General features: G+C 39.7%; 2 protein-coding genes, 1 non-coding gene and 1 pseudogene across 7 annotated transcripts; 2 read left to right on the forward strand and 2 right to left on the reverse strand.

The window, feature by feature from the left end:
- The first annotated feature begins 6,857 nt into the window (after nt 1-6,857).
- On the forward strand, nt 6,858-72,425 carry JHY (junctional cadherin complex regulator). Of its 5 annotated transcripts, XM_063094204.1 has the most exons (10): nt 6,858-6,945; nt 9,414-9,842; nt 22,886-23,402; nt 39,276-39,389; nt 47,390-48,051; nt 61,319-61,604; nt 69,323-69,403; nt 70,188-70,316; nt 71,074-71,111; nt 71,986-72,117. In XM_063094204.1, the coding sequence occupies exons 2-10, from the start codon at nt 9,502-9,504 to the stop codon at nt 72,032-72,034; spliced, it is 2,217 nt and encodes a 738-aa protein (XP_062950274.1). In that variant the 5' UTR covers nt 6,858-6,945; nt 9,414-9,501; the 3' UTR covers nt 72,035-72,117. The 5 variants fall into 5 exon arrangements, with proteins under 5 accessions (XP_062950274.1, XP_062950271.1, XP_062950273.1 ...); XM_063094201.1 differs by lacking the exon at nt 71,074-71,111 and having other exon boundaries at nt 71,986-72,425; XM_063094203.1 differs by lacking the exons at nt 69,323-69,403; nt 71,074-71,111 and having other exon boundaries at nt 71,986-72,425.
- LOC134377407 (U6 spliceosomal RNA) lies at nt 20,867-20,973 on the forward strand. Its single transcript, XR_010023455.1, has one exon. It is a non-coding gene; the product is annotated as a U6 spliceosomal RNA (small nuclear RNA).
- A 15,246-nt stretch (nt 72,426-87,671) lies between the features above and the next one.
- On the reverse strand, nt 87,672-91,349 carry BSX (brain specific homeobox). The gene is made up of 3 exons (XM_063092677.1): nt 91,088-91,349; nt 88,888-89,084; nt 87,672-87,911 (listed from the first exon to the last, which is right to left on the reverse strand). The coding sequence occupies exons 1-3, from the start codon at nt 91,347-91,349 to the stop codon at nt 87,672-87,674; spliced, it is 699 nt and encodes a 232-aa protein (XP_062948747.1).
- Nucleotides 91,350-109,000: 17,651 nt separating this feature from the next.
- On the reverse strand, nt 109,001-109,903 carry LOC134375749 (small ribosomal subunit protein uS2B-like; annotated as a pseudogene).
- Between the last annotated feature and the right edge of the window lie 34,276 nt (nt 109,904-144,179).

Genomic DNA, 144,179 nt, shown 5'->3' on the forward strand with positions numbered 1-144,179 from the left:
TGAATATTATTGGAACCAAGATATTCAGCATAAGAGAAAAGAGACACAAATATAAAATCAAAGAAGTTAAGTAAAAACTCTGTAATCTTAAATTTGAGTTGGAAGCAAAAGCATACACTCATAATGTATTTTTCTCTTAAAAAAAAAAAAAAAGAAAGTATTTTCTAACTTTTTCCACAGAAAAAGCCTGGAGATGATAACCTTTCCAGTAGCAATAAGCATCCGTAAGTGCCCAGATTGTGGTCTCCAGGTATTATTTCCACTAAAACAATCCAAGTCTCCTTGGGGAAATGGCTAATTCCAGGATAGGCCAAGAAATGTATAAGATGAGCCTAGAACATTTTATAGCAGAAAGTGAGAAAGCTATCAAAGACTCTTCTGGGGCTGTGCTAAAGGGCCCAGAAGCCAATCTGTGTACTCCCTTTGGGTACTTCCAGTGGCCAAAGATGGACAATTGGAGCATCAAAAAGAGTAAAGATTACGACATATTAAATAAATTAAACTCAAGAGTTCATCATAGCACAAATTCATCAATCACTTGCCACACGTTAAATACATTAAAACTCAAGAGTTCATATGATACTTTGAACATGGGTTGATCACCTTTAGAGATTGTTCAGACACTAACTCCTTTAAAAATGACCATGAGCATATAAAAAGATGCTCAATATTGATATAGCAGGTGCTCAGTTTCCCTGGGCTCAGGTTTGGGAACATGCCTCTAGGTTTCCAGCCACTCCCTGAGGTCTCAGGCCCCCTCCTCTGAGTTTTCCCCTGGAGGAAAGTTACTGTTGCCAATTAGACCTATTTTCAGCACCAACACGGGAAAAACGAGACAAGGGGCTGGCTATGCAAATCAAGTGGCTGGGCGTGCTCAATAGAGAGCACAGAATATTCTTGAACATGCTTGGTGTATGTGACAGGATCTGACCTATGAATGTGCTCCAGGAAGAGACCAACTGAGCATGTGCAAGACTAAATATTGCATAACTGATGCCACACCCTTAGTTGAATATTCATTAGATAAACTATAAAAGCCGAATCCCAGAGAGAGGAACAGGTCATCACTCACTTTCCCATAGGCAATCTGGACCTCCTTAGCTGAGGTGTGTATATTTTACTTTGTGTCAAACTTACTTTTAGCAAGCAGCTGCTCATTCTTTTGAGCCAGGCTGCACTTTGTACCAAACTTAAAGTACGATTTTCTGGCTTTTGTGTTAGACTTGATGGTCTATACTGAACTTACTTCTGTGTTAAACTTGGTGTGGGCCCTGCTCAGTCTCTGGAGTGGTGTCGCATGCACTCTCTCTGTGAAATCTGTATCTACTATTTGTTACATTAAACCTGTTCTCACTTTCTGTGACTCTGCTCTTGAATTCTTTCCTGTGGCAAAGTCAAGAACCTGGTAAGGGGACAGGTACCGTGAGGCCGACTAACCAGAATGAGATGCCACTGCACACAAGTAAGGATGGTTATAATAAAAAAGACAGACAATAACAAATTTTGGAAAGGATATAGAGAAATAGGAACCCTCATATATTACTGGTGGGAATGTAAAATGGTTCAACAACTTTGTAAAACAACCTGGCAGTTACCCCAAAAGTTAAAGAGTTACCATATATTTCAGCAATTCCACTCCTAGGTATATACCAAGAGAAATGAAAACATACATCTACACAAAAACGTCCACAGCACTATTCATAATAGTCAAAAGGTGAAAACAACCCCAATCTAAACGTTCATTAACTGATGAATGGGTAAATAAAAAGTGGTATATTCAGAGAGTGAAATATTATTTGGCAATAAAAAGAAGTGGCGTACTCACGGTGTTATAACACCAAGGTCAAAGAGTTCACATCCTCGGACTGGCCAGCCACCAAAAAAAGAAAAAAGAAAGATGGAGTACTGATACATGCTACTAGCTACTACATGGATAAATTTTGAAAACATGTTAAGTGAGGGAACCAGACAGACAGACAGACACACACGCACATACACACACACAGAGTATGGTTTGATTTATGTTAAATGTCCAGAACAGGAAAATCCATACAGACAGAAAGTAGATTAGTGGCTGCAAAGGGCTGGAGGAAGGGGGAAATGAGGAATGACTGCTAATGGATGCAGGGTTTCCTTCTGGGAGATAGTCTAGAAGTAGATAGTAGTGATGCTGCGTAGCTCTGTGAGTATACTAAAAACTACTGAATTGTGCACTTTAAAAGAGAAAATTGTATAGTGTGTGAATCATACCTCAATAAAGCTGTTATTTAAAAAAAAAATCACTTTGTTGAATTTGTTTGGGTCTTGATTCAAACCAGCCAGCCAGTCAAACGACATGTAAGAGACCAATCAGGGGAGTCTAAACACTGAGTATTAAATGATATTAAGGAGTTATTGTTAATTTTGTTTCAGATTAAACTGTGTGACAGCTGGGATTTGCTTTTAAATAACTTGGTGGGGATGCAGCCCAGTATGTGCAGAAGCAAGACTGGTCACATGTTGGTCTTTGTTGAAGGTGGGCGAAGGCAACATGCTCATTCGTTATACTCTTCTTTCTAGTGTGAATATGTTTTTAAATTTCCATTTAAAATGTTTTAAAATTATTTTTAAGAGAGAAAACCAAGGAGACAAAAAAGAAAAAAGGCTGTCATCAATCATTTGTTAATTTGTGTTTATGAGAACCCCCCTTCCAGCCCATCTTTCTCAAAGCTTCTGATCTCGGCCAGGCCAAATTCCCCTCTCTCCTCTGGGGCTCCCTAGCACTTGGCTCATTTTTTGAGAAGGGTGTCAGAGTCTATTGAGTTGTATTGTCCATATAAACAAACGTATATTTATTACAATTTCAGTTCTCTGTAATTCTCAAGGCTGAGGCATTCTAAATAAATACATACTTTTGGATGATTAAGGGTTTATCACCTGAGATTTTAAAGATTTTATTATTTTGGATAAAAATCTTTATAAAACATGTTACATGATTTTTACCTTTCTAGTCAGTATTCATTAAACTGTTTTACCCTATATAAGTTTTTAAAAATTAATCATTATGATATCTTTGTGCTTGCTGTAATACTACGATACTTCGAAAAGTTAGTGGAAAGATTTGTCTTATCGTTTACTTCTATTTTTCCATAAACTTTTTAAAGTATCCTCGTACTGTGATTCTCACATGGGATATTCAAGTATAAGTTTCTTTGTTCCCTACGTCAAACGATCCCAGGTTACTTTGTTTGTTTGAACATGTCTTCTTTTTGTGATATTTCTGTCCCTTCACGTGCTGGTACTGTTCCTTATCTCTGCTCTCAGAGTGTCCTCCCTGACCCATTTCTAATTTGTTGCTTCTAATTAAATGTATGTGTGAAGGAACCAGACAAGTAAACTTGTTAGTTCTATACAGAATGACCACACTTCCTTGCTATCCAGGACAATTTCAACGTATACCCATTATTCTGGTGTAATTAATTAATAGCATCCTTTTAAAAATTCTTGAGTGTATCCTGGATTTTAATAATAAATGATCTGATCATCCTAGTTATATACCAAATAAGAGCATATCCTTTTTAAAGGGCTTGACGGGCTACTTATCAATTCTGTTAAAGGGCCTGATGGGCTACACTTGTCTCTCCACTCAAGTGCTAAAGTGTAAGGTCTTCTGTGTGACTTTTCTTCAACATTTAATGAGCATCTATTAGGTGCCATACACAATGCTAATCCTTGTTCTCTGGGAGCTTATAGTATAGTAAGGATATGACAGGAACATAAACAGGTAATTTCAACGCAACGTTGTACAAGCATATGTATAAAACTAGAAGCATGCAGTTAGGTGCCTTGGGACCAAAGGCCAAGGACCATTAGGCTAGAACAGTATTTGTCAACCTCAGCATTATTCACATTTTGGACTTGATAACTTTTTGTTGTTGCGGCGAATGTCCTGTGCGTTGAAGGATGTTTAGCAGCACCCGAGGCCTCTACTCACTAGATGCCAGTGATGCTCCTCCAAGTTTGACAATAAAATGTCTCCAGACATTATCAAATGTCTCCTGAAGAACAAAACTGCCCTGGGTTGAGAACTACCCTAGTCCAAGAACCAAGAGGACAGAGTGAAGGGACTGTGTGAAAATTCTTCCTGGAGGAGATAATACTGAACTAGGTCTGGTGGACTGAGTAGGAGTTAGCCCAAGAAGGAAAAAGGGGTAGAGGAAAAGCCTTGGCTATCAGAGCTTGAGTAACAGTATTAGAAAGTGGAACAGGGAGTTGAATGGATGGATTGAGTGGGGTGGGAGAGGAGTAAAATCAGTTCAGTATTACTAACTTATATTTTGATCATTTTTGACTTGTTTTTCTCATTCTTTTTTGTGTTTTGGTTAGTTCAGAGTCAGGTTGATAGCTGAATCCTGAACAGATAATACATGCAAAGGCACTTTGCAAGTCCTGTGAAGTGCTATTTGTATGTAAATCATCAACATTATTACCATAAGGGCCCACGAAAACAACACACTTTATGGCTTTATTTTGTGTGTATGCACTCCATGATCCTTAAGAATACTGAAGATAGAGTATTCCTGTGCAGCTTATTAAACCATTGTGTCTCAGTTTCAAACACACTCATACACTCTGGTTATGACACTGGGACAACCGCTACAACCCCATCTGTCCTTTGACAGCAGACTCCCTGTTGAGCTCTGCCAGTAGGGGGCAGTAGAAGGACACCACAGGCGGGACCAGACTGTAGGCAGCTTCCTGTTCCTCTCAGCCTCACCTTGACAGTGTCATTTCACCCCAGCAGCTCATTTTATTTCAACAGCAGCAGTTGATTCCAGTTTTCCCAGCACTCCCAGAATCAGCTTCATGATACCTGTTCAAAGACAACAGCACCCACCAGCTTGAAATCTCCTCCTCCTCAGAGGCCTGGATCCCAGCTCTGTGGACCCCTCCTCCAAGCTTCTAAGTGTGAATTCCAGGTTCGTCCCTGTGTTCCCCCAGCCAGAGGAGTGGAAGCTGCTTCCTGTAGTTACAATTCCCCTGATACCCGTGTTTCCTTTTCAACTTTTCAGTTAACAAATCTTCATATTAAATTATTTCTCTTAAAATAACTGGCATGATTTCTGTTTCCTAACTGGACCCTGACTGCCACTCACGTTTATTATTCCAGCCTTTAGTCACTCCAAGTAAGAATAATCAGGACAGCCATTACAGAGGAGGAAGGAGGAAAAGCAAGCTCAGTATATTCCACGTTCTGCGTATGACTAGTCTCTGCAAGTAGCTGCTGTGCTGATAGACTCCTGAATCATATTTTCAGAAAAGCAGAATAAAATCTTTTCTGGATAATGCAGAAAGCACTTGAAGAGTCTGAAGAACCACAGTATCAAATTCCATTGACCAGTAAATGAGAAGGTGGACTTAACACAGACTCCATAACATATTCTGGAAGGTGCTATGAGGAGTAAATCTTTCTGCTGGGGGATTGTTTGCATGTTTGCAGTTGCTCTGGAGATAATTACCATAATATAGTGGGCAGAATAAACCAATGCTTTCAGTTAACCTCTTTTATTTCTTCAACAAACTTTGAGGTTCTACTGTGCACGCATAAGACAAGGTCCCTGCTGTCAAAAAAAGTACAAAAAGAAAAAAACCTAACTAAAAAAATGGTAAAACTGAGTAGTAAGGACATTTTCCAATTCTCTATGTTTCCTATTATTAATGAGGAAACTGTTATTAAAGGATTCTTGCCTCTTTGAAGACAGTTATTCAAATCTATTTGTGATTTTAATGTGGATACAATTCCCAGTATTTCCTTTCTTTACTCTTTTTTGAAACCTTTTTTGATAGTGAAATATTCTACACACACATAAATATACAGCTTAATGAATTACTCTAAAATGAACATCTATGTAACCACCACTAAGGTTAGGAAATATAATCTCAAAACCACTCTTCCCCATAACACTCATGCTACCTGCCAGAATTCACAATCCTAACTTCATGGGAATCATTGCTTTGCTTTTCCCCCCCATACTTTTCTCTGCTAAGTATGCAATTCATAAGCATAGTAGAGTTGAATTTAGCTTGTCTTTAATTTTTATATACAAAATCATACAGTATGTATTTTTTTCTGAGTTTTCCTTGGTGTTCCATAGTACACTTACCACCATGATGTTGCAGGTGTGTGTATTTCATTCATTTCTACTGTGGTGTAGTACACCAGTATATGAAATACCACATTTGAATTAACCATTCTATTGTTGATGGACACTTCAGCTATTTCCAGTTTGGAGGCACATAAGCACATACTTCTTTAGGGTAAATACATAAAAGTGAAATTGCTGGGTCCTAAGGTGTACATGTCCTGGAGAACGCCCAGCCACTTTCCAAAGTGGTTGCACTAGTTCGCACTCCGACCTGCAGACTGTGAGGGTTCTGTGCCCCACATTCTCCCCAACTCTGGGCCCTGTCTGGTGAGTGTGGTATCCTACCCACTGTGGTTTTAATTTGCCCTCTTATGATTGTTAATGAATTAAGTACCTTTTCAATGAACAGTCAATATTATTCTCCATTTGGATTGTTTTCTTCTTTTTTTGTGAAATACCTGTTTCAGTCATGTACCCATTCTTTCATCGGATTCCATGGCGTCTTGATTTGTAGGGCTTCTTCGCGTGTGCTCGAGGGTTTATCTGTGGCAGTATCTCCCCGCACTCGGCGGCCTCTGCCTGCCACAGTGGAAAAGTCGGGCGGCCCGACAGCAGCCTCTGCGAGAGCGGCCGGGCGCCATTGTCGCGGCCCGGGCCAGGGCAGGACCGCCCCTCTCGCGCGGGCCGCGGTGTGGCGCGGTCGCCAGGGCAGCGCCGGGCGGGGCCGGGGAGAGCGTCCAGAGGGAGCCGGGCGACAGGGGCGGCGGCGACGGCGCGGGAGGATGCGGGGCCGCCGGGGTCGCCGAGGAGCGCAGGGCAGGTGACGGGCGGTTGCGTCCCGGAAGGCGGGTGGGCGGCGCGCCCGGGGAAGGGCTGGGGGTGGGGACTGCACGACCCCCTCGGAGCCACTGGATCGCGACGGGGAGAACTCACAGGAGCGGGCGCGAGAGCCCTCGGGACGGGGGCGGGAAGGACGCGGGGCGGCCGAGGCGGGGCCGGGGACGCGGACGGGGACCCGCGATCCGGGGAGGCTGTGGCGCAGAGCCGCAGGACCCCGTCACTTCCTGGACCTTCAAACGCCCCTGGCGGCCGGTCTTGTCCCTCAGAACCAGGCGAAGGGAGACACAAACTGAAGGTCCCTCCAGCCGGTTCCAAAGCAGGCAACCTTTTCTTTCCCATTCGTCTCGGTGAGCGCAGGCAGGGCGCCTTTTCACCCCCAGAGGGAAATTCGTTTGTCCCAGAAATAGTGGACTAGACCCCAGGTCTTGAAGGAAGCCTGGGGAACTGGCCGTTTCTTATTCCCTAGATACCGTCGGATACATCCCTGTCTCTCGTGTTTGTTTAGGAGATTGGTTAGTTAGCCTGTCTGAGAAATTTCAGTGGCACAAGCATGTTTTACTGCATGGTACTAGGGAGCTGCATTCATTCAACTTAAAACGCCCACTTTCTAACTTATTCAAGCTGTCAGCTTTTCCTTCTTTAATCCCAATGCTTTTATAAGATGAGGCCTCCACGGAAAACTCAGCTTTTGAGGTATTTGGCTTTTCTCTTGCCATACTGTCCCAAATTTCATTAATCTGTTAACAATAACAACAGAATTATTATCTTCTATGATCATTGTTTTATTACTTACTAATTCCAAGAAACCCTAGTCAATCTCATTTAAGAAAAGAGAAGAAATCGAAGGGACTCAATTATTTTATGGAAGAGCAATTCTAAATTGAACTACGATGCTCATTTTGAGCTTGTTCTTCAAGATCTCAAATACCTTAACTCTTACAGTAAAACCTGTGTTTATACAAACTGTTTTAGTTAAAATGTGTTAGTTACTATTTGATGGATTTGCTACTTTCTAAAAACACCCTAAAAAGCAACCATCTGCTTATCGGTATAAAAATAATACAGCACAACGCAATATGTATTTTTAAAATAAGAGACAATAAAGCAAACCAGTCTGTAAAATTAGATGTTAACTATGTTAGTCTATCAACAGGGAGATCTTTAAGTTAAATAGAAAAATTATGTGTATTTAAATATGAACATTACCTTTTGTCTGTTATGTTTGTTAAGATGCTTTCCTCCAAGGAGCTCATGATGTTCCTTGGAAACGTTAGCAACAAGGTCAACGTTATAAGTAATCCCAGGAATAGGAATAAGGTTGTGTTATTTAATTAAATTTAAGATTTGCCAAAAGAAACATAACAAGACATTAAAACAAATTTTATAGTAATCTCTAATGGTAAAGGTTTCTGTTATCTTACTTAGAGAAAAAAGAACAGCATTAAAGGCAGTAAGAAGACAAACCAAAATAGAAATGCTAGGTCGAGATGAAAGTGAGCACAGTCGAAGAATATCATCTCCTTTCAACCTTACATGAACTCAAAGCAGCCTTTCCATAAACCGTCTCATAGGTCATATAAATAGCCCTTTAAGACAGGGAGGGTTCACTGGGAATCACACTCTTAAGTGAGTTGGAAGGGACTCTAACTCCTAGCTGTTATTCAGGCCAATCTCCCACCCATCCAACTTTCCCCAAGACAGCGTTTCTTTCAGGTATGTGGACATCTGGTCTCTGCTTTGAATCGCTCAGTGGCAGAATTCACAAGGCCACCAAATCTTTTGTCAGACGGTTTTAATCATTATTGTGTTGTTATTGTTTTTAATACTGAGCTAAGGTTGATCTCCATGTCATGTCCACCTAAATTATACCTTCCTATGTAATAGCAACCTGGGTATCAAAACGTCTTTTTTCAAATGATGTAGCCAGCTGAAATAGGTCCCCCAAACAGCTTCCCTGTTTACAGTTTCAACTGTGGAAACCACATTCTTCTCTCTCTTTCCTTTATTTTCCAGAAAAGGTAGACCCTGAACCTGTTCTACTCTATTCATGAACACTACTGAACAGGGCATATTTATATTGTTGCCCTGCGCATTTGAAATAAGGCTATTAAAGTACTATCTATAATTAACTATTTGGCTTTGTTCAGGCTTGTCTATAACAAGCCCTCAGAAGATAGAAATAGAACTCTGCTTCCAAGCAGCTATTTGATTTCCTCAGTAAAACTGCATTCGATTACTCAGGCTGTTTATGAGCTCTACATCAGATGTGTTTCTGTAGAGAGAAAGACAATAGTTTTTCCAATAGACCTTTCTCATACACACAAAAGGGTGCATACAAAAGCCTGCAGATAGTATAACAAGGTTCTCTTACCCATTTAAATTTATGATTAACACTGGCATTAAAGGGATTTCAGAACTCACAGAATAACATAAATATAATTTTTTTAGGTAATGCCTTTGCGAACCACAACTTTAAATATCAGCCAACTGCTCCTATCAACAAGAATATCACCTGTTAATTTTTGCATTTTTCAAGATGAGTAATAGTAAACTAATTCCCAAGCTGTCTATTCACTCTCCTATCCATCATACCAACTTAAATATCCGGCCCACAGACCCACCTTTTAAGAAAGAAGACTTACATCTGATTTCAAAAGACTCCTTGGAATCTGATTCTGAAAGCCTCACTCAAGAGATGAAGTCCCAGTGTGAATTTGAGGACCAAATCCAGGACAATGATTTGGAGCCTGACAGCTTAGAGGAGGAAAGCCCTCTGCGGGAAAGCCTGAGTGAGACAGAAGAGGAAGCAAGCAGAAAAGCAGCTCAGATAGCCAGCGAGGAAAACCTCCACACCTGGGACAATGACGCCAATAACAGGTAAGGAATGGGCTTGTGGAAGATAATAATGGGTTAAATAATTACTGGTACCATTCCAAGTGAGAGCAAGGACAGGCTTTCCTAATGTGCACCTTGTGATGTGTGTGAGACAGGTCTCCAAGCAGCTAAGGATAGCTTGGCTGCCATGCTTTTTGCCATGTTCATTTTTTTTAATTAAAAAGATGCAATAGGCATTAATAACAGCATTTGCATTTCTTTTATTCCTTATTTCCTATCTATATTCCAAGTGTCTCCACTGCTATGACTTCACCTTGAAGAAATCCCAGAAAGCCATGTCTATACATGTGACTTGGAGTCCCGTGGTCTTGATTTGGTCCAAGTGCTACTGTTTAGTATATAATTTGGAATAAGTCACTTAATTCTTTCATGGCTCTCTTTTTCTTATCTGTTGAATAATCTGGCCTGCCTGTCTCACAGGATTGCTATGAATGTCAATAGAGTACAAATAATTGGAGGTAGAATCCTACCTGCTCCATTCCTTCAGAGCTAGCAGAGGTCTGCCTCCTAGGGATTATATGATCATATAAAGATTTAATCTAATAATCAGTATTTATGAGATTTATCTTTATGCAATAAAAAAATATAAGGGAATATGAAATAATGGAGTGGTATCATTCTGTTTTAACGAGTTACTAAATGATATGATAGAGACAAATAAGTTAAATGCTATTGACTTTGGAGTTTTAGTGTGATGTGAAGTGTGTACAGTTCGTAGCAGACAACCTAGGTCCAAATCCTGGTTCTGCCACTTACTAGCTGTTACCTTGGCCAAATCCACTTAATCTCTCTGTGTCTCACTTTCCTCATCTGTAAAAGTGAGATAATAGTAATGGTTACCTCACATTTATCGTTGAGGCTAAAATAAATTTATAGAGAGTTCTTAGAACAGTGACTGGCTCCTTATAAGTTATATATATGTATTAGAATTTTTTTAAAATCGGAGATCAAATATATTAAGAAAATGTTGCTGGAAGACCTAGAACAAGGGCAGGTTTTTGAAGACACGGTAAGATTTGCATAATAGAATTAGAGTGCCATGTTTGTGTCCCCTTAGGGAGCCCAGCTGGACTGCAGAGGACTTGTTATGAGGTTAGGGAAAATAGACTGAGTAGGTTTGGTTATAGGGGCCTTGAAAACATTCCATTAGTACTGGAAGAAGGATTTGTAGGTTGTTGAGCATAACTACCCCAAGCCACAGATGAGGACATTGAGTCCCACAGAACTCAAATGACTTGTCCTAGGGATACAGTCACTGCGAGGCCTCATGTGGGAGCCAGAAGTAGAGCCCAGTCCTGAGCCTTTCTTTCTTTCTTCCGCTCCTTCTTTCTTTCATTGAAGATATCAAATTGAATCAACCTTGTATGTGTCTTTGGGGATCTCAAAATACAATAAAAGTGGTAAGTGTTGTCACTGAGGTGCTAGGGGTGGAAGAGAGGTGTGGGGCGGCTGCGGAGAGACAGACACCCTTGATTGGACTGGGTTGGGTAAGGCAGGAGGAGAAAGTACAGGTTCTTGAGGAGAACAGTGAGATGAAGCAGTGTTTAAGGAGGATTATTCTGCAAGCTGGTGCATTTTGAATTAGAGAGCAAACACACAATGAGCAAAGAGACCACTGGATCGTAATGATTACAAAAATGACAATAATAATAATATCACTCTTTAAAGGCCTATCCGTAGTTTCACTTAATTCCTCATCATAACTATTCCCATTTTACAGATAAGGAGAATGACAGGACAACAGAAATGAATAACTGCCTAAGGTCATAGGGCTCTAAAGGAATGTTTGTTTTGTTATTGATATTGGTTTTTTTAATTATTAAAAAATTCTAACTTACAGAAAAGTACAAGGAAAAATACATTATAACCCTTATTGCCATATTTGTTTCAGATATATTTTTTAAAGTCATAACATATTACCGATAAATTTTCTTTGTAACTCTTCTCAAATCCATTCCCCTGTCTTCCTCCTCAGAGGTAACCAATACCTACTCTTACATGGGTGTGCATCTGTCTTACCAATCTTTTATTCATAGCTTTTATAGGTAATCTATAATAAGTTATAAATATATAAGTAAATAAATATACACTGCCTTGTTTTGTTCAATCAACATTATGTTTTTGACATTTTACAAAACATGATGTGTTTGAATTAAGACATGGGGTCTTAGTTCATTCATTTTTAACTACTATGTAAGTTCCATTATATGAACATACAATTTATTCATTTCCCTATTTTTATTTTTATTTATTTATTTTTTTGGATGCTGACCAGTACAAGGATCTGAACCCCTGACCTTGGTGTTATAAGGCTGCACACTGAACAACGGAGCTAACAGGCCAGCCCATTCATTTCCCTGTTGATAATTTTCGGTTTTCATTATTTCAGACAATGCTTTGTGCACAACCTTGTAGGCCTCCTTGGGTACAAGTGCAAGAGTATCTTTAGGGTCTATGTATCAAGAAGTGGAATTGCTGGTTCCTAGGAGAATAAACATCTTCAACTTTACCTGCGAGTTCCCAGTCCTCAAAATTACTGATCTTGGTTTAACTTTTGCCACTCTGGTGGGTTATAAGATCCTATCTTTTTATAGATTTAAATTATTTTTCCCTGATGACTTTTGAGCTTGAGTATCTTTTTACATGTCTTTAGCCAATGGAGATCAATTTAGACATACTCTTTGGCAACTGGTTATCCTCATTAACAAAATATCACACACGTCTTGGGTATCTTTCTACATTTGTATTTATAGATTTACCTCATGCTACAGAGTATTCCAGTACATGGAAGTGCCATGATATATTTATCCAGTCACCCGTGGGTGAACATTGGGATGTTCCCAGTCTGTTTTTTTTTTTTTTAACAATGCCTTAATTGAAATTTTATATACATAGATGTATATAAATGAAAGAATTGGGCCGACCCCGTGGCGCACTCGGGAGAGTGCAGCGCTGAGAGCGCAGCGGCGCTCCCACCGCAGGTTCGGATCCTATATAGGGATGGCCGGTGCGCTCACTGGCTGAGCGCTGAGCCCGGTGCGGGCGACACCACGCCATGGGTTGCGATCCCCTTACCGGTCACAAAAAAGACAAAAAAAGAAAAAAAGAATTGACAGAACTTGGTGACAAATTAGATAATGGAGACTGAAGGAACAAGAGAAGCCAAAGTTTATTTCAAGTGTTCTAATAACAATAGCTGGCATTTATTTCATGCTTATCATGAGCCCATCACTGTGCTAAACACTTTATGTGTATTGTCTCATTTACGGACGCTATAATGATCCCATTTTGACGGTTGCAAATGAGGCCTGAAGAGGTTGTATTATACCCATTTATTGCAACTAGTGAGTGGTGGGACAGAAAACTCAGGCAGTCTGACTGCATGCTCTAAACCATGTTTCTGTCCTGACTCTAAGCTATTCATAGTCTCCTAGGTAATAAATGATAGTAGTTTTATTTACTGGAATAGGAGCATCAAAAAGAAAAAATGTTTTGCGATGGATAGGTCTTCTTGTCTGTGCTTTTAGGATAAAGAACACCAGTGACTCATTTCCCCAGCTATTGAGTTCTTCCACCTTCTGTCGGGTGCTCAGGGACCTGATTTTAACCCTTGTTCTTTACCAAAGGACAATTTAATATCGCCAAGTATATTTCAAAATAAAGAATAATGCTTGTAACAATCAAAATTATGGTTAGATTCCTGGTCTTCTGAGTCAGAGATTCTTAAATAATGCTGTTTTCCTCAGGTTGATTTGGAAATTTTTAATGATAGACTATATACCCCAGGGTTAGGATGGGGTATAGTCCTAGTAATTGTTCAGCTGTGTAGCACATCGTACATCCAGCATGAGGGAGACCAACTCTCCACCACAGAGGAAAACAGAACTAAAGCACTTAGCTAAATAATGCCTCAAAAATATTATTCAGGTGAGTGTTTAGTTATTGGCGCCTTTCTCTGCCTCACTTTAGTCTTGGAAACTTTTCCTAGGTATATTGTTGCTTGGATCTGAGTAGTTTATGAGTCATGAAATAGACAAATAAATTGATCTCAGACTCTCAATATGAAATTTAAGTGGGCTTTCATTTCTGTAAGGTAGATGGCATTCTGGGAATTGTAGTTCAAAAAAAATTAGTGAAAGCCTAGCCTTAAAACCAAGGAAAATCTCTTTCTTCTTGCTTTTATAGGCAATAATTTTAAAAGCTGCCTGACAAATCACTTAGCCCTACTCTTGTGTTTTGATGTTGCTAGAACCTTCTCAAAGCAATTACTCTCTTGTACCTCACCAAAGTCAAGCTATAGTTCAATGTGTATGGATTAGAGAAAACCTTTTACTTAATAGAAATTGGAGCAGCATTGACCGTAGTGGATGAATCAAGAGTGGAGAGAGGATCTTCATGTGATAATCCTTAAACCCCACTCCAGACTAGCCTTATGACACTCAGCGCTCACAAAGAAAGAGATCAGTGTAATTCCTAGAGCATTAGAAATAACCTCTATAGTCCTGGGGCCTTCTGAAACCTTATATATTTAAAAAAAAAAAAAAACATCAGAGAGCAACAATACAGTACCTAGGATATGTGTTTAATAACGTCTTGTTTACAGGAATACCCATCTAATTAGCTACGATTTGTACAACTTTATATATACTATCTCATTTATCCTTACAAGAGCCTCTTAGCTAGGCATTATTATCCCTATTTTGCAGATAAGGAACCCAAGTTCTAAGAGTTGTGTACGTATATATAGTTACTAAGTGGGAGAGCCAGAAGTTGAACTGAATTCTCTCTTAACTCCAAAGCCTGAGCCTCTAATTATAAGCATTTAGATTGCTAATCAGGGATTGATCTAATAAAGAATTCCATTTTACTATCTAGTAAAAATGAAAGATATGACCATTTTAGTATAGACTAAACTGAAGCCAGAGTAAATTTGCCTATAAAATTATAAATTTTAGTAGAGTAACAAAAAATTTTGAAGGATACTGTTTCCTCAGAATAAATAGACATTAAGTTTATTTTCCTCTAGGCAGCAGGGTCATAGTAGCCTTTATTCTTCAGCACCTCTCCTGGGAAACAGAAATGTTTGCATGCAGTGAGGTCTACAGATGCCTTCCTCTCTCATTGGCTGGAACCACAGCCTCCACAAAAGGCCCGTATTCCGTCTAATAAAGCACCTGGTGCTAGAAAGCAATAGAAGGCAGATAGGCACAATGAGGAATTACTAGTTAAACTGAGTATTCAGTATGGTCTGAAAGTAAAAAATGGACTTAGAAATAACAGTCCTCATTTTTATTGTGTTGTGGCATATCATTTTTTCTCTCAAATGCTTTCATGTGTGTTGTTTCTGAACAACACAGATGTTGTTTCTGATTAATAACAGGAGATTCAGGTGAAGTACTGAATGATGATTTCTAGGGCTTGAAGAGCAGTATTGGATAACCAAAACAGATAGTGCATAATAAGAGACTTAATGAAGACCAAAACAGGATTTTCATTTCTTCCCGAATTTCCCAGGTTGTTTTGTAGAACACATTGGAAATATTTAGGCTGAGGCTAGACTACTGTCTCTCATAGGTATTGTAGAGATTTTTTTTGCACTGGTTGGGAGACTAAAAACGACATTTGAAGTAGTCCTAATATTCTAGGATTATTGAGAACATTTTAGGAACTTCCAGGAGTCAGCTTTCATCCCTGTTGGCTTTTAGCAACATTCATCCCTGTTGATTTCTGTTATCTTTTATTAGATACATTTTCAATTTAAGGCCATTGGTTGGCCAACCTCTTCAAATACATTACACTACATGCCATGTTCCCGGTGTTTCCACACAGTATTTTGGAAATAGCATTTTAGTTATTTATTTCTCAGCCTGTGGAAGTAATATCAGAGAAGTGAATTATTGTCGTAGGTATTAGACATTTCTGTTTTATGTTCATTCATTTATTCATGCACTGTGCTTTGGTTAAATCCTGACACACTCCTCAGAGCAGGCATGGTGCCATCGTAACAGATGAGCAGTCATAGAAGGAAGTAAAGGGTGTGCATGGGCATGAATTGTGTCTATTAAAGGCAGAGTCCCCGCCAGAAATGCTGAAGCCACAGTGACTCCTGGGGTTGGCTGCCCCCTGCGACAACCACTACTTCCTTTCCAGTTTATTTCAAAACCGAGATGCATTATTGTGTTAAAATAAGTAAATAAATAATGAGTTCAAAACCTCACAAAGTGTCATTTAAGTTTGTATCACCTACAATCCGGTAAATTTATCAAGAGGATCGTGAAGAATGTAACCACGTTTCCAAAGGGATAATTTAATTCATGACCTTTACGTTTCAATTATTTCTACTCCCTGACAAGTTTGAAAATATACAAAACTTTGATTAGTAAAACTTTTTAATGTTGAATTTAAACTAAATGATTTTCCCAACACTTATATACATTGCTAAGTTTTGTACGATGGGTCCAATCCACCTAATAAAATAATGGACTCTCAGAGCTGTTAGGGCTAGTAAAGTTCAGCCTATTCCCTTTATTTTATAAGCAAGAACCCAAGACCTAGAGTGGTGAAGAGACTCACCCAAGTTCACACCACGGTCAGTGGCTAACCCTGGACTAGAACCCAGGTGTCACGACCTGTCTGTTGTTTTTCCCGTGATATCACAGCTACCTTGCAGTTCCATTGCTGTTAGTATCTGGCATTTAAAACATAAGAAACTCTATCTAAAGAAAATGTAAGCACCTAGAAATTTTCTAAATCTAGGTTTGCCTCTTAGCCATTGTCTGGGAGAAAGAAAGGAACACCCAAGCCGTCCATGGGAAATGTCTGGATTAGCATTGTAAATGCTCACTGAACAAGAATTATGTTTCTAAATACTGTGTCCTACAGCATTTCCCTTGTGAAGATGCAGCCTTGGTTTCACATAACACATTTTAATAGAAGTGAGGTACTAGAATTTTACATCGCAATTACTAACATGTCCTCTTTAGTTAATTTATTTTTAGTGAACTCACAGATTGTCTTTGAATCAAGACTGGTACTGATCAGAACTTGGGACAATTACCTGGTTATTTTGCAGCCACAAATCTGTTGTTGAGGAAAAAAAGAAGGACTTTGGTTGGAAATATCCAAATTATATAAATGCTGTAAATAATATTCACTAGATAACAATCCAGCCCCTTCACTTTACTGTGTTTCTATAGACAGTCTTTGGCCTTCAGCTCATTAAATCGCTTTTTTCTACTAAAATGTTAAAATTTTTTTTCATAAAATAAATGCCTGCATTAAATGAAATTAATTAACATCTGTGCAATTAACCTCCACAAAGCATTTCAGTATGTTTGTGAAACCGTTTTATTTTGAACTTGCAAAAGTGAATTTTTAATCTTTTTGGATTTGTTTCATTTTATTTACTTAAAAGCCATTGATAAGAAGATTAGGTGAGCATAGAATTCAGAAATCCTTGAAAACAATTGTCAGTTTTATACTTACTTAAAGATGCATTAAAAACTTTACACTTAAACAAAAATTGAATTTGCTGTTCATAGGCATAAAAGATTTAATGGCATATAAATTGGGAATAATTGTTCTGTTTAAAAGGATTAAATTAAACCTCAATCAATAATAACATGTGCAGTTTCAATTTAACTGCCTACTTAAAATAAAGTGGCAAATAAATAACAGCTAAATGATTAATAGCAACGCTTTTATTCACCTTCTCAACAGGCAAAATGGCCAGTTATTGAATATTTTATTGTGAGTGCAAAGGATGTTAATTGTACTAGAAACATGCACTAATTTTAGTAATTTTTTGATTGAGTACAATACTGAATATAAGGCTCTTCATTAAATGGAGATTTGATTTTATTTTGTTTGAAGTTGTCACAGTAAGTACTCAGATATGGTCCATTAAAGCCAGCAAATATCAAGGCATATACATGTGAGACGGCCCCCCACCCCCTTCCTCTCTGCACCCGTCTCTAACCTAGGCATCTGAAGAGGAGACCCGGCATCTGCTGTCTGAACGGTAACAAAGGAGTTGTGTACTCATTGTCTGTGTAACCTTTCTATCAAGTGGGGAGGAAAAGAGGCACGTGTTTTGTGTGCAGATGATTACTGATGAAAGAGCACCTCACGTTCATTTTGTTCCAGTGCGTTGACCCGGACCACAAAACACAATTGAGCTTCTTAGCACACAAGCTCAGTACAATGGACTTCTTTAGTATCATGTTCTGTTTCAACAATTAGATTTGTTTCTGTGAAGTATTACAGTTTTTCACGCTCATGATTTTGCAAAACATAACCTTTCATTTGTTCCAACATAGGGTTTCCATCCAGAAAGGGGAGAAAGGGGACATTTAAAGACAATCATTGCAAGTGTAAATGGTGCAGCGTAAATAATGCTCTTAGACGAGCCACATTTTCAGACTCTATCCTTGTATACACATTCTTAGAGTTTCTCTTCAAACAGTCGGTTTGAAAACATGTTTCTCAGCCAAAGCAACTCATTTTCTCTGGTTCGTTTCAAATCCCTCTGTATTTTCTAGGTTCCACTTAAAACGGTCTTTTCTGTAGTGTGTAATGTTTCTACAGCCATTTAAGAATGGAAATTTGTTGACACTTGAAGTTACAGTTTTTGGGGGAGGACTAAAATAATTTAATTCTCCCAGTTTTACCTATCCCATCATCTTACAACAGTTGTTAAAATATTTCATTATGTGGGAACACTGACATTTCTTAATCTCATTTCTCCACAATGACTAAATCATGATTAAAAACTGGATTTTTAAAGATAGGTGTTAAATTCTTTCAGGCCATCAGGGTACCAACTAGTAAATCACAAAACAACTTTGTGCCTGGAAATAACTTAAGCCTTGGGGAAAGAAGAATCCCCTGAGATCCGTCAGCAGGAAACACATGCACCACAACAGAGCTATGTCATGGTGACAGCAAGCAAAGACCAGTGACACACGCTTTTTTATTGAACTCTTACTCTGTGCCAGTTACATAGTTCTATACATTTACATATATTAATTCACTTAATCCTCTCAACAACACTGTGAGGTAGGAATTATTATTATCCCCATTTATTGATGAGAAAACTAAATAACTTGCTCACATTCACATTGGTGGCACCAGGAATTGAGTGCAGGCAATCTAATTCTTTGCTGTACCATATTATTATCAAGAGAAAAAGAGCACCACGAACATTACACATGACTGAGGAAGGTCTGTAGCCATGACTGTAGTCAGTAGGCCATTATCAGCTCTGCTGGTTAAATACTATGACCAGTCTGAGTGCCCCAGTTTTCTTAGTATAACTGCAGAGATGGAAATCAGGGAATTCATTCCCTTAAATCATTAAGGACTACCTATTAAAAAAACTAGTGGGCTTCTTTTGTGAGTCCATCATAGGATCATAGAACAATGGAGTTGAAATGGCCTTTGAGTTATCATCTAGTCATTGAATCTGGAGATAAGAGGTTAACATATTTTCAGTGATAAACAAGGTTATGTTCTCCCATTTTAAATACCCATAACATCTTGTATTCTTTATGCATCAAACTCATTAGTTAATTAGTGCAGTTGGTGCATAAAGCCCATCGTCCTCAGTAGAGGGTAAGATCCATCAGCCTGCCTCTGTTTTGCTCACTGCTCTATCTTCTGTGCATCATTTCCTGCCTGTACATAGGGAGGTGCTCAATACCTATCTGTTGACTGGCCGGCTGACTGCTCAGTTCATTTACTCACGTAAGGCACATGCTGCAGCACGCTTGCTTCACCACCACCTCGGGAATAGCAGCATGACGCAATGCAACCTAATGGACAGCAGCCAGTTCCACAGCAGACTGCCAGGGGCTGTGTCCTGGCTCCACCACTGGTTAGCTTTGTGACCACAGGAGACTCGCACAATCTCTCTAAACCCAGTTTCCACATCTATTAAATGGCGATAATAACAGTACTTCTCTCAGAGTTGTTTTAAGGAAAAAACTGAAGATTCACTACAAACATTCCCTAGATCGGCACACAATGGTGTGTACTGTTTTTCCAGGTGTTTCCCCTCAACGGAGTGGCAGAACAGTGATCCCCAGTGTTGTCACCTTTGACAGGGGGCAAGCCTTGCTCTAAACAGTGAGAAGCAGAAGACTACCTCTTCTGAACTTCTCAAAAAATACTTTATACCCTCTGTAGATAATCCCTTCTAGAAACTCATCACTTTGGCTGTCCAGAAGTATTTAAGTCATGCTAAACTCTTTGCTCTCTGATTAAACTCTCAGGTTAGTTTAGTTAAGCCCAACCTCCTTCACAGAGTTTACAAAGTCCTTTAAGATCTGACCTCTGCTTAACCTTGAGCTCTACTCCTCAGCCTTCCCTCCTCTCACCCTCCATTTTATCCAGACAGAATTTGTTCTTTGCAAGCACTGCATTTTCTCTCCCCTCCATTCCTTTCTACTAGCTGCTCCCTGGGCCTGGTGTGCACTTCCTGCCCATCTTAGCCTTAGGTCTCAGCCATCTCTTCCTCCAGGAAGCTTTCCTGACCTCCCACAATAGGCTCAGGTGTCCCTCCTGAGTCCCAGTGGCCTTGTGGTCCTCATAAGAAAATGCATCAATCCAAATTGTAAATTGCTTGTTTCCTCATCTGTATCCCCCACGAGGCTGTGAGTCCAATGCCGTGCCACTTAACACTGTGTCCCTCTAGCTTAGTAAGTGCTCAATAAATAAATATCTGTCAAATCAATGAGTGAACGAATGCACAAGGAAAGTTAAATTTGATTTTTCCTTTCAGTATAGCATGGATATGGGAAAAGGGCACCTTTCTTTATTAAAAAAATATATTTACTTGCAGATAATAATTGAGCCTTCTTCCCCACCTCAACAACCATAGTTGAACCTTATGTTTAACTTAGTACAAGATAAGCACCAAAAACATTCACTAATTTGGTCCAGTGCAAGAAGCTTCTGCATGTTTTGATTCTAATTTATTACTATTGATTTTTAAAAATAAATATCTAGTGCTCACTTTGACAGCACATATACTAAAATTGGAACGATACAGAGAAGATTAGCATGGCCCTTGCTCAAGGATGACATACAAATTCTTGAAATGTTCCATATTAAAAATAAAAATAAGTAAAAATAAATATATAATGCTGTATTTGTGTTGACTAGAATATTTTTAGAGACACAGTTATTTACTCAAGAAGCACTTATTAACAATTACGTCCATAGCATAGTGCAGTGTGCTAGGGCAGAGTTAGGGAAGGATGGTTAACTCACCACCCCTGCTGCCCAGCAGTTTATCTAGGTGAGCAGACATGATCACTGTGGTGAAAAGTTAGACCATCACAAGTACAGAGCACTTCAGGATACGCCGTCTCATGTTGATCCTTATGCAGTCCTGAGAAATAAACAAAACAAATATAATTTATCCCTATTTACAGATGAGAGAAACTATCTCAGAGGTGACATGATTTGCCAACTGATGCATAATAGGTAGTGACAGACCCAGAGCTTGAGCCTAGGGTCTGTCCAGTCCTATGTCCAGATTGTGCCCAGATCGTCCCATGTGCATGCCCCATGACTCTTAAGAGCCAAGTGAAAGGCAAGGCCAAGAAATACTGTGAGTTTATATAACAGGACATCACCCAGGAGAAACCTGCTTATCAAAGCCCCAGAGGCAAGTAACCCTGAGGTGCTCAGGGAGTGGTGAGATGTACAGTCTGACATCCCACGTCCTGACAAATATGGACCCGCCCCATTCAGGCATTTTGCTGGAGGAGATCATTTCTCTTGTTGGAAAAGGAAGAGCAGCCGTCAAGAAGTTTCCCATCTTCATATGTGAACTAAAAAATTTGAAATGACAATTTAGCAAGGCATGGGAGTTTTGGCTTTTTGCTGCAGTTTTTGCTTTACATCAAATCAAAGAAATCCAGGTTCACATTAAGAGTAAATTAGCATCAGGGGGACCATTAGTTTGTTTACCCAGCATAAAATTATGTCCTCTTTAAACGGGAATATCAAATAGCATAAAAAGCCTAGGTGATTTACATTTTCTTTTTGATTAGAGGATTGCATCTACTATACTCAAGGAAGGAAAATCTCTCCCATTTAGCTTTTGAAGATCAAAGAGGCCATTAAATATGCCATATTACTAGCATTTTTTTCTTTTGTGGTTAAGACCAGGGGGTGCTTTACAATTGAGATCGTCATGGGGGGGGGGAAAGGGAGGATTTTATTTATCTGGGGTCATATGCACTAGTTCACTTCCCTCAGGCAGGACCATATGCTTAACCTTTTACTCAAGTAGGGCCGTCCTACAGCTTCAAGTGCATGCTGACCCGTGTGCAGAGTTTTGTAAGCATAGACCTGATGAACAGACTATGAACCTTTCTGTGAGTCACGGTATGATTCTAAGCCTTGGTATCTTTCTGTAATAAATTTGATAAAATCTGCAAAGACAAAATGAAGTGAAAAGCGAAGTCACTGAAAAGAAGGATGAACCTATGTAGGTATTCAGTTGGGATAAAACCTTACTTTCCCCCCAAAAGGAGAAGACTGAGGCCAATGTCTAGGCAACAGTTCCTGTTTCCCTTCCCAGACATATAGCCAAATATGCATATTACCAGCTAAAGTGTGAAATACGATTTTACCTTCACCAGCTGAAATACTGAATCATTGTGGGTGTGCATAACTGCATTCTTTGAACCACAGTGATTCATTGGTTTAACGTTATTTTTTAACCACAACTTTTAACGACATTTGTTTTTCAATTGTTTTCTGGAATTTAGAATTTCACTGTCTCCCAGTTTTATCCCATATTTCAATGAACTTGGATATAACAAAGACCTTTTTGCCCTTATGTGTCATATGTGGATCTGATTTTAGCCTGAAATACATCTTTAACAAATAGATAGTAAAAGGAGAATTATAGGAGAAAGTTTGAGATTGATTTCAGATGAAATTATCGACTGAATATAATGAGTGAATTCATTTTGATTGAGGACTTGCCATTTCTTTTTTGCTTTGGGCAGCCAACAACCAATAGAAGACAAATATTCAGACCTCCGATATGACCCAAACTGGAAAAATAAGAGAGAGGAAGGGCAGTTGTTGACGGTGGACGCGTTGCCGGAGTCTGCAGACAGCTCTCCAGAACGTCTGCCTTTGGATCCACTCTACCCTTCCAAGGAAGGTTCAGTGGAACTCTCAGAGGGAAAAGGCAAACAGAAAAAGAGCTCACAGAGTGGCGCCTCCTTACTTGGTAGTGAATTTGTAAGCCCAGACTATGAGCGTGCGGCCCATCGCAGTGAGCCATTTTCAGAGCTGAGTGACAATGACCTGGAGGGGAAATCGAGCAACTTCTCTCAGTGCGTGAAGAGTTCAAGTTCACATAACGAGGTTTTCCTGCCAGGATCACGTGGCCCTCGGCGAAGGAAGTCCAAACAATATTTTGTGGAAAAAAACAAACTGACTTTGGGATTACCCACCCCTAAAACAAACTCTTATCTTCAACTTCACCAACAAAAGGGGGAAACTCTCCTAGAACAGGTACGTAGTGGCTACTTAAACGTCTCTTCTGAAACACTCAACTGGAATTTGGGTTTGTTTGAAATGGCCTCATATCCCTTCCTTTGGGATGATGATGTCATTGTGACCACCTGTCTGGGTAAAACAAACACTTCCATGCTATACCCTATACGTTGCCCCTTCATGTAGGACGAGGGGAATTTTTGCACAAATTCTTAGGAATAAAATAAAAGCCATCAATGGTTTACAGGGTTGTAATTACTGTAATTATTATATCCAAAATGTCCCCATTCCAGGAACCATAGAATGTTTAAAAACTGTATTCCAATAGGTAAAATACAGAATTGAGCATTTCTTTCCTGTGTGGATTGCTTATGTTTCCACAATAGCATTGGTTTCTGACCCTATTAAATTCCCCAACACAGTGGAGGTGACATGACATACTTATATCAATAACTGCAGCTCACATACATAGCAATTCTCAACTCAGATTCTGTGTGCATATTGGGTGGTCATGGGAGGGGAGTAGGGTATAACATACTTTTGGTTTTTGTTTTTAATTCTTCAGACAATTCTATTGCCTTTTCAACCACCATTGATAATCACTACTCCATCCTTTATTGTTCTGTGCAAATGACATGTGATTAAGTCTTGGTCTCTCCATCTATAAAATTAGAAAAATAATGTGTCCTCTCTTCCTCATCTGATCATTCTAAGGACAAATTCTATCCCAAATGATGGACTCAAACTGGTTGGAGCCAGTAAACTTAGCTCTATTTCATGGGCACACAGAAAGATTTTATCAGCCCACCCCCTAGTGAATAAGACCATGGACACAAGAAAAATGTGTGGCTAGATCAGTATAGTCCACCACCCTGTGGAAAAACAGCTTGAAATTTATCACCTGCTAATGTGGGATCATTTCAAATATGAAGGAGAGGTTATTATGTTAAGTGTGGATGCCCTTAGACCTCTTCCAAATCCCAATTGGTATTATTTAAAGTGCTCTAACCTGTTCTAACTTCTATATATTTTCTGATGGAAGAAGATCAATGAGGTGGATGAACATTTGTGATTTTTCTTGATTTAGAAATTCCCTTGATAGTCTTAAAGGATTATGTCACATCTTTGCCTTTGTAATTAATAAGAAAATGAAGGAATAGGTGTGGTATATTTAGCTGAATTAACAAAACAAAAACAGGTGAATTCAAGCTGTTTTTAACACTTTAACCCAATTTTAAATGTTAATGTACCTTTTTGTTTCATAAAACTTATATGTAATTTTGAATTTTGTTTGGTTGCTCATTTAAAAAATAAGTAAATTCAACATTGCAATATCTGTAAAAAATATTCATAGGTAGTAATTCTTCCCAGTCCAGGACAATGTTTTTCATTACTTTTAAAAGTGTTCTCAAAAGGAGCTGATTTAAAGGAGAGGCAAATAATAAGCCAAAAGAAATAGTTATATTTCTAATAATAAAAGAGAAAAAGATTTGTTATAAACTCTTTAATTGCTGATTTCTTAATTGCTAATTTTTTTAGTAGTTACAAGTTAATTTACTAAACAATACTGGGGTGAGTTGATTGTCAGTTATTCTGTAGCCTAATTTTCTTTTCATTATGCGACAGAGGAAAGTTGAAATTATTTTAGGTTTGCTTCATCTTTAAGCTCTTGAATTACTCTTGGAAGGGCCATTAAACTTTTCCACCACTTTCTCCAGGTTCAAATCTCTAAGGGCTGCTGGCTAATTGTATTCAAAATTGTCTCTTCATTTTTCCAACATATATTTTCTTCCTCTTACTCATATTCTTTTTTTACCCATGAACTTTTCTATTCTTTTAAAAAGGATAGAAATGAATTTAACCTAACAGTGACTTAATGATATGTGTAACATGTTTTATTGAATTATAGTCAGCATAAAATGATTTGTTCTTTCGAATCATTATTTATATACAAATGTATGCAGGTCTCTTTTGCGAATACAGATTATATGTTCCCTGTGGGCAGGAACTGTGATTTGTACTTATTTTGAATCTTCATAGTAACTAGCCTAACACACTCTAAGAGCTCAGAAAACATATGGGAAATGAAAAATGTATCTCTTCCATCACTTCCAAACTGTATTCTCTTTAGCATGATTTGAAGTTTATGTGGGAGAAATGGTATTTCTATGTTTGCAATCCTGGCTGGATATTAGAATCACTCGAGAAGCTAATGAAAAAAAAAAGGGATTCATGGCTCCATCCAGACTGGTTTAAATCTCTAAGTGGGATTCTGAGCATCAATATATATATTTTTAAAGCTCCTCAGGCAATTCTAATGTGAAGCCAGGTTTGAGAACCATTGTTCCAGACAAGACCACTGGTTCTCAGCCTTGGCTTCACGTTGGAGTCATCTGGAGAATTTTTAAAATGCTTATTCCTTGGCTGAACCACTGAAATTTTGATTCCGTTCATCTGGGCTGAATGCTAAGATGGGGAGTTTTCCACACTCCCCAGCTGATTCTAATGTTTAGCCAAGGCTGAGAACCAGACTCCAAACATTAGTGTGCAATCAGAATCCTCTGGAGAGCTTATTAAAACAGATTGCTGGACCTAGCCCCCCAAATTTCTGATTCAGTAGGTGTAGGGTGGGACCCAAGAGTATGAATTTTCTACGTTGTTCCAGGTAATGCTACTGCTGCTGTAAGGCCCACACTTTGAGAACAATGGGCCTTTTTCTTCTCAAACTTTAAAGTACTTATGCACTACCTCATGATCCTGTGAGACTCAGTGTGCATTTCTAACAAGCTCCCTGGCGATGCAAGGCTGCAGTCCATGGACACACTTTGATTAGCAAGGGGCTAGAATAAAGAATATAAACGTTTTATCAGAAATCTAAAAGCATAAGTCATGTAAGTCAGTATCCACAAAGCATTGATATTTTCAGTGGCTGATAGGATTACTCAACCGATTTGTGGGTAGGAGATGAGAAAGTGGTGGTGGCAGGTTTGGAGGCTATTGTATTAAATTGAGCAGCATTTATCTGGAGGTTTTTAATATTTGAATGTTTTCCACTTGTTATTTCTTTGAAAGAGATGACAAATGTCTTCTAACTAGGAACACTGAAAGGTTCAATGATATCTATTGTTGAGTGAATAAATAAGTGTTAATTACCATTAGGCAGCTGGGAATACATCATTTTGTTGCAAACATCCGTGGCTAGCTGAATCAGACAGGGTCTTAAGATAGAGTATTTTATTTGGGAAGATTTGAAAGTCTAAGTTTACAATATCCCAATGAATATGTCAGTGTTTTTTTTTAAAATAAAAGTTGAAAAGCTGATAAAGTTCAATCGAAAAATAGACAAGGATAATAAAGAAAACTACAGAAATTAAAAGTAATGAGAAGGATCTAGCCCTACTTGACAATATAGTATATTATAAAGCTTCAGTAATTAAATAATATGGTAATATTTAATGCATATACAGACAGAAAAAATGGAATGGAACAGAATAGAAAGTCTAGAAATAGAACCAAATTACATAGGAGAATATATTACCTCTAATTTGATAAATGCCACATCTCAAATCATTGAGAAAATTGTAGGCTATTCAATAAAACCATTGGGTAGCTACCAGGGAAAAAAATTAAGTTGGATCCATACCTCATATCATACAACAAGATAAATTCCAAATGTTCAAATATTTAATTTTCAAAATTAAACCATAAAAGTACTAGAAAAAACATGGGAAAATTTTCCTATGACCTTGAAATGTTTCAAAATCCAGAATCTATAAAAGATCGATAAATTTGACTTCATAAATATCAAAAAACTCCTACAGGAAAAAGAAATAAGCAAAGTCAAAATATAAAACAACCTAGGAAAAATTTTACTAGTTCATATCACAGACACAACACTAATATCTCTCATATATAAAGAGCTCCTAGAAGTCAATAAGAAAAAGACCAAAATCCTAATAGAAAAATACACAAAGGATATGAATAGACAATTCACAGAAAATTTAATACATATGGCTATTAAACATATAAGAAGATACCCATCCTCAGTTATTGTAAGAGAAATGCATATTAATACTGTATTGAGAGTCCATTTTTCACCTATAATTAAACTATCAAAATTTTTGATGAACATGTGGGCAAAAAGAGTACAGTCAAGCTGGCAAGAGAATAAATCCGTATAACTGGTATGGGAGGCAATTTGTTAATATCTACTTAAAGTACAAATACACTTCTTGAGAAAGTAGAACAGAATGGTCAAGATATAGACTTTGAGCCAGGTTGATTGGCACTGCCACCTGCTAGCTGTCTGACCTCGCACAGGTTACTGAACCTCTCTGTGCCTCAGTTTCCTTACCTTTACCTTCTTTTGTTTGTTTGTGTGTGTGTGTGTGTGTGTGTTTGTTTTTTTGGCAGCTGGATCCAAACCCTTTACCTTAGTGGGATTATTAAGAACATTAAATAAATGAGTTAATATATGTAGAGTACTTAGATCAATGCCAGGCTCATAGCATGCACTTTATAAGCATTCACAATTATTATTTTTATTTGTTCCAACACATTATACTCCTAGGAATTTATTCTATTTATAAATGTGTGCAGTTTTGAAGTCACACCTGTGAAAGATTATTCTTTATTTGCAATAACCAAAGATTGGAAACCACCTGTCATTTGGGGAGTAATAAATAAGTTATGGTACATCCATACAATAGAGTACACTGCAGTTCTTAAAAAAAAAAAAGGACGCTCTCCATTAACTATTATGGACAACTTACAAGGATTTATTATTAATAGAAAAATTCAAGGTGTAGAACAGTGTATATAGTACTTAAAAAGTGGGGAGGAATAAATATATAGATTATATTTGTGTGGTATGCATAAAAAATTGTGGAATGCTGCAGAGATGGTTAATTTTACGGGGCAGAAGAGGAATGGGTGGGAGCATGACTTTTTGCTTTATACCTTTTCATATCTCTTATTTTTGAACCATGTCTATGTGTTACCTTGTTAAAAATTAAGTTGAAAATAGAAACAAAAATATGGGAGAGACAGTTACAATATACATTTTGTAGTAACTGGTATAACTTCACACTTCCTTATTGCTCAGGGTCATCTGTGTAGCATTTTTTGCTTGTAAATAATGGCTCAGAGTAGAACCATTGAGTTTTAAATTTAATTGTTCCACAATCTTTTTGCCGTTTTTCATAGATCTGTTGATTTTACCTTAAAATGCACTGGAAAAATCACCTTTGAATACATACATTCTTAATCACATGATGTGTGAAGCAAGGAACTGATGTAAAACCCAACACACACTAGAGGGCACCTAAGTATCACCATCAGGCAATAACTTTGCTGGACAGTGCTCACTTTTATTCATGATTTGTTCAGTAGCCAAAAGTATTTGTCTGAAACTCGTTAAAGTTTGAGTCAATTTATGATCCACCATTAAAGGAAATTGTGTTTTGAAAAATGAACTACCTTTCTATCTTCATTCTAATGTGACTTTGAAGACTGTGAAGGTAAAATTTACTGTGGGTTCAGAAAAGAGCTATAAGTGCTTTACACATATTATTCAGCTCTTGCCATGTAATTTCTTGTAAAGGAATTACAGATAGTTTGCAAATGTGAAAATAGCAAGGTTACACCTACAGTCTTCAAGACAATATAAAGTCACAAATAAAAGTCACTGTCTACTCTAGATTAACACACCTTTGTGGCTATTGTTAAGACAGCAGGTCGGTGAGCCAACAAATATTTATTGAGCACCAAATACGTACTAGGTACTCTTCTTCATGCGAAGGATGTAATAGGAAAAAAGACATGCAGAGCTCCATCTTCAAGGAGTTTACATGCCAGTCATGTGACACAGACAAGAAACATGTAACCAAATAATTTCAGGTACTGATAATCACCAAGAGACTGAATGAAATTTATTTGATAAAGTAATGAGGGGGGATGGATTCCTTTATTTAATAAAGGAATGAGTTTAATAAGTAAACTGGGCTGCTTAGCTAGGTACTTAAGGGGAGGTCTCTCTGAGGAGATACCATTCGATTGAAATGCAAATGGACGAGGAAGAGAAAAGCCTGCAAGATCTGGGGAAAGTCTTGATTTACCCCAGCTTCGGTAGCAGCATTATTGCACAGGGAGCAACACAACATTGTGGGAGAAAGAAAGAAAACCAAAACAAAATACTGGTTTGGGAGTCAGACAATCATGGATTAAATCCTGGTTTTTCAGAATAGCACTTACTACGTGTTTGAGCAAGTGACTCCTTAAACCTTATCTTCCTCATCTATTGTATGGGGTCGATTTCTGCCTTGAAGAACTATTTGAAGAATTTATACAAAGCTCCTGACTTGTGGCAGACACTCAGTAAAGGAAAGCTGCTATTGGGAAAGGCAAGGAATCCATCCAGAGAATAGGCCCTCCTAAACAGCTTTTTTTCTGTTTTCAGGCTATAATGGCTCAAAATGAAAGAGATACAACTTCAGGTAGAAAAAAGATAAAGTGTAGCTAAAAGGATAACATTTTATGCTCCTTTAGCCCATTCTATGTGTATGTGTGACTCCCGAAAGACTGTCTGCAAAGGGACCTGTCTAGGCATACCTCACACTTGCCACGCTATCCCTTGAGGGTCCCCCAGTCAATCGAACACTGTCTCATGAGTTACGGACCCTACAATCTTGTATCCAACTAGTTGGTGGTATTTCCTTAACAACTGCATTTGGTCTCAGATACTGTTTCAGATATTTATACTTCATGATATAAAAGTTATGAATAACTTTGGATCATATATTTGGCACTTTGGTTTTGAAGTGCAATTTTGTATCCTAACCCTTTCAACACTTCCCTCCACCCTCAATTCTATTATCTTCCCTGCCTTCAAAGTGGTCTTCCTGGATACAAACCTGGTGATATCAACATGCTACTTAATGCGATTCCCTGCTAAAATTCAAACTGTCAGAGTGGTGCAAAAGGCCCTTCGAGATCTGGCCCCTTCCTGCCCCTATAGCCACGTTCTTTGTCACTCCCCCTTTGCATCCTGTGCTTCAGCCGTGCTCTGAGAACTCACAGCTCCCAGACCCAGCATTTCCTCTGGGCCTTTCTTTGTTCATCCTGAGGGACTACTCTCCCTGGTTTGTTGGCTTGGGAAAACCTCACTCTCCTTTTAAAATTCAGCTCAAACATCTCTGCCTTTATGAAGACTTTCTGAATATCCTCCCTCCCACGACCTCCCTCACCCCTGAACATCCACCATAGAACCCATCACACCGCAGTGTGCTGGTCTGTGTATCTGCATGTCTCTACATGACTGGGCGCTCCTCAAGGTCATGGGCCAGTTCATCTCTGAACTCCCAGAGCCTGGCCTACAGATAGTTTGCAAATGTGAAACTATCTGTATTAAATAAAAGAATCCACCCCCCCCATTACTCTATCAAATTCCTACAGTAAGCACTATCTAAATATTCGATTTAGAAATGTAATTTTTAAATCATTTTTATCTGGCCCAAAATTTCACTGTTTTTAAATGAGAGGGGGAAAAAAAGGACTAATGTGAGTGTGTGTTGTTGACTTAAACACTGGAATTTGAAGTCAAAAGACCTGACTTGAGCCCTATTTTTAGTGGACTTATTTGTTACCTTTGGCAAATCACAAAATCTTGCCGAGCCTTAGTTTTCCTCGTTAAAGTGAGATTACAAAGTTTGCCTAATACCACAGATTCAGGATTATTGGGATGATCAGATGAGATACTGTGTGTGAAAGCTTTTTATAATCATATAGCCCTATATAAATAGAAGTTATATTTACTATTGAACATTTGAATTTACCATCTCCTACTGGATGAGATTAATATCTAAGTGATATATTGCTCTTCTTTTCCTAGTTTTGAATTTAGTGAAACTTTTGGTTGTCTATAAAATTAAACTTTACTTTTATTTAAATTAAGGTCATCATTTTGTAATTATATATGGGTAGAAACAAAGAATTGTTTTTTATAGAATTCTTCCAGTTTGGTGGCGCTTTTGAGTCTCACTTGTCCTATTATACTTGTAAAAATTATCCTTCTACAGAGTAGGAACTCTGTAGATGTTCATTGATTGATAGATTTTCTTATTTTGCCCTGTGCAGCACCACAAGAGCACTTACTTATGACAGCATAATTTCATTTGAACTTTATGATTTTTCCAATACGAGACATTTCTTAAGACATCTTTCTTGTGTGTGCTATTCAGCACTCAGTTGCTTAAACTACCAATTTGTATGATATATAAAGTGACACTTCATTAATTTGACGTTATTGAGGAGGGCTCCACAAAAAGAAAACTTTCCACATAACTAAAGCATGCCTTTTTGAAAGCCAGAAATTTAACATAGTTAATCATTTCTAAGGATAGCTTTCAAAAATGTACCTAGTGTACCTGATAATTCTGTGCTATCTTACACAGAGCCTATTGCAGTCTTCTTTAATAAAGTCAGAAGCTGTGGCAATGTAAAAGATTCTTTGCCTCTTTATTAAATGACCAGACCCAGACTGCTATGAGTCTGTGGTCAGGTTATGCTGCTGTCAGCACCTAGCGGGAAGCAGATATGTTTGTAAACAGTCAATACCAAGTGAAAACTGCTATACTAGAAACATATAAGGTCCCAGGAGAACCCAGAAAAAAAGTGCCTAAGTCTGTTCTGGTAAATCCAAGGGGGCTTCACAGAAGAGGCAGTCGCATAACCGGTTCTTTAAAAAGAAGTTCAAGTTAGCAGAGGGAGGTGGCAGTAAAGGTACTGCAGGCAAAGGAAGCACATGCATTCAGGAAACACATGCGATGGCATAAAGTCATGAAAGAACGCTAAGCAGAAAGCTGCCGGCACCATAGGAACCTCTGCACTGCTAGTTGGGAACTGGCAGCTGGCCAATAAGATCAAATAAATTGGTTAAAACAGATATGAAAAATGACTAACTACATACCTTAACTATTTGATGTTCACTTGATGTTCACACTGATTCACCAATTTTTTACTGAGGGGCCAAGACCTTTGCTGTCAGATTTTGTGGATTCTATTGATGGAAGTTTTGCTACATCTGTCCTGCATCAGTTTGAGAGAATCTCTGATTTCTTGAAAGCAGAGTGCAAACTTAAAAAGCCTTTAGAGACAATCTAAAAACATAATCTCTCTAGATTTTTATGATTGTTTCCCCTAATCTTTTACAGTTTTTTTTTTTAGAACCTACATGTTATTTTACCATTTCCTTTTCTTGGGTCATTCTAAATCATTAGTTTTCATGATTTCTCCAGACTGTCTAATTTTTAAATAAGTTTCATAATTTTAGTATAAGCAAGCACGATAGGAATAAACAGGTTTGGGAACAAATGTAAACCACTCTTAGTAAACATACAACTCAACTAGTGGAAGCAGAAGTGCCAAGGTGTCCTAGAGAGAGCCTACCAGCCACAAGCCTACCAGCTGTGGGCATTGGGATATCTTCAAGAAAAACTGGACAGTGTCACTTAATCCAATGAGTTAGTTAAGGAGAAGGTGGATACTGCCATGAGGATGCGAGTGTGGGTATTTAGGCTAGAGAAATTGTCAGGTGTCTTTCACGCAGGCCCTTGTATATCATCCTAAAGCAGAAACTCTCCAGATGAGTTTCCCACACCAGCAGCACCAACACCACCTGGGAATTCATTAGAAGTGCAAATTCTTGGGCCCCATCCCAGACCTCCTAAATCAGAAACTCTGGAGTGAGGTCCAGCAATCTGTGTTTAAGTGATTCTGCTACATGCTCGAGTTTTAGAACTACTGTATTAAAAAGTTGGGCCTTTCCTCTGATTGATATGGAATCACTGAAGGATTTTAGTAATGGAGCAATTTCAGTACAATGTGTGAGCTCTGTGGCAAATAACATTTAAAAAATCACTACTGTTATCATCCGGACGTCATACTTATATATTCTTAGTTTGCTATGGAGAGTTCAAATTGGTGGATAATCAACCTTCCTATGAGTTACACAAGATGTTACTAAAAATCTCTTTCACATTCTTGAAAATGGCCAGTTACTGCATTTATTTAACATGTATTTATTGACAGCTTATGATGTGTCAGGCATCATCATAGGTGCTTGGGATACATCACTGAATGAAACAGACAAAAATCCCAGCTCACGTGAGACTAACTTCTACTGGGAGAAGATGGACAATAGACAAAATGGATAAATTAGTGTATCGGTAGGTGGTAAGTGCTAAATATTAGTGGGAGGTAAGGAGAGAAATAAAGCAGAGCAGAACTGGTAAGGATTGCTGGGGTGGGAGAAAACTTTGAATAGGCCACAAGGCAAGATCTTCCTGAGAAAGACATGGAGGAGGCAAGAGAGCACACCATTCGAATATTTGGGGAAAGAGGATTCCTGGAAGAAGGAAGAGTAAATCCAAAGTTCAGGGGCTGAAGGGCCTGTGGGCATGGGGCTGAGTGGGCAAAGGGGAGAGGAATGGAAGACGAGGTCCGAGTTTCCACCTGATCGTGTTCACAGTCGGCTACCTGGCTTTAATATAAACCACAAATCTAACCAGACAGACAAGTAGACAACGTGCATTCTGATGTAAATGGGAAGGTCAGTGAGCAATGTAGATGGATCTTTTCATTCGGTCTTGTTTACTGAGCACCTGTATGCCAGACACATTCACAGCCACCAAATAGCACAGGTGAACAGCACCCCTGGAGCTGTACAACACAGAAGCCCTGTGCATCATCCCTCCTTTTTCCTGCCTTCATGGAATTCACAGTCCAGGAGGGAGAACAAACCTAATTACCAGGGTGATACTTGTTATAAAAGAGAAAATACAAAGTACTAAGGCCCTGCGCTCAGGGACCTGTGCTGTGGCTGCCTGTGGGGTGTCAGGGAAGGCTTCCTGCAGGAAGATACACGCATTTCAGCCAAGGCTGGAACACTGATTGGTATGGGTGAGAAAAAGTGAAGTGAAGGGGCTTTTCCGAGCAAACAATGGCATATGCACAGATGCAGAGATAATGGTGCCTGCGGCCCATCAGCAGAGCTGAGAACTACTACAGTAGGAGAGCAGGAGCCAAGGCTGAAAAGGTAGCCAGCCAGAAGCTGCAGGGCCTATACACTTTTAAGATGAAGGGCAACGGAAGGTGCTGACGGGTACCTAAGTAGGTGACTGACCTTTAGTTTGGAGGCTTTAAAATCTCAGGTATTTTATACTGAAAATGAATGTAAAAAATTATACAGTCAAGGGTTTCAGTGTCATCAAATTCTTATTGAGGTCTGGCTGGTTCCTCAGTTGGTAGAGGGCATTGTTATAACGCCAAGGTCAAGGTTTCAGATCCTGATACTGGCCAGCCACACACACACACACACAAAATCTTGTTGAGCACATATGTGCTAAATACATTATGAAGTGTTCTATAGGAATGGAGAGAGTGGCCAGCAGCAGAGCCAAAATATGTCATGTGTTTTGTCTCTAAATAGCTCAATAAGTCAAGCTCCTGGATAATTAAACAGCTATGCTAAATATCAGTGTCGCAGCCCAACCGCGGTAGACTATCTGTATCTTTGTGCCTCTTGCTCTTTTGCTGGTCATGTATAAATGCAGACAGCAGCAGCGCTGATGTTAGCAGTCATAAATCCACACATGGCAAAATGCATTAGAAATAGGACAGAGAAATAAATACTTCATATCACTCGTTAGCCAGGTTAATAAAGACTCACTCAATCTAATGATTATGTCCAGAAGAGAGGGATTAAATAACAGATGTGTTAGAATGATGGTAAACAAATAAAATTTTTAAATCAGATTTATTGGCTTATTTAATTTGGGGATGGGCTAGTAGTTAATATCATCAACGAATAAAAACAACAAAGAACCTAATAAATTAATGTGGATCTCCTCACAACCTCTAAACATAAGGTTAATAGTAAAAAAAGAGTATAAAGGAAAAAGGGAGCAAACCTTCCAATGACTGCAGAATTTAGTGGTAATATACTTATTTAAACTTGTTTCAGTGTGTGCCTATGCAGATACACTAATTCAGGTATAGCTTTCGGTAAAGCATCAACTTTTTTTTTTCATGGTGCTGTCTGATTCTCTAAGAACCTGATGAGTTTCTTTGAGAGAGAAGTAGCAGCCCAATCTAGCTCAGCTGTACTCAATCTCAGTTGCTTTCCTACCTACAAACCCTCACTTCAAAGCAAGGAACATAATGTACAATTTTTTAATGGCTCTAGACCCAGGCACTCAGACTCTCTGCTCTGCGCCTTACCTCAGTGTAAACACCTAATCAAGATTGCCTGCGCTTCAACAATAGCAGCCAAATGCAATTCGAGAACCACAAGCCTTTGAAGTCCTCCCTGCAAAGGCCGGTTTTCTAGTCTGGGATAATGACATGCCATGATTGCTGTCTTTGTTGTATCTTTTCAGTAGAGAAGCAATTATAGGCCCCAATTTAACAGAATAGACATTACACAGCTTATGATGCTCAAAATGCGATTTCATTTGATCATTTTCTCGATTTGATTGGTATTAATAGAATGGTTCACAAAAAAAAAAAAAAAATAGCTAGCAGAGGTTGTGTCCCATTCCACTTTCAAAGAGATAATGTAGAAGTATGCTTTCCTTGCCCAGAGACTCTCGCCAGGGTGATTCAGCCACTGAGTTCCACCAAAAAAGCCTGTGGATGGAAATATCGTACATCCTACGTCCTCTGGGAAAGGCAGCATGGGACACTGTATTTTTAACCTTAAACTTTTTACCAGACCTGTATACGAGATCCCATCATTATCCATCGAACAATTAATATCACCAGTGATAAACTGAATTAATTAAACCAAGCCCCTTCATTTCTTTGCCATTTACCAAAGTCAGAGAATCAAAATCTATGAAAGCACTCAACTTCTCTTTCTCCCAGCCTCTAGGCGACAATTCAGCCAAGAAATCATCTCATTTCCTCTCCTGCTTAGTCAGCCTAGTTAGACTTTTTTACTCTCTTGACCTTCATTTCATCTCCAGGACAGAGTTGATTTTTCTTTTAAATGGGTTGTGTTTCTATTTAACATCATGGTAATAAGGGACCGAAACCTTTGCCATGATGATGGCAAATGTTGTAAAACCTGATACTTCCTGCTCATCTGGTGCTCTCTGAACTAGCACAGTCAGAGGGGCTGAGATGGAAAGGTGAGCAGCGGCTTCTGGTCTGGAGCAGCAGCAATCACACTTCTAAACTTTTCATTTCAATTTCATGATGTTGCAAAGTTTTCCATTTAGAGAGTAGGCTAATCTTTCAAAACCTGGTGATTACTCCCATTTGTAGTCAGAATTCCATGATCGAATAGTACATTTTTGTTCCTTGTTTTAGTAGTGGAAATTCAAGCACAAAAACATTTTTCCCCCATTTTCAGATCAACCCCTTTAAGTATTTAAACTTCCACACCGTCTGTCTGCCTTATCTATCTATCTGAGCACAGTAAGTGTGATAGTCACTTCACTAGAGTTAGTACAGATAATTCAAGCAGAGATAAGGTTATACACAAAATAAAAGAAACAAAATGTTGTCTCTTTTGTGCCATAAAAGCCACATTGAGTGGAAAGGAATAAATTATCTTCATTGTCAAATATTTACTATCAGTATTTATTATCACTTAATATTTGTATTAGTCCGTTTCTGTTGCTTATAACAAAATACATGGAACTGTGTGATTTACAAAGAAAACGAAATGTATTTCTTATGGTTTCTGAAGCTGGAAAGTCCAAAGTCCAGGGAACACATCTGGTGAAGGTTTTGGTGGTGGCGACAGTGATGGCAGGGTATCGTACTGCAAAAATAGTGGAGCAGAGAGAGCAAGAGAGAGAGACGGACTCTCCTCTTCTTTTAAAGCCCTCAGAACCAAGCCCCTGACCACCATTTTTAATCCATTCACTACTGCAGGGCCCTACAATCTAATTACCTCTTCAAGGCCCCACTTTTCAATTACCGTAATAGAATTACCCACCCTCTTAGCAGTGACAGTGGGGGCCAACTTTCTAATACATAAAACTTGGGAGACATGATTCAAGCTTCAGTGAGTTTTGGGGGGACATAATTCAATCCACTACAATATTTAACAAGCATTTCTATCTCTTTCTATATAAGTATGGGAGGATTTGAACCCAGAGGACAGATTCCAAATCCCATGTTCTTTCCAATCTTATTCCTTGCCACTTCTCACATACACAGCCCACCAGAGGAAATTTATCAAAACCAATTTAAAGTCCTGAATCTAAATTTAAGAATGAATTATATCAGTTGCAAAAGAGAGGGACTTGATGGTGTTCACCCTTACAGAGAGGGGCCAAAGGAGCCCTACATGAGTAACACGTGACCTGAGTAACACATCACAGGAGGAACAGCAGAGAAATATTGAGACAGGTCTTCTAAATAGGAGCAGGCTTAGGAGAGGAGACACTTGAGTCAGCTTCTACCAGTGCAGGGCTGCTGTCTGAAACAGGGATTGACGTAGTCTGCATTATTCCAGAGGTCAGAAGGATAGAAAACACGAATGACATATTTCTCCTCATGTAAGGAAAAGCTTTCTGTCATTTAGGTTGCACAGTGATGGAGCAATATGTTCATCACACATGAAACAAATTTCTCTTCTCCTCCTAAACCCACAGAAGATCATTAAACATATACTAATATCAATAAGCAGGTAACTCCCTCAGAAGCGGGGGCATGTGTTCAGGCAGAGAATGGATGAACATCTACCAGGGATGGTATGGACGTAGTGGAGGTTGAACAGAATTATTTCCAGAACATTAAGATTGAATAACTTTAAGTTTGCTTTCCATGGTGCATCCTCATGGCTAGAATTCCACATAGCACAGAAACTGTCTAATTTCTTGATTTAAAACAGGTAGCCAGTAGAGGCAATGAAGGGCCCTTGAGTAATGCAGAGACCTAGAGCCCATGTAGCTGCTTTTATCAGTGGTTCCCCAACCTGGCTGCAGATTAGACCCAACTAGAGAGCTTTTTGTTTTTTCATTCTATTTTTTAATAATAGGGAGATTTTAAAATATGCTACCATCGAGGACCACCCCCTGAGCTTCTGGTTTAATTGGTTTGGGGTCAGACCAGGGCATTAGTATTTTTAGAAAGCTTCCTAAGTTTTTCTAGTGTCTAACTAAAGTTGAAAACCACTGATCTACATCATTCAAATTCACTGAGTACCAAAACTACAAATTCTGCAGGTCTAGGATGATATTTCTAATAAGTGAGTTGGCTTAGCAAAACTCTTAAATGTATGGGCTTTGGCATTAGACTACATTGCTCCTCTCCTTACTAGCTGTCGATCCTGGGCAGGTTACTTAACCTCTCTGCACCTAACTTTTCTCACCTGAAAAAAAAAGGGATGATCATAATACACACCTGATAAGGTTGTTGTGAAGAGCACATTATATGCTAAGGGCTTAGGATAGCTACTGACAGACAATAACCATTCGGTGTATATCAAATATTGTTATTTCTGTTGTTCTCATCATCTTGGAGTATAGTGCTATTTCATCACGTTTCCATTGGCATGATCAAACATAGCTCATAACATTCAGCTCAGATCACTGTTCTAAAATTGGGTCCCTTAATATGTATCAAGGATTTTAAGTAAGTAGTAGTTTGACCTCAAAACACCAATTCTCCTTTTATGTCTGCAAGGGAAAATATTGTTTATTCCCATTTCTTTTGGGAACAACCTGGTTCTCTGAAGACTGAAGAGATGAATCTTTGAAACTAACTGAAAGTAAGACCTAGCCCTGAAGGACCTCTTTTTAAAGTATATAGGCCTGAGCCTCATGGCTCTAAGACTAAGATGAATCTAGTTAACATGCTATGTATGTTTTACCCTCTTAGATCTCCTACCCTGTCACAGTAACTGACAAGACATCTATTCAGAATGCCAAAGAGATTGAAAATGCTGCCATCGATTCTGAAGACAAATGGCGTCAAAGAGCACAACAGCTAAAGGTCACCTGCTAGATTGCTTTTTAAGTGTGTCTCAAGCAGTACTGCTGAATATGAGTAGTGTTTGTGACTGAGTTCTTATCACCGAAGGGTTTATTTTTATGCCTGAGAATAGTTACTCATCCTCCTATGGGTAAGGCTGCTTCCTGCCCAGGTGAGACACTGCTTGCCCAGCCAGCCAGCCCTACCTGTTTTTCCAAAGGTTCTATTTTCTATACAAAAATTATCAGATCACACTTTAAACATACAGAGTTAGAACCCCTCACAAAAGGAAGATATGGAAAAAACGCAGAAAAAAATCACAGTTCCAAAGTATTTTCTAATTCTGTGCTGCACCCAACTCTGTTTCCTTTTGGAGCTGGCATTACATATAATCTCTATGTGATGAGGACACTATCCCTAAAAACAGATGGGAATACCCAGAGCCTCACCAAACCCTCATTTGCAGAATGGAAAAGCTTACCCGCTGTAATTTAGCATAATGACATCCTTTTTGGCCATGAGTTTAGTGTTTTGAAATCATAAATGTGATTTCAGGGAAGATTTTTCTAAAATTGTCTCCACTGACTTTATCTAGAAGAAACAGAAAAAGCACTAGCAGCTGTTTTTTTTCTTCTTAAATCAATGTATGGAGTTATATGGAGTCACTCTTGGACCAGGTTTTATCTCTGATTAAGAAGGAATGAGCCCTTTCAAATCACGAAGCTTATGGAGCCTGTTGACATCATTATTACCGTGGTAAATGTAATAATAAAAATAATAAAGTTCATCCCAGCTTCAGAGAAGTTAGAAAAGAGGGACATTCCAAATCTTTTTTTTTTTTCTTCCTCACTGGTCTCCAGGCTCCTCTTAGGGTTGCAAAAAAAGAGATAAAAACAGTTATTCTCCCACAGCTTCCTGAAAGCTGATGCCAGGGAGCCACACCCAGAAGTTGAGAGGATGGGGACTAGAATGGCTCCTGGCAGTGGGATGTCGAGGACAGTATCTACTCCCGGACCTGACAGAGACCAGGGAGGCTGGCCAACAGGATCCAGAGGACAAAGGAAACCCTTTAAGGCTTATCATACATTGTGGCTGGTGGACTGGATCAGAAGACATCAATTTCTGGGCTGCAACCTGCCATTGATGTATGATTTGGGGCAAATCTCGGCTTCCCCAAGCCTTAAGTTTCTTCTTCATTAAATGAAGAATTGGCTTAAATCACTTTTAAGGTCCATCCCAGCTGCAAAATGCTTTAATTCTGGGACCACTTATTTCTAAATATTTGCGTTACCAAAAACACATTTGAGGCATATAAGATTATTGCAACGTACACCTTGTATAATTGTCTGTAAGAAAAATGGTAGGATTCTCAGCCTTTGATAAAATAATCAAGGTAAAATCACAGTGTTTGATTCATGGCATGACCCTAGACGAAGACAGTGAAAACTTTGTATGGAAGAAAATCAAAGGAAAGCCAAAAGAATGCTTTTTATTCTCATTCTGTACTATAATTAGCATAACCCACTCCTGAATGAAGACAAAGTCGACCAAAACATCTAAAGATTGTTAGACCTCAAAAGACAGCAATGCGGGGTGGCCCGGGGATGGTTCCCTTTCTTTGTTTAGAAAGGACTTTTAGCTGCCTGCTGCATTTTACACACTGGCCAGGTTCTCGCCATACAGACACTTCAGGCTGCCTTTCTGTTTCCTCTTCAGTTACCCAAGTTTGATGGCTCTGTTTGGTCCCCGCTCAGCTGCCACCTCCTGTGTGAAGATGTCCCAGCCTCTCCAGCCCCTCCCCTGCCTCATCTCTGCTCCTGTGTGTCTTGTGGCTGGACCACTCTCTCAGGGCTTATCACAGTTGGCCCTGTCTCATTAGCAGCTGCCTGTGTTTCTTTTGTACCAACTACACTAGAAGCTTCTTAAAGGTTAGGATTGTATTTTTCTCTACAGCCCCTACCACAATGCTTTGCCCAAAGCCAATGCTCAATAAATATTTACTCCCTGATTAGAGAAACATTTAAAAATCATCTAGTGCATCCTCAAGTGAAAATGGGCCTTATCCGAAATTTTCTTCTTGAAAGATGAGTTTCAAAGACTCTGCAGATCCCTCAGTAAACCTACCCTAACAGTAACTCTCACTAATAAACAATATCCTTATGCAAAATCAAAATAATTCACACAGCAAATATTTATTGAATGTCTGCTGTATTTCAGGCATCGCAAGTTAGGTGCCTGGCCCAAAAGATATGCTTAAAAGAAACAAACAAATAAAAAAGAGAGAAAAAAAAAAAACTCTTCAAAAAAATAGATAAAACTTAAGGAAAGATTTTTTTTTTTTAACTGCTCCTTCCCTCTAGGAGTTCAAAATTTTAGTGGGAATACACTTCTGTAATCATTATGGTGCAATAATGTGGAAGTAGGTACAAAATGCAGTGGAACTAAAAGAGCACCTAATTCTGCCCCAAGGAGACAGAGAAAGCCTCCCCAGAAAAGACAGCATCCAAGCTGAGCCTAGAAGGAAGAATCAAGGGTACCAAGCAGACAAGTGGGGGCAAAGGTCTGGAAGCGGGAGAGAGCGTGGCATGTGCTGAGGACTACGTGTGGTTCAGTAACCAAAGAGGACAGTGCCAGGGAGGAGCGTGGTATGAGATGCAGCTGGACAGGCTGGGTAGGGGCAGGATTGTGAAGAGTTTCTTATGTCCATCAAAGATTTTTAGATTTAGTCCTGTGGACAAGAAGAAGCCATTGGCAAATTTTGTGCAGTTTAATGACATAATAAGGCCTGCATGTTAGAAACATCACTTTGTCCATTGTCTGAGGAATAGATTGGAAGGGAATAAGACTAGAGAGATGACAAAACCAGTAAAGTGATGTTTGCTGTGGTTTCTGCAAAAAATGGTGGGAGACTGGAATGGTGGCAGCACTTGCTCTGTATTGTCACACACTCCGTGTACCAGTAGTTAACTTTTCATTATGGTGCATATGTCTTACTCCACTGGCTTGATTAAACTTCTTGCGGGTCCAGACAGCACCTGATCCCCCTCAGCCCCTGTACAGAGATAGTTAGGAAGAGGAGTCAACAGACTCACCAATTGCTTAATAGAAAGTGGGGGGTGGGGAGAGAATGGTTTCTAAGTGTCTAATTAGTGGTACCAATACCACTGAGAAGAAAAGGAGGCTTTTGGTGCTGGGGATAAAAGGGGGAGGTACATGAGGACAGGTGGGCCTCATATTGAGTTTGGAGGTGCCTATAGGAAAGAGGACACCTTATCCGGGCATAGAACTCAGGAGAGACGTCTAAGTTAACCATGTCCATTTGTATCATAAGCACTTCCTGATGGATTGAAAAGCTACAGAAATTGCTGAGATGACCCAAGAATTGTGGGGAGTGGGAGAAGAGAATAGGGTTAGGAACAGGACCCTGCAGAGAGTGGTAGAATTTTAAAGGTGGGCCAAAGTAAAGGCAGAGGGCAGAAGGTAAGAGTCTAAGAAGAGATTGCCAGAGAGGTAGAAAACTAACCAGGATAAAATAATGTCATGGAACCTGAGACATGAAAATTTCAAGAAAGAAGAGTTAGTAGACAGAGTAAAGCACTGCAAAGAATGCAAGTAAAAAAGTGCCATGGAAGGGACATCATCTATGCAACTCACATAAGCAAGGCTCAAATGGTTCAGAAAAACTAAATAACCATAATACAAACAATAATAATATAAATTATATGTACATATATGCATATCTTTGTGTGTTTACCTGTGTATGGAGTGACAGAGAGAGATATACAGAGAATGATGGAATGTGGCAAAATGTTAAAAATTGGTGAATCTGGGTAAGGATATTTGAGAGTTCTCTGTACTACACTTGCAATGTGCAATTTTTCTGTAAGTTTGAAATAACTTCAAAATAAAAAGGTGAAGAAAAAAGTGCCCATAGGATATAGCCACTAAGAGGTTGGCCGGAGCTGAGCAGTTTCATGGGGTGGTAAGAATGAATGCTCTGCTGCAGGGTACAGAGGTCAGAATGAGATTTGGGGAATGGAGACCTGTGCAGCCTACACTGTCAAGACACTGGGCTGGGAACTGGCAGAGAGACAGGGTTTAACCAGAGAATGGGATCAAGTGAGAGTTTCATTTTTTTCATAGAAGAGACTTAAACACATTTACATGCTAGAAAGAATGAAAAACTAAAGAGAGAGCAAGAAAAGAGAAAAGATGTACCCGAGACCATTTAAGCCTATGTATTTTCACTTTAAAAATGCTGAGAATGGACAGTCATCTTCATTTTCTACGTAAGACTCTTGTACGAGTACATGCCTGAGATTTTTACTTCAAGCTAAGTAATCTCTCTTCATTTAACCTTTCCACGTAGGTCTTATTGTCCTGAATCATTTTGTGCTGTCCTGTGAATCTTCAGGGGTTTTCCAAATCCGACTTCCGTTGCATGCGCGACTGAACACGGGATTTGGCTCAGGACCCTTACTGGGCAGTGTGAGGAGTGTGCTCCCACTGGCAGAAGACCCTTCCCCGGTGTCTTAGTTCATTCAGGCTGCTGTAAAAAAAATACCATTGCCTGGGTAGCTTATAAACAACGGAAATTAATTTTCTCATGGTACTAGGGGCTGGGAAGTCCAAGGTCAGGACGCTGGCAGTTTCTATGTCTGGTGACATCCTGCTTCCTGGTTCATAGACCTTCTCTGCCTTCTCACTGTGTCCTCACATGGTGGAAGGGGACAAAAGAGCTCCCTGGGCATATTTTGTAAGGCCAGTAATCCCATTCAGGAGGGCTCTGCCATCATGATCTAATCATATCCCAAAAGGTCCCACTTTTTAATACCATTGCCTAGGGGGTTAGGATATAATGTATGAATTGGGAGTGGGGAGGACACAAACATTCAAACCATAGCACCAGGCAAGGAGCATGTTGTCAGTAGAAAAAATAGAAATTTCTCCAATTAAGTAAGACTTCAAAGGATGAAATAGGATGTTTTCTTTCTTATACTCTAAAATAACTCTTGACTTTTCAGGCAAGGAAAAGGTAATGATAGTATGAAAGATATGTACAACATTTCACTAATTAAGGTCAAAGTCCTTGTAATCACATCCTAAGTAATCTTCCCACTTTTCCAAAGAACTGTTAATTTGGTTTTGCCTCCAACACTTTGAACAGTCTGTGCTTCTAGTCATCTGAACACAGAGTTCTTCCTTACCGCCAGTGAAAATTAAAGCCAATTAATATCTGTGCTGGAAATTTTCTTAATATTAACAGATGGAATTTATAACCCAAGCTCAGAGTATTCATGTTTTATTGTTAGTCAACAGCAGAAAAATGGAGCACTCAGAAACTTCTTTTCATCAGAGCTGATCTTGGAGCTCAGGCACAACTCTCAGGACTCCAGGGTTGAGTCAGGATGAGAGCAAGAGTGGCTTTTGGGTTAAAGCAGATGAATTTTGGGGTTGAGATCAGAGCCAGCATTCTCCCTTCTGCTTATGACATGTAAATAGGAAAGCCGTAAAAGAGAAACAACCAGGTGCTGCCTTTCACAGGGTTGGGGACAAACTTCCCTTGGGTGGTGCAGTATGAATGAACATTAATGACTAAGGGTGGGTCTAACCAAGAAAGTATCACCCCAGCATTAGACATCGGGATTCCCCAATGCTAATGCTCTGTGCATGATGTTAAAACCTACTGCCATTAAGCAGTTATTCTGAGTGCATGTAGTATGTACTGACTGCAAGTGTTGGTAACAAAAGAACCCCAGTGAGAGCAGGATGAAGTAGAGGATTTCAGTGCTGATGGAGATTAAATAGCCTGAGAATGACTTTGTATATGAACTTCAGGGAACTCAGGTCTTGCCACCTAAAGAGTGACACCTGATGCCTCAATTGTAGGGCAATAAATCTTCAGTAAACCACAGATCTCAAGTAGGCTGCTTAAAAGGTGAGAGAAATCACATCAAGCCCATAAATGTCTTTCTTTCCTGGGACTGGAATGCCATCTCTGGGTACTTAGATTTACGTGAATAGCATATTTAACATTTGAGACAATCAAAGTTTAAAATGATGAGTCCTTGGCCTGTGCTGACAAAGCACCCTGTGAAGAGTACTAATCTGAATTGTCACTGGATTGTTAGCAGCAGAGGTAATAACATGATTAAAATCAAGTGGTAACCCAGGATTTTGGATCTGGTACACAAGAAAAGAAATTTCTGATAGGCTTTTTTTTCCCCCTTTTGGTGGGAATGAGGAGAGAAAACTGGGAAAAGTGCAGTCAGATGGCAACGGAAAAAGTTCTTTATCTCTTATTTGTCTAGTGAGTTAAAGGCGAAACAAATATTGAGAAAAATGACATTATCAGCATCAATTAAGATTTGTAGATCACAGCAAAGGGGGGCTTTTTTGACTTTCACAAATGGTGATGACAGTCATGAAAAGAGCCATTGTGTTTCATGAACATACCTGTAAGATTGTAAATAGCATTTTTTTTTTCTGGATCCACTCTGCAAGGAAGGAAGCTCTTGGGGCTATATATTTGCAAGCCTTCTTGCCCACATTTCCCCCATGCAGCTCAACATACTACATGGAAGAGAGAACCTTTTCTTACCTGGAATACAGAAGGAAGTTTTTTCTTTTTTTGGAGTACAGCAGATAAACATTTTAAGTTTGTAGGAGCTAATCAGAGCCTAGCCAACCTTCTTAGAAAGCTCAAATTCCAAGGAGAACATACTCTAAATTCCAAATTAGAAGTCATTCTTACTTTAAAAATTTGATACAGTAATATTGTATTTACTGTTTTAAATTTAACAATCTCACCCTTAACCTTATAGTCTGATTTCATTAGAAACAGGATATCACTTAACATCATACAGAAATAGGATGAGTCTTAGCGATTGTATCAGAAAAGTGAAATAAAAGCCAAACTCATATCACAATGATTTTGATCATTTTTCTTAGCAAGCTAAAACAAACCATTTGAGCAAAACCGTGATTTATTCACTACAAGATGATCCAGGTAACTGTTACATTTTTTCAATTAATGTTGCATACATACAGGCCACAGAGATTTTTTTGTATGTGTGTTCAGAAGGGAGAAATATGTTTCAGTTGTATAACACAGTGGTGCATATGGTCATCTTACTGTTTTCAGTAAGCATTTAATCATTCTTTGCAAAGGTCTCTTAACTCCACTAGTTTTTCACAAAGTAATGAGTGCTTTATTCCTTGGAAAATATTTCTAAATGGCTATAGCACAATATAGTTACATAGTGTATCTATTATACCAGAGGTACATTTTGTTGTTAGGAGTCTTTGAAAAGCATAAAGACTGTTCTGAAATTGGAATATTTCCCCCAGATGTTTGATTGCCTAAGTACAGGCTATATTAAGGAACAGAAGCAAAACAACCCTTGTGGTTTCACAGATGTCCTATCACAGCACAGACTCTTTTATAACCCTCCGAATAAAATCTAATTTGTTTCTTCTGGTGAAGAAGTCATTCCTAGCTTCTGACCTGCATGAGTAAGAAGAGCTGATAATCTGAATTGTATTTCATATTAAACCTGTACTTGGTTGGTAAAACAAATTATTGATGTTTTCCGGTTATGATTTTTAAAAATGTTCATCTCAGTTAAAATAAGCTTGCATAATTTGATATAGATTTGCATTTGTACTTACTTTCTATGCATCCCTCTAGAGGTGAAGGTTCTCCCCCTCTCTACCCAACCCCCAACTTGGCAACACTTCACTTTACAGCTTTTAACTAAAAGACTTGTCCTTAATATAAGGCCTATTCTAAGCTTTCTATTTCTTTCTAGGCTCATAATCTAAAATTTACAAGAGGAATGACTCTGCTATTCACCCTCCAATTGCCTGAAATTAGGAAAGGATCCTCTGTATTCTTTATCTGCTTTCAATCCCATAGTCATCTTCCTAGAAATCTCAACCCCCAGTTTGAAAAACCCTAATCTAAATTTTGTGAAGAGTGCCAATCTTCTAAATTTACATTAACCAAACTATCTTTTTAGAATTACCAGGAACACTTGTCTCAGTATGAAAGTACAAAACCGAGCAATGTACCAAGAGGTCAATCTTCTGAAATAGCTAATGGCCAGCAACCTTCCAGAAGACCAGCCAAGCCCAAGATTCGAAAACGGCATAAACACCAGAATGGTCTGAAGTCTTTCATGACTGAAAAGCTAGTTGTTAGTCAAGGAAACGAGAACAACACTCCCCGACAGCAACAAAACCAAAATAAGCCTGTTGATACTTCAATAAAGCATGAATCAATCGTCACTATGAATGCCACTAACAACAATTTACAAGACTCAGGTGCACCTAGGAGCCAGAATCCTAAAGTAACCTCCAATACATTTGCTCCACCAAAACAGGCTTTTGACAAGGTACTATATAAAAACTCTACTGGATATCACTCAGTGCTGAATGTTAATAAAGAAAAAGGACTCAAAGACCAAGAAGAAAAAAGATTTTCCTACCAGCAGCTACACATCAACACTCTTTCTAACGTGGACTTGAACAGCCTTAATGAATTTTCTAAGACACACATGCTCCTGAGCCAGAAGGGCTCTCAGCCTGTTTATGACATAAGTGTTTATGGATCACCTGAAAATAAGAAACACCCAAAACAGCCTTATACAGAGACAAAATACAAGAACTTAGAAATGTTATGGTAAGAATTCCCTTTTCTCAAGTGGTTTTCCAGAAGAAAAATGAGTGACTGCTGGAGAAAGACAGGAGAGGAAGGGGGTTCTGCAGGGATGGTCAGGGGGGAGGGAAAATGCATCTAACAACTTCCTTAGCTCTGGTTCCCACCTAAAGTAGTCCACTTTTGATGTATTTCTTTTCCTTTTCCTCTTCCCTTTCTTCCCTACTTTTTTTCCACTGTAGTTAAACTAGAAGTTGGAGGGAGGGAGAAGGACAGAGGGACCCAGTCAAAAAAAGATCAGGGTGTTTCGAGGGTTGCAAGTAATATTTGAAAGAAAGAAATTACCTCCAACACTGCAATTGCCTATCCTAAGAAAATAACCTAAAATACAGAAAAATATGTATCATTTATAGAAATGACCTAAAAATCCAGTAGGAAAATGTTTTTGTAAATTATGATACCTAGTATGATGTAACCATTAAAAATTATGGTTATAAGGAAATGCTTCTATAAAAAGAAAACAGTAGGTACAAAATTACACCTGAGGAGTATGAGCTCTACTGTGTTAAAATGTGCACAGAAGAAGAAAAATACACCAAAATGATGATAGCATTTATCTCTAGCAAGAGAGATTGAGATTATTTTTAATTTATTCTTTACATTTTCTGAACTGTTCAAGTTGCCTACAATGTAGATGTGTTACTTTCATTATCAGGAAAAAGGAAGTTATTTTAAAAGTCACTTCAGGAAACATTTTTTGAAGTTATCCAGTCAAACGTGTTTTCTACGTACCTGATGTGCTGAATATAATGCTAAAATGCTATAGAACATACAAAAGATATATGATAGATGGGGCATCTTCAAGGAATTTTCAATTTTACACATATGAATTGATCCGATGACATTTAAGAGACAGTAATAGATAGCAAGCATCCTTGTCTTTTTTATCCTGACTTTGGAGGGATTGCTTCAAACATTTTTACCACTAAAAACAATATTTAGTTTTTGGTAAATAGGGAGATATTATCCTTGCAAAACTTCTCTTCATTTTATCTTGGAGATTCCCTTTGCTTTTCTCTTTCATTGACCCTCCTGTTTTCTCCATCCCGTCTTTCCTCTTCTCAGTTTCCTCTCTCATTTTGGTGGAGAACATCCTCCGTTGCTTGGAAGGTAAATGTTTTGAGAATCTTGCATGATTGAAACTGTCCTTATTCTGCCCTCACCCCATTGATACCTTCCAAGAGTATTGTAAATTTCTAGATCGGAAATCGTTTTCCCTCAGAATTGTCTTTTTGCTTCCAGTGTTGCTGTTGAAAAAACTCAAGCCACCTTATTCCAGATCCTTTGTACATGACATATTTATTTTTCTTCTGGGAGCTGTAGGATCTTTTTCACTGATAAAATGAAATTTTATAATAAGGTGCCTTGGTGTAGGTCTATTTTCATAGATTGTGCTGGACCCTTTTAAACTGGAAGGTTGTGTCGTTAAGTTCTGGAAAAATTTCTTTAATCATCTCATGGGTAATTCCTTCCAACCATTTGCTCTTTCTGGAAACTCTTGTTATTCAGATGTGTTCTTCCAGCACCATTCTTAACAATTTTCTTTTCTCTCTTGTTCTTCATTTCTTTGTAATTTTGTTCTACTTTCTGGGAGGGTTTCTCAATTCTAGCTTCCAAACTTTCTATGCTATCATGTGGGTTTATTTTTCTTTTAAGAGCATATTTTGTTTCTTTTATTATTTTCTGAAAGTTCTTTTTTTAATAGCCTCATATATTTGTTCATGGATGCAGCATCATTTCTCAACATCTTACATTCTCAATAAGACAAATTGGAGCATGAGGACCCTGGTGACAGAATTTTTAAATGTTTTTAATTCCCTGCTTAGTTCCTCTTTCCTCCAAGTTTTTGTTGATGATGTTGTTGGTTTGTTTCTCTTCATCTGTTTTGCTATTGTCCACATTAGAGCTTGTCTCAGGTCTGGCAGCTCTTGATTGTCTGCTCTTGATTACGTGTGAGGGACTAAAAAGCTTATTGGAAGCTCTGAGTGACTGCACTTGTCGACTCTGGGTTTCTGTAGAATGATCTGTATGGGCCATCTGATGGGAAGCCCCTCCTGTCAGTTTATGGTCTTTTATCTTGGGTGCTCAGACTTATTATCTATGTTTGGTGCTTTACAGGCAAGAGACTCATTTTTCCTTCTTCAGAAGGCAAACTTCCAATGGGCTATGGAGATGGGGAGGGGACAGTTGCCTATCTGCACAAAATGCCTTAGAAGATCTGGAGATTTACCTGCTTCTTACAAGACTTTCAGCTAATTCTTCTTATATAAGTTACTTTCACATAAACTTTCACCACCCCCACCTCCACTTATAGTTTATGAGCCTTTGAAGGATTCTATGGTGTAAATTGCGTTGCTTCTCAGCTTTACCTGCTGTTAACTTAGAGTTCCACTTTCTTGAGTCTCCTAAGAGTTACTACTCAACCATCTGTTTTCTGCTTCCAAAATTTTTGTTACCCCTTCACCCCCACTTTTGTTCTTATCCTTATGGGTCTATGACTTTTTAAAATCTCTTTATATATCATTTTAATTTGGATTTGGGAGTTAAATTACATATGTTTATTCTGGTGTGTTTTTTCTACCTCCATTTTATTTTGAAAATGTTCACACCTAGTAAAAACTTGGGGGAAGATCTACGATGAACACCTGTAGTCCATCTAGATTCACCAGTTGCTTGCTTTTTGCCACATTTGCTTGCTATCTATCATTTATCTATTATCTATCTATCTACTGAACCATTTTAAATCAAGTTCAGACATCACAAAACTTTATCCCTAAATATTTCAACATGGATCTCCAAAAATAAGGACATTCTCCTATACAACAATCACACCATTATCACATCTAAGAAAATTAACATTCAGTAATATCATGCAATATCAGTACATATTTAAATTTTCTTAGTTGTTCCCAAAATGACTTTTGTTGCTGGGTTTTTATTCTCCTGATCCAGAATCCAATCAACATTCATGCATTACATTTGCTTTTTGTCTCTTTAATTTTTTAAAAAATCCAGAACAAATTTTCCAACCCTTGCTTTTTATTGTTTTCTGTAACAATGTCTATTTTTGTCATTGTTTTCTCATAGTTACATTTAGGTTAAACATTTTTGGCAAGAATACTGCTTAGGTGACTTGGTGTGGTTTTTATTGCATTATCTCAGTAGGTACATACCGTCAGGTTGTCATACGATGGGTAATGCTAAGTTAGACCTCTTGATTAAGGTAGTGACTACCAGATCCCTCCATTGTAAAGGTATGTTTTCCCTTTGTAATGAATAATTAATATTTGGTTTGTTTTTTTTTTTTTTTTTTTTTGCCTCATGTTGACTTTTATTATTTTTTTTTTTTTTTTTTTTTTAATTTTATTTTGTCGATATACATTGTAGCTGATTAATGCTCCCCATCACCAAAACCTCCCTCCCTTCTCCCTCCCCCTCTCCCCCCCAACCATGTCCTTTCTGTTTGTTTGTTGTATCAACTTCAAATAATTGTGGTTGTTATATCTTCTTCCTCCCCCCCCCCGGTTTGTGTGTGTATGTGTGTATGTGTGTGTGAATTTATATATTAATCTTTAGCTCCCTCCAATAAGTGAGAACATGTGGTATTTCTCTTTCTGTGCCTGACTTGTTTCACTTAATATAATTCTCTCGAGGTCCATCCATGTTGTTGCAAATGGCAGTATTTCATTCGTTTTTATAGCTGAGTAGTATTCCATTGTGTAGATGTACCACATTTTCCGTATCCACTCATCTGATGATGGGCATTTGGGCTGGTTCCAACTCTTGGCTATTGTAAAGAGTGCTGCGATGAACATTGGGGAACAGGTATACCTTCGACTTGATGATTTCCATTCCTCTGGGTATATTCCCAACAGTGGGATGGCTGGGTCATATGGTAGATCTATGTGCAATTGTTTAAGGAACCTCCATACCATTTTCCATAGAGGCTGCACCATTTTGCAGTCCCACCAACAATGTATGAGAGTTCCTTTTTCTCCGCAGCCTCGCCAGCATTTATCGTTCATAGTCTTTTGGATTTTAGCCATCCTAACTGGGGTTAGATGGTATCTCAATGTGGTTTTGATTTGCATTTCCCGGATGCTGAGTGATGTTGAGCATTTTTTCATATGTCTGTTGGCCATTTGGATATCTTCCTTAGAGAAATGCCTACTTAGCTCTTTTGCCCATTTTTTAATTGGGTTGCTTGTTTTCTTCTTGTAAAGTTGTTTGAGTTCCTTATATATTCTGGATATTAATCCTTTGTCAGATGTATATTTTGCAAATATTTTCTCCCACTCTGTTGGTTGTCTTTTAACTCTTTTAATTGTTTCTTTTGCTGTGCAAAAGCTTTTTAGTTTGATATAATCCCATTTGTTTATTTTTCCTTTGGTTGCCCGTGCTTTTGGGGTCGTATTCATGAAGTCTGTGCCCAGTCCTATTTCCTGAAGTGTTTCCCCTATGTTTTCTTTAAGAAGTTTTATTGTCTCCGGGTGTATATTTAAATCCTTAATCCATTTTGAGTTGATTTTAGTATACGGTGAGAGGTATGGATCTAGTTTCATTCTCCTGCATATCGATATCCAGTTATCCCAGCACCACTTGCTGAAGAGGCAGTCCCTTCCCCAGTGAATAGGCTTGGTGCCTTTGTCAAAGATCAGATGGCAGTAAGTGTGTGGGTTGATTTCTGGATTCTCTATTCTATTCCATTGGTCAGTGTGTCTGTTTTTATGCCAGTACCATACTGTTTTGGTTATTATAGCTTTGTAGTATAGCTTAAAGTCAGGTAGTGTTATGCCTCCAGCTTTATTTTTTTTGCTCAGCATTGCTTTGGCTATTCGTGGTCTTTTATTGTTCCATATAAATGTCTGAATAGTTTTTTCCATTTCTGAGAAAAATGTCTTTGGAATTTTGATGGGGATTGCATTGAATTTGTATATCACTTTGGGTAGTATGGACATTTTCACTATGTTGATTCTTCCAATCCAAGAGCATGGAATATCTTTCCATCTTCTTGTATCCTCTCTAATTTCTCTCAGCAGTGGTTTGTAGTTCTCATTATAGAGATTTTTCACCTCCTTGGTTAACTCAATTCCTAAGTATTTTATTTTTTTGGTGGCTATTGTAAATGGGCAGGCTTTCTTGATTTCTCGTTCTGCATGTTCACTATTGGAGAAAAGAAATGAAATGCTACTGATTTTTGTGTGTTGATTTTGTATCCTGCTACTGTGCTGAAATCATTTATCAATTCCAACAGTTTTTTTGTAGAGGTTTTAGGCTGTTCGATATATAGGATCATGTCATCTGCAAACAGGGACAGTTTGACTTCATCTTTTCCAATCTGGATGCCCTTTATTTCCTTCTCTTCTCTGATTGCTCTGGCTAGTACTTCCAACACTATGTTGAATAGGAGTGGTGAGAGTGGGCATCCTTGTCTAGTGCCTGTTCTTAAAGGAAAAGCTTTCAGCTTTTCCCCATTCAGGATGATATTGGCAGTGGGTTTGTCATATATGGCTTTAATTATGTTGAGATACTTTCCCTCTATACCTAACTTATAGAGGGTCTTTGTCATGAATGAGTGCTGAACTTTATCAAATGCTTTTTCAGCATCTATAGAGATGATCATATGGTCCTTGTGTTTGAGTTTATTAATATGGTGTATCACATTTATTGATTTGCGTATGTTGAACCAACCTTGCATCCCTGGGATGAATCCCACTTGATCGTGATGAATAATTTTACGTATGTGTTGCTGTATTCTGTTTGCTAGTATTTTAGTGAGGATTTTTGCATCTATATTCATCAAGGATATCGGCCTGTAGTTTTCTTTTTTGGTTATATCTTTACCTGGTTTTGGTATCAGGATGATGTTTGCTTCATAGAATGAGTTTGGGAGATTTGCGTCCGTTTCAATCTTTTGGAATAGTTTGTAAAGAATCGGTGTCAATTCCTCTTTGAATGTTTGGTAAAATTCTGCTGTGAATCCATCTGGTCCTGGGCTTTTCTTTGTTGGGAGCCTTCTGATAACAGCTTCAATCTCCTTTATTGTTATTGGTCTGTTCAAATTTTCTACGTCTTCACGGTTCAGTTTTGGGAGCTTGTGTGTGTCCAGAAATTTATCCATTTCCTCCAGATTTTCAAATTTGTTGGCGTATAGTTGTTTATAGTAGTCTCGAATGATTCCTTGTATTTCAGATGAATCAGTTGTAATATCGCCTTTTTCATTTCTAATTTTTGTTATTTGAGTCTTCTCTCTTCTTTTTTTTGTTAGCCATGCTAATGGTTTGTCAATTTTATTTATCTTTTCAAAAAACCAACTTTTTGATTCGTTGATCTTTTGAATTGTTTTTTGGTTTTCAATTTCATTCAGTTCTGCTCTGATCTTAATGATTTCTTTCCGTCTGCTAACTTTAGGATTGGATTGTTCTTGTTTTTCTAGTTCTTTAAGGTGAAGTGTTAGGTTGTTCACTTGCCATCTTTCCATTCTTCTGAAGTGAGCATTTAATGCAATAAATTTTCCCCTCAATACTGCTTTTGCAGTATCCCACAGGTTTTGGTATGATGTATCATTGTTTTCATTAGTTTCAATAAACTTTTTGATTTCCTGCTTGATTTCTTCTTGGACCCATATGTCATTGAGTAGAATGCTGTTTAATTTCCATGTGTTTGTATAGTTTCCAGAGTTTCGTTTGTTATTAATTTCTAGTTTTAATCCATTGTGGTCTGAGAAGATACATGGGATAATTCCAATTTTTTTGAATTTATTGAGACTTGATTTGTGACCTAATATGTGATCTATCCTGGAGAATTATCCATGTGCTGATGAGAAGAATGAATATTCTGAGGTTGTTGGGTGGAATGTTCTGTAGATATCTGCCAATTCCAATTGGTCTAGAGTCTTGTTTAGATCTTGTGTTTCTCTACTGATTCTTTGCCTAGATGATCTGTCTAATATTGACAGTGGGTGTTCAGGTCCCCTGCTATTATGGTATTAGTGTCTATTTCCTTCTTTAGGTCTAATAGAGTTTGTTTTATAAATCTGGCTGCTCCAACATTGGGTGCGTACATATTTATGATTGTTATGTCTTCTTGATGGATCAGTCCTTTTATCATTAAGTAGTGTCCCTCATTGTCTCTTTTTATGGTTTTTAGTTTAAAGTCTATTTTGTCAGATATAAGAATAGCCACTCCAGCTCGTTTTTCTTTTCTGTTTGCATGGTAAATCTTTTTCCATCCTTTCACTCTTAGTCTGTGTGAATCTTTATGGGTGAGGTGGGTCTCTTGTAGGCAGCATATAGTTGGGTCCTGCTTTTTGATCCAGTCAGCCAGTCTGTGTCTTTTAATTGGGGAATTTAAGCCTTTAACATTAAGAGTTGTTATTGAAAGGTGTTGATTTATTCCTAGCATTTTATTGGTTGTTTGGTTGTCTTAGGTGTCTTTTGTTCCTTGCTTTCTGATTTACTGTTTGGTTTCTTTGTTTGTTGGTTCCTTAGGTTGTAGATAGTGTTTTTGTTAGCTTGTTTTCTCTTCACGAATGCCATTTTTATTGTACTAGCGGGTTTAGATTTTTCTTAGGTTTTTATGGCAGTGGTAGTTATTTTTCAGGAACCAAACCCAGTACTCCCTTGAGGATTTCTTGTAAGGGTGGTCTTGTGGTAGTGAACTCCCGCAGTTTTTGTTTGTCTGAGAAATATACTATTTGCCCCTCATTTCGGAAGGATAGCCTTGCAGGGTAGAGTATTCTTGGCTGGCAATCTTTGTCTTTTAGTATTTTGAAAATATCATCCCATTCCTTTCTAGCTTTTAGGGTTTGTGATGAAAAGTCTGATGTTAACCTGATTGGGGCTCCCTTATAGGTGATTTGACGCTTCTCTCTTGCAGCTTTTAAGATTCTCTCTTTGTCTCTGAGTTTTGCCAATTTGACTATGACATGTCTTGGAGAAGGCCTTTTTGGGTTGAATACGTTTGGAGATCGTTGAGCTTCCTGGATCTGAAGATCTGTGATTTTTCCTATACCTGGGAAGTTTTCTGCCACTATTTTGTTGAATATGTTTTCAATGGAATCTCCATTTTCCTCCCCTTCTGGAATACCCATGACTCGGATATTTGAGCGCTTGAGGTTGTCTGATATCTCTCTCAGATTTTCTTCCATGTCCTTGATTCTTTTTTCTTTCTTTTTGTCTGCTTGTGTTATTTCAAACAGCCCATCTTCAAGTTCAGAGGTTCTCTCTTCAACTTCGACAAGCCTGCTGGTTAAACTCTCCGTTGTGTTTTTTATTTCGCTGAATAACTTCTTCAGTTCAGCAAGTTCTGCTACATTTTTTTTCAGGACATTGATTTCCTTGTATATTTCCTCTTTCAGATCCTGTATACTTTTCCTCATTTCATCATGATGTCTAGCTGAGTTTTCTTGTATCTCATTCAGTTTCCTTAGAATTATCACTCGAAATTCCTTGTCAGTTATTTCAAGGGCTTCTTGTTCTATAGGATCTAGAGTATGAGATTTATTAACTTTTGGTGGTGTACTTTCTTGATTTTTTGTATTTCTGGTGTCTTTTTTTTGGTGTTTATTCATTGTGGCAGGGGGTTTCACAGTCCACCGGTTTAAGACTAATGACTAACTAGGATGTTGCTGTGGTTGCCAATTTGGTATGGCTCCCGCCGTGACTGCTCAGTTGGCCTCTAGTGTCTTGTGTGTGTGGTTGCCTTGGGTCTTGGGCTTCTCCGGGGATCCACCTTTCTGGTCAGCTTGTACTCTGCTGGGCTGGTGGATCACGTACCACAGGGTGTGTGATCTCTGTTGAGCTTTCACTTTCTGTACAGGACTTCTCCCCGTTCCGTGTGCTCTGGCCCAGGCTGTTAGATCGTGCAGTGGCGACCCCACCGGGTGTGTGGTTTCTGTCGAGTCTCCGCCTCCCTGGCCGCACGTCTACCCCCTCTGTGCACACTGTGCTGGGCTGGGGCGTGTCTTCTGCACCCCTCGTCTACCAGCTGGGCCTTCAAGACCCTGCTCAGCACCGCCTCACCCAGGAAGTCTACCAGGTTTCTGCTAGGCACAGACGACCGGTCTCTCTGGGTGCCTTTGTAGCACTGTGTAGATCTTTCTCGGGTCTTGTTCACCTTTGTATCCCCCCGGTATAAACCGAGTCTAGTGCCCGCCTGCAGCCTGCTCTCCGGCAGGTTCAAGCGGACCTGGGAACTCTCCTACCACACTATTCCCAACCAGAAATTCGTTAGGCTTTTTTCCAAACTGGTGGTGGCAGAGATGGTATCTGCCTCCCAGTAACAGGAAGTTTACCGGGGCCAGAGTCCAGGGTGTGGTGGAGTGACAGTCGGCCCGCCCGTACTTCCTAGCCCTCCCAAAACTGGTCGGGATGCCCCACACCCCCAGCCCTGCCAGAGAACCTTGGAGGGAGTGGGAGAGGAGGTTGGCCCGCAGGGTCCGGAAAGCCCCGCGCCAGGCCAAGCAAATGGGCTCAGTGATGGCCGAGCAGGGCGGAGCTGCCCGCACCTGGGAAAATGGAGGCAGCACCGTGGCAGTGAGTGGCCTGGTGGTGCAGGCGGGAGCCGCGTGGGCATCCACCCCCCGAACAGAGCTGTGCCAGGGATCACTCACAGTGCTGTGCCAGGTCGGGCGCTCGCTCTGTCTCTGGTTTGTTGCCTTCCGTGTTCTCGGCGCTGCCGCCTCGGGCTGTTCAGTCGCGGCGCCACTCGGGCGCTCCCAGGAATCTTCTTTAATGCCGGCCTGAAACCTCGAATCCTGAATAGGGCAGCTGGCCGCCTTCAGCGCGGCCCCAGCCTCCGGGAACCTGGCTGCATCCACAGCAGCCCTGGCGCCGTGTTCCCTGTTTCAAGACTCACTTTTGCAGCTAAGAATCAGTTCTTTTCCTGCTCCACACTTCAAAGCTGTTGCCTGTAAATGAGGCAGCCTCTCCTGCCGGGGGCAAAGTGGCGTTGAGCCCCTACGACCGGCCAGCAGCAGCAGTCCTCCCTTAAGAGATGGCCAGAGGAAGGTCCACAAGTTTCCCGGCTGCCTGAGGCCCAGTGGCCACCTTTTCCACCTCAGCTACTCCGCGCCAGCCGCCGCAGCCGCCGCCATCTTGAAACTCCCCGAGAGCTCGAATAATTAATATTTGAAACAGTGTAAACATCCTATTTCTCAACAACTTTTCCTGCAACCACCGACAGTCCTTACATAAACCATTCATTACACTGGGGGTTGCAAAATGATGATTTATTATTCTATCAGTACTTCTACATTTATTATATGGCATTCTGTTGAAATAAGACCTTTTCAACTTCTTTCTCCTCTTTGTTTTTCTCTCTCTCCTTTTAGTAGCACTATGGATTAAATGGTTCTCTTTTTAAAAAAATATGTTAAAGTTTATTACCATCACTATATTTAATATGTTCTAATCATATTGGGCTTGAGCAGTGGGAACTCCTTCACTTCACGTCCTGTGTCCTTTTGACATAACACCTCTTGTCTTTCATACTTCTTGTCTGTCTGGCATAGCAATATATTCTAGGCTCATCTTGGACTTTCCCTGAACACATGTGGAAGCAGTCATTTTTCCAAGGAGCCCTGATTCTTTTTAGTGGGGAATGGAATTTAGAAACCAAGACTTGAGAGCTATCTGTGATCTGGAGTGTCATTGCATCTAGACCTGCTCATCAGATAGGAAATACCCGTACCTATACCTATGCCTATATCTATGCACTAATGGGGTCACACAGACACCTGAAATCCAACACCACTGGCTTCTTCCTCATGCTTCCTCCTAGTCCACATTTGTATTTCCTGTTTCCCACAGTGAAAAGCCTAGTTTCCTAAAACATCAACATGTCTACTCATTTGTTCTCTTCTGCTACACACATAACAGTCCATTTGAGGATTATGATACCAACACCACTACCAAAACAATCATTCCAAGCAAAGTTCAAGATGTCCTTGCCCTTCCTCTTCTCCTATATCCTCCTCAGGGTGTACAATGAAACTACATTCACCCAAGATTGCTTCTTGAATTATTTTTTTCCGGGTGAAAATATCAGTTTAATGTATAGTGAGATTCATTCTCTTTCTATTCTTTTTTTTTAAAAACTTACACACTTGACCAGTTTAGTGTTAATATTTTTACTTCCCTCCAGAACATGTTCAAAATCATTAGATTGTTTTAGGCCAATCACCTCTCTTGTTATACATATTGCCTTGTCCAGCATCTTGTTTAGCACCTTACATCTCCAAAATTAGTCATTGCTTTTATTATTGTTGAATAGAGTTAATGCTGCTTTAGATTTAACCAATTATTTATTAACATCTTTGCCTCACATTCTTTCTTCCATTTTACTTTTTCTTCCTGGAGCAGAAATTCCTGTAGCAAGTGTATGTCACTGGTAAATTTACCTAAAAATTCCTTTATTTTGCTTTCTAGCTTGAATTATAGCTTAACCTGGTAAAGAATTCAACTCTTTGAAAACATTATTTTTCTGTCTCCTGTTTTCTGTGTTGCTTTGAAAAGTCTTTTGTCAATATAATCAGTTCTTTTGTTTTTATCTTTTTTTCTCATTTGGGTTTTTTAATTTCTCTCTTGTTTTTGGTGTTCTGAAGTTTCACTGGGATGTGTCTAGGTATGAAATTTTAAATTCTGCTTGAGACTTCTGTAATTTCTAAATCTGAGGATTCATCTCTTTCATAAATTCTGAAAAATTATCACCCATTTTCCCTTTGAATATCATGTCATCCAAATTTGTTCTATTTTCTCCTCCAGGAATGCCAAGTAGATGTGTATTAGATTCTCTTATTCTGTGAATTTTTAAGTTTGTTTCTTATTTTATATCATTATTTCTCTGTACTTTTCTGAGAAATTTCCTCAGATAAGTTTTCCAGTGCAATAATTCTCTCCTTGGCTGTGTCCAATCTGCTCTTTAATGTATCTGTTAATGAGTTTTAAATTTCAACAATGGTATTTTTTACGTCTAGACTTTCTATTTGATTCTGAGTAAAACCTCTCTGTTCTTTTTTCAAAATATGTTTCTCAAGATTTTGATTTTCTCTTTCATGTCTTTATTTTAAACATTCTTTAATGAATGATATCTAATATTCTATTATCTGAAGTTCTTGGAAGTCTTACCACTATTTTTGTGTGTGTGTGCATGTATGTCTGCTGCATGTCATACTTAGTAGACTATTTCCTCTTATATGTTATTATTTTGGATTGTGGACTTATGTTTAGCCATCTTGTCTATGGAAACCTTGGCAAGCTTGAGTGGGAGTGGACCCCTCTAGAGAAGTTTTATATTTGCTTCTGCCAGATGGTACAGAAGTATCCCTCATCCAGGGTCATTGTTATGCTCATTTCTTGGTGCTGAATTTCCATGATTATACAGGTAAGGCAAATTTGAATCCCAAATATTGTCCCATACATAGGGCTGGCTGGTTAGCTCAGTTGGTTAGAGTACAGCCTTGTAACACCAAGGTCAAGGGTTTGGATCCCCAATACTGGCCAGCCACCAAAAAAAAAAAAAAAAATCCAAATATTGTCCCATAGAAATTAACAGGAGTTTTTTCTCTATTCAGAGCCCAGATCAAGACAGATTAGCCTGCTTTGTTGTTCCTTAAAGCTGGCAAATGGGTTTTTAACTAATCCACCATTCTATTGAGGATGTAGCCCTTCAAGAGTTAGTCTTTATGCAGGGATCTCAGTTCTGATTCCCTGCCTCACGTGGAGCCAAGATCTCACACTACCGGTACAAGTGTTAACTGTTAAAACTCAAGCCCTTAGACCCAAAACTCCCACAAAGAAAGGCATAGTTTAGCTAATCCAAGATCGGCTTTGGTTTTAGTTCCTTTTTTGTTTTTGGTCCTTCAAGATCTTCTGCCTCTCTTACAAATTCAACTATGTATTTAAAGGATGTTTAATTTAACCCAACATTTCTAGTTATTTTATAGTAGAAAGTTCTTTGACTTTTCAAAATGGTGTTTTTTCACTTTTGATTTCACTAAATGAAAGTTTTAAATAAGAGTTAGAATATCCTAAAGAAAAAAGAGGAGGATTTTAAGATAGGAAATTAATGTATTCATGAAAAGATTAAGTTAAAGGTCATTAACTTGATTCATTAACTTGCGTAACAAATACATCAAATTAATGGTTCATAAAGACTTATCTAGAGGTCTTATGTATCCAGGTTTTATTAACAGTTTGCATTTTTTTTTGTTTTTGTTTTTTCCATTAAGGAAATTCCATCCTTCCTCTGACAGCCAACCTATTAGAGCTTCTCCAGATTCACGGCTCACTCAGATCATGGAGCAGCATCAACAAGCCTTGGTGCAGCTGACCGAGGTGCAGCCCGGTGAAGGGGCCTTATCCAGCATCACGCTTCCACCTATACTGTCAAGGGTAGAAAGTGAATCCCAACTCAGTTCAGTCAGAAGCCAAGTGAAAATTAGTCGTAGCAATTCTGAAAGTTATCTGTTTCAACTGGAAAAAGGGAAAAAGCACAGGAAAAGAAGCGGCATTAAGGTAATAAAAGCATCATTTTACCAAGTAACCTTTTAATTTTGATAAAACACAGACAGGCCTGGATTTTCATCCCCCTTAATTATAGCCTTGGAGTACAGATGGTCATTACTGAGCTGCTGCCACAACTGGGTGCCCCAGAGTCCTAAGGGACTTCTTTCCCCTAGCCCCTCCTACTCCCTGGAACTTCCCGCCTCTTCTTTCTAGAAGTTGTTGCTGCCAGGAGTGCCTATTTCCACCTCCTTTTAGAGTCATCTTAGGGAAGAGTCTGCATTTGCAGAGGTGATAATCTTCCTTTCATGCCCAGCTTAGACATCACTTCCTCAGAAAAACTTCCATACCCCATCCTAGCCCCTATTCTAAGCTGAGTCCCAGGTACGTTCTCATATCTTAAAAGAAGAAGAAGTAGCATTGAGTGAGTGAAAGTCCTTGACACTGCTGCATGTTCCCTGCCATCCCCCACTGTCTCCACATCCCCTGAGAACTCTTCTTGGCCCTAATCTCACCTCAGCTTCTGCAGTAAAATACTCAGGCTAGCCAATGACTGTGCTTTCCTCTGAAATGTTGGCTAGTCTTTACTGAGTTCTTTGTCTATAATGAGATTCACCATTACTAGCATCTCTGCACATTTAAATATTTTCCCATAGGGACTATATGGCTTAATAAGTAAAATTGGGGGACCAAAAGTAGAATGTTTTCAGGAAAGAGCTACAAGCAATACAAACCCCTCAGGAAAGAGCACTTGCAGCTAGTGTCAAAAAATCATTAGAAAGAAGCTAGAAAATGCATTCTGTCTTACAGGACAGCAGAGAAAGGCCTGGTTCGAAGCAATAATCCTGTGGTGAGTTGGGTTCTCCGGGAACAGACAGGGAAACGAAGATTCACATGCAAGAGGTTTATTGAGGACCACCCTCGGGAACCTCCCCTGTGAGGGGGTGAGGGGAGCAGAGCTCAGCAAAGGGAAAAGGCAAACTGTGGTGCAGATGCAGCAGAAGCCTGGGCCAAGATTCTGAGGGTTCCGAAGTCAGGATGGCCCTTCAAGGGCAAGGGACCAGGATTTGTTCCCCACATGGACCTGCCATTGGATAGAGACTGCCCCTGGGGAAGGGTTGCAAGTCTAGGCACAGTAGCTGCAATTGGCTGAGGGCAGTTCTTAGGGAGGGACTCAACTGTGGACCGTCGGCAGACGACAGTCCCAGCAGCTGGGGACGAGCACCTCGGTCCATCAGGGCATCCGCTCTAAGGCAGTTTAGGGGAAATTGAGCAGAACATTTCTTGGTTGTGTTGAATTCCTTCTAGAAACTGTGGTAGGTGCTGGAATGTAAAGGTGCATGAGCTGTGACCCTTCCCCAGAAGAATCTTGGGGTCCATGGATCTGCAGAAGACAGACATTTAAATGGCTTCAGTATAATGTTGCAATGGGGAAAAAAAAAGTCTGTATGGGGACCACAGGGGAGGATGCATATCAAGATTTGGCAAAGAAGAAGGACTGAAAGAGCATTTCAGGCAGGGGGACAGCATGAGCCAAGTTTCTGAGGTGTGACAACATGGTGCATGCTGGGAGTGGACAAGCATTTCCTGCTGCGGTTACTGAAACTGGGTGGTGTGGAGCACTGGGAGAGGTGGGCGGAGAGGCAGGTAGGGGCCAGGTCTTAGAAGAGCTTGTTTTGCACCCAAAGAAGGACTTTATTCTATAGGCCAGAAGGAGGCCATTGAAAGTTTTGAACATGGTCAGATTTGTATTTAGAAAGACTGCCCTGGCTGCAGGGTGCAGGGCAGATGCAAGACATTCCAGGATGTTACAGGATTATGAAGTCAACGGGCCATCACATGGGGCCTTCAGAGAAAAAGAAAAGGGGAAACCTTGAAGAGAAGAAAGGCAAGCTGGGCTAGAACAGACAGCGGATCATATTAAAGAGAAGAGAAGGAGGATGGCTTGGGGCTGAGATATGACCAGCCCCCGCCTACAGCCCCCATCTTGGAGCCCCTCACTTGCCCGGGTATTCAGCTGACTTACAACCCTGGAGTCTGCAGCCCAGCTCCTTCACCTACCCCACCCGAGGGCTCTTTGAACTCCTTGCTCTAATGGCCTCCCTCACATCCTCCCTTCTGCCAGGGTCCCTCATCCCTGCCCAAGCGTGGAAACCACTACTAGCCCCTTAGATCTGGGAGAATCCTTCCACTGTAAATAAGAGATGTGTTTCTGGAATTATAGGTAACTTCTTTTTCCACAGGAACATCATTACATGGTAGTTAGGTTCTAAGGTACTATTAATACTGTTTTTGAGTATTTCATAAATAAAATAGGTTTTGTAGACTAGACTAGGAAGCCGGACATCATACATATTATTGTTTCTGTGGAGAAATGTATTCAGAGCTTTGGAACCTACCCATTCTCAAAGTGAGGACAGCCTGTGCACTCCAGAGCTCACAGACTGCCAGGGCTAAAAAGTAGCTCAAAGGCACTTCCTTAGAAGAGAACCTTCTAGGTTAGGATTCTTGCCAACTGTGGACTGTTGTTGAAAAGGCACGCTTTTAAACTCAGCCCTCAGTCAGCAGGGTGTAGTGGACGCTGTGGACTCAGCCCTGTCACCTGACATCTCTGTGACTTGGGCAAGTTGCTACATCCCCTGAGCCCCTATTTCCTTGTGTGCACAATCAGAACCATTCTTTCTTTTTGTAGATTTGGTGTGATATCAAATGAAATCATGTATGCAAACCTTAGCTTATTCCCTAGGAAAGGGCAGACATCAACTAAATGTTAGTTTTCTTTTCCTTCCTCCTCCTCTTTGTAATTTGAAATCATGTTTTAGTGAAAAAAAGGCAGAGGAAAGTACCCTGGTGACAGGGCATGGGAGAAATCTAAGAGTGTGGGAGGGGAGGGAAGAGGAAAGACAGTTTCCAGTTACTGCCTCCCAAACCCTCCTTCCAACTGGGAAAATCCCTTCCTTCCTGCTTTCTGTCGGGAATGTTACCATCTATACGTAGCTGTTTTCTCAGTCCAACACCTTCAGCCTACATCTGACAAACACACAGAAGCACTCTTTGTCCTTTAAGTTATTCTAGTAACTAAAATGACTTAGAACTGAGCTATATGTATAGGACAGCAGGTAGCCTGGGCACCAGAGGGAATTATTATCCAGGCCATGCCCACTTGCTAGTCACATCAAATCTGGTGGTTTCCAAGGGAATCACCCAGAATCACATTAAAAACTTGAGGATTTGTGAAGATAATAGGCCCAAGCACCCTTCCTCTTCTCCTGGCCGTTCTGCTGTGAGTGATTTATGAATACAAGGTATTGGACATTCTATTAAATTGAGACGTCAGCCAGTAAGAGATTACCACGGTGCAAAGATTACAAACAGTGTAAAAATATCTTTTGCAACCCACCACAGAACGACTCCTTAAGGAGTTTTCTGACAGCTGACTGTGTTGAGCTGGGGTAATTAACTCATGTGTTTGTTGTCACAGACAATCCGAGCATTGCTGCTTGACTGCTTCTAAGAAGAGGTTTATTTGGATTAAGTTTATCAACCACAGAGCAAATTTCCTTCACTTGCTGTTCCCCAGTATTAGAGGCTTTGTTTTTTGTCCCATTTTTCAGTAACTTTCTCACACTTACGCATCTAAAGAATTTTCTAGAGAATTGCTCTGCAGTGTCCCCAACAGCAGGGAACAACATTTCAGAGTTGAAACACATCCTCACTGAACAGTCAATGTCATTTTCAATTCAGGCACCCTCTGTCCCACGTTTACAATAGAAATCACTCTTTTGGCTTGACAAGAATTGTGATTAATTACTGGTAGAAACCTTCCATTAGGAAAGTTTGCTAAAGAGACCAACTGTGAACACAGTTCAGAGGAGCAGGTCTGATTTTAACAATCGTCAGACAGGGCCAGGGTCGGCCAATGCCAATTCATGTGCATCTTTGCAAAGACTGGCAGGGAATCCTGTCAGGGCTTTGTTTGAGAGCACACTTGTATTTTCCAATTGGTTCCCCCTGTGTTTGGAGACTTAGCAAGACTATTGTTGTTGATTTATCTTATTTTATTTTATTTTTATTTTTTTGCATTGTGCTACTGTGATGTTAGTCTTCTAACAGCCAAGGAGAGGTAAATCAAAGTAAATTCCAGAGATTATTTTACTATAAAAGACTTTGGAAAAGACAAAGTAGATTAGTGGTTGCCTAGCGCTGGAGATGGAAAGGAGAAAGGGAGTGATTGCTAAAGGATATGGGGTTTCTTTTTAGGGTGATGACAATGTTCTAAAATTGGATTGTGTTGATGTTTACACAACTCAGTAAGTATAATAAAAACCCTTGAATTGCATAACTTCAAATGGGTGAATTTTGTAGTATGTGAATTATATCTTAATAAAGCTGTTAAAAAGACTTTTGATGGAGAGAGAGAGATCAAACAAAACGGCAGCACTGAGAACAGATCAAGATTACTTGCACCAAACTTAAGTAAATCCAGGATTTTTCATTGCCAGTCACCCAGAACAAACTTCGTTAGGAGCCATCACTGTCCCTTGAGAAATATCCCTGTGCCGTAAGCACCTCATCCTGTAAAAGGATCAACAGCACATGGAGATGGCCCCTGTGGGCCCCACTCTGTCCCTTCATGTCCATATGTAATGCTAGAACCCTGGCTCTCTTTTTCTGTGCTAGCCAAGACATTTATCCTAGGTGATAGTGAGAACTGTGGCTGGAGAGCAATGAACAATTATGCATGCTTCACAATGTGTCTTTTGTGAGTCAGTGGAATGATTAAAAGTTAAGCAGCTTCAGACTAAGGATGTGATTTCTAGGCACTGATCATTTCTTTCTCATCATCTTTGGACAAATTGGATTTATGACTTAGATAGGAGTGGGTTTTTTTCCCCTTCCTTTTCATTATTGGTTTACTCTGGCAAATAGATAGTAATTTAGTGATTGCAAAAGAATGATACAGGTGGCATACGTGAGAGAAAGAAAATTTGCAATTGCAAAGTATAAGTTTATTCATCTATTAAAAACTAGTAAAGGTTTTAAGTGTGATAATACCCAGTGTAATCAAGGTTTGGACAAAAACATCAATCTTATTGCTTTATTGCAAATGGAAGTGTTAATTGATAGCCTTAAACATGTTCTTTTGGTCTCAATAATTCCACTTGTATTAATTTCTTTCAAAGAAATAATCAGAGTAGCTTACGAACAATGCTGACCCTAGGATATCTTAAATGTTCAAAATTTAGAAGAAAAGCTAAACAATTCAACTATAACCAGACAATAGAATGTTATGCATAAAAATCACATTTTTCAAAAAAATCTAGTGACAGGGAAATACAGTATAATGCTAAAATGATTAGTGAAAAAACATAAAATAATTTGTAGTATATGGACAATTTTATAAAAGTATGAACGGACAGATGTGACGGACGAGAAGCAACTATAGTGATTTTGCTGGGTGATGACTCGCTTTCTTAAGGAAGATTTATGATTTTGAAATGCCTTTTAATGAGCAATTTGTCTTCTGTTCTATATACTCTAATGTTATAGAATTTTTAATGATTTTGGACCAAAGCCTTCCTTAATAAAAAAAAATCTCTCACTTTTTAGAATTAGATGCACTAAAAGAGTTTGACCATGAATGTTTGATATTCTAATGGGGCAAATTCTACTTACAGAATTTTTAATTCTCACAGTGTAGAAGTGTTGCTTATATGGCACATTATTTTGGCCCTTTTGAAGTATGACATTGAAGCACTGCAGTATTAGAAATATTGCTTTCAGGAACAAGAAACAGAATTACCACTTACAACACTTTCAAAAATATGGGTTCATTCTTCTTACATACAATTGGTCCATGGTAGGTGATTGCTAATACTGGTGGGTCCACAGCTGAAAACATCAGAACCGATATTTGTGTGATTCACTTGCTTCTTCCTGGCTACAAGATTGCTGCTGCAGCTCCAGCTCTAGAAATTGCATCCACATTTGAGGCAAGAAAAAAGAGAAGGGGGAAGGGCCACACCAGCCCAAATTAAAGCTTCCTAAGACACACCCTTTACTCCAGCAGATTTTCATTTATACCTCATGGGCCAGAGCTCAGTGCTGGGAAGTCTGGAGAAAGCGTATTGGCCTTTTGAGCATCTACAGTGGGAGGTGGCAATAGAGAAGCTAACTGGAATGACTGGATAGTCAATAAACCACTGTGAGCAGGACACATTTTTGTAATGGTTGATACAATGTATAAACATAAGTTCATTTTTAAGGTTGGGGAGTTATATGCAGTAATTATATCTAATACGATGAGACGTTCTATTATTTTAAGTCTCTGGACTATCTCTACCAAATTCTATCTTAGAAAAGGCACATTAGGCATATTTTATATCTTAGGACTTAACATAATAATTAACAGGAGCTTTCAAAACTTATAAAAATAGGGCCAGGCCATGGCTCACTTGGGAGAGTGTGGTGCTGATAACACCAAGGCCAAGGGTTCGGATCCCTATATAGAGATGGCCCATTAGCTCACCTGGGAGAGTGTGGTGCTGACAACACCAAGTCAAGGGTTAAGATCCCCTTACCGCTCATCTTTAAAAAAAAAAAAAAAAACTATAAAAATACTATGCCTTGTCACTATCAAATAGACAGATAGTGTCATCCACAGTATAGAGCAGCTACCTCTTCAGTATGGCTATTTTTTCTCCCTTCTAAGCACAAATTTAGATGTGCTCTAAGATAATTACTGTCATCTAAACCATCTCTTTCCTACCCTTCCCAAAAAGGAAACCAAATTAATTAACAAACTGAAAAAAAATTTTTGGTTTCCCCACAAATGGAAGTAGCAAGTATAAACTTCTATTTTAATGTTAAAAGCCACAGTTTGGGGAATATCTGAATCTATACTGTAGTCTGGACAGCATTAGGCTTTTTCCTCCCTATTATTGTGCTCAAGTATTATAATCTAATAGTTAAATTGCCTCACTCTCTTGCTCTGTCCTTTTAAATGTATAATATTAATAAGAGTTATCATATATAATTCTGTGTGCCCTTCAAAATATCCAAAATCACACTGAATTAATAAAATGAGTTTCTTAGTGGGTCTTGCCAAGACTCTTAAATGCTTACTTTCTTTTGAATATTAAGAATGGATTATAGTTGTTTTTCCTTTTAAATTATCTCTTTTTCCCAGCAACCAATAGCAAAATTTTAAAGGTTGCTTCCTTCTTTGCTCCTCTTCTGTAGTGTCTCTAACAGACAATGCTTTGACATTATTGGACAAGGTATTCTCTTTCTGAAACAGTGTTCCTATCTGATGCACTTAGGTTGCTTCTCTAGGGAAGTCATTTGGTTTAGCAAACTGTAGTGTACCAGACTGAACGTAATAGTAATAGCAGCAGTGGGAAGTGGTGATAGATATGTTATGTTAGAAACATTAACAACAAAACAGCCCATCCTACCTTGAAATTTTTTATTTATAATTTTCAGAATTTCAATTTTCTTTACTGCAGAAGTGGAAAAGCCAAAACAGGTTAGCTAACCAGCTACAAATTACCAAAGAGACTATTATCAATAACACCATTAAAATGGAAGAATTGTCAGGAAATGCACCCATACTCTGACAGTCCACACAGGCTTCCATTCCTCATATTCCTTCTTCCCTTATGTGGCTATGACAACTTGGGGGACACACAAGTCCTTAAAAGAAAGTGTTTCTGTGGTTGTATTTATAGAGTTCCAAGCTGAAAGGTTATCAGAAAAGAGACGTGAAGCTTGGAGGCCTTGGACCTGACTTTGAGTCCATCAGAGACAAAGTGAGTGAAATGTACATACGCTGTTTTCAGGCTTGACTCAGCCCATCAGTCTTTTAGCAAAACTGTATAAAGATGCCCCACAGAATTAAGCCCTAATTCAAAAGTCTCACTGTGATTAGAGACTCTTCTGAAATAGCATTGGTAACAGAGACCCAGGCACTCCTCTTACCATAAAATAAAAATGCTTAGTCCATGTTGTTTTATGTAACCACATTTCAGTTAGTTTTGAAGGCCCATGCAGAAAAGTGGGACATGTGCACATGAAAAGAGATGTGTATGTTATGTGGTTGTTGGTCTTTCCCAGTAGAGTTATCTTGATAATTTTGAAGAGTGGCTACAGAGAAGACACTTAGGGTAAGAGTTTCCCAACCCCTGAAGAGTGCATCCACTTTATTCTCTCTCCTCTAGTGAAAGGAGATCTTCATTTAATGTGTTTTAACTGCGGTTGCACTCAAGGCATAAAAAGAGAGTATAGTTCAAAGTTTGAAGCAAAAATGAAAATAAATTGGGTAAATGCAACAAAGAAGGGACCGAGTGTGATTTAGCCACTGTTAAAAGAACACTGGGTACGCTATTGCTGTGATGTTCCTCCTCACTGAGAGACTATTTTCTAGCAGAAACATTAACTTAACTATTTCACTGCTGTCACCTTGCATGTGGTAATCTCTTTTCTCCTGTGCTGCTGATATAATATGCCCAGCTCACTAAAACTAGTGTCACTTTAAACAGAGAGTAGAGAGAACTAGCAGGACCTGTGATTCATCACAACTGTTTGTCTGAACAGATGCAAAAATTAATACAGCAAAAGGAATACGCAAAACAAGTTAAGGAGCACAACATGAAGACACTAGCCGTTCTGTCAAAACCACAGACAGCAAAAACTGAAAATAAATCTGCCATCCCTCGGCAGAAGGTAAGAAATTCTCATTAAGGCATTTATGTCTTCAATCAGAATTTAAAGGGAACTTCTTTTACCTCTTAACTTAAAATTTTTTTCTATGTTTTTGGAGCACAGGAGATGTTTTAGCTACTGTCATTCCTGCAGCTACCACCACTCACAGATATTGATATAATAGTGGCGCACACACACACACACACACACATACACACAATACTGTAAAGTTAGCCTTTTTTTTCCCCTGAAGTTCATTGTCTACACATCTTTTCTCCCAAGTATAGTATTTTATATTTGTTGCACATAAAAATTAAATAATAAGGTGATTTATTAGATGAAACTAGCAATTCTGATTGACAATTTCATTCTCAATCATTAAATAAGTTTTAAAGAAATTAGTGTCCTCTTGCTTTTAATATGTCAAAGAAAAATTCTTCACTGTTTCTCTCAAGTTCATTCTGCACCCCTTATGCTTTTCTGTATGGATTGTAATATACAGATTCCTCTATAGAAGAAAAATGATTTCATGAAATACAGAATGTTCTCCCTCTCAGATGTCACCTGACCACAACTCATGATGTAAATGGATTACGTACTGTGGAGACTCAGAGCTTTGCAGTACAAGTCTCTGCCTCAATAGATCTACAGAATCCCAGTAAGAACATGGGACTCTTTGCATAAGGGACAAGTGATCCTTCGGTGCGTTTAGGAATTTGTACTTCATGTTCTCTTTCGCAGACCATCATATTTTCTGTTTGTTGCCTTTCTTCCTCAGACCTTGAAGACCTCAAGTCACTTGGTTGAGTTTCCAAGGTGCCACTTCTTCTTTTTTCTCCAATCTACTACTTTTTCATAAAGAACTTCAAAGCGACAAATCTATAATTAGAAATTCCTATGGAATTCACCTACACACACTGAGAAGTCTGGATTTTTTCCCTATGTTTTGGAGTTTTTTTCTCCTCCCAGGACCTAGAAGATACTATCCATTTTCAATTCAGCTAACAAGAAACTCTTATTAAAATACAAAACTGATGTAAAGGACTTAGAAATCATATTTAGTGACCTCATTTTTATTGTGATGCCTTTCAGAACTGACATCACTGAAGAAAAGTCTGCCTTTTCTCAACATTTAGGTTTCTATAGATATACTAAAGAAAAAATAATTTTTGACCTCATACTTTCTAGAGTTCTAAGAGCCTAGGAACAAGAATAGTTGATATAATAACAGAGGCTCAATTTTATGTCAACTACAGTGATGTCTTTGGTCTCAAGCTGTAACAAGTCCTCTTTGGATAGTAAGGTCTGTTAATATCTCCTTACTAGAAATTTGGTTTTAATAAGACTGCCAGAAACAAAATAGATCAAACACATGAGATATCTATTTTCAAACACTTGAAGGAAACTCAGTTTTATGAAGAAAACATCCAAAGGACACAGCAGTGTATGTCATTCTTCAGCTCCTTTTTTCCCCACAGCCTGTTGTTTTGTGGCTAATTTGTTTTGTTTAAACTGTGCCTTATATTGGATTATTTGCATTTTCCATTGGATCTCAATTTCCACCCGTGTTTTACATTATACTAGTAGTCTCCATTTATATTGTAAATAAACATTTCCTAAGACTAGATTTAATTTAAGGGATCAGGGCTCACTTCCCATTTCAAATAAAATTTTATCTTTATGCTTTTAGGCTTTGGAATATGCTAAGACCATCCCAAAACCCAAAATACCAAATCTGACTGGTCAAGCATCAAAGGAAGAAAAAAACCCAACCCATGCTGGAAAAGAAGAAAGTTTACCTGAAATCTCACTTTTGGAAATACTGCAGAGCAGACACAAAAGGGAAAAGCAAGCTGTGGCTGCTTTCAAAGTCCTTCACATTGTATAGACAACATCTTGTCGGAGACCAAAAACACTCCAGGAATGGACATGGAGAAAACAAACTCCAGCCAACCTGTCTGCACTGACAGTGATGACCAGTCACTATCACCTAGCTGCAGTTCACGTGGCTTTGTGCAGGATTTAAAATATGGGGCCCAATCAGATTACGTGGCCATATTTTACTTTCTAGGAAGAGAAGATTTTTAGTTATCTATTTTCGAATCAGTTAGAATTTGGGCTGAATAAGTACTAGAGAATAAAGCCTTTGCTTTTATGTTGGATCTTTTGATTTCTTAATCTATCTCTATCCTTCCTTAGCATAATGAAAACCTTGAAGTTACCCAGAAATAAATTTATATGCTTGTGTTTCTTACTTACCTCTCCGATGAGAAAAAAAAAAATAGCATAAACACTTCAGTTACTCCTAAAATGAACTCAATTAACTAATCATCAATAAATTTTCAGATAACATTTCAAAAATACTACTAGAATCTCCAACATTAGCAAAGGGTTTATATATAAAATTGAAAAAGATGAAGGTACATCTAGATGTGCCTACTCAAATAGAATACATCCCAATGTTGTTCTAACACGGCATCAAGACATTAATCAGAGGGCTGGATAGTTAGCTCAGGTGGTTAGAGTACAGCCTTATAACACCAAAGTCAAGGGTTCGGATCCCTCTACCAGCCAACCACAAAATAAAATAAAATAAAATAAAGACATTAATTAGAAATCCTCCAACAAGTTCGGAAATGCCCAACTCAGGCGACTCTGAGAGAGATACTTTATCAAAGTTACTTACTCCAAGTAAATAAATTTGCTGGACATCTTCCCATCACAGATTGCTTAAAATATTATTAAATGTGTGCATACACACACAAGAAATATTACATGACAAAAGCATTCCATAGTTTACTACTGAATATAAACATTCATAAATATTTTTTACCTTTTTTTATCTTTTGAAACATTGTAAATATTCCTAGTCTTAAAATAATTACTGGAGGATTTAATTTTTTAGTTCCTTCCTTATATTAGATGGGTATTGCATTCTTAGACGGACATATCCAGAAATTGATAATTTTAACACCAGTTTAGGGCAAATATGTTCATCTGTGCATGTGGCATAAGGATGAGCTTTAGAAATTTACTCCTATGGGCCGGCCCCGTGGCTCACTCGGGAGAGTGTGGCGCTAGTAGCGCTGAGACCACGGGTTCGGATCCTTTTAGAGATGGCCGGTGCGCTCGTGGTGCAGACCACACCGTGCCGAGGGTTGCGATCCCCTTACTGGTCACACACACAAAAAAATAATAAAAATAAAATAAAAAATAAAATAAAATAAAATAAAAAGAAACTTACTCCTATGTTCTCTACATTTTATACACCATAATGTGGTATATGAGCTGCCTATACATAACTTTCTCTTAAAACTGGAAGCAGTTAGAGTTGGGAGTCTGGAAAAATAACAAGTATCTGAAGATAAATAGAAAACCACAAAATCATGTTCCAGTGGTATTTGGAAAATAACACATGAGGAGTTAGTTTAGGAAAATCACAATTCAAACCGTTCCTAAAAGAAGAGGCCACTTCAGGATACATGATGAAGACATTTCGAGAAACATGAGATAAATTGAATAACCTTGATGAATTTTCTTTTCCTAAATGGCCTTAAATTTAAACTTACTCTGGAAGATAAAAGAATGCATATAGAGATATTTTTGTTTTTTCATATTTAAAGAGCCAGAGTAAAATTTTTAAATATTCCATTCTTATTAGAGTATCTTAACAGAACTTAGAGCTTGGAGAGAGATTATCTTGTTCAACTGCCAATTTTTCAGAAGAGGAGATGGAGATCAAGAAAAGAGCAGTGCCTCTGAAGTCTATCGGTCCTACTGAGCGTGGTGGCAGAGTAGCTGGGTCTGAATTCCCCGTCTTTCAACACCAAGAACAGTTCTATTTGATTACTTATTTATGGAAGGAGGTCGTTCTTGTTTCTCTGTGTGGGCAAGAAATATGTAGTTGTTATGCATCTCAATTTTGGACCTGAATAATCACCACTAAGTCTAATTTTTAGAAATACACATTGCTGTGGACCTAATAACTTTTTTAATGTGTACAATCTGGCAACTTCCTTCCTACACTGATAAAGTTATAATAGACATATACAGCAACTCGAACATACATGCTGACCAGTAAAAGAGAAACTACTTCATTTTTTTCCCAGAACTTTTCAAAAACTTCCCATAACTGTTTTTCTGTTAGCCAGAGCATTGTTAAATCCTTCTCTTTCACACAGATTGTCGAGAACCCACACCTAGCTGTCAAACAACACTTCACATGATCCTTACCCCCAAGGCAAGTCTTTACCATCCAGCACATAAGAGTCCAGAACATCAAAATTCTTTATACGGTGCCAAGTGGCATCTAAAAGGACTTTGGCTAAAAAAGTAAAATGTATTTGCTGGATATTTAGGATTCAAACTAAAGAATGGATCAAAATGGCCCTTTACTCGGTCCCATGTCATCTCACAATAGTAAGAACCAGCAAAATGTCACTAACCTACCATGAGACTAAGGGGAGAGATTCCGAAGGAATAGTGAATGATGAATGCTTTTTTGCTCCCCTTTTAAATTGTTCTAATGACAATAATATTGATGTTTTACAGATCCAAGTGGATCAGTGATCAGTTTTATAGCATTTCTGTTTCAGATACTCAAGTCAAAACAATCTGCCTATTAGATAACAAAAGAACTTCAAACTTGAGTAACGTAATGATGGAAGGCCTGTGTTTGACCAGATGTTATATATAACACTGAAAGACATAGTACCTAATCTGCTTAATCTCTGTGAACTGGTGCAAATAAAGGACTATAAGCTACATTCTGTCTTATTACAGCCTTCTTTTTATGGTGTTTTTCCACCTTGAGTTTCCAACAAGAGTATCCTCTTAAAGGGAGCTTCTTTACAAGTAGCTGAATTTAATGACAGCTGTCTTCATGATATTGTTTTCTATAGTAAGGAGTCTCTTGGGAGTTATCCAGAAACCGAGTCAAAAAAGGACAATATTGAGGAATGAAATAAAAGGTAAGTCTAGCAAAGGCACTGATGCTTAATGGTTCCAGTTGGGGCTTTATTATTGGTTAATGAATCATTGTCAAAACATCACAGCAAGCATGAACGTGCACAGTCTAGTCTACACTGAGAAAATGACTCTTCATCCCAATAGTTATTAACTGGGAGTTGTTTGAAAACACGTCCAGTAATTATAACAACACTGGAGCTAATTGAGAATGTTCATGTTGATAGCAAAAGGCCTACAATAGCAGACTAGATCAACTCAGGGGGAATTCTTTTTTAATTACTTATTGAAAAATAGCAGGAAATGAATTGAATTTGGGTGATACTCTGCAGATATCAGAACAAGTTTAGCTAATTTTCTCCCAAGATGTGCTTCAAAGCATATATATTACCATTATATTAGAAGTAGCATTTGAAAATATAATATTCTTAAGGAAAAATCAGTGGTGCTCTCCTAAATATGTCTTTTTTTTTTTTTTTTTTAAGATTACCTTTTCCTGTTAGGGTAAGAACAAGCTTTGAATAATACATATTTCATCCACAGGATGACTATAGGACTTCTACTCAATGCTAAATGTGTTTTCATAATTTCTATTCCCTGTGGATGAAAAGAGAAAATAAGATGCGCAAATACTCCATTGGCCTATTTACTTGTTTTCCCAGCAAGGAAAGGATTTAAAACTGTAGCACAAAGTGAAATTTTTGAGTTACTGTGGATTTTGTTTATCCATAGTGCTCACTCTCCCTATATCAGTAATAAGAAGTTGTCTATATTGTCAGGCAAAATAATATTATTTCTATACTATAAAGGCAAAATAAAGGCAATGTATATTATAATAAAAATTATAATTAGATATTTATTCCACTTTTTAAAATATAATGAAGTTGGGTCTCAGAGTAGCTGAAAATCTAATATCCAGAATTGTCTCTTCACCCCACCGTCCCCAGTTTAAGTTTCTTCTCACCCTCTAGCTTCATTAAGCAAAACCACACATCTTCCTCATGAAGATACTGGAAAAACATAAAATGTCTCAATTTCCTAAGCAAATACCTGGCCAATGGAAAGCAAAAGGCTTTGGGTGGCAGACATTTCTTCATTCATCCATCTCACTCCCTAAAGTACTACCCAGTCAAAAACATTTCTATTTTTCATGTTTCGTTACTGAATTAACAAAAATTAATTTGAAAATTAATTAATGGCTCAGTGAAATAACTGGAAAGTTGGGGCCTTTCCAAAATGTTATGAAAATAACATTGCATGATGCAGTAAGATGCGAAATGAATCAATTTTTCGGCTCGCTCTGTCTCTCAATACAGGGGCTCTTTGAAAATATGAAGAGAGGAAAAAAGAATTCGGTGGACAGGGTTGCCTCCCCTCTGCCTCTCCATTGCCTTTTCATTTCCCCCTTGCAAACTTGGGTAATGTAAGTAATTAATTTTCAATAGCTGAATAAATGGTCTTCTGCTGTTAAATAGCTCTAACAGGTTGAAAGGATTACAATGACGTGAGCATTTCAGGCAAATGTATTTAGAGAAGCCTTGGAAATTTCTGATAAGATTTTATAAATACCCATAACTGAGTGGGCAGCTTGTAAAGGAGATGCTAAACTGGCTTCTTAGGGTACTGTCTCTAGGGTCTCAAGCTTTTGCAAGAGATGATTAAATAGTAAGTATCCTTACGGCACAAATTTGACAATAGGGGAAATAAGTGTCAGAAATTAAAAATCCAGAAAGTAAAATCACTCACCCTTTGGGAAGCTATCTACACAGACCAGGGAAGTAGAGAACGTGATGAACAAAACCAATGTAGATCTCCACACTAAATATTTGGGACCCATATGTACTCTTTTCTTGGTGGCAAATTCATCTCCAAAATTAATCTTACACTTTATTGTTTTTTACAATCGGACAACTGTCAAAATTACTATGAAGCCTAGTTGGTCCTGTCTCATATCTCCACCCTGTCCACCTGGTGGTGATGTCTTTTCCCATTTCCTCTGCCTCCACACAATGGTGACACTTTGAAGTAGTGGTGATGAGGTCCCTAAATTTGTTGTCTCTACTCAAAATTGATAATCTCCTATGTTACAAACCTCAAGCACCTATTTTTAATGAAACCTTTAGATGAATATCAAAGAACTATTTAGCCATGTCTAATATTTTAATTAGATTATATTCTCAATTTAACCCATTAAACTTCCTTTGATGATCCCCATATTTAGTGTTTAGCCTCAGATGCATGCAGTAATGAATGCTGGACCTTTTGATTTAATGAGAATTTCGGCTCTTTCAGCCTGCGCCTCTTTGTATACCTTTTATTTTGCTGGCTATAGAATTCAGTTAATTGAAGAAGTCTCTTACCATCACACATTAAGGAGTATAAATTAGCATCCCCATTCTGATTGGAAAATGCAAGCAGACAGTTTTGCTTTGATCTGAGGCTTGAGCTGAAGAAGGCAGCAGCCCTCTGAAAATGAGCTGATTGCCTTGTTATCAGGGCAAAATGCAGATGCGTCCATGTATCACAAAACACTTAATGTCTTAATTGATCACCTTCCAATTCTCCCTGTCCTGTTTGCATCATTCTCTTTAGGAGCCTGTATATGCATGCATGTGTGCACGTGTATGTGCGTGTATATTTGTGTGTCTGTATCTCTGTCTTGCTTTCTCTGTTTATCCTTTCTATTTCTACCCTCTCCTCAGTTAATTAGGGAACTGGGTTTTAAATTCATCTGAGACCAAGAAAAATGAAATAACATAAATTCATTCACCTTGAAATTTCTAAGAATGTCCTGAAGAACTATTCAGGACCATCCGCAAACAAAGATTCCTAAGGACCAACTCTAACTTCCAATGCTCTCAACCCAGCAGATCCCAGGCCCTTGGTACTGCATCCCTTAATATGAGGTAGGAAGGGCTATTCTGTGCTTGGCAAGCAAATCAGCCTTTTAATCTGTTCTAGTGATAATGCAATTCTCCTGTCCCTTAACAATTCAGTTACATAAAAGAAATATCAAGGTAAAAGATCAACACCTCCTTTGCTCACTGTAAAAGCCAAAATAATTATGAAATTTCTGGATAAATATGGTAGACTGAACACACACACATACACACGTCTATTTTACTCCCTTCACAAGCCCCCAATGAATCACAGTAAAAGGTTTTAAAAGGCATAAATGTATAAGAATAGGGAGAACAGGAAGTGGGACAATAGTAACAAAATTCTGAAAACTGGGGCTGGCCCCGTGGCTCACTCGGGAGAGTGCGGTGCTGAAAGCACCAAGGCCGCAGGTTCAGATCCTATGTAGGGATGGCCAGTGCGCCCACTGGCTGAGCATGGTGCTGACAACACCAAGCCAAGGGTTGCAATCCCCTTACAAGTAAAAAAAAAAAAAAAAAATCTGAAAACTGGAAAGCAGATGAATGAGTTGTTGAAAAAAAATTGACAAGACTCCAAAAATACTAAATTCTAACTAGCAAAGGGGAAAACCAATAATCAATCTGATTTACACCACAGAATACCCAAAATGCTCAGGAACTGATGATGTCAATTACCTCTGGAGGTAGACGTGAATGAGATGAGGAATCCAAATCAAGGATGACTGGATGAAAGTCTAAGAGCAGGTAGTCCCATAAATCCATTCCCCAATGTCCGTGCTGCTAAGCACAGGCCCTCTACTGCCCCAGTGTCTCTGGAGTGAGGGACAACTGGCTCTGTTGAGTATGCATAGTACCAAAAAAAAAGAGTCAATAGTGAACAGGTGTGTTCTAAATACAAAGACCTCTGGTCCTCTTCTTCCCCTTGGCTCCCAGAATGTTGGGATTTCATCCTACAAGCAGGAGTTTAGAAAATTCTTCTCAGGGGAATCTGATCAGCCTAAAAGAAAAGACCTAAAAATCTTGACTTCAGAGGCTCTCCAACTAAAGAACTCAACAATTCCCACCATGTACTCATCGTTTCCAATCAGCTTTTCAGTTTCTCACACTTAAAACATGAGCAGACAACCAAGGGTTTTCAGACATTTGAGTATAACATACAGCATACCATTAAAAAGACAGAGGAGGACAAGGAAATTAAAAGAGATCTTGGGAACTGGAAATATGGTAGAGAAATTAAAAACTCAAAAGTAAGGTTAGAAGATAACATTGAGGAATTTTCCTAGAAATCAGAGCAAAAAGGCAAAAGGATAGAAAATAGGAAAGAAAAGATAAGAATTTTAGAGGGTAATTCCAGGAGCTGAAAATACAAATAGTAGGAATTCCATAAAGAACAAACATAGAAAAAGAGTGATAGAAAAAATCATCAAAAAACTAAGAAAATTTCTCATAACTGAAAAAAAAATTAGATTACAGACTGAAAAGGCCCATTGAGTATCCAGAATAATAGATGAAAATAGACCTAAAGCAAGGCACATAATTGTAAAATTTCAGTCCACTGGCTACAAAAATAGCATCTAAGACTTCCAGAAAGGAAAAAGAAGTGAATATATAAAACAGGACACACAAAGAATCAAGAATAAAATAGCTTTAGGCTTCACAACAGCGACTGGAAGCTAAAAATCAACGTAGTGATGCACCCAAAAATGTTCAAAAGTATTCAAAAATGATTTCCAACTTAGAATTATGCACTAGTCAAAATACTAGGATAGCATGAGACTAGAATGAAGATACTTTTTAGACAAAGATGATCTCAAAACATTTACCTCTCATGCACCAATTCTCAGGAAACTAGAGTTAAACTATGCTCCAAAAAGAAGAAAATATGAGAAACGAGAGTATAATAAAATGAAAGGAATCCCCAGGTCAATGGGGAAGGAAGATGCGTTGACATAGAATCTAGAGTGGAGCAGATCAGAAGTCTCTGGGAAAGATTTGTTCAAGAAAATGAAATGTTAGGAACATGTGAATATCTTGGGAGAGGGATATAGATAAATGATGAAGAGTTTGGGATTAAGTAATAATAAATACATTAAAAATTAAGAAAATAAAATAAGTCAAGCAGGAATCCCAAGGAAAACAGAAAGTCTTGCAGTAAAGAAAAGTAGGTGATTACCTGGCATAGCTGAGAATCATGTTTACATATCATAATAATGATCTCACCAAAGTTACAGTGTTGGGAAGGAAGACATAGAAGGTTCACATATGTGGTAAGAGTACAGTAGAAAAAAAAATACAATTGTTATCTTTTACAGTGTGAAGTACTACATAATTCTTAAAATACCAATACCAAACAGCAAAAAGGCAGCAATTCAGTGAAATCATTTAGAAACATGAGGGTAAATACCAAAATTATCAGCCAAAAATGGAATGTGGTTGACTCTCTAGTAAAAAAAAAAAAAAACTGGGGAAGGGGGCAGGAGACCATTCTTTTAAAAAATAATCCTTGTGTCCAGATCAATAAAGCAGAAAGAGAGATATTTGAGTAACATTTCCCAGGTTCGTTAGGTCCTTTGCTATTTTGATTTGTCCTTCAATATAGTGTACATTATATAAGTCGCATGTTGTCATGATATTTCTCATGGAATGTAAGATTTATTAATGTGGATACTTAAGGGGTAAGAAACCTAGAAGTGAACGAAGGTATTTTTTCCTTTACTCTTCAAAATGTATTTTTGATACATCAGTATGAGAGACTTGCCCATCAATAAAGCATTGATAATAGATGGTCTCACAGGTATTTTTATCTCATGTTTCTTTGTCAGCCCTCTGCTTCTAATCCCAGCAAACAACTTGGACAGGTGTTTTAAAAGTTGAAGAAAAGTGAGGTTTTATTTTATTTTTTTAAAGATATAATGGATGATTGTATGAATTAAATTTATTTATTGTGTAAACTTGGGGTCCAAGATGAGATTTTTATAAATGGGTAAGTTGGACAAATAGAAAATACTTTTCCACATGGTAGCTAAGATAGGTCAGTCAAATTGATAATGCCTGTCCATAACCATTTATGCATTATTAATAAAATTGTAAGAATAAACAAAAAATAATCCTTAAAGAACTATTTGACTCTTTAAACAATGGGTGTGTGTGTAAATGATGAAGTATCAGTGTTTTGTTTTTAGCTTGTAAATTATTCCCACTTGAAACTCAGGATAAGAAGTCATCCTTCTATCCCTATTCCCATTGCTTTTCACAGTTTATTTCTCTTCCCAAGTCAAGCACTGAGGAAGAATAAAGACTATTTGGCCATCCTTAAACTTCCAGCTAGAATACTGGCAAGTACACTCAATTGCTCCATTATCTGTAGCCATGGAAGCTAGGCTGAGAATGGTTGTTAGAAATGTTAAGCTAATCCCCAAGGATTACATTAGTCAATATTTTTTAAAACTCTTTTACTTATTCTTATATATTCATAAAATGTGTCTTTTTTTTAAGCTAAAAAATTCTCTAAAAATCTTTAGAAGGAAGTTTAAATTCTGAATCTCCCCTGATAGATTCCATACAGGAATCATAGGCAATTCCTTGTCACTTAAGAGGGTTTCCATGAACTTGAATTCTAACATCCCTCCCTACGTATCATTATGTTTGTCACCAAATAGGTTACCTTATTAACAGAAACTCTTGGGAAGAATGGAGGCGGGATAGGTAATGAGGGGGAAGAAAAAAAAAAGATGTGTTCTAAAGAAAACATCCTTAATGAAACCTTCCAAATCCTATTTCATTCGCGGCTTACAAGTCCTCTCTGAGCCCGAGAGGTAAGACAAGGACAGACAAAGAGAAAATGTGATGTTATTTTTAAAATGAAATTCCTTTGAAAGAGACATAATAACCCCTTTGTAATGACATGATGAGTCATAAGACTAATAGTCACCTTTTAGATAACTATATTGTAACTGCTGTAGTCCTATGAAGTTTGGTGTCAAGGACTTTATTTTTCACTGATACATTCAGATCTATATTGTAATTCATTATCTTCCTCTAGCTCTTTTCATCCGAGATCTCACAGAAGTACTTTCATAGCTCTTATCTCACGTGTTCTTATCATTCTCAACTGAGTTATAGGGCACTTTTCTTATTTTTCAAGATGACGAGTAAGAGAAATAATGTTATCATTGGCAAAAGTAAGATTAGAATTCAAGCCTCTAAACCAAGTCATCTAGCCCGTGGTTATAATACCAAATCTGATTGTGGCTCCCTGATACTATAAAGACAACAATAGGAGAAGGCTCATGGAATTATTATAAGTGAAATCATGGAGGAAAGGTTATCCAGTGCACGCGCTGGGAATTCTTAAAGGGAAGGAGTAAATAAAATGCAACAGAAATGTGTCTTGGGAGGGGGGATAATAACCATAAAATACAATGGAGAGGAAACATGAGAGCTGTTTAGAATTTTCATCTCACTCCTAAATACTTGTTGGAATGAGCTCTGGGTTTTAGATATGTTAATTCAGTAACTCACCAAACTAATAGGCTGTATGACATTGGACAAGTAAGTCAATCTCTCTCTCAGTTGCCTCATCTGTAATTTAAAAAGATTGAGTCAACATTTTTAGAATAGAGAAATGTAGACAATACAATTAAGTTAGCTTACAGATCGTCTAGCTCATCCCATTAGATATAGGAATATCTTCTAGAACATCCCAACAAGTGATTACTCAACCCTGGATGAAAACAGGGTTAAGGGACTCAATACCTCCCAGGAAAACCCGTTCAAGTTTTAGATTGCTCTTAACCAGAAATTTTTCCAAAAGCTGACCTAAGATTGTACTAGATAATTTATGGCTGCAATTTTTCAAAAATTTACATCCAGCTTCTTGCCATGAAAATCCTCTCCTCCACATGCTATAGCAACAATAGCCTACCATCACATTTATGACAACATGAGTTACTCGTAAGTTACAATAATTAAAATTGGCCTTTATTCTTAATTCTGCCACTGTCATACCTGGGCCTTAATTTCTTCAATTTATAAAATGAAAGGCTTAGATTTTTGTTAAATGTCTATTCTAACACTGACAATTGTGTCCTGACTATGTCTTTGTCTTTAACTTAGTGGAACATGACTTTGTTTTTATGTTCTTTCTAGAATGAGGTGTTGAGACTTCTTTAACAAATAAATATTTTTCTTCCTTTTTTGTTTTTCTTAATTCTCATTGCTATGAATATATTTATTTAAATTAGAGTATATGAACTGAAATCTTAGTGAGATGACAAATAACTTTAGTAACTTAGAACTTAAACTCTCCTACAAAAAGACAAACTACTAGGATCTTAATGGCTGCAAAGAACCATACAGGATATCTAGCCTAACCCCACACTGATGAAGAAATCCATAATAGGGAATTCCCATGTTTTGCCTTCCAGCCTCTGCTTAAATTTTTCTGGTGAACAGATGCTTAGTGCTTTGTGGACTTAGCCTGTTTTGTTGATGGACAGCACAGTACCTGGCTATAGGAGAAACTTGAAAATCCCTGGAACCATAACATATTGGTTATGGTTCTGACATCTTTAGCATGGCACAATAGATAAACACCTCGATGCGTAAGAGCCATGCAACCATTCGAATACAACTACCATAGCTAACCTCCTCCCCCGCTCCTCCCAAAGCTTTGCTCCTCCAAGCTAAAAAGCTCCAGTTCTCCATTTGTTCTTTTCCACACCCTTTCCTCTCCAGGTTCCTGCATACTGGATAAATCTTAGCTTGTCAACATTCTCTTTAAAATGTGATGCCAGGAATATAACATAAATATACTATATAAAATATTTCAATTAACTCATTATTTTTGCACATATATTCAGCCCAATTTGAGAAGACCAGGGAGTCACTGCTTCAACTAAATATGTCCATTGCACAATTCTCTTAGCACCAGAAAGCATCCTGCTTGCTCTGTGCCTTCTTATCTCTTTCTGTCTAATTATCAAACGCATCAACAAAAGCCAGCCCTCTGTCTTTTGGAGTGGTGCCATGGATTCCAGGTAAGCATTTCTTAGTGCCACTATCACCTAATACTGGGCTGGATGGTATGTTGTCCATTAACTATGTTCTTATGTCATGTGAGCAGAAATATTATAGGGAGTCCTTCTCTGAGAATCTATGAAATGAAGTCCATCAGAAACAGCATTAGGAACAAATAGGGAACAAATTATTTATTACATTTGGGATTAAATGTGGGATGACTGCCCACCTTGGTTATTTTAAGATGTTTTTGCCCCTTCAAAATCAGACCTATGTATGTCTTTCTTTAATATATCATAATGAACACAGTTCTGTCAGATTTCACCTCTGAGTGAAAACTGAGTTGAGGCAAAAGCCTGGGTAATTCAGACAAAATACCTTTTCAGCATAAGGAGGCTTTGATCAATATTGAAGGCCAAAACCAAAAAGTGCTGGTATGTTACATTAAATTGAGGCTAAATTGTATCTTTCCTCTACCATTATCACTAACCCCCTGTATGAAAAAAAAAAAAAAAGGTAGGAAAACTTTGCTACTGGCTTGTTTGCCACCAACTTCAGGGAATTTTTTGATGAGAAAAGTGTGCCGCAGTTGAGGTGGCTAGTGCTGCAGTTCTAAGCTTCCCACCTAATTCAGCCACAAGCAGCTACAAAAGGAGGACCAGGATGAGGAGAAATGAGCATCTTCTCATGTTTAATGTTGGTGAATCAAAGACCCAGACATTCCATGGGCCCCAGGATTCATTCTGCCCCCAATCAGTCAGAGCTGTGCCTGTAGTAACAGTGTTTCCTATTTACCCACTTTTTCAACACAAAGGGTCATGAAATGCACCTAATCTGCTCCACTTAGGCTCAGAATAAGCCCTGGCATCTTGTTATAAAAGCAGGAGAAGAGAGAGCTAAAGGCCTGGTGCTTTGGGGTTTGTGTTCACTCTCTAATTTAAACATACACACACACACACACACACACACACACACACAGCTTTTCCCCGAAGACACAGTATTTCTACTCACTTTATAGATTCTTCTCAAATCCCATTTAGTTGTTTTTCCTGGATTGGAAGAATTTGAGATTTTTTTCCTTGATTTCATGATCTTGTGTAATAGTATCTACTTTCTCTTCCAGGTTACAAGAAACATTCTCATTCACAAATCATTTTTTTCTCTCTGTCCAAGTCTTTTGTCTTATCATAAAGCATTTATCATAAACTCCTGCCCCCAAATGGTACCTTTCTGAACAGAGAAGGAGGGGAGAAATCTGAGCCTAGATTTGCTTTTAACAATCATATATACACAATCTAAAGAAATGAGAATGATGTTCTTATAAAGTGATAGAGGCAAAATGCCAATCAATGCATTGTTACCAGGAAAAAAAAAATAATAAATAATAATGATGTGCATGGGAAAAGAAGGGAACAAGGAGTCATAAGAGATATTTTTATCCTCCTTTGGCTGTCACTAGTCCTGATTTCATGGGTAAAACTTTCAGTCTTGCCAAGGCTCAACTTCCTCATCTATGAAAAAGGAAAATAATCCTTGTCATCCGTGACTCACAAGATCATTGATTGATTAAAGAGCACTTTGGAAAATCCAAAAAGCTGTACAATGCTTATGTTTTAGAAGCAGTAGTTTTGCCTCCTAAATGATGCAGATTGAGTAAAGTTCTCCCTCTGACACTAATCTTTGCCTCTGGTAATGATTCTCCAACAAGCCTAAAGTAAAAAGTTAAAAATTCTACTGCTACATTCATAGAATCATAGAATTTAGATCTACAAGGATCTTTATGATTCATCCCCTTATTGGAGAAATTGAAAACGAAAAGTTTAAATGTGACTCAAGCTAACACCACTCCGGCCTATATAATTATTATTAATCATTAGGACTCAAGGGTGGGATTCCACCCAGCTAACCTCACTCTTATCCAACCTTCCTGGGCTCACTTACCTAAAGACACAACCAGAGCTAAAGGAAGATTGGAGGCGGAGGCCACCTCTGGCACGGTTGCTATATTTCATACGCATACTTGGTATGTATTCTCATCACACAATTCCTCAGCGTAATTTCAAACTCCCAATATCAGATCTCTATCCCTTCAGCATTTCGGAGCTACAAAATACCATTTGCGGTGACCTTTTCCATGTAGGTGAAATTCAAGACCATTAATTAAACGAATAAAAACAGAAAAATCGGGGTGAGGGAGAAGGATCTGTTAACCAAACGTCGTTAGCCAGGTTCATTTCTACCGGGAACAGAAAACTGCCCAAGGCCGAGGGGAGCGGGCGTGCGCGTGTGGGGACGCGGGAACCAACGACTCCGGGAAACGCGTGACGCTTCCCAGTTTTGATCAGAGAGACTCTCTGTATCTAAAGAGACTGCAAACCCAGTAAGAGAATAAGAGACCTCTCAGGGAAAAAGAAGAGGGGTAGCTCGTTGGGCAATCAGACCCTCTCCCCGCCCCACGTAGTCCTCAAACAGGTGCACGCCCGGAACCCCTTTAGCTTTAATTGTAAAGTTATTAAGCGTATTCCCCTTTAGCTTTAACCTTGCTGGTACACCGCATAAAATGCACTGAGAAGGAGCGTTTCCACACACAAGCCGAAGAACACTCACTTTTAAAATTTCAGCAGCTTGTGGGACGTGGAAGAGCTGTGGGGAAAGAGCGCGATGAGTCTGGGAAGCAGAAATGGCTCTGGATTTCTCTCCACCCAAGTTTTCTGCCGCGCGCGGCCGCGCTTGGTATAGAGGAGAGAGGGCGTAAAGGGCGTCCGTGCCTGGGGGCCACAAATTCAGGAAGGGGTGCTGGGGTGCAGAACCTCGAGCTTTTAATGAGAAAAGGGACTGGGGAGGACGGAAGCGCCGCCTGGAGAAGGAAGGAGTCGCCTTAGTCTTTGAGTTAGAGATGGGGGGTGGGGCGCGCGGGGACATGGGAGGTTAGTGACGAGCAGCACAGGACTCTGCCCCGGCACTGGATGTTTTAAGCATCAGGCTGTGGCTCTGCCTATATCCCCGCAGAGCGGAAGGCCCCAGACACCTGGTCCCTTACCTGCAGCCAATCGGACTGCCCAAGGAAGGGTAAAAGGGTCCGGGTGGAGAGGCCGCGGAGCCCTGACAACAGAGCTGGGGGCAGGTGGCTGAGAGGTGAGGAAGGAGAGGCTCTGCGATCGCGGGGGATAAAAACGTCCCCCACGGAATTAGGGAGCCCAGAGCCCAAGTTCCAGTTCGGGCCGCGGTACTGGGCCGGTCTCCGATGCTGAAGTGCCGGACGCGGGAATGAACGAACCCAGACGCAGAATCTCCCCTGACAGGGACAGGGCGGAAGGCCGAGCCGCTGGCCGCGCTGGTTCCACACCGGCTGGAGGGTTGACAGGTGGGTTTTGTTTGTCTTCCAGGAGTTGATCTCCGAGGCCCTCCGCGAGACCGGAGTCCGAATCCTCTGGCCCGGGAGAGAACCGCGCGCAGCCCCGCAGTCGCCTCCCCTGTCTCCCTCCCCCGCTCCGCCGGCCCCTGGCCTGGGCGCCTAGAGCACGTGCGGCCCTGAGCCGAGCTCCCCCTCGTCCCCGATGTCCACCTCGTCCTCTGGTTCGGTCAGGACGAAGGGGCCGGCGGGCAGGCTCAGCTGAGCCTCGGCAGCAGCGGCCTCTGGGCCACGAGGGCTGCCCTCCGGGGTCTCGGGCCCGTCTGGTGCTTTGGGTTCGTCTTGACTTTTCCTCAGCTGCTTTTTATGCTTCATCCGCCGGTTCTGGAACCACGTTTTCACCTAGTTTCAGGGAGATAAAAATAAAATGTCATTCCTCCAGATCGGAGCGATTGCTGAGGCTCAGGAAAATGGGTCCATTGACGAGTTATCCACGAGAGCTCTGACAGCCTCAGCTGCTCCCAAATGATCGTCTTAGGTTGAATGCAAACCAAACACCTTAGGCTCCCAGGAGTTATTGTCCCAAAATAATGTTGAGGATCAAAATGGCGTGGCTAGTAATTACCAGCACTGTTACTAATTAGAATTAGTAAGTGCTGCATGTACGAGTCTCTTTTACGCTCAACTTATGTTCCTCTGATTGAGACATCCAAATACCTGGTCCAGAACAACTCCTGGACAGGAAGATGAGACTGGAACTTGCTGGTCCTCACCGGGGAGAAAATCAGACCCAGACCTGGCAGGGCTAAAGAGTTCACAGCAAGTTGCGTTTTGGGGGTACAGAGACTATCAGAGAGGGAGTGGAGGAAGGAGTTTTGAGGTTGCAGGTGAACAGCGCCTGGAGGAAGATGAAAACAGTTCTGCTCAGGACAGGGGAATAGGGAGGGGGCTTAAACTACAGTGTGTGTCGGGGGTGGGGGGCGAGCTGTGGGAGAGACTGAAATAAGAAAAGATGTCCTTGCATGGGTTTCTCTCAGGACAAGAACCCACCCCATCTCTTATCACTTTAGCTCTGGCCTTGGTTACATCTCTGGTCGGAGGGGGAGTAAGGGAGGCTTAGAAATAATATTTCTTAAACTGGAAGCGATCATCAGAAGCACCCGAGGAGTTTTTCCTTCATGTCCAGAGCCCCGCTCGAGAAATTTGGGTTCAGTAAGTCTGGCATGAGGTACTTGTACCGAAGGATCTCGGGAAAAGCCTAGAATAAGGGGCAGCGGGGCCATTTCCACTCGAAGAACTCGACAGTGGGTCCCGAAGATATTAGGAGTTGAGGAGAGGGAAAAGCGAAGCAGAGATCAGGACCTTCCCCCGCTCCTACCTGCGTCTCGGACAGGCTGAGAGCCGTGGCCAGCTCCACCCGCTCCGGCGTGGACAGGTAGCGCTGGATCTCGAACCTCTTTTCCAGGCCGGAGAGCTGCGAGTCAGAGAAGACCGTGCGGGCTTTGCGGCGGCGGCAGTGCTTCCCCGGCAGCTCCGCGTGCTGCGGGTGCGGGAACAGCGCCGGGACCGGCACCCCTGCGGAGAGAACAGCCGAGTGGGCCGGGCCGATCACTCGGCAGCAACCTCTGCTTCGCGCCACTCCCACCCTGGTCCCCAGCGCCTGCCTCCGCCTGTTGACCCAGAGCTTGAGCCCTGCTCCCGGGAATCCCAAGGCAGGAAGAGAGAAAAGCCTCCAGAACAGCGCTTGGAGATCTTTACCTGGAAGGTTATATAGAAATACAAACAATAAACAGTAAGTAAAACGGGAAAGAAAGTAAGAAAATAGATCCGGAGGCCGTTTGAGAAATATCTTCCTGGAGACACTTCGTAGGGGCTGCCCGCGCCGTCTTCAGTTGCGCTTCCGAAGTTTTCTTGCAAATCTCAGATGGTCCAGGAGCTGTCTGTCCCCTTCCGGGAATCCTCCCAAACCCCTGGTGACACTCAGTGCCGTTCTGGGGCTAGCAGAAGAGCGGATAATCATCTTGTCTCCCAACTTCACTAAAAAAAACACCTCTTTCCTGAGCCACCCCCAACCGCCTGCAGCCAAAGGGAACAGAGCAAAACTGTCTTATCCAGAGACTCTGGAGAGAACGGAGGGCAATTCCCGCCTCTCACGTTTCCTCGTCAGTTTCGGGGTCGCGCTGGGAACCCACTTCTCTAATCTGGTCCTCACCCCCCCCCCAATTCTTTCCCTCAAACTCCAAACCCAACGAAAAAGAAGGTTTGACGCTTTTCTCCCGAACTGTGTCAGGGGGAGGCTTCTCTTGACTTTCCCGACCCTCCAAGCTTTACTAAGTGTCTGAGATGCACCGAGCAGACAGAAGCTGCCACAGGCATCGACATCGGCCAATCCCAGGGCAAAAACGAAAACAAAAAACTAGGAGTCTGGATATATCGGGCTTTGGCCACCGCTATACGTGGGGAGGAACTGTGGCCGGCGGGATGGTGAACCCAGTGCGGAGATGCGAACCTCGACGCAGACTTTGTAATTGCTTCCCCAACTCAGTGCTCCATAGTCTGGGTTTTGCCGCTTCACAAACACCTTCAGCTTTTGTTCTGGATTCCAGAGCCCACTCTTCACAAACTGCCTCCTGTCTTCCCCCAGCCCCTGCCACAACCAAGGTTGTTTTCACCTCTGTGCTCTGCGTCTGGACTCAACAAATCATTCTGATTGGAATGAAAATGCCAGAGAAGAAAGAGTGGATGTGGTCTTTCGAAGGGAGACAGAAAAAATCTAGGTATTTCTCCACACACCTCGGTACCCAACCAGACTTTGCTAGTCCCCGTTCCTTGACAGGCCAGAGAAATAAAAATACTTTAGCACCCAGATCCAGCGACCGTCCCCAGAAAGTGGGGCAGAGGAGGGCAGCCCAGCCTAAGACGGTGAGTTAAATGCTAAACGTAGTTGGGGGGGGAAGATAGTTAAAGGGCCCCTTTCCTCCTCGTCCCCCCCCTTCTTTTACCCTTTCTCCCTTATTCGGGCCAGCCCCAACCTTTTGTCCTCAGAGTATCCCAAACCCTTGTTCACTCCATATTTCCCGCAGGATCCGCGAATGCTCAGTACCTGAAGAAGAGAGCTGGCCTGGAGGAAGCGTTTCGAGCTTCTCAGCTGGACATTTGAGTTTCCGTTTCATGGGACGGGATGGTCAAGTGTCTCCCTCTCAGAGGGGAGAGGCGGAGAATCGGAATTGAGAGATTGACTAAAGTGGCCAGGAAGATCACGAGTAGGGAGACTGAGTACTGCCCACCAAGAATATCGTCAAACCCATTTACCTCCAGCTGCCTCTTGGCCAGGCATGTCTCCTCCGTTATAAAAAGTACGGAGTGACCATGAATGATCCCCGTAGGCTGGCATGCCTCAAGGGAGCTCCACGTGCTCTCATTCATATCCCCAACCTTCCACTGTCACTTAGAGACAGAGGCCACCAAGCCAGGCCAAGCCAGCTCTGGCCTTTCCTTGGCTCTATCACAGGCTCAGGATCTGTGACAAAAGACCTGCTCGCTCTCTCTCCCCATACCTTGAGACCCCTGTTACTTACCCGAGGTGGTAAGGAAATAAGGGTGGTGGTGGTCTCCCTTGTGCAGAGGGTGATGGGCATGAGGAGCTAGGAGGGTAGGTGTGGGCATGAGGGGGTAGCCATAGTCTAGCAGAGGCACTCGAGATGCCAGAGAGCTGGTGAAATGGTCGGGGCCCACCTCCCTCAGTGGCTTGGGCTTGTGCAGCAGGATGTCCTCGATGAAAAAGGATGTGGGCCTCTGAGAAGACGCCGGGTGTAGAGGAGAGGTGAAGTTGAGATTCATTTTGAGCAGAGCGCCTGCCACAGGGCGAGGGCCGGGGACGAAGCGCAGGAAGCAGGTGGTCCCTCCTAAGCCTGCTTGAGAGCGGACAACCACCCTCGGAGGCTCGGATTTCCGCTGCTCTCTCCTCGGCCTGGGCTACCCCGGGCGCTGGAGAGGCGAGAAGACAAGCTCCTGGGTAGGTTGGGTCTATGTGCTGGAGAATTGGCAGCTTGGAGAGGGGAAGCCGGGAGAGCCAATGGCGAGGCTGCCAGAGGCAGAGGGGAGGGTGAGGCGGGCTCGGGGCGGGGCGGGGAGCTGTCCGCGGTGCTGAACGCTCCCGGCTAAGCTTGGGGAGAGAGGAGCCGACCGGGTTCTTGGTCCTACCAGGTTTCTCGACCTCAATTTCTGCCCCGCCAGGGCAAGAGCTGCTTTGTTCCCAGTCGTTTTAAAAGAAAGCTAACAGGAAAAAGTCTCTGTTGTCCGACAAACTCCTGCTTAGAGAGGAGAAGGCATTAAAAGGGCCCCAAAGCAATAAAGATAAAGCACTTATTCAGGCATTTGGGCCTGCGATTTAAAAGTTTCAAATACTGATAGCAGAGGAAAAGGGAAGAAATGAGAAGAAACAGAGCCCACTACTTTAAGTTACTAGACCCAACTTAAATTGATAGTTGAGGGATGACTGAATCAGTGAGGTGAATAAAGAAAATGGTGATGAAGATTGTAACATTCTTTCCCTAAGTCATAGGAAGTGGATGGGAGAAGGGTTATATCTACATTAGTCAAGTAATTCGGTCTATGTAAATATGTCTTAGTGCCATTCTCCAGGTCCACTCAAATTTCTATTACTTCCTCATAATTTCACTCACTCAGTTTGCTATTTCTGCTGTATTACTCCTTCCAACCCTGACCCCCCGAAATAATTGTACTAGGTTTTTACCTCCTGTTCCTTTTCCCAGACTCTTTTCTTTCATTTTCCTACCTCCCATTTTTTTTTTTTTCTGTTTGTCTTTTTCTAATCTGTCACTTTTATTTCCCTGGAGTCAATTTGCTAAAATTAAGGTGATCAACCGCAACACAGCAGGGGTAATTTCATCTCACATCTCTGAAAATTGCTCTAATTACTGATGTCAAACTTGGGGAAATTAAAAGAAGCCACTTCTCTTCCATCTCCCCATTTTTAAGCTCTAATTTGTTGAAATCTAGTCATCATCACAATTCCAATCACTACTGCTAATAGTAAAAGTGTTTTAATAGAGACTGAGTCCTCACAACCCATGCTATTAGATAATTAGAGGAGGTGTTAGAAAGCCAAGTGCTAATCCTTGTGTGTGCAGATAGGATTTCCATCTGATCTAGCAGGTAGAACAAATTAATTACCAGAGTCAATTAGGCCCCCAACTACAGTGCTCCAGGAAGTGGGAGCGTCCTGTTCCATACGGATGAACTGGTAAATGGTAAATAAATGAGAGTGAGAGGAAGGAGAAAGGGGGGTGAGGGGACTTTAAAATAAGATCTTAGCAAGTAGGCATCTAAATGAAGTAAGAATGCTTTATCCTGGGGTCTGAAATGTGGCGTTTTTGTGTTTTAAGTTTATAATGGTAAGAACTGAAGACCCGAGAGCAGGTGGCCATGGAGAGCAAGACAGTAGACTTTCCAGAAGCGGTTTCCTAACCCTTAGACCTGACCCAGCTACCTCCGCAGGGCTGGAGGGAGACGGAGGAGATTGGTGAAGAGGCGCTGGGGATGCCGCTCTACACTTTACGGACGTCCACTGCCCTCCCGGTGTGAATTCATGCTACCCCGTGTCTGACGAATGGAAATCGAGCAATACCCTAAAGGCTGAGTGGCTATGGAGGGCCCGGCGCGCCCTACGCTCTATCCCCACGCACTGAGCACAGATTTGCACTCAGCCTCAGGGGCGGGATTTCAGCTTCATTCTGGGGCGGGGGCTAATTTCTGCCGCAGAAGCAGAAGTGAAGGAATTATTGAATGCCTCTTTGGGAGCAGGGGCAGTAAAAAACGTCTTTGGGTGACAGTTACCTTTGAGCCAAGGCACTGCAAACCGTCTCTCGGAACCTAGCTTTACACATGTCCCCGGAGTGCTGGAGCGATTGGTGAAGGGGAGGGGAGGGGAGGCCGCCTCGTCGGTCCTTAACCTCCCTTTATTTCTGTGTCCCTAGACTCAGCGCCCTACTGTCCCTCAGAGCTAAGGCTGTCTCCCCAGGCTCTGCTTGCTGTAGCCGAGAAGCCGGGGGCTGGGGGAGACGGCTCCTTTCGGAGAGCCGGGCGCTGCCGAGGAGGAGAGACTGGAAGGCGTTGCCCTCGGGACTCCGGCTGCCCCGCCTCTGCCTAAGCCCCAGTAGGAACCTCAGAAGTGAAAAACGGAGGGAGGGGAAAAAAAACGGCGGCTTCAGGAAGGGGCAGGACCACGAGGACCGCAGGCGTTTTCTTTTCCTTTCCCTGTCCGCGACACTGGGAAACAAAGCTCGGTGGCCGAGAGAGTACCGTCCGGATCGAAGCAGGACCCTGGGGACTCGGAGTCGCTACAGAGCATGCGAAGCGGAGGCGCAGACAGGGACTTCTCAGTTGTCACCCTTCCCCATGAGGGAGACCCCCTTCTCCCAGGGCGCCCAGATGGTCACAGCTAGGGCTTGCGGTGGACGGCCGGAGCCCAGCGCGCGAAAGGGCGGGCTGTGCAGACGGGTTTCCATCTCAAAAGGTTTCCGATCCTGTTCCTCTTAGAGCTATGTCCCAGCCCCTCGGGGAAATCTCGAGCCCAGGAAAGCCGGAAAGTTTTTCCGACGTGGCAGGGCTCCTGAGCAGAACCGCTGCGGAAACCTTAGGGTTACCAGAAACCAGTCCATACCTTTCGCTCAGGGCCCTGGCCTGGCCCATCCTACTTCCGCCATGGGATGAAGAGGGGACCCCAAGGTATCCGACCTCCTCTCGAGGTTCATTCCCGGTATGTCCTATGGTAGGAGGAAGCAGCATGTTCACGTCTAGCAGCATCGCCCCCGCCTCCTGGCGCCCCGCGCAGGTCCCGGTAGAGAGTAAATGTACATTTTTAGACCGCTTGTAAAGATCGTCGGCGGCAGGAAAGCGGGGCAGGGAAACAATTTTCCCTTTAAAAACAGAGATATTTAATGGCTGGTTTATATGTAAAGTCTAGACCAGAGCTGACCGATAAAAATATAATGTGAGCCACATTGGTAATTTTAACTTCTCTACTAGTCAAACTTCAAAAAGCAGATCCTCATATTTAAAAAGTAGAAACAGGTGAAAATTAACGTATTTTATGTAACCCCAGTATAGCCGAAATGTTGTTATTCAGCATGTAATCAATATAAATATTAATACAATTTTTGCATTTTTTAATACTAAATCTTCAAAATCCAGTTTGTGTTTTATGCTAACTGCACATCTCAATTCAGACTAGCCACATTTCAAGTGCTTAATTAGCCACATCTGGCTAGTGGCTACCGTTCTGGAGAGCACATGCGTGGTTAATCATCATAGTCTCTGTTACTCTTCTCCAATGTGGACAGATACACAGAAAATGGAAAGCAGTTGCTAAAACCAGCCTAGCACGTTCTCAATGCTTGCCCTTCATCTATCCATTATATTCAATTATTCTGAGCATTCATTGAGTGTCTACTATATGCCAGGTTGCTTGCCACACACCTTCCCAAACTTTCCCCAAGCCATAGGAGATTAAATAAGTGCACTCACGTTTCATTTATTTTTGATTCTCACTTGACTAAGATCTGTCACCCAGGGCCAGCAGCCTGTAGCTGTCTGCAAGGGTGATGCATAAAGTCAGATCCTGTACACTGCCCAGAGTAAAAAAATAAAGATCAAAGGAATTCTTCCCCTCCCCGCCCCACCCCAACCCACAGAGGACCTAATAGTGCTCCTGCTTATGGTTTCAGCTGAAAAATTATTAATTTAAAGAAAGAGAGAAAAGACGTGCTTTTCAGGGAGCTAATAATTAAACAGTCTCTCTCTCTTTCATGTCAGCCTCAGCTAAAACTGTCATCTGAGCTAGGACTTAGTTTCCCGAAAAGATAACCCTATTGATGATCAAAGGAAAAGACTCGTTCCATTAGCCAAGTTGCCTATACCGTGGCCTTCAAAATAAAGGGAGAAATGTATTTTAGAAGGATCTGAGTAACGCACTTTACTCATAACATTTTGTATTATATTGCTTGTTGTCTGTTTCAACTTACCTTCTATCTGAGTACTTTATTTTAAGCACTACCAAAGTGGATGACATGTCTACAGAAAGAACAGAAGTTGCTGGCTGCTTCTGGCAAATGCATCTTCAAAAATAATGCTTTTGCACTGGAAATTAGGATGTGAACCCACATGAGAACACATTCAAGGTTGTGATATTCAAATCACAGCTTTTCTAATGTAAGGAGGCCTAAATCCATCCAATTTGCTCATTCAGGACTGCGTCAGTCTTTAGAAGCAAAATACTTTTATATCTCTCTTGGAGTTCTCTATGCTGCCTTTGGCATCGAAATTCAAAACATACTTCATGAAGTGATGGAAAGAAAAGAAGACCTGGAACAAGGAATTATAGGTTTGAAACATACAAGATCCCATGCCATTTCTTAATCCTCTAAAAGATATATAGTAGAATGAAAATGATCTTTAAATCAGTCACTTATTACAATTCTACCATTTTCCCCATCAGATCCCTGAAGAGTGGCTAAGCATACTACTAGGAAAAAACCAATAAGCTAACAACAAAAAAATGCCTTTTACACATCATTTTCTTCCATTCTAAGCCATCCAAATTGTATGATTAGATTTAAAATGTAGCATGTACAGACACAACAAGTTTCTAATAATAATAATACCAAATTAGGTGTATGTATGCATAGTTTTGAAAATAAAAGGGCATGAATTGCTACCATTACATGTTCTGAGTTTCTAGTGTTAGAGACTGTAAGACCCTTTCGAGTTCTATTATGAAGTAGACAGATGAGCTTGTAAACATTTCCCAAAAGGACTTTGTGCATGGAATTAAATATTTGATCTGTTTTTGTTAAAATGCTGAGTAGTTTATATATTTACTGAGGATACTATTCATGAAGCCAAATTAATTTTTATTCTTCTAACTCCCATTGATAATGCAATTAAGTTAGTGGACCAAAAATTTAAAAGTGGAAGGTATAAAGGTTGTCACTATAAGAGGATAATATTGAATTGTCTTACAATGAGCAAGATGATATATAACCTTAAAATAAAACAGAAGGAAAAATACTGAAAAGCTATTCTTAAATAAAATTTAAAAAGAAAAGACCTTTTCGTGCATAACATAAAAATTTAGAAGCCATAAGAGAAAACATTCTTAAAATTAACCATATTAATTTTTTTATTCTGTATGACAAAAATTATCATAAGCAAAATAAGACAGCAAACTGGGATAAAGTATTTGCAATTCATCACAGACACAGCAATAATGTGTTATATATAAAAAGTTCCTGTAAATCAACAAGAAAAAAGATTAAGAGCACAATTTTAAAATGGACAAAAAATAGAAGGAAACAGTTCACACACACAAAAAAAGTTGTCACTCTTAAATATTGGAAAAGATGCAAATAATAAGACAACACAAATTTAACTACACTGTGGCAACATCTTTTACCCACCAAATAAAAAATTTTTTAAAATCTAATTACCCACTCTGTTGATAAATCTGCAAGGAAAGAATTACTCTCATACATTGAAACAAAGAATGTAAAATTGTACAGCCTCTGTGGAGAACAATTTGATAAAATCTATCAGAATTACAAAAACACACTGAAATGTATCTGACATATAATATACATCATGGTTAAATTATACAAACTCAGAATGAAAGGAGTTCTAAGATATACTGTTAAGTGAAAAGAGCAAAGTACAAACCTAATATTTGTCTTAAAGTGGGGGAGGGGAGGAGGATAAAACTATACAAATCTGATTACATGTGATATGCATACCTTTAGAAAGACACACAAAAAACTCCCAACATAGTTGCCTCTAGGGATTGGGATACTGGAGACTTGGTGAGAAGGAGGCTTTTTTCCCTGTGTACCCTTTTGTACCTTTTGAGTACAAATCATATAAAATGTAATATTTATTCAAAAATAAATAATATTAAAATTTCACAAATTAAAGTACAAAGGGAAAAAGAATTATTTTACTTCAAGACACAAATTTCCAGATCAAAATTTACTACATTTTTATGATTTTAGCTCTTCTCCTTAAGTTATTGAACCCAAATTAGTACATAGTTCTGTTTAATTGACATTTGCCTATAAGAGACATTAAGTTTTAATCCCTTAATAAAGATTATGAAACTGTTTACTTTTATATAAACTATATGTTGGCTTCAAAAAGTTAACAGATCTCACCCTCACCCAGAAATTAGGATCATGTCTATTTAATCACCTAAAAAAAGGTCTTTAAAGAATTTTTTTTTACTATTATGATAATGGTTCTTTGAATAATGAGATAATTTCTTGCATTTATATTACACATCATGTATTTTGCTCTGCCTTCTCATTTGAATATCACAACTATTCCTTTTATACAGATAAGGAAATGGGAGTGTTACCTAGATAGAATGACGAGCTAGAAATCACACAGCTTGTATGCCAGGATTTGAACTCAGGTTTCTCTGATCCCAGAGTCCATACTCTGTTCATTACACCACATTATCTTTGAAAAATAAACAAGTAAAACAATATTATAGTCTGATTATTATTCATCTTGAATGGAACTTGAAACTATAGGCCTTGATTTAAAAGGCCAGTTTCTCCATTTCTTCTCATTGGAGAATTTATAAATTCATGCCATGATCTGCAATGGCTAGAACCTAAAATATAAGAGAGGTTGTTTTGAGATTTTGACTTTGGAATATGCCAAAACCATCACTCACCATCTTTATTTCAAGGTGATGAGGGCAATATATATTACCAGTTGTAAATAGAACAAAGCTTGCAATCAGACCCAGGTTAAAGATCTGGCTCTATCGCCGTTATATACTAGCTGTATGACCTTGTAAATTTTGTTTAATGCCTCTAAGCCCTATTACCCTCATTTGTAAAATAGAGATGATAAAATTACCTACCCCAATTAAGGTAACGTATATAAAGCATTTTGCTCAGTGCCTGGCACATAGCCAATGGTCAATAAATAGCACTACTGCTGTTGTTGTTGCTGACGCTGTTGCTAGTAATAGTGATGGTGATGGTGTTAATGATGGTGGTGGTGATGGTTGTAATGATGGTGATGGTGATAATGATGGTAGAGGGAATGGTGGTGGAAGTGGTGATGATGGCGGTGGTGGTAACGGTCATGGTGATGGTAGCAGTGGTGATGGTGGCTTGACTAATAAAAACAAGCCCAATTGATCAACATTGCAACTCTAGTGCTACCATGGACATGCATGATTGATGGATCCAATACCATGCTGCTATGTAAAAGTAGGCTTATATAATTCTAGAAAGGGTTCCATACACAAGAGGAAGAAAAGTTATTGGGAAGGAGTGATAAGCAATAAGGAGTGTTCTCCTGGATAGGAGTGGGGAATCTCTATTTAGTTGTAGAAGATACCTTAAAGATCACTTAAAGCATTTTTCTATTAAATGACTACACTGTTCATGTTCCTACTTTCTCCCAGCCAGAAGTCAAGAACATTAGATTGAAAATACTTTAAGATTAACACCGAGTCTGTTTTCTAGTGGAAGTGAGAGATATGGGAAACTAATCAGACAAAGAGCATTTATTGAGTGTCTACCATGTATTAGGCTGTGTGTGAAGTGGTTTGGAGAGATAAGGTAGTTAAGTGAAGGGAACAAAGAAATATAGGAAAAGTAGAGTTCTCATTTCTGCTTTAAATACATACATACACGCCCCTCTAAATACATGCAACCAAAAAAAAGCAAAACAAAGAAACAATCACAATCAAGGGCTTTTCTGTGCATTTTACTTAATTAGGATAATTTCATCATAATTTCACTCAATTGCTCAGTTGTCTTTGTAATTCAGATAGGAAATAATACTGGAAGACAGTGAATCCAAGAGCACTGTGATTATGTGGCTCATACCTGCAAACATTTATTAAATATGTACCTTGTCAAAAGATGGATATGCATTTAAAGGCTTTTCTCATGAGTATATATCTTGCTTCCACTTTTAGGCCAAGGATTTAATTATATCTATGGTGTCTTTAATATTTTCCAATACATGGTATTGGACTCCCCCTAAATTGACACACAAATACTCCTATGATGACTGCAGCATTATTTGACAGTTCCCAGGTAAAAGAATAATTCAGTGTTGGTTGCCAAATCATCCCTCCTTAGTGGCTGGAAAGCGAGCAGCTCCTTGGAATGGTGTGGCAATACCATATGTTGTTGTGGTTATTGTTGAATACTACATGGTTTTATGGAGGAAAGAAGAAACAATAAGCTGGTGAACTTGGGAGAAGCTCTTCAAAACTGCACTAAAATATGGCCTCCACTTTGCACTTTGTAGCTGTAGCCTCAAAAAGCTCAATTATTAAAAGTTGCTTTTATCTGTCTTCTTTCTGGAAAGACCTTCCCTATCATGTCTTCATCTACATAGACAGCCTCCACTTAAATCTAGATCCAGTTCATTGCCTTCTCCCCCAGAAAACCACTCCTGTCCACAATACCTGGTCATCATAGTTTTAGCAGATATGCAACTCACTGGGCTTTTGGCATAGGTTAAACACTACATTGATATGTTTTACCTCTTATTATGACAACGTTCTATTTTCCCAACTAGATTGCACATTATTTTTTTTCAAACAACCATTCATTCATTCAACAAATATCCATTAGTCACTGCCTTGGACTGAGTGTCCCTCCAAAACTTGAACCCCACTGTGACAGTGTCAAGAGGGTGGGAAATCCTATTATGGTAATTGAAAGGTGGGGCCTTGAAGAGGAGATTAGATTGTAGAACTGTGCAGTAGTGAATGGATGAAAAATGGTGGTCAGGGGTGTAGTTCTGAATGCTTAAAAAGAAGAGCACATGAGAGATCAGTCTCTCTGTTCTGCCATTTTCCACCCTGTGATACCCCTGGGTCACTGTCACCACCACCAAGCCCTTCACCAGATGTGTTCCTCAGACTTTGGACTTCCCAGACTCTGAAACTGTAAGTAACAAATATTGTTTCCTTATAAATCACCCAGTTTCAGGTAATCTTTTATAAGCAGCAGAAACGGACTGATACAGTCACTTTCTATGGATGTTAGCCATGGTAGTAGTACTTAGAAGAGACATATACATAAATACAACATGCTCTCTGCTTTTAAGGCTTTTAAGCCTCATGATAATGGCATAATCTTAACTGCTAACAGTCTCTCTGTTCCTTTCCTGTCACTCCCTCCAATCCTTTCTTCACTAGCCAGAGTGATCATCTAAAAATGCAAATCTGACTGTCAGTTTATGATTAAAATGTTTTGGTAGCATCTTATGTATTTTACCATAATAATAACAAAAATAAAAACCCTTTGGTAGTTTCCCAGTACTCTAAACTCCTTAACATGCCATATTCTCTCTCATCTTTGGGTCTTAGTATGTATTACCCACTCTGCCAAAAACATTTTTTTGATCTAGCCATCTCTTACTCTAACACTAGCTTACTCCTACAGTTCTCAGCTAAAATATCAATACAAAAAAAAAATTCCTCCTAGAACCCTTTCTTTCTTGATGCTACCAGATAGGTTAGGTGCCATTTCTCTGTGCCACCACATACTTCTGAGATCATTTTTTTCCCACTGTATTGTAACTACCATTTTAATTGATTGTTTTCCTCTCTGAACTGTAAACTCTAAGTGAAGAGGAAAAATTGTATACCAAGCATCTACTACAATGTCTGGCACATGGTAAGTTCTCAATAAATATCGACTAACTGATGAGTGAATAAATAAATACATGCATAGGTGAAATAGCTACTCAAATTCAGCTCAGAAGATTTTACTTTAAGGAAGAAGCAAGTGCTTTCCATCATTTATAAAATGGCATAAAAGCTAATCAATTCCTAATCACCTTTCCAATTCAATACCAAATGGGGCAGAAATCCTAGATGGCAATGAAGTTGGCATGGCTGGTTATCAGACTTCGAGCTATGGGAGGGTGGTTGCTCTGACGATCTTCAAGCTTATTAAATATTACAAGCCTATAGTGCACAGGAAAAACCCAGATTTAAGTGCGTTTAAGATTTGTAGGCTCCAACTATCTGGTTTATGTAGTTCTCTGCATTTTTTAGAATCCAAGAATACCAATGCTGGTAGAACCTTAGAGATTTTTCCTTTCTGTACTCTTTGCTATACAAAGAAGTTCCACAGAAGGTACGTGATTTGTCAAAAGTCACGCAGCAAATTAGCGACAACGCTAAGTCTAGAAAACCGGAGTCTCTCCACATCCAGTGAAATGTTAGCATTTCATGACTCCCAAAGGTGTTGAACCCTTTCAAAAGTGTATGTATCAGTCACAGATAGTTTTGCAACATTTCCCGTTATGTTAAATTTTTTTAATTTAGTCATTCAAAACATTATATATCCATTCATTCATTCACCTTTCCACCATAGTATTTATGGAATGTTACTACATATCTTGCACTACTAGCAGGTGCTACAGAAAACAGAAAGCTCTCTAATGCAAAATCCCTAGCCCTCATTTGACTTTGGTCACGAAATGGGGGAAACTGGATTTTTGCATGGTGCCAAAGTATCACTCTACAGATTTCTTACTGTTTATAAAAAGGAAAGCATAGCTTTATATGGACAATCAAGCTGCCACCACTTTTAGCCCAATGATCAATGTTAGTGCCCCTAATGGTGAGACAACTAGACATCATATGTGCCCCCAGTTGTGATGCTAACTGAAGTACCTATGAAGTATTTGTACCAAAACATCTAACCTAAGTCCAATGAGATTTAGGTCTAACTTCAAGTTATAGAAAAAACAAAGGATAGAAGAGCAAGCTAAACTACCACACGGAAGAAGTCAGACAATTCCAGCACGTCCGACATTTTATGAGGTAATTCCCTATTTCCTCCAAAAAGGTGACTTCACAAGGCAAATAAAAATAAAGTGAGGACTAGAGACTTAAGAGACAAAATCAAACACTACATGTGGTTCTTGATTGGATCCTGCTTTGAACAAACCAACCATAACAGATACTTTTGAGAAATAGGGAAATTTGAATACGGACCAAGTATTAAATGATATTAAGGAATCACTGTTAATTTTGTTAGGTGTGATAATGGCATTGTGGTTATATAGAAAAAAATTCTTTTAAAAAAAAGAGATGCATTCTTAAGTAATTAGGGGTGAAACAAGATGTCTTAACCTACTTTAAGTAAATTCAAAAATAAGGGGAAAAGATGAAATAAATATGACAAAAGGTTAACAACTGTTAAATTTTGCTGATAGATACATGGGGGCTCCTTACATTATTTTCTTTGTTTTCTATTTTTTTAAAATTTCCATTATAAAAAGAAAAAGGAGGAAGTGAAAATACTATTCAACCAAAAGAAAATTAAAATGTTGAACAATGGTAAAAGTGAGTATATGCTCAGTCCCCAGTGTCCAGAAAGCAATACAGAACAAAAGCTTTCTAGCAGTCTAGAGAAAAAACATCTCTTGGCCAGAGGTGGGCAAGGAACACTTCTTGGAAGAGGCGGTACATGGATGAGTGAAACGGAACTGTGCAGAATCAAGACAGTCGCCCATTTAAAAACACACTCTCCTCCTACTGTGGGCAGGAGGGGCTCTGGCAAATCTAACCCTCAGAGATGCCAGGCCTCATTGCCTAATTAGAAATTAAAAGTTCACTCGCTGTTGGTCTATGGGTGAACCCAGAGCCTAATCCCCCACTGCGTCTGGCCGTAAGCTCCTAGTTGAATAATCAAAGCTAATTACAAACACAAAGGGATGCTCATTTGCAAAGAAATGACCCCAGCTACTTGTTGCACCCTTTGAGGGTCAACTCAGTCCAACCCAATTAGTACTTTCCCAAGAGATTCCTGTGACCCATCACAACAGCAGGCTCCAGTTCCAACCCCAGCAAAACCACCCAGAAGCCTTTGACAGCAGAGGACCATGTGTTCTCTCAAGCGCAATGCTGACGATTTTTACCTAGCCCTTATCCCTAAAGAACAAATTCAGTGAGTCCACATCAAACAAAACAACAGCCAAATGGATGAAGTTGCCATTTATACGCTCTGACTAATGCAGCTCCTGATTTCCCTTCCAAATTAAATGCATTTCACTTAGTACATTTTCCACAGACGTTATTCATCTGCTCGATTAATGAGTTTGCTGTGAAAGCGTACTTTGGCAGCAATATGAAACAAAAGCACCTTAACGCGACTGCAGCCTTGCTTTCCCTTCTCCCTCCGTCTTGGCCTCTCTCCCTCCCCAGGGCAAATGCCTCACTGATGGGAGGACCGGAAAGCTCGAGTCTGCAGAGGGTTCTCTTCTGTGTCACTACACTACATTAGGAATAAAACCTTCCACTTAAACACTTAAATGAAAACATCGAAAAACTAATTTACTATTTGCAATCACATGATTTAAGCCAGAGCTGCCTTAATTTCCTCCCCATTTTGCTTCATATTCAATGTGAGCGCACCCTAGATTGGTCTATGAAAAGGCTGTCTTCGAATCGCAACACTTAAGAACTCTTTCATTTTCTTTTTGATTAAATAATTGAAATTCCTGTCAGGGCCTGCACTTTACTGATGCACAGATTTGGTGTGTGAGGATAAAGACCACTTTTTGTTTGCTGCCTCGGTCTTAAAAGCCAGCGGGCTTTACCGCACTGAGAGGCTAAGAAAATGGACCCATGCTATTCACCCATTTTGCGGAAACTTCCTGCGCCCATTAAGTGATTGTTTGAGACAAATTATAGGAAGTGTGTCCTCGCAATTAGCCATCCTTGTTCATCTGGAGGCTTCTGCCTGCTGAAAAGAGCTCAGCTACTCCAGTGCCAACCTCATTTATTAGGAAAACAAAGCTAAAAACCCACATGCACGTATACATACGAATGCAAAGCATGCAAATGCCAAAAAGAACTAATAAGCCACAGAAAATCTAATTTGCTTCAACTAAAAAATGTATGGTTGTTTACATTCCATCATAGGCCATGGTAAGAAAACTCCAGGTGAATATTATGGCACAGTGCGGCCATGGGCTCCTGAGTTCCTTGTAGCTGAGGTAGGTGGATCCTGAAGGAAGGTGGGAGAGACCCTCACTTAGAAGAAAAACTAAACTACTCCTTCTCCAATCCCATCACCAGATAGCAGTGACTGAATTGTACAACAGGAGTATTTATGTGGCTCTGCCTTTGACACTGGTCTCTGAAACCCATGTGCAGTCTTAGAATGTTTGTCTGTGTTTAAATACAAATCACGTCCTCTTATACAAGGCTGAACATAAGACACACCAGGAGATACGTCCTAACTCTGTACCTAGCTGTGTGCCCTTGGGTATATTGTCTGTAATCTCTCAGAGCCTCAGTCTCATCTGTAAAATGAGAACATAAATAAATGGCCTCGACCTCCTCACAGGATGATCGGGAGCTTTAAATGAGACAACGCACAGAAAGTGGTTCTGCTTAATAAAAATTAGGCAGTACTGCTGTGTGCTCAAGCACCTTTATATGTGTATCTACATAAGGATCCTGTCCACATTCTCTCAAATAGTGTACTTTCAGAGCATGGTCTTGTCCACATTCTCCCCATTAAAAGATAAACAATCAAACAAAAACCTATGTGTGGGTACAGGAGGAGAGCCATATGTATACAGATATGTGCACACATGTATACATACATACACACACATGCACATAATTGTACAGCATGAAAGGGCCTTAAAAGATATCTGGTCCAACCTCTACCTAAAGTCTGCCTCCCATCTAAAACATCCAAGACAGTTCAATGTCTTCCTTACATGAAGCTTCAATTTGCTTCTATGTAACCTCTAATACTGATCCCTGATCTGATCTCTGGAATCATATAGAAGAAAACTCACTGCCACAGAAAAGCTTTTCCAGTATTAAAATACAAAAACAAAAGAAAAACAAAGTCGCTCTATTGTCTTCTCTGAGCATTCTTTTTCTCAGAATAAATATCTGAGAACCTGCAACTGTTCTTCATAACACATCTTTTTTTAAGTCCTCTAATCAACATGGATCTCTGAACTTTAAAAGAGTGCCTGCCTTTAACTGAACACAATAGTCCAAGTGTGGTCTGAAAAATGCTGGATAGAAACACATATCATATTCATTCGTTGATTAACAAATCCAACATTTATTGACAACAGAAAGTAAGTTAGTCACATACATGGGACACATATTAAATAGAATAATAAATGTTATGTATAAAAGATTATCACTTGATTGAGCATGTTGAAGATTATCTATGGAAGAGCATTAATTCCAAGGAAGTGGCTCCCATTTTAACCATGCTTCCTGGGACTCTTTAATCTGTTTTCAGTTGCTATGGGCTCAGTTTACATGAATTTATTTTTAGCCTTAACCTAAAGAATGAAAGGAGACACATCTCCCTCCAAAAGTTGCTTCACACTTCTCAGTGCCAAACAGAAAGATCTTGGTATTAGCCACTGTTTTGCACTGTCACCAAGTTGCCCTTCTTGGCAGCAGCTCTAGTGACTGAGAATGAATTCCATAGTGAATGAAGAAAATCGAATGAGTTATCAAGGTCAGACTTGCAAATGTGCTACACTCAGCCGTGGGAGGAGAGTCAGGAAGAGCACGTTTATAAGCGGGCGTTTGTATGAAGGAGAGTTTGGACAGCCCTGGCAGGAGGCAGAGGAGCACTTCCTAACGTCAGCCATCAGGAACAATGCAGACACAGCCCTGCTTGGAGGCCAAAGGACAGATATAACGTCTTTCAAAGGTCCCAGCCAGCCAAGTTAGGACAAGGATCCTGGCCTTCTTATTTTCACATTCAGGATTTTGGTGGCCCCGAAGAGCTACCAAAACAGTCTTACAGTCTTGGACTTTCAAACTCCTACCAGAGCCCCTGTTTCCCCTGCCTTGCTCCTGCCTTTTCTTTGTGCTCTCTCTTGGGTATAATTTCTCAGTGTTGGAATCATTTTATTTCCATTTCCAAGCCTGCTGTGCAGCTCAGAAATTAAGAGATATTAGCCATGCAAACCTGCTACCCTGAATTCCCAGGGGCACCTGCTTTGGGCAGAGTGGGAAGAGTAATTTTGGAGAGTTAGAGCCCGAACAACCAAAAGGAAAAAAACAAGCAAGGTTGCTTTTACTGAAGCCATGGGAGGATATGCTTCTGGCCTTTTCTATTTTGAACAGAGATGACTCTGACTTGTCTAATGAATAGATCCATGGGTGAAAAGCAAAAGATCTGGGTTTGGGTCCCAAAGCCATTTCTGCCTTACAAGGTGACCTCTTCCTGGAGCTCAGTTTCCCTATGTGTGAAATGAACTTAGCCTCCCCAGGCTGCTAAGGAGCTACCATGACTGGTGGGTGAAAGGGTGCTTGGGGTATTTTGAAGCACTTCATTATTTACCAGTGAGATGTAGAAAAATCAGGCAAAGCAAGACAATGTCAGTTGAACCAAAGAGCCAGGAGTTGCACTCAGAGAAATGTGGCTCAGACTACCCCATGGTGCACAATAAATACCAGTCTTCATTCACCACCTGAGCCATGGAGAATCCAGACTGCATCTAAGTTGTTTTCGGATTTTCTTCCATCTGTGATAACTTCAGTGCTCTGTACCGGAAGGCAGACAAATGAGCTTGATCCAGAGTTTCCAAATGCTGGTCTAAGGACCAATGCTGACACTTGACAAAGATTTTATTCCTTAAATGAGAGCGATAAGGACACTGTGATGAATCTTTCAGAGTTCAGTTTATTTTACTTGAAGAGCCATCTTTTATCCCAAGATTCTGTCATTGGAATGTAAGTTCCAAGAGGACAAGAACTTTGATGTTCTTGTGCTCTGTTTTTTCACCAACACCCAGAAGATATCTGTACATAATTGGCACTTGATAAATATTTGTTGAGGCTGGCTGGTTAACTCCATTGGTTAAAGCGTGGTGTTATATCACCAAGTTCAAGGGTTTGGAACCCCTCACCAGCCAGCTGCCAAAAAAACTTTTTTTTAATATATGAAGGAATGAGTTATTTCCTTTCTATTTTCCTAGTATTAAAATATCCTTTCTTCAATGAAATGATGTTTATAATAAGTGGCAGGGGGGGTTAAAGTTTTTTTTCCTTGGAAAAATCAAAGTATGTAATTATTTTGATAGGGTTTGTTGATCCGTAATGTATAAGTTTGGGTATATCTGGACCAAATGATCCATTCATTAAAGTTCATTCAATCTTACGACCCCTCAGACACTGAGTGGGAATGTGTTCAAAGCTTTTTAGTCAAATCACAGCAGAGATCTTTCCCTTCTGAGGGCTTGGAAGCAGAGAGAGCTGGGTGAAGACACTGGAAAACACATATTAGCCATACAACCTTGGGCAAGTCACTAAAGCCTATTTTCTCTTCTGTAAAAGAATATTCTTATATTCCTATATTATTCTTTAAAAGAATAATATAGGAAAGCACATGGGTCTGGAACACAGTTGGTGTATGATATAGATACTTTTTATTTCTTTGCTATTGACAAACTGTACCATTTGTGTTCTTCCAGCACTGTGAAGGAAGGACATTGGAAGTTGTCCCATGGCCTGGCTGCCTAAAGATTTTCTTAACCTTCTCCAGGAAAGATGTTCTCCCTTCGAGGCTGGTACCTGGATCCAAGAAACCCCTTAAACACAGCAAGAGCAAAATTTGTTTTTAAACTGCCAGCATGAGGGGAAACTGGAGCCAATCCTGATGCAATGAGATGAGAAAAATATGTGTCTTTTTTTTTAAGCTAGACATATTTCATTTAAGAGATTGTCCTTTATTATATGTTTTTGGTATTAAAACTTTTTATTCTGTTATTAAATGATGGTGATAGTAGACGATATTTGTTTCTTCCAAAGTCTGTAATTAACAAAATTTAAGGTTTCCAAACTAAAAAACTGAGAATCTATCTACACTCCTGTTTCAAATTGACCTAAGATAACTCAGTCATATACAATTATTGGGTTCTTTTTGATAGATATTGGTAACCTCCAGTAGTTGAGATAGGAAAAGAATCTAGGTTTCTTCCCCCATAACTTCACCATCAGGTTGAACACTACAGTGAAAAAGGCATGGATTAAATTCAGCCACACACACAAACATTAGCAATTAAATGTAAAAATAGTCATACAGCCAGTTCTGTGAACTCAATGAAGTTGAAGTTCTCCGTCGTTTTCCGAGGTGTCCAAACCTTGGCACTATTGGTATTTGAGGGGGCCCATTGCTTGTTGTCTTGTGCATCGTAGGATGTTTAGCAGTACTTCTGGCCTCTACCCACTAGATGCCAGTAGCACTCACACACATACGCACATACAGCTATGACCACCAAAAATGTCTCCAGACATTGCAAATGTCCCTGGAAGGACTGGAGGAGTGGGGGGGAGGGAAGGTACAAAATTGTTCCCAATTGAGAGCTCCTCACTTCAACAAGCATCTTGCTTCACCCAGAATGTATTCAAATCAATTTTCTTTTTTTTAGAAACAGATATTTATTTTCCGTCAACCTTATTTCCATTTTGCTTAAGAGCTTATGGAAGAACAGCTAAAGACCACTCAGTGGTTGTTCCACCCACTCAGTGGCCTGAGCAGTGGGAGCTGCAGACCAGTCTTCAGTAGCAGGCTGAGCTCTCCAGTCTTCAGAAGGGAACTGCTGAATAGACACAGAGGGCACCTGTATACCTTCAGACAAGTCTGCAACCTCAGTTTGAGTAGCAGTAAACTCAGGAACTGGAGCAGTCCATTCACCCTGAAATTCTTCCTTGGTCACAGCTTTTTCAGCAGCAGCCTGCTCTTCCTTTTCAATCTCTGCAGGATCTCTATAGATGTAGAGATCGGGCATGACCTCCCACAGGTGTTCATGGGAGATGGTACCATGCAGACGCAGAACTTCTAGGGCCAGCATCCACCACATCAGACACGCTAAGTGAGCTCCCTTGTTGTTGCATAGGATGGCAATGTCCACATAGTGCAGAGGAGAATCTGTGTTACACAGAGCAATGGTAGGCAGGTTAACTTAAGAGGCCTCTGTCAGAGGTTGGCGGTCAGCCATGGGGTGAGTAACCACCAGAAGACGTGGCTCCCAGAAGGCTGCCTGGATCTGGTTAGTGAAGGTTGCAGGAGTGAAGTGGCCAGCAATAGGAGTGGCTCCTATGACATTGACATCAGCAGGGTTTTCAATGGCAACGATGGCACGAGCTGCCAGCAGAAGCTTCTCCCAGGTCTCTTCAGATTTATGGTGTAGATGCCATCACTTTTCCTTTTGTAGATGTACTGTTCCATTTGGAAGTCAAGGTTGATGCCACCTAAGTGGGTTCCTGCTGCAAGGAATTTGAGGACATCCTCTTCCTTCATCTGCAGGACACCAAGGGCTCCAGACATTGTGAAAGTTCTCTTAAAGTTACAATGGGAATCCAGAACAATGCCTTATGGACCCCTCTCTGTGCAGCACGGAAAGCTCAAATCATTTCTTAATCAGAGGCAGGCAATCGAATCCTGGGTAAGCTTCCTAAAAAAGGACCAGGCAAAATTCTAGGTCTAGGGTACTGTTCTGAGGGGTCTAGGGTACTGTTCTGAGGGTTTTAGGCTACTGGGCATACTTAAAGCACATTCCCTTTTCATTCATGAGAGAAAGTACCTCATCAATACTTCTAACCAATTCATACATCTTGAACACCACTCATTTCACCAGTGAAAAATCCTTTCTAACACTCGTTGTGCACATTAACAAAACTCTGGTGTTAATAGGAAATAAAGATCATTAAAGTGCCTGTAGTAGCCACTTCAAGAGTATGAATTTTTTTATTAGATACATTCAAATGTTAAATAACCAGCCCTGAAGTGTGAGAAATACACCACACTTTTCATACAGAAGTAATTTTAAATTAAGGCAATATGGTAGCTCCGTATAATAGCTATTTAGCTATTCCAAACCTTCATGTTATTATTATTTTGGAGATGCTATTCATCCATGAAATCCAAAAGGCTGAAAACCACTGCCCCACATCAAACTGCTTTTTTTGTGAAAGGCTGTTCAGGTGGGAAAAAGTCACTCCAAAGAGGCCCTTGCACTCAGACTGTTCCTGCATGTGATTTGAAGCCAAATTTTAATGAAAGCATGTCCCCAGCCACTTTTCCCAACTGACAAGCTGGTTTAGAACAGAAGTCAGCCCAGAGTCTGTCTTGGGGGTGAATTGCATGCTTGCCAAGCAGACTTTGTTTCTCAGCGAGTTTGTGTGTATAAGAATGCACAAGTTGCAATTAATTCCCAGCGAAGTCACTCCTCAAGTTAATTAGAAATGCAAAGTGTGAGTCTAAATGTTATGAGATTATAAAATGGCTTAATAATGGGAACAATGAGATTGAAGCATATGCATTCTGGCCATGTAAATATTTCATAACGGTGCCAATCTGATTTCATTTGCCTAATCATGCCATTGATATGCAGCCACCAGCCTGCAAATAGAAAGGCTGAATTGCAGCAGATCATCCTTCTAATGTCATAATTATTAATATTGAAGGGGAATGGAGCTGCTACACTCCGATGGAAGCTGCGAGGCCTTTTGAATTGAGATGGGGATGGCACTGCTGGGCAAAGAGGAGGAAGGTGATATGCCAGCCCCAACATCCCCATTCTGCTTGCTGGCCAGAAGTATTTAGGTAATTAGGCAGCTCAACAAATTAAAGTGATGAGAATGCTGGAGAGAAGAGTTGTAGGGTATCAATTCCCAGCCCATCATCAAAATCATAATAAAACACACACACACAACTTGAGAAAAAGAAAAAGAAGAGATGTCTTGTGGCAATGAAAGATTCTGTGCACGAGAGATCAGATCATGGCAGGGTGGAGGTGGGACTGAGTGGGGCAGCAGCCTCTCCCCACTGACTTCCTCTACTTGGTCAGCAAGCTCCGTGTACTTTGTGCACAAATTCCTCTATCTGCATAGAATCTGACTTCTCCATTGACATGTGAGAACTGATTTCCCTTCCTTTCCAATTGTACTTCTTTGGAACGTTTCTTTTGTCATTAACTCATTCTGCCCATGTGTGTCTTGTCTCTCCACTTTGAGCATAAGGAATGTTTAGTCAAGTATTCTCCGTATTCTCCGTGGCATTTAGTATGGTGTCATAAACATGGTGGCTTGACAGATTCCACTGGCAGTTGCACAAACTCTTCTAGGTAGCATGAGGAACAGGATGCTGGACATAAATAAGACGTAGGCTTGAGCTGTGTAACGTTGGGCAAGCCACCTACCCCCTCCAACTCTCAGTTTCCCCATTTGTAAAATGGGGATCATAATGCATACCTCACAGTTTTGTTGTGGAGGATCATTTAAGAAAAAGAATGTGACATCACTATTTATTTAGTTATCCACCATCTTATTTCAAAAAGGACCTGGAGCAAACCGAAAGCACTTAATAAATTGTCAAATGCTATTGTAAATGCTTATAATGCACATTTTCAGCCTTAAGTTTCTCTGCTTCCTTTTGCTCCAAGCAGTCACTTTCTAGCCAAACAAGTTATTACCTAGAAGCAAACAGTAGTTGAGTTTCCTTTTAAAGAATAATCTTGGAAGAGAATAAAGATGGTGGAATAGACAGTCCCCAGCATCATTCTCTCCCACAATCGACAATTTACAATTACTAAAAAGAAAAGACTGACACCCTGGGGCCACTAGAGCTCAGAGGAAGAGGAGGAGAGACCTACGGGATTCATGAAGGCAGGAGAAGCTGCAGTGAGAGAAAGAAGGGACCACTCCGAATGTTTTGAGCCCCAGCCATTTCAAGCCTGGCCCTGGACTGCATACAGAGCAAGAGCTGGCAAAAACCACAGCTGTGCCCTTTGTGTGAAGTTCCTTGGAGACTGCAGGGGAGAGGAGCACCTTGGTGGCCCCCAGGCCAGCAAGACCACTGACAGGGTTCCTGTGGACCCACATACAAGTGAGGGGCCACAGACAACTGGAAAAAGGATCCACTCAAAGGCCAGTGAGTCATTGCAAGGGACCAGTGCATGGCCCACCCCCTAGGAAGTGTTCGGAGTGTGGGGGGTGGGGAAGACAGGCCACCAGGGGAACACTGGGGCACAGCTAGGACAGCTGACCTGCCCCCCAATCAGTGCAGGACCACTCAGTGGAGACTGGTCAGGAATAGAGAACTGAAGGGGGTGCAGTTTGCTGAAAAGACTGAGGCCCAGATCAGAGTTGCCATGCAGCCCAGGTGTACTGGATCTCACAAGACCCACAAGTATATACAAGGCCAGCAATTAAAACCTGAGCTGCATAAAAAGCCTTCCCCAGAGAATCAGCAGCAAAGCAGCAATTTAGCTCAACCACAGGGCTCAAGAGCTGGTCCCCACAGAAAGTTCTCCCATTTTAGAAGTAACCAAAGCACAACAAATTAGTTCTGCTGCAGAGTTTAAATGGTGGGGGTAGCTAATAATCCAACACAGAACTGAAAGAAAACACAAAACACCCACAGATCAGAGGCAAAGTTCTGACATTAACCAGTAAAGGTCTAACACCACCAATGAACACCTATAAAACCTAAAAGAGCTGGAAACCCCCCAGGGTCCCAAGCAGGAGTGGGGCGGACCCCTGGCCTCAGCCATGCCCCCCCACCTTCATCTCCCTTCCCCTCTCCCCATCCACCTCCCACTGCTCTGCAACATCTTCAAACATAAAAAAAAATAATAATAATAAATAAATTCTTTAAAAAAGAAAGATATTCAAACAATACAGAAATTAATTGAAATTTTTTTAAAAAGAAGAATCTTTATTTCCAGGACTTTTTGTCTATCAAATTCATAGATACTGGCATAGGATTATATTAAATGCATTTTTATATGTTTTTAAAAAGTTGACGGAGCAAATTATTTAACTCTCTAAACCTCAGAATACTCATATGTAGAACAGTGATTAGTGTGAAGATTGTGATAACACATATAAAAATTTAGTATAGTACTCAATTTGCAGAAAGCTCTGTTTATATGTTAATCTATTATTATTACAATTATTACTTTTAATTTATTTTGTTTTTATTAATATATAGCAAATAATACTATTATGTTAGTACCAATTATTTATTACTATTTTTAATTACAAAATAAGAAATGGAGGTATAAAGGTAAACTCCAGGAAAACCAGGAAATTAGAGATATTGCCACATATATAACTCTTGGTTACCTCCTTGCTGTCAGACTGTTTACAGAACTATAGATTGCTATTATATGTCCACAGCATCCAAAACTGTGATGTGTACTACAAAAATAGTAACTGCTAACACTTACATGGCACTAAATATGTGCCAGGCACTATTCTAAGCACTTTACACATAACTCATTTAAGTCCTACAATAGCTCTAATGAAGTGGATCCTATCATTATCCCCATCTTACAGATGAAGAAACTGAGGCAGAATAAAGCATATAACTTGCCTAAAGCCATACAGCCAATAAATAGTAGAAGTGGGATCAAAATCATATAATCTGGCTTTGGAGTGTATCCATGCCCTCACAGTGGAGTTGAATCACACTGTGCTCCCCCCTTACTGTCAAGGAATTCACAGGAAAGCAGAAATTCTGGTCTGGGGCCACTCCCATCGCTCCTCACCCTTGGGACTAAGAGCCTTGCAGTGATAGACCCAGAGGGGTTTTGCTTGGTCAGCACAGTGTAGTCAAATTTTTTTTATTCTGAAAGCCTTTAGACAAATCATGCACTCTCCAGGTTAAGGCAGGCTGTCCCACTCACTATTGGATTATACCTCTGTTATTTGTTTATTTTACCTGCCTGGCCACTGAGGACATTTGAACATGCAACACTGGGCTCTGAGAAACAGAAGAATTGGAATCTAGCATTTGGACTCAAACCCAAGCAGTCTTCCTCTAATGAAGGAGGATGCTGGGCTTTGCCAATAGGGTTAAAGTCAAGAAGAAGCTGCGCCATGGGGGAGGAATTTCTTTTCTCAGTCCTCATCCAACGCAAGAACCCTAAACCTGAGGAGGTTGACAGAGGGCACAGGGTAAGAGGCCTGGCTTGCTTTACTCAGGTCATCCCTGATGGTAGATATTAACTCGCCTTTGCTTATTCAATCTTTTGTAAATCCTATTTGCCCGTTAGACGAGGGCTCCCCAAAGCCTGCTTCTCTTTCCTCTGCATCTCCCCTGATGCAGCCAGGTCAGAGTCTGCATCAGGGGAATACTCCCTCTGGGGTGCACATCAAGGCTCTCTAGCAGATAACTGGGAGATCACAGAGACAGAGGCTTGATGGTTCCTCCGCAGGAGGTTTTTTCTCAGCAGCAGCAGCTGGACTTGAGTTTTTGCTCCAATGTTGCAGTGAGGACTTAGCTCTCTGACTGCAGCAAGGGGCCAGCTGAGGTGAGCAGCAGCACAGCATAGTGGTTGTGAGCGTAGAAGCAGGAGCAGGAATGCTGAGGACCATATCTTGTTTTCCCTTCTACCTAGTGTGCACCTTGGGCGAGTCCTTAATCTCTTAGTGCCTCCATTTTCCTCATTTTTAAATGGAAACTAACAATAGCACCTAACTTGGAGAGTTGTGATGATTAATTCTGTGAATCCATATAAAGCATTCAGAATAGTGCCCGATGCATATAAGGGCTCAAGAAAGATTCATTTTTATTGTTTTTCATTGCATGTAAGTAAACAAGCTACTTGGGTGTCTAGGTAGTTCCTCCATCACTGTCCTCTGATTCCTTTGGCCGGTTGCCCTGACTCTTGATTGCCTTCCTCTGGGCTGAAGACAAAGGAAGGACTGGGCCTCTCCCTTCTCTCCCTTACTCTTCTCTCTTGGGACTTTGATAAACAAATGATAACAGCACAGGTTGGACTCAATTAGGACAAGATCTCACAACAGATGCTGCTTGTGTACAGAGGATGGAGTAGAATTGTCTCCAGAAGGCTTGGGACCTGATCGTAGAGGATACTAATTGGTTTCTTGCTGGTAATTTTTTACCCCTACGTGAACAAGAAAGAGGGCATCTCAGAGACTCATCTGCCTTGCAGGTGATGAGGCAAATGAATATCTGTGTCCAGGGAGAGGTGGAGATTGTCTATTTTTCTCTCCAAAAGGAGCATAATCGCATTTGTCCCGGGCGAAGATTTAATTCCTGGCAGGTCTGCAGAGCTGGAAGGAAATAAAGGTCACCTCCAAAACTGCATGAAGGCTGTGCCTCTTGCACACTCTCAGGAAGTCCGAAGGTCCTGAAGGCTTGGGTATATTTGATAGTCGTTTTATCACCAAGGAGTTTGGGGAGAGAAGTGGAGATGAAACACTCGCCTTGGAAACTGTGAAAAGAGCTTGGCTCTCAGTGGGAGGGATCAGGTTAAACAACAGAAAAGGTATTTGCAACGTCATGCTGGACTGTATAAACCTAGTTACACGGATCGTGTTCTTGAGGAGAGGGGCTTTGTCTCAAGCGTGACATTGACAAACACAAATCACTTAACACATGCCAAGCACTGTTCTATTTGCTTTACCTATATTAACTCATTGAATCCTCACAGTAATCCTGTAAGAAAGGTACAATTATTCCCATTTTATGGTTTAAGAAATTGAAGGGCACAGGTGACATATAGATTGAACTAGGAAGCCTGACAGAATCCCACACCTCTGTTCTCCTCGGATCTCCAGGCCCAAACACAGTATGTGCTTAATGCATTTTATTGAACTAAGTGTAAAAAAAAAAAGGGTGATGCTGATGCTGTGAGCATATAATACTAAGTGCTCCATACATATTTGCTAAAGAAATGACCGGCCGGAGGCTTTGCCAAGATGATGACTGGCTTAAAGCTGTGATCCTACAACAAAAGCTGCCACCCACATGCAGGTAACTCTAGGAAGAGGGGAGGGAACCATCAGTCAAGCTGCCTCACCTACTTGTCACTGCAAATCAATCACTGAGCTTGATCTTCGCTCCCTGACTTGGGGCATCATCCCCCCTTTTTATTCTTATTGTCACCGGCTTTATTCAATGACTGGTTACCTCCCTCTCAACTGATAAATTAATGACCCTGGTCCCATCTCTTTGAACTCTGAACCAACCTGTACATTGCTGCTAGATTAATCCTTCTAAGACACAATTTCAATCAAGCAAGAATTTTGCATTACTCAGTGTCTGCCAAATACAGTCGAGTCTAAATAAATAAATAAATAAAGTCAAAGTCAAAGGCATCCTGGGCCTTTCACACCAACACACCATGTGCCTCCTTCCTCTCTCTTCCTATGAACCGTGCACCCTGACCACTCTTCCTGCTAGGACACACTTTTGCATATTCAGGCTTTATCTCAGTTTTTCAGTGTCCCTGGCTCTAGGCGTCTCTGGTAGAAGAGGATAATAGAAGGAGTATCGTTAAATTCAGATCTGGGATTTAAATCTCTGCCCTGTCACTTAGAGTTACAAGAGTTTGGAGAAGTTATTCAATCTCTCTGAGTCCAAGTTTCCTCATCAATAAAAGAAAAACAATCACACCTACCTTTCAGGATTGTTGAGAGATCAGAGGTAATTAATTTAGTCGATTCAACAAGTATTTTGTTGAGCACCTATTTTGTGGCAGGCATCGATGTAGGCACTGGAGACACAGTGGTGAACAAAATATGGAGCTGGCCTTCCGATGAAGGTGGGGAAAACAAGAAACAAATAAGCAAGTATTTATAAAATGCCCAGTGCATGGATGGCACAGAGCTGTCTCTCAATGAATGGCTCTGAGTCAGACTAACATGGTTCCAGTTTTAACTCTACAACCATCTCTTCTTACTGTGATCTTGAGAGATTTATTCTACCTCTCTGGACCCCAATTTCTTCATCTGTGAAGTGGTGAAAATAAACAATAGCATCGATTTCATAGGGTTGTTGGAAGGATTAAAGCAGATAACATATGTGAAAGTCTTAGCATAGTGCCTGGTATATTATATGCAATCAAATAACGTTAGCTGTAACTATAATTCAAGGATATCAGAAAGGTTTCAAAACCCAAATGTCATTCACCACCTGCTGGCTGGTAGCTAAACTCTGAAAGCGTGGGCTGAGGAACCAGACTGTCTTGGTTCAAGTCCTGCTCCTCTTCTTACTCACAGTGTAGACTTAGGTAAATTCCTTAACCTGAGACTCTATTTTCCTCATCTTTAAAATGGGGATGATGCACATACTATACTTTCTTTTAAGGACACTGTGTGGACCAAATAAGTGAAAATATATAAACTGCTTAGGGTGGGGCCTGCTACACACTAAATGCTCAATAAATATTAGAATTAATGGCCGGCTGGTTAGCTCAGCTGGTTAGAGCGTGGTGTAACAACACCAAAGTCAAGGGTTTGGATCCCTTTACCAAAATAATAATAATAATTATTATTATTATTATTAGTGGTATGGCCACCAAGGCTTCCTTCTATTGCCAAAAGTTTTGTTCATCTGTTCACACCAGGGGAGGGAGAACTCTTTGTTCAGTCTGTCATCTACCCCACAGTGAGAATGACTCTTCATTCCCACCGTATTAGATAGATGGGGCAGGAATCTGAAAGCAAAGGTGACTGAGACATGATTCCTGTCCTCCAGGAACATTTGCACTGGTCTGGTGGACTTGGTCCATAATGGCTAATAATTATGCAAGAACTTACAGTTTCCAAAGCCCCTTTTCATTTACCATTCTGTTCCCAACTCCGTTAAGAGAGATGCTATCAGACGAGTTTGTAACTGAGGAAATAGGTTCACTTAGGTAAGTGACTCACGAAGGCCACACAGCTAGTGAGTGGCTATGTCAGGGTAAGAACCTGTATCCTCTGCACAGACTTTTTTTTTTTTTTTTTTTTTTTTTTTGTCTTTTTCGTGACCAGCACTCAGCCAGTGAGCGCACTGGTCATTCCTATATGGGATCCGAACCCGCGGCGGGCGCTCCCAGCGCAGCACTCTACCAAGTGCGCCACGGGCTCGGCCCCTCTGCACAGACTTTGATCAGGCGGGAAGAGCCCAAAGACCAGAGATTCTTGGAGGAGCACAGAAGGCAGCTGAGAGAGTGAGGAAGAAGAGAGTGGGAGCGATAACAGTTCCTCCTACTTCATCCCGCCACAGTGGAAGGCAAGAACTGTGTTCATGAAAATGGCCTCCACGCAGAGACACTGGGGAAGCACGAGGACGACAGCGGCCCTGGGAGAGGTCTGTCTGCAGGATTCCCCTTCTTTCATTATTGGCCTCCCCCACTTCCTGTCTTTCCCACCCCAGTTTTATCAAAGGGCAATTAAGCCCCTTTCTCTCAACTGTCTGGGGAGGCTGCATTTGTCATTCAGGTCTTTTAATTTCAGGTCTGTATTCCCCTCCCTTTTTTAGTGGCTAATGAGTTCTCCCCTAATTAGAGTTTTACAGTCACCTGTAATTAGGCCCTTTTAGTGCTTTTGAATAGGATACTTTTAACCTATTTTGCCCTGTAATTAGGGGCATCCACCCAGGTGTAGGCACACAGGAAGCAGGCACAGGCAAGGGTAGAGGATAAAGGGGCCAGGTCAAAGGCACACGTGCATAGATGCATACACACACACACACACACACACACACACACACATTCACACATTCACACATGGGGCTGCAGGCTTGCTGGCAACACGCATGGGGGCGCCTGTGAGTACAACACACACACAGTTGCCTTTGTATACATACTAGAGCTGCGTGGTTGCACAGAAGAGCGTTTAGCTGTATGTTGACTGTCCAAGTGTACGTGTGGAAAGGAGGTGTGTGTAGAGAGTTCTAGAGAGTTCTAGTTGTGTGTGAATGTGTCTAGGGAACAGAAAATTGGTGAGCTGTTAGCTGAGAGGTGCATCAGCTTCTAGATGCCACTCTCAGGCCCAGTGGATCCCTCCATTGTCAGCACAAGAAAACTCTCAGCTTTTAAAAGGGCTCATGGGATTAGATTGGCCCACTCAGATGATCTCCCTATTTTATAGTCAACTGATTAGTTACCTTAACTTCATCTGCAAAATCCCTCTTGCCATGCAACGCACAATAATGCTGGGAATACAGTAGAGGGCAAATATTATGAGGGTCAGCAGCGTATGAGATTTCCAGTTGTTCCACATTGTCACTAACACTTGGTATTGTCTGTCTTTTTCATTTGCATCAGTCTGGCTGGTCATTTATTACCATTAATCCAGCAAACATTTATTGCGTCCTCACTACTATGTGCTGAGTATAGTGCCTAAACCATGTCTAGCAGTAGTCACTCAGCGAATACTTGTTGACTGATTTTTCCAGATGGTGAAGATACAAAACTCAATTAGACATGGATTCTGCTTAAAAATATATATGTAGGGAATGATCGATGACCAGCACGTAAATAACCATAATACAGTAGAAAAACCAGTAAGGGCCATAAAGAGGGTAATTAGAGTGCTAGAAGAATTCAAAGGGAAAGAGAAAACATTTTTTAATTTAAGGGGAGGTAAATCAAGGGAAACTTCCTGGAGTAGGCAGTATTTGAATGGCCTTTGTAAGAAGGTATTAGGATTTAGACATGCAGAGGTGATGGAGAAGGTGGCAGTGGCTAATATTCCAAGCAGATGGAAGAGCATGAGCAAATTACACCGTATTCACAGAACCTCAGACCTAGGAAAACCTTAGTGATAAAAATTCTCTAATCCAAGAACTGCACACTGGTTCTGAACACGCTCAATGCCCAGAATTATTTTGTTTGACCTCCTCAATGTTTTTCAAAAGATTAAATTTAACTTCATTGAGTAGGAATGCACTTTCCGAATTTCACTGAGTCAACACACTTCCTGTTGTCTTTAACAACTCCTTAGCCTCTCATAGATTTATGTTATCCACCCGGCATCTGACAGACTCGCGTTTGAGATCATGGAGTTCAATCCCTTCATTTTACACATAAGAAAACCAAAGCCCAAGAAAGCTAAGTGGCCCCTCAAGGAAGCACTGAGAGTTAGTGGTCGAGTTTCTACCTGAATTCCAGCCTCTTGATGTCCTGTCTGAGCTTCTTTTGCAGAGCAGCTATCAGACCAAGGAGCTAAGTCACACTTATTGTGAAGGCAGGTAAACCCACTAGGATTGTCAACAAACTTGTATGTTTGATTTTCCTTGAAGTCTCTTTTGGCAGCTGGCCTGAATGAGGATACGAACCCTTGACCTTGGTGTTATCAGCACCATGCTCTCTAAGCAAGCCACCTGCTAACCCCCTTGATTGTCCTTAAAGTTTTCATTTTAAAAAAAGGGGGGGGGAAGGCGCCCAAGCCTTCTAGACAAAGAAAAGGAGAAAGTCTAAAATGTGCTTTCTTTGTCATTTTGCCTAGATTTGAGCTGAGGACCTAAGTGGCAAGAAATTTCTGAACTAAATTAGAAAGGCAACTAGAATGCTTCTTCCTTCTCAGGAATGCAACTCCTTCTTTTATTTTTTATTTTTAATTCTTAATTTTTTTTTTAACTTTTATTTTGTCGATATACATTGTGGTTGATTATTGTTGCCCCTTACCAAAACCTCCCTGCCTCCTCCCTCTCCTCCCTCCCTCCCAACAATGTCCTTTCTGTTTGCTTGTCGTATCAACTTCAAGTAATTGTGGTTGTTATATACACACACACAAAAAAAAAACCGGGGGCGGGGTGGCGGGAAGAAGATGCACCTGCTTCTTAAAGTCAACCTAAAGCAAGCAGCTGACTCTGCAGTAGACTCTGAAGCGCCACCTGGTGGCTCCCTTCGGTGCAAGAGTAGATCTGATAGTTGGTATTAAAATAGAGAAAGAAAACCAGGGATGAAAGTGGCATTAAAGGTAGAAAAAGATTTTACTTGACCTAGGGCGCAAACAGTGGGAAGGTCAATGGAGGTGTGCTAGGTTGACATTTAGGAGTTTCAAAGCACTTGTGAGAATTTCTTCCCAAAGCTGTAAAGAAACAGGTGATACAGAAACAGATAAGGATGTCAGTGAAAGGAGTAGCGTAGGAAGAGATGTGTGTTCTAACCTCCCGAACGCTCTGGAGTACTTAGCCTGGCGATATTTTGCCTTCCAGATGTCTGGGAGAGAGAAAGAAACAGTTCCATATACATGGTGTTTTTCGACATATTTTTATAAATACTATCCACTTTTTAAAAGCATGCATTGACTTTATTACAAATTAATAACATAACCACAATAAAAGAGGTGAAGAAAAAAGAATTAAGTAGCTTTGGACGGGTAAAGAGTACACAATATTATACCCTATTTAGTAAATTTGTTTTTCACAAGGGTATATATATAGGTTAGAAATTCTGAAACTATGTGTAATCCAGGGTTGAGCAAATAGGTAAATATATTGTGAATAAGCACCAGGTTTTTTACTGTCAGAGGAAGAAATTATGATCCTAAGAGTTGGAATGGACCAGAGGTATCACTGTAAAGTCATGGTTTTTAATAGACAGAGAAATACGTAGAGACATATGTTTTCTAGCTCTGCCCACTGAGTAGAGAAACAATGATATCCCAGTAGGATTAAGCACCCAGGGCCCAGATCTTTCTTTCTAATATTATTCTCCAATGAAAAGGAACCAGGTCTACTTAAAGAGACAGCTGATTACATGGCTGGGGTGGGGAAAGTACAGAGTTAACCAGGGGCATTTTGTGGTGTCAGTAAGTAAAGTGCTCAAAAAATGATGAGGACATATTGAAATGACACAAGCCAACTCAGAGCTCCTAGATTTGGGACGATTTGAACAACAAAATAAAAAGTAATTTTGATGGATTATAACCCACAGATTAAAACCAATAGTTAGAGTCTCTATTTATGTAAATAAAAATCAAATAAGTGAGGGATAAGGGAAAGAGTTCTTTCTTACTGTAGCATTCCAATTAATAAATGTAGAAGGAAGGCTGGCTGGTTAGCTCAGTTTGTTGGAGCATGGTGTTATAACACCAAGGTCAAGGGCTCATATCCAGCCAGCCACCAAAATAAATAAATAAATAAATGTAGAAGGAATGTTGGAAATAGAAAGTCACCGATTGCAAACATCACGGTAATACTCATAACTGTTTTAACAAAGTATCAATGGCTGCTAAAATTGATGGGTGAGAATATTGCAAAGTCCCAAAGTCTCTTTCCACAAGATGTTTATTAGTTACAGTGAGAAATGTAATAACTTCATAATGAAGAAAGCTGGCAGATATAGACTTAACCAAGTGATCAAAGTTAATGTCACCAGTAATGAAACATAGACATCATGTGCCTCCTGACATGATGTACTGGAAGGACATAGCATCACCGATGTGGTGTCCTTACCAAAAATCCATAACCTGAATTTAATCATGAGAAAATGCAGACAAACCTAAATGGAGGGATAGTCTATAAAATAACTAACCAGGGTTCTTCAAAAGTGTCAAGGTCGTGAATGATGAAGAAACCTAAGACACTGTCCCAGTTTAAAAGAGCTAAGGAGGCTGGTCGGTTAGCTCAGTTGATTATAACACCAAGGTCAAGGGTTTGGATCCTTATACTGGCCAGCCACAAAAATTTAAAAGATAAAAGAGGCTAAGGAGATGGGCCGGCCTGTGGCTCACTTGGGAGAGTGTGGTGCTGATAACACCAAGTCGAGGGTTAAGATCCCCTTACCGGTCATCTTTTTTTTTTTTTGTTTTAAAGAGGCTAAGGAGACATGACAAAGAAATGTAATATGTAATCATGTATTAGATCGTGGATCATAAAAAGGGCATTATCAGAACAGACAATGCAACACAAATGAGGTCTATAATTAATAGAGTAATGTTAATTTCCCAGTTTTATCCTTACTATGCTTATGCTATACGTTAACTATGGGGAAGTTAGGTAAAGAGTATATAGGAATTATTTGTATTATTTTTGTAATTTTATGCAAGTCTTACATTAATTCAAAATGAAAAATTGAAGAATAAGCATTATTGGTCATCTACTATGTATAAGACACTTTACTGGAACATAATTTCTCAAGAAATATGTAACCTGCACATTAGAGAGCTTTTATCATAACATCAAGTCATTAATCAGAGCACTGTCCTTCCTAGAAACCCAACAACTCTCTTCTACATCTCATGTATCTCATGTATCTTTATTAATTAACTGGCTTATTCACTCATTGATTTTTTAAAGTAAAGGACTATAAGCTAGGCTTCATGTTGGGACAATACGAGTAAGCCAGACATAATCCCTACCTTCAATGAACTAAAAGTCACATGGAGGTATAATTAAAGAGTCAGTTACAATATAGTATAATAAGTGCTATGATGTCTTAAGCAATTTCAGACAGCATAATATAGTATTTAGCACAAACTCCTGAGCCATATTGTCTGGGTTCAAATCCAGGCTCTACCACTAGCTGTGCAACTTTGGAATAGTTACTTAACCTCTCTGTGCCTTACAATGAGAATGATAATAATAGTACATACATCATATGGTTGCTGTAAATATTAAATGAGTTATTTGTATAAAGTACATAGAATGGTGCTTGATATTCTGTAAAATAAATGGGCACACACAGTAGAAGGGCCCTCTAACCCAAACGTATGAAGAAGGGGAGTATTTAAGAAAAAATGTTCCAGAGCAAGTGACGCATAAGCTGAGACCCAAAAGGTAGAATGATCAGCCTTTGCAAAGGCACAGAATTGGGAAAGAGCAAAGAGATTTGCAAAACTGAAAGAGGTAAATGATCCAAGTGACAACTGGTGAGAAATGAGGTTAGAGAGATACATAAGTAGAGATCAGATCATACAGGACATTTTAAGCTGTTAAGTCTGGATTTTACCTTGAAGACCGTGGGAAGCCATGGCAAGATAGAGGCAGGAGGATCATCTCAATTTTCTATTTAGAAAGGTCTCCAAGGCAGCAGAGTAGAGATTCATAGAGGAGATTCACAGAAGACCACACTGGAGCCAGGACTGTCAGTCAGGCAGCTTTTGAGGTTAACCTAGTGGTGGCAGGCTGGACGGAGAAGGCAGCAGATCTGAAAGATACTCAGAAGGCTGAATCAATTTACTTTTTGCTAACATATGAGCACTTATAAGAGGAGAATTTTTTAACAGCTTTATTGAGATATAATGCACACATCATATAATTCACTGGCTTTTTAGTATATTCACAGAGTTGTACATTCATCACCACAATCAATTCCAGAACATTTTTGTCACCCCAAACAAAATCCTGATTTCATTAGCAGTCACTCCATATTGCTCCCCAAACCTTTTCTCCCCAGCCCTAGACAACCACCAATCTACTTTCTGTCTCTACAGATTTGCCTATTCTGCATATTTCATGTTAATACAATCATACAATATGGTTTTTGTGACTGGCTCCTTTCACTTAGCATACTGTTTTCAAGTTTCATCTACATTGCAGCATATGTCAGTACTTCATTCCTTTTTATAGCTAAATAACATTGCTATACATGTTTTTTTATACCACCTTTTGTTTATCCATACATTGGTTGATGGACATTTGGGATGTTGATGCTTTCCGGCTACTATAAATAATGCTGCTATGAACATATGTTTTTGTTTCTCTTGTGCATGTACCTAAGAGTGGAATTTCTGGGTTATATGGTAATTCTGTGTTTAACTTTTTGGGGGACCACAAGACTGTTTTCCAAAGTGAATGCACTATTTTGCATTCCCACCAGCAGCAGTGTATGAGAGTTTCAATTTTTCAACATCCTCACTAACACATTGATATTTATCTCTTTTATTGTAGACATCCCAGTTGATGTAAAATGCTCTCTCTTTGTGGTTTTGAGTTTGCAGTTCTCTGATGGCTGATGATGTTGAACATCTTTTCATATGCTTATTGCCATGTGTATATCTTCTTTGGAGAAAAGTTGTTATGGGTTAAACGTGTTTCCCAAAGTTCACATATTGGAAACCTGATCTCCATTGTAACAGTGTTAAGGAGTAGGAAATCGAATTATGGTATTTGAAAGGTGGGGCCTTTGAGAAGCAATTGGAGATCTCATGGGCATGGTTTTGATGGCTTCATAAGGAGAGCGAATGAGAAGGTTGCGCTTTTGCTTAGCCCATTATCACCATATGACACCCTGGTCGCCACAAGACCCTGTAGCAAGTTCCCACACAGAAGAAAGTCCTCAACCAGATGTGTTCCCTGGACCTTGGACTTCGTGGCCTCCAAAACTGTAAGAAATAAATTTCATTTCTTTATAAATTACCCAGTTTCAGGTACTCTATTATAATCAACAGAAACAGACTCCATTATAATCAACAGAAACACAAATATCTACTCAGATTTGCCCCCCCATCTTTAAATTGGGGTATTTGTCTTTTTATTATTGGCTCGTAAGAGTTCTTTACAAATTCTTGGTATAAATCTATTAACAGATATAAGATTTGCAAAAATTTTCTCCCATTCTTTTGGTTCTTACTACTTTCTTGATGGCACCTTTTTTGTTTTGTTTTGTTTTGTTTTTATTTTGGTGGCTGGCCAGTACAGGGATCAAACCCTGGACCTTGGTGTTATGAATACTGTGCTCTAATCAACTGAGCTAACTGGCCATACCCTTACACTTGATCTTAGCCAAAAGGCCGAGAAGCGATTAACTGGCCATACCCTTGAAGGTATCTTTTGACAGGCAAAGGTTTTCGGTTTTGATGATGTTTAGTTTGTTTTCTTTTGTTGCTTTTGTTTTTGCTATTATATCTAAGAAATCATTTAATAATCCAACATCACAAAGATTTATACCTGTCTTCTTCTAAGAGTCTTATAGGATAAGCTCTTACATTTATGCCTTTGATTAATTTTGACTTAATTTTTGTATATGGTGTGGTGAGGTGGGGGGTCTGAATTTATTATTTTTCATGTGGATATCCAGTTGTTCCCCTTGACGGGATTTTGATAGGAATTGTGTTGAAATCAATCCCAAGAAGTGTGGGAAATGGTACCTAGGAAAGAACCCAGAGGAGCACTATTAAGGAACAGCAGAGAAAAATCTGTTATGCAAAAGAGCTTGGGAACCGGCCAGAAAGAATAGAGAAAATCCGGAAGGGTATGGTATCAGAGAATCCAAAGGAAGAAAAAAAGTTTTATGGAGTAGGGAGAAGTTGACAAGACCAAAATTCTGCAAGAACTCTAGCAGAATAAAAACTGAGAATATTCACTGAGTTTAGTGATGAGGTGGTCATTGGTAATAGGACAAGAGCAGTGTTTGGGGATAGGCAGAGTTTCACACCAGAGTCAAGAATGAAGGAAATGAGGAAGCAGAGATGGCAAAAGTAGAAAAGTCTGTGAAGTGGTTTGACTATGATGGATATTATGAAAACCTGAAGAGAGCACAGGTATTTATGGTGCATCTAGTATGTGCCGAAAGCTTTCATAAATGTTCTGTCATTTATTCTCTTCAACCACCCTGTGCCCACAGCACTTTCTGTGTCTACAGCGCTTCCCTGAGGAGCCAGTCTGACTACAGCCAAGATGGAAATGATGCCTCATTCTTGGTGAAGCACACAATCTTCTTTCACAAACATATTTTTCATAATCTATTCCAGAGCTTTGTCATGATCAGTTTCAAAATCACTGGTCTATATTTTCTACAATTTACATTTCCCCTCCTATATTTACCAGTCCTTTGTTTTCTGGCACTAATTTTGTCCATAATTTTTTAGCCAGGACTAACTGTTTTCTTGATCAAATGGACTTAAGGGTATGGTTTCAGAAAAACTCATGACCTAGAAAGAAAATGTCTCTGTGTCCTTCTTTCTTTGTTTCCCACTCTCTGAAACCTCCTGCCCCCCTACCCCCCATCAGTCCAAAGAACACAAATGTCCCTTCACAGACAACACTTCTAGAGGCTCCCCAACTTTTCCTTTGTAACTTCAAAGACAGCTCACCATGAAACGAAACTAAGAGAAACAGAGCAAATTTTGTTACTTGGTTTTATCCATTGCCCACTTCTCCATTTCTGAGGCCCACTACCTTGTTTTTAAATGGGGTGAGCTCTGATTACTTTTAGGCAAATGGGTCCAGGTCTGATTTTCTGAACTTGTGTTCAGCACAATAGGGCATTCTCATTTCAAACAAAAAACCCCATCATGCTTTCTTCACCTTCTCAAAGATGCAGCCCCACCATCCCCATCTCCCTAAAAGCTTTCTGCAGCCCACTAAAAATATCCAATGTTGACAGATGCAAGCTATCAATACAGAGACTCAAGATCCCAGGGTGAGAAGTGGCCAGAGGCGAAGTCTTGATAAACAGCTCAAATTGGCTCTTACTCCACAGGTGACGCCTAGTTTATCCGGGTAATTGTAAAGGGCATTTTACAGCAAATCAATTAAATGAAAATCTTTTAAACCCTTTTTAAATGGGGGAGAAAAGGGAGGGTGGAGAGAGCCAACCTTTGTAAGCTAACAGGTGATTTTAATTGGAACCAGCAGCGTTACACCATGTTTTTGACCCATTCGGTAAAGGCAGAAAAAGAAATCAATAAATTTCCATCAGCATCTGCCCTCCTGGAGTCTTATAAGTAGAATGGAGACACGAACCCCAGTTAATGGCTTCATCAAGCACCTCACTGATTCTCTAACAGAATTAAATAGGTTGCAGGTTTCTCACCGTTGCCTTCTACCGTTGAGATTCAAAATGTCCCAGTCTGCTGGGTGCTACTAGGTGGCACATCAGGTACCATCCTCGTCTTCACAAGCACAGCCACAACCACGACAGAACCTCCCGAAGCAGTCCTATCTCAGAGATGCAAATCCACGCACTGATGCTTTATTAAAAACAAAACACAGGAACTCCCAGTTTTACTCCTGGAAATAGATCCATACAGAATCCACAGGGCCTAACAGTCGAGCAGCTTGACTTCAGCCACGTATTAGTTGTGTAACCTTGGGTAAATTACTTAACCTTTCTAACCTGCCATTTTCTCATCTTTATTAGGGGGAATAATGATACCAACCCCCTACTTCATTGGGTTGTTGAGAGATTAAATGTTGTGTGTCAATATATTTAAAAGTCCATGCAAAGATCTGAACAAGCAGAAACAATTAAAATGGCATCCAACATATGAGAAAATACACTATCTCACTTATAATAAGAGCAGTGCAAAATAAAACTACACTGAGATGCTACTTTTCATCTGTCAGATTGGCAAAAATCCCAAAGTTGGAGAGTATATCCTACTGATAAAGTGGTTGGGAAACAGGCACTTATTCATTGCTGTTGGGGACTCAAAACGGCATCACCCTATTAAAATGAAATTTGTAAATATCTAGAAAAATTACAAGTGTATTTACACTTTGACCCAGAAATCTCACTACTAGGAATATATCCCAAGATACAGTAGCAAAAATTCAAAATGACTTCTACACAAGGTAAATCTCTACAGCATCGTTTATCATTGCAATTGATTAGAAACAATTCAAATGTCTGTCAATGACTAGTTGGACAAAGGGTGGATACGTGCATGTAGTAGAATACTCTGAAGCTGTAAAAGGTAATGAGAGAGACCTGTACACACTGATGTAGAGTGATCTCCAGGATATATTAAGTGGAAAAAGTAACATGTGGAATATATATATATATAAAATGCCACCTTATGTGTAAAAAAGAAGAAACAGGTGCAGATATACATACATGTTTGCTTATATTTGCAAAAAGAAACACTGGGAAAATACATCAAAAACTAATAAAAAATTGGGGAGGATTGGCAGAAACATAGTTGGAAGCAAGATTTCTTTAAATATACCTTACATAAGTTTGACTTTGGAAATCTGTAAATATTTTGTATATTCAAAAATGATATTAAGAAAGTAATTCCGGGCCGAGCCCGTGGCGCACTCGGTAGAGTGCTGCGCTGGGAGCGCGGCAACACTCCCGCCGCGGGTTCGGATCCTATATAGGAATGACCGGTGCACTCACTGGCTGAGTGCCGGTCACGAAAAAAAAAAAAAAAAAAAGACAAAAAAAAGAAAGTAATTCCTAAAAATTTTAAATTAAAAGAATTAATTATAAATTAATTTGATGTATAAACTCTCAAAGAAAATAATTATTTCAAGTGACTTTAGACCACAGTAATAAAAGAATATATTCTAAAGACAAAAAGGCTACAGAGAAATTTTAAACTCTTTTGGTAGTCTAATTATTAACCACAATATTCATTTTATTATTTTTAAATTATTTTATTTATTGTAGACTAATGCTAACGAGTAGTTATACTAATGTCAGGAACCAAGACTTTCAGTGTAAGAAAAAAGATGTAAAGGATAAATTTTAAAATGTTAAGTAAACATCTTGGTAAATAGAAAGAGTTTGTGTAGTAAATCCTAACTTCTTTTTTATTTTTTTCTTTTTGTTTTTGGAAAGAGATCCTCTACCTGGGGAGGGTGCCAAGCTGAAGGGTCCATAGTACCCTGGGTTTCTTCCTTTTCATGGGGCTCTCTTATACAAAGTATTAGCTACAAGCAAAAGAAATAAACTCTGGCTGACGAGGGGAAAAGTGACTTGTTAGGAAAAATAACTTGTTAGGAGTACAACTCCAAACAAAAAACTTAAGTCTACTTTGCTGTGCAGAATCTTTTCAATTTGACGTAATCCCATTTGTCTACTTTGCTTTCGTTGCCTGTGCTTTTGAGGTCCTATTTAAAAAAATCCTTTCCCAGACAGACCAACACCGTGAAACATTTCCTTTATGTTTTATTCTAGTAGTTTCATAGTTTCAAGTCTTACATTTAAGTCTTTAATCCACTGAGTTGATTTTTGTAAGTGGTAAGAGATAGGGGTCTAGTTTCATCCTTCTGCATGTGGATTTCCAGTTTTCCCAGCACCACTTATTGAAGAGACTGTCCTTTCCCCAGTGTGCATTCTTGGTGCCTTTGTTGAAAATCAGTAGGCTGCAAATGCATGGATTTATTTCTGGGTTCTCTATTCTGTTCCATGGGTCTGTGTGTCTGTTTATGAATGCATAACAAAATGTGTTATATTCACACAATGAAATACTGTTCAGCCATAAGAGAGGGTAAAATTCTGTCATTTGCAGCACTATGGATAAGCCTGGAGGACATTATGTTAAGTGAAATAAACCAGGCATGGAACGACAAGAACTGTGTGATCTCACTCAATGCAGAATTTTAAAAAGTTGATCTCAGGGCTAGCAGGTTAGCTCAGTTGGTTAGAATGGGGTTTTGATAACACCACGGTCAAGGGTTCAGATTCCTGTACTGGCCAGCAGCCAAAAAAATAAAAAAGTTTATCTCATAGAAGTAGGGAATAAAATAGCAATTACCAGAGGCTGGGAAGGGAAGAGGAGAGGGTGGAGAGTGGGTGATCGATGGGTACACAGTTATAGCTAGAGAGTAAGTTCTAGTGCTCCATTGCACAGTAGGGTGATTATAGTTAACAATAATATGTTATCTATTTCAAAATAGTGAGAAGAGAGGATTTTGGATGTTCTCACCACAAAGAAATGATAAATGTTGAAGTGATGTATATGCTAATTACCCTAATTTTATCATTACACATCGTATACATGTATCAAAACATCACATTGTACCCTCTAAACACATACAATTATTACGTGTCAACTAAAAACAAAATAAAACTTTAAACAAACTTGCTAGGTATATAACCCCTAAGAAGAAATTTGTTAGGAGAGTATAGTCACAAAATCTAAGGTAGTGCTAAACAGTCACGCTTTGGGGAGGGCCCTTTGAGCAGGACAGCTTGGGGGCTGTTTCAGTTATCTATTGCAGCACAACTAACCACAAATTCAGTGGTTCAAAACACCAGCGATGTACTATTGCTCACGATTTTGGGGGTGGATTGACTGGAGGCTCTTCTGCTGGTTTCTCCTGGACTCATTCAACTTTTAGCTTGTGGATAGACCGGGGGCTGGGAAAGCTATGAAGCCTGGCCTTCCCCTCCACGTGGTCCTTTATCTCCAAGGAGGCTAAACTGGGCTTCCCTGCATCACATGGTGATGGGAGGTTTTCCAAGAGGGGGACAGTGGAGCTGCAAGACCTTGGGGGCCAGCTGCACAACATCACTTCTGCCATATTCTGCGGGTCAAAGAATATCACCAGGACTTCCAGATTCAAGGGTTTGGATTCCACCGTTTACTGGAAAAGGCCACCAATAATCTGTGTCTGTTTTTAATCTGCCAGAGTCATCATCTGGCCACAGTTACTTGCAGCTCCTCTCATCGACAAGTGACCCCTTGAATCTGGACTGGCCTTGCAAAATGTTTTCAGTGACAGAAAGCTGGGGACGACATGGGCTGCAGCATCCGAGAAAGGTCTGGGCTTCTCCCTCTTGGAACACTGCCTCTGCCGAGTGATGAGCCTGGTCTAGACTCCAGGAGGAAGCAACACCATGTGCAAAGCAAGCCATGCCAGGCTCCCCGCTGAGCACAGTTCCGAGTCAACGCACCACGTGAATACGTGTGGGCTCTTAGTATACTCTCCTAACAAATTTCTTGTTAGGAGTTGTATACCTAGCAAGTCTGTTTAAAGTTTTATTTTATTTTTAGTTGACACATAATAATGGTGTGGGACACATGAGTGAGCCCACACGGGACCAGACGAAGAACTGCCCGGCCAACTCCCAGAATCACACGAAATAATAAATTATTGCTCTAAACCACTCCTTGGCAGTAGAGAACTGCCTCAGAGGCTCTCAGCATCAGGAGTTGTGAAGTATTTCTGCATTATTACTAACATGACTGCTTTAAAGTCTGGCATCCAGCTCTCTTGACTCCACGATTGCCAAGTTTGAGTCAAGAGTCAACTTCTGAAATCAACCAGTTCTGGCAAAGAGGTGAGGGGCCAAGTCACTAGCACAGACAGGGATCCTAAGAGCCACTCAAGTTAATATCTCCCATCACCTCCACACTGGGTCCCAAGGATTTGCTATTTCTGCCTTTAACCTTCAAAACCATAGCCCATTCCCACATCCTCTGCAGCACTTGTGGCCTTTCATGTTTTTGATCCTAGCCATTCTGGCAGGTACAAGGTGATACCTCACTGTGGTTTTAGTTTGCATTCCCCTAATGATTGGTGACATTGAGCATTTTTTTCCTGTATCTGTTGGTTATTTGCATGTCTTCTTTTGGGAAATGTCTATTAAAATCCTTTACTCATTTTTTAATCCAGAACCCTGTGCACTGTTGATAAATTAGCACAGCCATTATGGGAAACTATATGGAGGTTCCTCAAAAAACTAAGAATAGAATTACCATATGATCCAGCAATCCTCTTCTGGGTATATATCCTAAGGACTCGAAATCAGTACGTTGAAGAGGTACCTGCATTCTCATGTTTACTGCAGCATTATTTACAATAGCCAAGACATGGAATCAACCCAAGTGTCCATCAATGGATGAATGGATAAAGAAAATGTGTTATACATACACAGTAGAATAATATTCAGCCTTTAAAAAAAAGAGAAATTCCATCATTTGCAACAACATGGATGAACCTGGAAGACATTATGGTAAATAAGATGATCCAGGCACAGAAAGACAAAAATCACATATTTTCACATATGTATGGAATCTAAAACAATTGAACTCAGAGAAGAGAGTAGAATTGTGGTTGCCAGAAGCTGGTGGGTGGGGGGAATGAGGAGGTGTTGGTCAAAGTGTACAAAGTTGCAGTTAGGAAAAATAAATGATAAGGATTTAAGGTGATGGATAGGTTAACTAGCTTGATTCAGTCATTTCACACTGTATACATATATCAAAACATAACTGTGTATCCCATAATTATGTACAATTTTAATTTGTCAAAAATTAATTAATTAATTGATTAATTAGTAATAACTGAGGCCCAGTAGGATGTTTCTCCTTCCTTGCTTCCTTTTGACACAGCTAAAAATTGCTGAAACTGGGAGTTGGGGGGGTGGGGGGAAGAGTTTTCCAAAATCTTAAAAGGAATAAAAGAATCCTAAACAAAGAAAAAGAAAAAGCATAGAAGTTAAATAATAGGTTCCTAATTTGTGCTAGCTAGACAGCGATGACAGACATGATGAATTTTGCCAGCTCTGCCCCCTTATATGCTGAAGGTAATTTTTGTCCCTGTTGCAGGTCCAACTGCATATCAGTGTCTTGACACACAATACACGTGTCTACAGAACATAGTCTGTTCTGAGAACTCCCCACTTACAAATTCCACTAGGGTAAGTTTTATATGCGGAGCAGTACTGCACAGTGTTTATTATGAATTAAAGAATCAGACAAGTCTCCTCATCTGTAAAATGGACTTATGATGAGGATTACATGAAAGAGAGCATGTGTAGTGTTTACCACAGTTGGCACATAGTAAGTTCTGGATAAACGTTTATTAATAAAAAACTGATGAGCTGGCTGGTTGGTTCAGTTGGTGAGAGTGTGGTGCTGATAACACCAAGATCCAGGCTTGATCCCTGTACTGGCCAGCCGCCAAAATAATAATAATGATAATAATAATAATAATAGTAATAATAAACCGAGAACAGCTTTGAGCACAAAACATGGCTCACGCATCTTTGTATTCTCAGAATCTATCACACTGTCTAGCACCTATTAGGAGTTCACTAAATATTCACTGAATGGGCCACTGTGTCTGAAGGTCAGGGAGCATGAGGTCATCCAGCAATAAAGTCATTTGCCCAAGGTCATCAGGCCTCATGGCCACTTCAAGGCATACTCATATATCTCTACGGTGTGGGGTTCCCTTTAAGTCTGGCTTCCTAAGTGTTTAGATGGTACCTGACTGAGCATAAGTCTTGGGGAGAAAGATTCAATCAAAGTTCCAAGTCTGATTCTATTCCAGCCAGAGCTGAGTGAGTGTCTGTTTCTCCTTTTCCCTGGGCCTGTCACAATCTCAACAAATAGGCTTTTAAATTAAGTAGTGATTTGGAATGTAAGTGAGTACATTTAAGATGATAAGAGACAGAGAGATCCTAATGGCTGAAATATTTGTCATATCACAAGTAAACGGAGTGTTTCGGGTAGTCACTAATATAACTAATTTTTTCCAAATCCTCCTCTGCTCTGTGTGAGAAGATGAGGTCAGCACAGGTTGAGCCAGCCTGGAGCGAGCAGCTGGCAGGGGACTGCAGAGAATACTGATGGGTGGCTGAGGCCTGGACTGTTTGCCTCAAGAAACCAGAGCCTGATTGTTCAAATTAAGCTGTGGCTGCTCAACAACCAGCGGCAGGTTGCTGCCAATAAGAAGGTTGGGGAAACGAACGTACAGCCCAGACTGCCTCCCCAGAGAACAGAGATGTGCTGTGGTTTGGGCTTGGCCCCTGTGTTGGGGGTGTCTGAAAGGAAGTTGGAAGTAATCTAAAGCAACTCCCTCCTCCCCACCGCAGCCGCTTTCCCTCTTCTGGAATCGGTCTGGAATCTCCTCTGCGGCAAACACAAATCATGTTAGTCAAACCTTTTCTTGAATGCTCCCAGAACCTGGGATCTCACTACCTCCAAAGCAGACTCTTTCAATTAGCATGGCAGAACCCAAAAGCGTCCTCTACTGCAGCTGTATTAACATTCTGCTTGTGTTAAGTGTGAACTGAAAGCTACAAAATATGTGAACATTCAGCGTCAATGGACAGCCCTGCTCAGTTGGGCTTGGAGCATTGAATGTTTAGACTTACAGCCAAAAACTTGAGCTCAAGTCTTGATCTCACCACCAAATTTGCTGTTCAATATGTGGGGACAATATCTTGCTGACACTCTTGGTTTGTAAAAATGGGAATAATGTCTGCCCCGTGGCCTTTCACAATGGCGGGAGTTGGTGGAGAGGAGGAAATGGTCATCGCACCCAAACCTCACATTAATGAAGGGTGTCAAATTTAAATTTTGACTTTAAGTTAAAAGAGATATGCATTCAGCCACAGAGAGAAACTGGTAAGATTGAAAGGAGATGTTTGTCATTCGATTTGAAGAGAATGTGTCATTTTTGGACCACATCTTCTGCAGTAGACTTTAAAGGAATTTTTAAAGTAAATTTTGCCCAGGACAAGTATATGACACTGCATTTTTAAAAGCATTCATTCATTAAATGCAAAATTTTAAATATATTACAATTTTTATAATCTTGATTTGGCATTTCTTAATATCTTAAGAGCTTAAAAACAAATGAAAATGGTCTAGGCCTCTCTCTAAGAGTCTCCGTCCTGCTTGTTTATAAGATTATTGTTGCAATCAAATAAGATTAAGAATGTAAAATTTGTTATGAAAAGGTTTTATATATTATATGAGGTATGTAGAGTAGTCAAACTCATAGAAACAGAAAGTAGAATGGCAGTTGCAGAGGACTGAGGGGACTGAGAAATTGGGACGTGTTTAATGGGTATAGAGTTTCAGTTCTGCAAGATGAAAAAGTACTGCAGATAGTTTGCACAACAATGTAAATATATTTAACACTGCTGAACTGTACTCTTAAAAATGGTTAAGATCGTAAATTTTACGTTATATGTGTTTTGCCACAATTAAAAAATTTTTGAATCTTTTAAAAATGTTTTTAAAAGGTTTTATATAAATATTAGGTGTTCCTGCTAGTATTCATGCTACTAATAGTAATTACATACGCAGTCTTTCTTTAAATATGTATTGAGTATCCTCTATGTGCCAGATGCTGTGTGTGTAAGGCCTTAGAGAGCTTATAGGTGTTGAATAAATATAATATAATATGAAACATAGAATTTCTTGAGGTGGGTAACAAGAAGTTCATAAAAATGTGATGAAATTAGTACCTGAGTATTAGAAGGCTCACCAATATGGGAGTCTGGTCTATGACGGCAATCTGCCCTACCATCAGTATGGTAGTGATAGAATGCTAGAATGGATGTCAATTGTCCTACACCCTTGTCTGGTGACATAGAGAAAATGGTTAAGAGTAGGATCTGAAGCCCAAAATCTTTTGTTCAAATCCAAGCCCTGCAATTTACTATCTGTGTGACCTCAGGCGAGTTACTCTCTGCAACTCGGTTTCCCCTTTTCCAGAGGGGAAAATAATAATAGTACCTTTCTGAGAGTATTGTTATGAGGTTTAAATGAACTAATATTTTAATCACCCTGTTTAGAAGTATCTAGCATAAATTAAGTGCTATAGGTAAGTGTTAAATGAAATAGCATACTTTTCAGGAAGCCAGTTAATTCTCTGGACTTTGGTAAAATAATAGGGTGCAATAAATGATTTCTAAGGATACTTTCAAGTCTTTAAATTCTGTGGTTTCATACTTTTAGAGATGAACCCTGTACCAGCCAGCCACCAAAATTAAATAAATAAATAATAGGGATGAAGACTTTGTAACCTCCCACGTCATGCACTGAGCTTTTAACCAGTCTAACTGGTTATAATAAAAGTTTTCTTGATAGCAATTATGTCAGGGTCCAGTTAAGAAATCAGAAACCACACTAGAAGTTTTAATGGAGAGAAATTCCTGGTTAAATAGATATTGGCGAACTAAAAAAGCTAAAAGGAGACACCAGGGTAATGCAGAGATAGTAACCTCAGGAAGCAGTCTCCTCTAAGGCTGAAGCATAGAGGGAAGAGGAGGGGGTTGTCAGAGCCTAGGGGCTTGGAAGAAGGGCCTCATGAGGCTGGGACCCAGACCTCTGAGGAGGGGGCACTGCTCAGTTGCTGCTGACACCTCAGGAGCTTGGAGAATGCTGAGTGAAGCTGGGATTCAGACCTCTGAGGAGATGTTCTCACCCAACGTTGACAGCCTTTGAAGGGACAAAATGATGCTTGTCCTGGATGTGTGGAAACAAGAAGATGGAAGTCCCTTGTTCTTCCTCCTATTTTCTGCCTCCCTCTGATGCCCCCACCAGGGGAACTGAACAGAGATCCAGTTGGCAAGGAAAACTCTGGTTTTCCAAGTCACAGGCCCAACATCAATAGACTCTACAAGAGGGTGTTTAGAGTTAGAGACAATAACTTCATAACTGGCAAAATAGCCCCAAAACTGCTTTCTGTTACTTCAACTCACCCATGAATGCCAGCTCTTATCTCCAGAGTGATTCTGAATATATTCACACTCTTCGGCTATTCAAAAATAGCTACCCCAACCTCTCTATGCTTTTCTTTTTCCAACCTAACAGAACCTTCTATTGATTTCTCCACCGTGGGTGCCTTAGGACAGGGAGTCTTATGTGATTCATTTTTTGTGCCCCTCTGGAGTCAGCATAATACCTTGATGCTTTTCTTAATGCCAGGTGCTTTCTCAGCATTGATTTAAATTGTCAGGTTGCTCTAAGTGTTAGGAAATTAGTCTTTGTATTGATCCCAAACTGGCCTTTCCCCAAAGCCCGTTGTCCTATTCAATTCAGCCAGATGAACTTGGGCAAAGCAGCTCATCCACTCCAGCCTCAGTTTCTCTGGCATGATGATAACAGTTCAGGCATCCCCGCAATGAGAACTCTCAATCCCACACTCAAGTAAGTGGGCTGAGAGGGAAACATGGGAGGGTTTGGTGGGATGGTTCACACACCTTGTGCCCTTTTCTCTCTCTTTGCCTATGCTACCCCTTCCTCCTCAGATCGCATCAGCATTCTGGAGAGTTAGCCAGTAGAGATCCTCTGTAACAGCAGTGGGTGGGATTTCAGGAGGGAAGAAATCTTGGCAAATTACAGGGATAGAGCCTTGCCTGGTACTTTTCATAACAGAATTGTGGCAAAACACATATAACGTAAAATTTATGATCTTAACCATTTTTAAGAGTACAGTTCAGCAGTGTTAATTATATTTACATTGTTGTGCAACCTATCTGCAGAACTTTTTCATCTTGCAGAACTGAAACTCTATACCCATTAAACACGTCCCAATTTCTCAGTCCCCTCAGTCCTCTGCAACTGACATTCTACTTTCTGTTTCTATGAGTATGGTGCAGAGGTTAACCAAATAGGCTTTGGAGTCAGACTGCCTATGTGCAAATTTCTGCCATGTCACTTCCTTTGTGACCTTGGGCAAGTACCTTGGACTCCACTTTATTCAATTGAAAATTATATTTAATAATTGCACTAAACTCAAGAGGTTGTTATTCATGGCAAATAATAAATGCTCTATACATATTAGCTATTTCTGAGCACTATTTGCTTTCACCTGTACTGTCATTTACTACACTGTCATTTAAACCTTTACACATCTTGAGAGCTGGGTATATCATCCTCTTCTTTTATAGGTGCAAAACTGAAAATCAAGTGGCAACATAGACACAAAGGGGCACAGCCAGGGTTTTTGAACACAGGGCTAACTCCAGAATCAGGACTCGGGGTGGTACTGTCCCCTAGAGGATACTTGAGAACTTTGTGGGAGCAGTTTTGGTTGTTGCAGTGATTGAACTGCACTGCTGGCCTTTAGTGGTAAGTAGGGGAGAGGATGCTTGACTTTTTGTAACATGCACATCAAAGAAATTTCCACGTCCTAAGTGACTTCTGGATATTTTCTAGATATTCATGTAGGTGAAAAAACTTTTCATAATTAACAATGTTGTACAAAAGTAATATAAAGTATTTTCTTGTAGAGTTTTAAAATATACCGAATTTTCCCAGAATACAAATATTCTGTAAAATGAGAGATCGATGTACTTTAATTTAGAACTTTACTGAGATTTATTCACCGTTTCAGAAAAACATGTCTTGACAGCTATTCCAGTGATGTCTGAGCTGCCAAAGCAACACATTAGCCTGAATCTATCTGCACTTGGATAATTTTGCAGGAGTGAGAATCTCACTAGTTCTTTATGTCTTCCAATTTTATTTATTTATTTTTTATTTTATTTTGTCGATATACATTGTGGCTGATTATTGTTGCCCCTCACCAAAACCTCCCTCCCTCCTCCCTCCCCCCTTCCCCCACCGATGTCCCCTTTGTTTGCTTGTCGTGTCAACTTCAAGTAATTGGGGTTGTTATATCTTCTTCCCCACCCCACCACGGTTTTTTTTTGTGTGTGTGTGTGTGTGTGTGTGTGTGTGTGTGTGTGTGCGTGTGTGTGAATTTATATATTAATTTTTAGCTCCCACCAATAAGTGAGAACATGTGGTATTTCTCTTTCTGTGCCTGACTTGTTTCACTTAATATAATTCTCTCAAGGTCCATCCATGTTGTTGCAAATGGCAGTATTTCATTCGTTTTTATAGCTGAGTAGTATTCCATTGTGTAGATGTACCACATTTTCCGTATCCACTCATCCGATGATGGACATTTGGGCTGGTTCCAACTCTTGGCTATTGTAAAGAGTGCTGCGATGAACATTGGGGAACAGGTATACCTTCGACTTGATGATTTCCATTCCTCTGGGTATATTCCCAACAGTGGGATAGCTGGGTCGTATGGTAGATCTATCTGCAATTGTTTGAGGAACCTCCATACCATTTTCCATAGAGGCTGCACCATTTTGCAGTCCCACCAACAATGTATGAGAGTTCCTTTTTCTCCGCAGCCTCGCCAGCATTTATCGTTCAGAGTCTTTTGGATTTTAGCCATCCTAACTGGGGTTAGATGGTATCTCAATGTGGTTTTGATTTGCATTTCCAGGATGCTGAGTGATGTTGAGCATTTTTTCATATGTCTGTTGGCCATTTGTATATCTTCCTTAGAGAAATGCCTACTTAGCTCTTTTGCCCATTTTTTAATTGGGTTGCTTGTTTTCTTCTTGTAAAGTTGTTTGAGTTCCTTATATATTCTGGATATTAATCCTTTGTCAGATAAATATTTTGCAAATATTTTCTCCCACTCTGTTGGTTGTCTTTTAACTCTGTTAATTGTTTCTTTTGCTGTGCAGAAGCTTTTTAGTTTGATATAATCCCATTTGTTTATTTTTCCTTTGGTTGCCCGTGCTTTTGGGGTCATATTCATGAAGTCTGTGTCTAGTCCTATTTCCTGAAGTGTTTCTCCTATGTTTTCTTTAAGAAGTTTTATTGTTTCAGGGTGTATATTTAAATCCTTAATCCATTTTGAGTTGATTTTAGTACATGGTGAGAGGTATGGGTCTAGTTTCATTCTCCTCCATATGGATATCCAGTTATCCCAGCACCATTTGCTGAAGAGGCAGTCCCTTCCCCAGTGAATAGGCTTGGTGCCTTTGTCAAAGATCAGATGGCAGTAAGTGTGTGGGTTGATTTCTGGGTTCTCTATTCTATTCCATTGGTCAGTGTGTCTGTTTTTATGCCAGTACCATACCGTTTTGGTTATTATAGCTTTGTAGTATAGCTTAAAGTCAGGTAGTGTTATGCCTCCAGCTTTATTTTTTTTGCTGAGCATTGCTTTGGCTACGCGTGGTCTTTTATTATTCCATATAAATGTCTGGATAGTTCTTTCCATTTCTGAGAAAAATGTCTTTGGAATTTTGATGGGGATTGCATTGAATTTGTATATCACTTTGGGTAGTATGGACATTTTCACTATGTTGATTCTTCCAATCCAAGAGCATGGGATATCTTTCCATCTTCTTCTATCCTCTCTAATTTCTCTCAGCAGTGGTTTGTAGTTCTCATTATAGAGATTTTTCACCTCCTTGGTTAACTCAATTCCTAAGTATTTTATTTTTTTGTTGGCTATTGTAAATGGGCAGGCTTTCTTGATTTCTCATTCTGCATTTTCACTATTGGAGAAAAGAAATGCTACTGATTTTTGTGTGTTGATTTTGTATCCTGCTACTGTGCTGAAATCCTTTATCAATTCCAAGACTTTTTTTGTAGAGGTTTTAGGCTGTTCGATATATAGGATCATGTCATCTGCAAACAGGGACAGTTTGACTTCATCTTTTCCAATTTGGATGCCCTTTATTTCCTTCTCTTCTCTGATTGCTCTGGCTAGTACTTCCAACACTTTGTTGAATAGGAGTGGTGAGAGTGGGCATCCTTGTGTAGTTCCTGTTCTTAAAGGAAAAGCTTTCAGTTTTTCCCCATTCAGGATGATATTGGCAGTGGGTTTGTCATATATGGCTTTAATTATGTTGAGATACTTTCCCTCTATACCTAACTTATAGAGGGTCTTTGTCATGAATGAGTGCTGAACTTTATCAAATGCTTTTTCAGCATCTATAGAGATGATCATATGGTCCTTGTGTTTGAGTTTATTAATATGGTGTATCACATTTATTGATTTGCCCATGTTGAACCAACCTTGCATCCCTGGGATGAATCCCACTTGATCGTGGTGAATAATTTTACGTATGTGTTGCTGTATTCTGTTTGCTAGTATTTTAGTGAGGATTTTTGCATCTATATTCATCAAGGATATTGGCCTGTAGTTTTCTTTTTTGGTTATATCTTTACCTGGTTTTGGTATCAGGATGATGTTTGCTTCATAGAATGAGTTTGGGAGATTTGCGTCCATTTCAATCTTTTGGAATAGTTTGTAAAGAATCGGTGTCAATTCCTCTTTGAATGTTTGGTAAAATTCTGCTGTGAATCCATCTGGTCCTGGGCTTTTCTTTGTTGGGAGCCTTCTGATAACAGCTTCAATCTCCTTTATTGTTATTGGTCTGTTCAGATTTTCTACATCTTCATGGTTCAGTTTTGGGAGCTTGTGTGTGTCCAGAAATTTATCCATTTCCTCCATATTTTCAAATTTGTTGGCGTATAGTTGTTTATAGTAGTCTCGAATGATTCCTTGTATTTCAGATGAATCAGTTGTAATATCGCCTTTTTCATTTCTAATTTTTGTTATTTGAGTCTTCTCTCTTCTTTTTTTAGAGACCATGCTAATGGTTTGTCAATTTTATTTATCTTTTCAAAAAACCAACTTTTTGATTCATTGATCTTTTGTATTGTTTTTTGGGTTTCAATTTCATTCAATTCTGCTCTGATCTTAATGATTTCTTTCCGTCTGCTAACTTTAGGTTTGGATTGTTCTTGTTTTTCTAGTTCTTTAAGGTGAAGTGTTAGGTTGTTCACTTGCCATCTTTCCATTCTTCTGAAGTGAGCATTTAATGCAATAAATTTTCCCCTCAATACTGCTTTTGCAGTATCCCACAGGTTTTGGTATGACATATCATTATTTTCATTAGTTTCAATAAACTTTTTGATTTCCTGCTTGATTTCTTCTTGGACCCATATGTCATTAAGTAGAATGCTGTTTAATTTCCATGTGTTTGTATAGTTTCCAGAGTCTCATTTGTTATTAATTTCTAGTTTTAATCCATTGTGGTCTGAGAAAATACATGGGATAATTCCAATTTTTTTGAATTTATTGAGACTTGATTTGTGACCTAATATGTGATCTATCCTGGAGAATGATCCATGTGCTGATGAGAAGAATGAATATTCTGAGGTTGTTGGATGGAATGTTCTGTAGATATCTGCCAATTCCAATTGGTCTAGAGTATTGTTTAGATCTTGTGTTTCTCTACTGATTCTTTGCCTAGATGATCTGTCTAATATTGACAGTGGGGTGTTCAGGTCCCCTGCTATTATGGTATTAGTGTCTATTTCCTTCTTTAGGTCTAATAGAGTTTGTTTTATAAATCTGGCTTCTCCAACATTGGTTGTGTACATATTTATGATTGTTATGTCTTCTTGATGGATCAGTCCTTTTATCATTAAGTAGTGTCCCTCATTGTCTCTTTTTATGGTTTTTAGTTTAAAGTCTATTTTGTCAGATATAAGAATAGCTACTCCAGCTCGTTTTTCTTTTCTGTTTGCATGGTAAATCTTTTTCCATCCTTTCACTCTTAGTCTATGTGAATCTTTATGGGTGAGGTGGGTCTCTTGTAGGCAGCATATAGTTGGGTCCTCCTTTTTGATCCAGTCAGCTAGTCTGTGTCTTTTGATTGGGGAATTTAAGCCTTTTACATTAAGAGTTGTTATTGAAAGGTTCTTCCAATTTTAAAACACACATTCTTTTATTGCAAGTTGTTTTTCTGTAATTCTCCTCCAGATTTATAATTAAAAAATTATATAGAAAATTTTGGAAATGACTATAGGTTATCTATGAATTTCATACCAGACTTGTAAATAGGTCAAAATATTTGCTATAAAAATGAGGTTCAAGCAGCTGGCTGGTTAGCTCAGTTGGTTAGAGAACAGCCTTGTAACACCAAGGTCAAGGGTTCAGTTTCCCACACTAGCCAGCTGCCAAAAAAAAGAAGGTTCAAACTCTGATAGGGCTGTGTGGTTTAATGTTTCAACTTGACTGGGTCATGGGGTGCCCAGCTATTTGGCTTAACGTTATTTCTGGATGTGTCTGTGAGGTTGTTTCTGGATAAGATTAGCATTTGAATTGGTGGACTGAGTAAGGCAGATTGCCTCCCAACCTCCAGTGTGGTTGGCATCATCCAATCTTTTGAGGACATAAATAGAACAAAACGTGGGGGAAGGGAGAATTTTACCCTTCTTCTGCCTGACTGCTTAAGTTGAAACATCAGTCTTTTCCTGCCCTCAGGCTAGGAATTACACAGTTGGCTTCCCTAGTTCTTTGGCCTTTGGACTGAATTACACCATCAGCTTTCCTAAGTCTCCACCTTGCAGATATCAGCAGATTGTTGAACTTCTCAGCCTCCATAATCATGTGAGCCAATTCCTCATAATAAATCTCTATCTATCTATCCTGTTGGTTCTGTTTCTTTGGGGAATCCCACCAAATTATAGGATACACTTTCTAAAACCTGGTAGAATTGAGCTAATCAGATTTCTGCCCAAGTTTACCCACCTGGTATCAAGGGTCCTGCAAGATTGCCCCTTTGTGCATCTCCAGGCCACATTTCTATTCCAATACAAAACTGTCT

Source organism: Cynocephalus volans, chromosome 4, assembly GCF_027409185.1.
Source record: "Cynocephalus volans isolate mCynVol1 chromosome 4, mCynVol1.pri, whole genome shotgun sequence".
In the NCBI taxonomy this organism is placed as follows: Eukaryota; Metazoa; Chordata; class Mammalia; order Dermoptera; family Cynocephalidae; genus Cynocephalus; species Cynocephalus volans.

Coding starts and splice junctions, on each gene's coding strand:
- JHY (XM_063094201.1), top strand. CDS start 9,502: ATGAGTAATAGTAAACTAATTCCCAAGCTGTCTATTCACTCTCCTATC. Junction 9,843..22,885: donor GACAATGACGCCAATAACAG/GTAAGGAATGGG, acceptor TGCTTTGGGCAG/CCAACAACCAATAGAAGACA. Junction 69,404..70,187: donor TTGAGTCCATCAGAGACAAA/GTGAGTGAAATG, acceptor TTGTCTGAACAG/ATGCAAAAATTAATACAGCA.
- BSX (XM_063092677.1), bottom strand. CDS start 91,349: ATGAATCTCAACTTCACCTCTCCTCTACACCCGGCGTCTTCTCAGAGG. Junction 89,085..91,087: donor TTATTTCCTTACCACCTCGG/GTAAGTAACAGG, acceptor TTCTCTCCGCAG/GGGTGCCGGTCCCGGCGCTG. Junction 87,912..88,887: donor TCAGCCTGTCCGAGACGCAG/GTAGGAGCGGGG, acceptor CCCTGAAACTAG/GTGAAAACGTGGTTCCAGAA.